The 118,117-nt window shown below is 45.3% G+C and overlaps 1 protein-coding gene across 2 annotated transcripts; it reads left to right on the top strand.

Moving 5' to 3' along the window:
- The first annotated feature begins 33,443 nt into the window (after positions 1-33,443).
- On the top strand, positions 33,444-116,761 carry ST6GALNAC6 (ST6 N-acetylgalactosaminide alpha-2,6-sialyltransferase 6). 2 transcript variants are annotated; one of them, XM_082263938.1, is made up of 6 exons: positions 33,444-34,033; positions 87,372-87,436; positions 90,015-90,191; positions 97,533-97,942; positions 106,027-106,134; positions 115,956-116,761. In XM_082263938.1, the coding sequence occupies exons 2-6, from the start codon at positions 87,422-87,424 to the stop codon at positions 116,158-116,160; spliced, it is 915 nt and encodes a 304-aa protein (XP_082120064.1). In that variant the 5' UTR covers positions 33,444-34,033; positions 87,372-87,421; the 3' UTR covers positions 116,161-116,761. The 2 variants fall into 2 exon arrangements, with proteins under 2 accessions (XP_082120064.1, XP_082120065.1); XM_082263939.1 differs by lacking the exon at positions 87,372-87,436.
- The last annotated feature ends 1,356 nt before the right edge of the window (positions 116,762-118,117 follow it).

The following is a 118,117-nucleotide window of genomic DNA, read 5'->3' as shown; positions in this document are numbered from 1 at the left end:
CATAGAGTTTAAGGTCAATTCCAATCAAAGAGATAGGCCTGTAATTGGCACACGAGGCGGGGTCTTTCCCCGGTTTTGGAATTAGAGATTTGTGGGCCGCTAACGTCTGAGGGGGAAATGCAGAGCCGTCTGGAATCGAGTTAAATACCGGGCTAGAAAAGGGGCCAGAAGGGGGCCAAACACCTTATAAAACTTAGCAGTAAAGCCATCGGGGCCAGGACTTTTACCGGTAGGGGAGGATACAATCGCCGCTATAACCTCGTCAGCTGAGATCGGTACTTCTAGGTCCGATACTGCTTCAGCAGGCATGGAAGGGAGGGCGGTCGTCGACACATATGCGGCCTTGTCGTCGAGGGAGGCCCGTGGGGCACCCTGGGGCTGGGACGCAGAAATATGGTAAAGCGACGGATAGTAAGTCGCAAAAGATTGACCAATTTGTGTCGGGGTCATCGCCAGGGACCCTGTAGGGTCACGAATCTGGGTGATAAACGTAGAGGCAGTGCGTGGGTGGAGAGCGCCAGCCAATGGGCGTCCACATTTATCCTGGGACTTGTATCTGTGCAGGGCCATTTTCTGGTCAAACGTGTGAGCAGAGGCCACATATAGGTCCCTAAGTTGGGAACGGGCCGTAGAGAGGTCTGCCAGAATGGCATCGGAAGGGGTCCGGCTGTGCTTCGTTTCTAGTTCGCGCAGTTTTAGAGTCGCGGCTGCAATGGAGGCCGATCTTTCTTTTTTAAGCCAGGTACCCATCTGAATAAAGGTACCCCGTAGCACTGCCTTGAGCGCTTCCCACTGATAAGGGAGGGGCGTAGGGTCGTCAGCGTGGTCCGAAAAGAAATGGTTAACGACAGTGGAGATCGTGTCCACACAGCCCGGAGTCGCCAGTATAGTGTCATTAAGCCTCCAGGTCCATTCTCTCAGCGGAGTATCCGGGGGGGAGAGTGTGAGAAAAATCGGGGAATGGTCGGACCAGACCAACGTCCCAATGCCATCCTCGGGGGACCAATCAAGACAAGCATGATCCACGAAAAAATAGTCTATCCTGCTATAAGACTGATGGGCTGACGAAAAGTGAGTGTAGGTCCGAGAGGTTGGGTGGAGGGTTCTCCACATATCAACAAGGCGCATGCCGTGAAGGGTACGCTTCAGAGCGCGTAACTTCGTATAGGAGAGGGATGAGCGAGAGGAGGAGGTATCTAGCAGCGGGTCCAAAGGGAGATTGAAGTCGCCACCCAGAATGACCCTCCCCTCCGCGAACCTCGCAAGCCGCTCAAGGTACCGCAAGGCCCAGGCGACCTGATTAGTATTAGGCAAGTAGAAGTTGGCGACCGTGTACGTCGTCCCCCAGAGTGCAAACTTAACTAGCACGTACCTCCCCTGTGGGTCTGCAACCTGGTCAATCACGCTGACAGGCAGGGATTTATGAAATGCCACAGACACCCCTTTGGACTTCTGAAGCGGATTAGAACTGTGTATCCATCGGTTGTAGTACCTGTTGGAGCAAGCAGGGACAGAGTCGGAGCAAAAATGAGTCTCCTGGAGTAGCAAGATATTGACATGGTGCTTATGCATATGATATAGGACTTGCCCCCGTTTAGAAGCTATATTGAGGCCCTGTACATTATAGGAGCCTAGGGTCAGTCGGGGGCGAGTACTCAACGTGTGGGCCATAGTGGGACGCGAGCGGGCAGGTAGAGGATAGTAGGTCACCAGGGGTATGCAAGCCGAGCCCGGAAAAAGGGGTCGGGGCACAGAAAAAAGGAAGTGGTAGATGGAAACCCGGAAAATAGGAAAAGAAAGAAAAAGAAAAATAGAGAAGAAAAGGAGGGGAAAACTAAGTGGTACACTGAGGAGTAGACAGGGGGGACTCCAGGAAAGGAGCCAAGGGAACTATGGTGCCTGAATACAGGACACCGTACGTTACATACGATAGGGGCACAGAACCGTGCTCTACCTATGGGGGGGTGGAAATGTGAAGAGGGAGTTAGAAACACATGAGTGGGTCCGGCAACACAGCAGACCTAAAAGAATCAGTTATGAGTACACCAAAGAAAAATGACAATAACAGAGCTCAATACATGGGAATGATGCCGAATCGCGGCTATCGGGGGGAGAGTTACAACCTTAAGACATATGGCAGATCAACAACGAAATAGCAATTGAAATACTAACTGATAAGACAAGACCCAACAGAATCATGTGGCGTCAGGCGTCCCCCCCCCCAAACCCCAGCTGTTCAGGACAACAGCAAAGGGCAGGAGTAAGGGCAGGTTAAAACAGTAAGTGCAGGATGCCATGGGTCGATGAGCAGTAAATATGGAGAAAAATACATATACAAATTGTCACCAACTAGAAGAAGCATCATCATTGTATAGCAAGCAACACCAGTAACATGGAACAGAGAAGCAACTAAGAACTTGTGAACCAGAAATCTTCAGCGGTAATGGTCACTCCGCGACCCCCTCAAACACCAGCCAGATATAGCAATAGCAAAGGGCAGAAGTAAGGTCAGTCTCCGATGGATAAGGCTGGTAGCTGTGGAGAGAAGCATGGCAGAGCGGGAGAGGGAAAACAGAGGGTCAACAGATAGGGTCCGGTCACGTCAGGACAGTCAGTGTAGAGTGCAGTATATGCGGTACTCAAGCTTCCAGTGACTGAGGGCGACTAGCCCCACTCCTGGGTATGGCAGAGCGTGAGCGGGAGCGCCATCGTCTCTGAGGAAGAGGGCCAGATGTCTGTGGTCGCACCCATTCAGCAGGAGGATCCAGTCAATTCGGAATGTCCACCGGAGTGTGACCCAGGAAGGAGAAGAAGTCGGTTAGTTGATCAGGATCCGCCAGCACAAACTTCTGGGAGTTGAAAGTTACTTTAATGCTGAAGGGGTGCCCCCATGTATAAGTGGCCCCAATTTGGCGTAGCAAGTCCAGTAAGGGACGGACCACTCTCCCCATGTGTAGGGTGTTGCGGGATAGGTCGGGGTAGAGGTGGATGGAGGATCCATCAAAGTCTAGAGGACCCTGTTGCCAAGCCTTCCTCATAATTTCTTCCTTCAGGGTATAGTAGTGAACCCTACATAACACATCACGGGGACGATCATCACCCCTACCTCCAAGGCCCCCCACTCTGTGCACCCTGTCTAGTTCGATGGTTGTGGTAGGGGCTCTACCTAGAACCAGATTGAGAATGGCAGTCACAGTGGGTTTAAGGTCCGTGCCAGAGGTGGCCTCAGGGAGACCCTGAATCCTAATGTTTTTCCTACGACTCCTGTTTTCGCCGTCATCAATGCGAAGTTGTTGCTGACGCAGGCGGCGGAGGTGGTCACGGGAAGCAGCCTCCAGTGCGGAAATGCGGGACCCATGGGCCTCTTGAGTAGCAGTGACGGAGGCAACAGTGGAGTCAGTAGTGGAAATCTGCTGACGGATCGCATTTAATTCAGCATGCAGGGAGAGTTCCATTTTAGAGGCCCAGGAGTCGAAGTCCGACCTGAAGGCCGAGAGAAGGGAGGCTGCCTCCGACCGGAGGGCTCCCCCACAATTCCGGACCCCCATTTAGTACAGAAGAGCTAGGCAGGGGAGATGAAGAAGAGGATGTTGCTGGAGAAGGAGGTCGATCCGTGCAACCCGCGTCCACACCAAGGGAAGCCGGCTGAGACGGTGGAGGGGGGGGTTTAGTTTTCCCAACTGCGCGACCGGTCGCCATCTTGTCAGGTCTAGGGGAGCGGGGTTCCGTTGGCGCAGTGCGCAGTAGGTAACGTTGCATAGAGCTCTGTTGAAGGTCCGAGGGGTCGGCGGGGTGGGAATTGCCCGCCGACATGTATATGGAGGTGTAGCTAGACTAATACGTAACTGCTGGAGCCGGATGATCTCGTGGCTCAGCACCGCATGACCAGTGTCTTCAAATCAGTTGCAATGAAATCCACACGGGAGTGAAGACATGGGCAGGTAGTGCAAGTCTGTCAATTCAGGCTAAATTTGAGCTTAGCAATCCACAGCAAAAGAGGAGCAGAGAGACAGATGATCTGGTACAGGTATTCGTGAGGCAAGGAGTGGAGGCCTGGTGCAATACTCTGCAGAGCTATGAGGATGCAGCTGTTAAGCCTCAGAAGCAGCAGACAGACCCCTGTCAGACTGAAGGAAACTCAGCAGGGGTTGTGAGCAATACTCTGCAGGGGCTGTGAGCAATACTCTGCAGGGGCTGTGAGCAATACTCTGCAGGGGCTGTGAGCAATACTCTGCAGGGGCTGTGAGCAATACTCTGCAGGGGCTGTGAGCAATACTCTGCAGGGGTTGTGAGCAATACTCTGCAGGGGTTGTGAGCAATACTCTGCAGGGGTTGTGAGCAATACTCTGCAGGGGTTGTGAGCAATACTCTGCAGGAGCTGTGAGCAATACTCTGCAGGGGCTGTGAGCAGTATTCTGCAGGGGCTGTGAGCAATACTCTGCAGGGTCTGTGAGCAATACTCTGCAGGGTCTGTGAGCAATACTATGCAGGGTCTGTGAGCAATGTTCTGCAGGGGTTGAGAGGTAGTAGGCAGGTAAAGATGGCAATTGAAAGGGGGCCAGTATACAGGCTTCAAGACCCCCTCCCCCCACAGGATAGCAGCAGCAAAGAGTCCTTGTCCAGGCCACAGCTTCCCTCAGCAGTGGGAATCTGGAGGAGCAGAGCATGCCCCTGAGCAGCAGCAACACAGCAGGGGGAAGAGGATGGGACCCCCAGTGAACTCTCTGTGGCTAGGTGGGTCTTCCAGGACTCCTCAGGGCCGAAGGTGGGTGTAGGGTGTGCGGCAAGATGGCGGGCTGCGGCGGCCTGAAACGTCCTCCCGCGGAGAGCGGGGTCTCCAGCTGTACAGCCGGCCCGGCGGCTAGTAGAATACCATAGGGGGAAGACTGCCACGGAGGTCCCTTACCGCCCCCGGGTCCAGCTAGGCCGCGATGGCGCGGGTAGGCCGCGATGGCGTGGGTAGGCCGCAGGCGCCGGTCCGGCGTGATCCCCGACAGGATGGGGAAAATAGGAGGATGGCTGGCTCCCTAGACCCTGTCAGCTCCGGGGGGATAAGCCCATGCATCGATCCGGAGGCCTGGTGAGTGGATGGCTGTGGATTCGATTTTTGCTGGAACGGAGCTCCCTCTTCATGCGGCCATCTTGGCCAACGTCCGGACACGCCCCCCAAGGTTTTCATTTAAAGTATGTCTGTTCTCACCTGAGTGTGATGTTGCTTGAAGCTTGTAACTTTTAAAAAAAATAGCTTATCATGCATTATTTTCCCCGGTGATTTATCTTTCCACTGGCTAAAAATAATTAAAATAAAAAGCTTAAGCCTCAGGCACTCCCACAAAAACACTGACAAATGCATGTTCAAAAAAAAAGCCTGTAAAATAATCAAAGATGCTTCGCTTAATTGTGATTGCAGCCTCAGAGTCTTAAAGTGACTGTAAATCTTTTTTTTTTTTTTTATTAAAAAAAAAAAAAAAGATGATGTTTTACTTACAGTACCTGCTTTGTGCAATGGCTTTGCACAGAGTGGCCCCTTACCCCCTCTTTAGGGGTCCCCCGCCGACGTTGTCCGCTCCTCTCTAAAGCTGGATACACACTATACAACTTTTGTTGGTAGATTTCCTTTAGATTTACCTTCAACTATGTAGTGCAAGGGCCTGCCTGATTGCATACAAATGAAGTGTTTAGGTTTGACCTCATATTATATGGTTTTGGTAAATCTAAAGGAAAAAATCTAAAGAAAATTGTATAGTGTGTATCCAGCTTAAGCAAGCTGCAGTGTATAGCCCTGCAATCACCACTTTGTTTGACTATTGTCAAAAAGCCTGTCGGAAAATTGGCAGAGAAAGCCACAGTGCCTGCACCCAATGCAGCTACTGCTCAGGTATTCTGACAGCTGGAGGCGGTAGCTTGTCAGAATACCACAGCCTGGCAGGGGGGATCAGTGCATCTGAGCGGTTAGCGTGATAGGAGAATCTAATAGATTTGAAATTCAGCTTTACATTTTTATATAGACCATGTAGCACCTTTAATGCAATCTGGTAATAGACGCAGAAAGATCTACCACACTAAGGGCTGGTTTACAACTTTGTGGTCCGTTAATGCGTGTTATGTTACTAATGCACCATAACGCACCTCAAAAGGGCATTTTTATTTCTGCTGTTATTTCAATTTATTGTTTATAGATTATTGTTTCGTCTTTAGGCATGGATCAAGTCAGGGCTTTTTTTCTCGGAGAATAGGTGCAGGAACCCCCCCCCCCTTCTGAGTCACCCCTTGTTTCCACCCATTATCCACCTCTGAGCACTGTCCCTTGGTTCCACCCCTACCCACCTCCCACGCACAACAAAATACCTCACCCAGCAACAACAGCTCTCCCAGCAACCAGTATCTCTAATTAGTAAACCAGTAAAGCTCTCCTTACCAACAACATAAGATTCCCCCCCCCAGCAACAATAGATCAACTAGCAGCAACAATAGACCCTCACCCAATAACAGATCCTTAACAGTAACAATAGATCCCGAAGCAGCCAGCATCAAGAGACCCTCCAACACACCCCACACCCTCAAACATTCAGCACTGGAGGTGCCGGAACTGCGTTCCCCGTCGTTCCTGCTGAAAAAAAAGCCCTGGATCAAGTAATATTCATGACATTTTTTTTTTATTAAAATTTGGAAGGGTTAGTGCCCACGTCCACAGGCTTTGATGGGCTTGATACGATGATAGCAGTTTAACCACTTCTGGGCCAGGAGATTTTCCCCCTTAATGACCAGGCAATTTTTTGCGATTCGGTACTGCGTTATTTTACTGGACAATTGCTTGTGCGACGCTGTACCAAAATAAAATTGATGTCCTTTTTTTTTTCCCACAAAATTAGCAATCTTTTGGTGGTATTTGATAACCTCTGCAATTTTTATTTTTTGCGCTATAAACAAAAAAAAAAAGAGCAAAAATTCTGAAAAAAAAAACAATTTCTCTATCGTTCATTGACAGACGCAGCTCCACATCTTCTTGATCATTGGGTTATGCTGCCCCCTACAGGAGTAGGGGGCAGCATAACCCAATAGTCAAGAAGATATGGAGCTGCGTCTGTCAATGAACTTCCGAGAAAAGGATTTTATGGCACTGCGTTACTTTACCAAAAAATTGTGTGCTTGTGCGACGCTGTACCTAAATAAAATTGATGTCCTTTTTTTCCCACAAAAGGAGCTTTCTTTTGGTGGTATTTGATCCCCTCTGCAAATTTTATTTTTTGCGCTATAAACTACAGGAGTAGGGGGCAGCATAACCCAATAGTCAAGAAGATATGGAGCTGCGTCTGTCAATGAACTTCAGAGAAAAGGATTTTACGGTAAGTCAAAAATCCAGTTATTTTTCACTTTCTGCTATATACCATTCCCAAAAAAAAAAATTAAAATCAAATTTTTTTCATCATTTTAGGCCAATTTGTATTCTGCTGCATCATTTTGGTAAAAGAAAAGTCCCATTAAGCGTATTCTGATTGGTTTCCGCAAAAGTTATTGCGTCTTCAAACTAGGGGAAAGATTTGTCATTTTTATTTTTTACTAGTAATGGCGGCGATCAGCGATTTGTAGCAGGACTGCGACATTGCGGCGGACAGATCAGACCCCCTAACTGACCCTTTTGACACTTTTGGGGGGGGGCAGTGACATTACTACAGTAATCAGTGCTAAAAATATGCACCATTACTGTAATAATGACACTGGCAGGGAAGGGGTTAACCCAGGGGCGATCAAAGGGTAAAATGTGAGCCTAGGGGGTGTTTTCTATCTGTGGGGGGATGGGCTCCTAAATAGGAGGAACGCAGGAGCTCTGTGTTGATAGCTTTACAACAGCACACCGCCGTTCTCTCTTCACAGGGAAAGATCGCGGGTGCCCGGCAGCAATCGCGGCCGCCGGCCCTGGATTGACTTCCCCACTGGGAAGTGGGTGCGCGCACACCCCCAGGATTGCTCCTGCGAACCGCCGTACAGGTACAGAGATTTGCAGGAACCTGCCACCGTATATAGGTAGCGGCTGGTCGGCAAGTGGTTAAGACATTTACAAGAGCCTTTATTACTCACTGACAGATGCATTTGATCTTTAGAATTCACTGACCGGTGCATTTGATCTTCAGTTGACCTCCTGAACTGCATGTATCTCCTTCAAGCCATTTGCATTCCCATGGACTTGTATGAAAATGCAAAACCCTTCTGATATGAACAAAAGTCTATCAACACAAGGCTTTATATCCTCTGTGAGGTTTTTTTTTTTTGCTCTGTGTGCTTTCTTTTACTGGCGACCCCTGATCCCCCTATTTCTTGTTCCTGTTCCAAAGAGGAATCAGTAAAAAATATACACAATGGGGGAAGAGGTTCTAAATGGAGACAAAGACAGTAGTACAAACCTTAGATGGGTTCTAACCCTCCCCACTCGATTTGAAACAAAAAAAAATTTGACTGGAGTTGTATGCCATTATATAAGATTTAATCCAAGGCGGAAGCCCTCGAGAGTTCTCCCACCAGCCCAGAAGAATCCTGCCTTATAATATTCCAACAATGCCAGTTCCTACCATTTTTATAGGGTAAGATATATGAATTACCATTACTTGTAGTAATAGACTTGACAAAGGGTGAAGTTTCAAACATGCAGCTATAGAGACAAGGACACTGACCATAACAAACTGGTCCCTGTTAAAAGTGTAAGTCAAGGCAAAATAAAAAAAATGCAGTGCATATCCGCAATACATGTAAATTTCCCCGTGGATTATCCCTTAACAGTTGTCATTGGTGTCAGGCCTGCCCAGTGTCATTTGCTAAACTACTTAACTCCCACTGTCAGATCTCCACAACACAGATGCTAATCGTTCTGTATGTCAATAACTAGGAGACTCCTTGAAATATCATAGATAATTGAAGACACAGGACAGCTCTGAATTTTGGACACGATCAGCAGTTTTTAAAGATATAACAAAATGTTTCCAATTGTATATTTACGGACCAAAAATTGAGAAAATAAGAGACGTTTATTGTTAAATTTATATTTTAATGCTGATCCCAGTACTACTAGATTTTCCCACTATAAGCCCCATTGTAATGATCAGTCTTTAGTCCTGGATCTTCAGCCGGCTAACGTTGGGGCCCAATCATACCAATGGTGCGCATAAGAACAGTCACAGTAGGGCCTGCAGGCAGTAACAGGATATAGGACAGTTGTGTGGTCAATTCCAAAAGGCTCAGTCTCTCTAATAGCAGTAGGTCATGACTGCAAGGCCCTCTCACCAGACTCAGCGACCCATCACAGAAATCCCCCTGCTTGTCATATCTAAGTACCTTATGTTATGCTCCCTTTTTGGGATTTATTTTGATTTCCTATTTTTTGTTTTGTTTTTCGGTATTTTGTACACTTAGGATACGATGTATTGATTAATGCTATTTCTGCCAAACCCTCTTGACTGTATCCAATGTACTCTGGTGTTTGTACCTGTTTTTGGTACTATTTGCAATAGAAGTTTGTAAACAAAAAACAAATCCCACTGCTCGAAAAGGAATCCTCTTCCCCTTGTTCACTGTGGCTCTGTAAGTTTGCTCACCTGGTGGTACCGCTATAGTGTGGGTGCAGCACGATGCATCAGCAGTGGTAACAGAGTCTCGTGGCCTGCGTTTTCCAAAGCTCTTGCTCTCTCTCTCTCTGGTCTCACAGTGATGCGCCTGATGCTTGGTTCTAACCGCTAGCAGGTCCAACTCTGGGGATGTGCTCACTCCCACTTCCCACAGTAAAAGACCATGCAATTTAAAAAACAGCTCAAGAAGATACTGCTTCTCTCTCCTCCCCGGTCCTAAGCCCTTCTGGGAGCTGTAGTCCATCCGGAATCAGAGGCTCATAATAGCTCTCCCTGCCTGGACTTCAAATCCCATTGTCCACTGTGGCCAGTTTTACAGTCATTGGCTGCCGGCACTCCCGCTCCCCCTGCTGGTGGGAGGAGGCAGGGCATTGAAGTCCAGTGTGTCGGATTGCTTCCAATGCACAAGTAACTAATAGTAATGTCAGGGCTTAACCCTTGCAGCCTAGTGCTTGGTTACACATTTAAGTATACAGTATTAATTGTAATAGTCTGGGCAGTCAAATATGATTATAAACATAGCCTAAATATAGTTGCAAAGCTAAACATAGCTACAAAAGCAATACCTTCAAAGTTGATAATAGGAAGCCAATAACCTCTAATATTCTTTCCAAACTATGTCCCTTTACTACTTCTGTCTGATTTTCCTATTTTGCAGCTGTTCTTAAGGGTAGTTTTTACTTTAGTATTTTTAGCAGCACTTTGGATTTCAGAGCAGATTTCCTGACAATAAGTCAGGTCTCAGGTCTAAAAAGGTTATTTTTGAAGAGTTTTTGTCAGACAACCCAAAAATGATCAAATAAGTAAGGGTTTCCTGCTCAGTTGAAGTGCTTATGGTGGCTCTAATATCGACCCTGTTTTCTGTTAAAAGAATTTCTCCAAATTAGATCTAATGTTAGAAACTGTCTTTGTGTCCAAGAAAATGGTCTTACTTTATCAAACTTCCAATTTAACAGTATGCTATATAAGTGTATAAAAATCTAAAAAATTGACCAATTATTTCTATTTTTCTCCTTCCTTCCACATAGTGGAAGCCAAAAAGCATCATGTTTAATGGATCTTGATGCTCTCCAAAATATGAGGGAATATTCAATAATCCAAATAATGCAAGACCGACCCAAAATAATGAATAAAACACATGTTGTTGGGGCTAATATGTATATAATTCCATCTACCTCATTATTTGATGGTACCAGTGTCTACGCTGAGTCACTGATGCTTTTGTCCATGAGGGAGTGGTGGAGGGGCGCTTGACTTGGATTTTCACAGGTTTTCAAAATGTGAACAAAGCCATTACATGAGCCCAACTGACCTGTATACGGCAGCTCACCACAAAGGTGGGTATCCCCAGGAGAGAACATTCACCCAAGTTGAGAAAATCCAAGTGTAATAGGTCAAAGAAAGAAAGCACCAAATTAAATATCCTTAGGGCACCACATTCTTTATTGTTCAACTGTTACAACAAGCAGGGCAATAGACAGCATATGCAATTTAGGGGAACTTTGTGGTCTTCAAAATGTGTTGATGTCCTTTGCAACCAGTTGAACAAAGACTTTGGACACCTAAGGATTTCTCATTTGGGTCTCTCTTTGACCTATTACACTTGAATTTCTCAGCTTGGGTGAATAGCCTCTCCTGAGGTATTCTTGTCTTTGTGGTGAGCTGTCGATTACAGGCCAATTGGGCTCAAGTAATGACTTTGTCCACATTTTGAATACCTGTAAAAATCCAAGTCCCGCACCCCTTTACCACTACCTCTTGGACAGAAGAAGCATCATGACTGAGCTGGTACAATAGAAAAATTAGGGAGATAAATTCAAACAGTTATAAATTATACATTGACCCCAACATGTGTTTTATTCATTATTTTAGGTCAGTCTCGCATTATTTGGATTATTGGACACTCCTTTATATTTTGGGTTCAAAAGAAAGCATTAAGAAAGGTATACAAAGAGTTTCTAGCCCTGCATCCAGGTTTATTTAGAATACTTTAGAGTGGTAAAAGGTATAAATAATAGGGGGGTCATATTTTTGAACTAGGTAGGTTGTGCTAACATTGGATGCAGTTACTGTTCAACTACTAATTTTTTCGCCTTGGTCCTTCCATTTATCAATTAAGGCATGTCGGGTGGGAGGAGACTTACAGGCCCACCTATGGAGCAACTTTTTAGCACATTCATTAGGAACCAGATGAAATTTGCTCCATGTATTGTGACGCTATCGATCTATCAGACGTAGGCTTTCTTATCCTAAATCAGCCTCTCAAACTTGAAAGCGGAACTACACTGCATCTGAGCACCACAAATCAAAAACACAGTTTAATTCATTTTTAATATTCAAAGCAAACTCACCCATCCATCCATGTCTTCATGCTTTACCATGCTGAGAAATCATTTTGAAAAACAAATGTAGACCTGCAAATAAAAATTTCAATTGTATACTTTTTTTCATATAAATTCAATATTTGTCCCATGCCATATTTTAAATCAAGGTTTGTCAACCAATGTTCCCTGGAACCCTAGGGTTCCTCTAGAGGTTGCTAAGGGTTCCTTGGGCAAGGAACAATTTCTGCCTCTCAGTTAAGTTTCCACCACCGCAGTTTATCTTTTTAGCTATCTATAAGGAGGTAAAAAAATTATAAATATTGCTGCGCTTAAAGGTAAGATAGGTTAGGTATACACTAGCAGCCAAGCACATGAAGTTGTAGAACCACAACTCAAATGAAATAGGAACAAGGGGTGCAGCGCTCAGAAAACCCAACATAAAAACCAATAAAATCCTAGGATCTTAGGCAGAATGAACATTGACATAAAAACAAAAGTTTAAAAGTCCATATAAAAAGTCCTCATAAAAAGACCCTTCAAAAGGAAATTCCATCCACCATGTGCTGTTTGAAGAGACCTCCACCAATCACCATACAGTGTGGCCCCTTACCGGAATGTGTTGATCCCCATAACAGAGACTAACACCAGCTCCAAAATAGGTATCCTCAAAGCACAATACTCCTAATAGAATTGGCTCCAGAAGCTTCAATATTTCCAGGGATTTTTCAGAGGTACACACTCTCAGTAGTGGTCTCGCCACACCAGACAAATCATGGGATGTATCATAAAGAAAACAAAAGGAAGCTCCACATCGTGAAATATGTACGGACACTTTAATAATAATAAAAAAGAAGGTATTCCACTCACATGTCACAATTCATTATGAGCATAGATAATGTCCTGCGGAGGTCTTCCTTTCAAAGGGTAGGGCTGTGGGTAGCTAACACTTCCATCCAAATTCGGTATAACAATAGGGATGCACACTTACTTTGCGCATCCCTATTGTTATACCGACTTTGGATGGAAGTGTTAGCTACCCACAGCCCTACCCTTTGAAAGGAGTATTGTGCTTTGAGGACACCTATTTTGCAGCTGGTGTTGGTCTCTGTTATGGGGATCAACACATTGCGGTAAGGGGCCACACTGTATCGTGATTGGTGGAGGTCTCTTTAAACAGCACATGGTGGATGGAATTTCCTTTTGAAGGGTCTTTTTATGAGGACTTTTTATATGGACTTTTAAACTTTTGTTTTTATGTCAATGTTCATTCTGCCTAAGATCCTAGGATTTTATTGGCTTTTATGTTGGGTTTTCTGAGCGCTGCACCCATTGTTTCTATCTATAAGGAGGTAATTCTTCCCAAGGACCACAAGTGTAAGAAGCATTCTTCCCACTGACCATCACACTAATGTATTATGAGTAGGGACGAGCTTCAAGTTCGACTCGAACATCGATCGTTCATTGAATGACCAACAAATGTGCAGGAAATTTGAGATCCCATAATGCACTGCACGCGGGCGGTGTGTGCAGCACGTTATGCGATTGGCCAAAGCATGCACCCTGACCTCATGCTTTTGCCAATCAAATGATCTCTGCCATGATTGGAAAAAAGGCAGGCTGCCTTTAGCCAATCATGGCTCAGGGGCTAAGTACACGCCCCACACTACATAAAGGCTGCTCGCGCAGCCGCAGTGTGTAGTGTGTAGTGTGACTGTGCGAGCGAGGAGACAGGGAGAGGAACGTGTTTAAGGCAGGGAGAGAATCGTTTTCTTGCAGTTTGTCAGACAGTGCAGTGAGACATTGATAGCAGTGTAGGGAGGGAGAGAAATGTGTGCTTTTTACAAGTTCAGAGATCAGATAGCGACGTATATTCAGTAGTGCATAGTACCATACACCATATACCATACATAGATCTCTATCTATATATAGGGCTATCGATTACATCATATCAGGTCATTGCGTATACTGTATACCCATCACATCCCTATCAATATATAGGGCTATCGATTACATCATATCAGGTCATTGCGTATTTTATTGGTCATTGCGTATACTGTATACCCATCACATCCCTATCTATATATAGGCCTATCGATTACATCATATCAGGTCATGGCGTATTTTATCGGTCACTTGCGTATACTGTATATCCATCACATCTCTATCTATATATAGGGCTATTGATTACATCATATCAGGTGATTGAGTATTTTATCGGTAACTTGCGTATACCCTATAACTATCTGATCTATATCTATATATAGGGCTATCGAATACATTGTATCAGGTCATTGAGTATCTGTCGGTCAGTTGCATATACCCTATATTGATCTCTATCAACATCATGTCCAAAAGGCCGACAAGGAGAGGCAGACGCTCACAGGCCACCAAAAGAGGGCAAGCAGCCTGTGTCCACTTTGAAAAGTGGTGGTCACAGTCGACATGGTGCATCCTCTGCAGGCGGGGCACGCCCAACCTTTATTTCCGGTGCTGCCCGTCGTATTCAGCCACATGTGGAAGAGTTGGTGGAGTGGATAAATAAGCCATCCTCATCCTCCTCATCCTCTGAAACCCACGCTCACAGTAGTTTGCCTTCCGCTGCAGCTGACAAAGCGGCCCGTTCCACAAGCTCCTTCTCCACAGCTACTCCCTCTGTCGCCCCATCATCATGTATGGAGGAGTCACCTGAACTATTTGATCATAGTGTCAGTGACACGCTGTTGGAGGATGCAATTTGAAAGTTGTGATGTTGGTTCACAGGTTGATGAAGGGAATAACATAAGCCTAGAGAAAGGGGGTGAAAATGAGGGACAAGAAACCAGCAGTCATGTTGCCACAGCTGAAGCATACTGCCAAGTTTGCTCCAGTGGAGAGGAGGGAGGGAATGATGAGGTCACTGACTGTACTTGGGTGCCTGACAGGATAGAGCAGGAGGAGGCACAACTCCAACGAGGCAGAATGTGCTCCAGGGGCTGCCATAGGAGTAGCCAACCTATTGCGTCACAGCACAGAGCTCCACAGGTGCAGGGTGCTGCAAACTCCCCGCGGACTCCCAAAAGTTTATTAGTGTGGGCTTTTTTCAGCACATGTGCAGTAGACCGCAGCGTTGCTGTTTGCAACATCTGTCTGAAGCGGATCAAGCGTGGCCAGAACACCAGCCGTTTGCGCACCACATGCTTGACAAGGCATATGACGACCTGCCATGCAGTCCGTTGGCAACAGCACCTGAAAGAGCCACAGATCGAAACAAACATACATCACCTTGCTCCTCATCTGTGATCTCTAACCCTACTATACCTCATGTTTTCTCAAATATTCTCAAATACCAGCTTTGAGAGGGATGATGGTATAGCAATGAGTGGTACAGAGACTTGCACCCAATCTGCTAGAAGCACACCACCGCTTGATTTGAGCAGCAGGCAAATTTCACTACCCCAGTTGCTGAACCGTAGAAAGAAATACTGTCCCAGCTATCCACATGCTCAGCGTCTTAATGCTAGCTTGGCCAAATTGCTAGCTTTACAATTGCTGCTTTTTCATGTGGTAGACTCTGCTCCCTTTCGCAAATTTTTGGAATGTGCTGCACCACAGTGGCAGGTCCCAAAAAGGCATTTCTTTTCACGTAAGGCCATTCCGGCTCTCTACCGTAATGTGGAAGGTAGTGTTTTGGCCTCCTTGGACAGAGCGGTCCAGCAGGCATGGACAGGGACATTACATTTTATTCAGCGTGCACTTGGTAAGTCTGCTGACAGCTGGGAAGGATGCAGGACAGGGTTCGGTGTTGCAGCTTGTTTTGCCACCACACCTCCAAAAAGCTGGTGCTGGTTCTGCCACATCTGGCTACTTGACCACCACCTCCTCCTCCTCCTCCATGTCCTCTTCTGCTCAATTGTCCTCTGAAGCAGCAGTGCTCCCTAAGCGTTCAAGGGGCTACCCAAGTAGTCAGGCTAAAAAGATGCCATGCTGTGCTTCAGTTGGTCTGTCTAGGGGATAGGAGTCACACCAGTGCAGAGATTCTGTCAGCTCTGCAGGGGCAGGCTCATAGATGGTTGAGGCCATGGCAGCTTGAGCCAGGAATGGTTGTATGTGACAATGGCACCAACCTTCTCTCCGCCCCCCAACAGGGACACTTGACACATGTTCCATGCTTGGCACATGTTCTGAATCTGGTGGTGCAGCGTTTCTTAAGCAGATACCTGGGCTTTCAAGATCTCCTGAGGCAGGCCAGAAAAGTCTGTGGCCATTTCCACCATTCGTACAATGCCAGTGCTTGCTTATCTGACATTGAACGGAAATTCAACCTGCCCACCAACAGCCTCATTTGTGACATGCCCACCAGGTGGAACTCAACATTGCCAATGCTGTAGCGACTGCACACCATCAATGAGTACCTGTGTGAGTATGACACAAGGACAGGGTCAGGGAAGCTTGGTTTTTTTTCACCACTCCAGTGGCTTTTGATAAAGGATGCATGCACCGTCCTGTCACCATTTGAGGCCACAAGGATGGTGAGCCGGGACAATGCATGCATCAGTGACACTATCCCTCTAGTCTACCTGCTGGAGCACACGCTGCGTGGAATCATGGACAGGGCACTTGAGGCAGAACAGCGGGAGGAAGAGGAGGACTTCCTTTCCTCACAAGCTCCCCTTTATGCAGATATCATTCCAGCAGGGCCAAAAAACACACAGGAAGAAGAGGAGGAGGATTTCGGCAGCATGGATGTAGAGGATAGCATACTTCAGTCTTCAAGGGATGGTTTTGATTCCCCAGAAACCCCAGGAGTTGTACATGGTTGGGGAGAGGTTGCTCCTGACAATTTCATCCTTAGTGACCCAGAGGACTCAGAAGCTCATGCCTCCATCAACTATCGTTGCATGGACTCCCTGATTCTGCAAAGCCTGCGAAAGGACCCGAGGATACATGCTATCAAGGAGAGGGATAATTACTGGTTGGCAACCCTTCTTGATCCACATTACAAGGGTAAAGTTGCAGAGCTCATCCTGCCTTCGCAGAGGGAGCAGAGGATGAAACATCTTAAGGAGGCCTTGAAAAAAACAATTGTGTACCACCTTTTCAGACACTGGGAGGTCAACATTCTCTGGACGTGTTTCTGAGGCATCGTACAGCCAAAGGAGGAGCGGTGGAGAAGGCGGCCGGCTGACCGATGCCTTTAAACAGTTCTTTAGTCCTCAGCAGCACCCAGGGCTGTTAGGTTCAAGCAACCATTGGCAATGTCTCCATCATATGGTGCATGATTATCTAGGCGCAAGAGCAGACTTGAAGACCTTTCCAGCTGAGCATTCACTGGGTCTTGAGGATGGACCACTGGCCAGAACTTGCTCAATAAGCAATGGAGCTACTGGCCTGTCCTGCTTCCAGCGTGCTTTCCGAACAGACGTTCAGTGCTGCTGGAGGTTTTTTGACGGACAAAAGAGTGCGTCTGTCCACAGACTCTGTTGACCAGCTGACTTTTAGCAAAATGAACCAGTCCTGGATCAACAAGAGCTATCAAGCCCCTGATGCTGATGTAACTGATTGAATTTGCTAAGGGTCTGCCATCCCTTGAAGACTGCATATGCTGCCTATCCTATTCTTCTACCTTAATTGTGCTAGCTTCCAACAATGTTTTTGGTTTAGGTCACTACCAATCCCCAAGGCCTAATTTTTCTGCACTTGTATGACAGGTGCATACAATTTAAATGTCGTATTTAATTTTTAACAGCAGGCTTTGTCCCTGTGCCCTGCTAACTGTGAGAGGTTACGGTGTACAGGCACCACCAACACCAAAGGCCCAATATTTTTGCACCTGTATGACAGGTACATGCAATTTCAAATTTGTATGGAATTCTTTCCAGCAGGTCCCATTCCTGCACCCAGCAAGAGTAACTGCGAGGGCTTGGTTGCGGTGTTCAGGCACCACCAACACCAAAGGCCCAATTTTTGGCACCTGTATAGTACATTCAATTTCAAATTTGTATAGAATTCTTACCAGCAGGTACCGTTCCTGCGCCCAGCACGAGTAACTGTGAGGGGTTACGGTGTTCAAGCACCACCAACAGCAAAAGCCCAATTTTTGGCACCTGTATGACAAGTACATGCGATTTCAAATTTGTATGGAATTCTTACCAGCAGGTCCCATTCCTGCACCCAGCAAGAGTAACTGCGAGGGGTTGCGGTGTTCAGGCACCACCAACAACTAAGGCCCAATTTCAGTTTCAGTTCCTGCTGATACTAACCTTCCAGGTCCCCATCACTTCAGCCAGTTTGCATAGTCGCCACCCAACCTTGGCCAGGTCAGATGACATAGAAACATAGAAACATAGAATGTGTCGGCAGATAAGAACCATTTGGCCCATCTAGTCTGCCCAATATATCTGAATCCTATGAATAGCCCCTGGCCCTATCTTGTATGAAGGATAGCCTTATGCCTATCCCATGCATGCTTAAACTCCTTCACTGTATTTGCAGCTACCACTTCTGCAGGAAGGTTATTCCATGCATCCACTACTCTCTCAGTAAAGTAATTCTTCCTCATATTACTTTTAAACCTTTGCCCCTCTAATTTAAAACTGTGTCCTCTTGTGGTAGTTTTTCTTCTTTTAAATATGCTCTCCTCCTTTACCGAGTTGATTCCCTTTATGTATTTAAAAGTTTCTATCATATCCCCTCTGTCTCTTCTTTCTTCCAAGCTATACATGTTAAGGTCCTTTAACCTTTCCTGGTAAGTTTTTTCCTGCAATCCATGTACTAGTTTAGTAGCTCTTCTCTGGACTCTCTCTAGAGTATCTATATCCTTCTGGAGATATGGCCTCCAGTACTGCGCACAATACTCCAAGTGAGGTCTCACCAGTGTTCTGTACAGCGGCATAAGCACTTCTCTCTTTCTACTGCTTATACCTCTCCCTATACATCCAAGCATTCTGCTGGCATTTCGTGCTGCTCTATTACATTGTCTTCCCACCTTTAAGTCTTCTGAAATAATTATTCCTAAATCCCTTTCCTCAGATACTGAGGTCAGGACTGTGTCAAATATTCTATATTCTGCCCTTGGGTTTTTACGCCCCAGGTGCATTATCTTGCACTTATCCACATTAAATTTCAGTTGCCAGAGTTCTGACCATTCTTCTAGTTTTCCTAAATCCTTTTCCATTTGGCGTTTCCCTCCAGCACTGCGCCCCCACTATATCACTGATAAAAACGCATACAACGCTTGATCTTTGCAAATTTCAAATTTGAATGGAATTTTTACCATCAGGGCACATCCTGCGCCCAGCAAGAGTAACTGTGAGGGGTTGCAGTGTTCAGGCTCCACCAACACCCAAGGCCCAATTTTTCTGTACCTCTATGACAACTGCCAAGTACATGCAATTTCAAATTTGTATGGATTTTTTAGCAGCAGGGCCCGTTCCTGCACCCAGCAAAAGTAACTGCGAGTGGTTACGGTGTTCAGGCACCACCAACAACCTAGGCCCAATTTTTCTGCACCTGTATGACAAGTACATGCCATTTGAAATTTGTATGTATATTTGTATATTACATTTTTTGCTTTAGAAATGTCAGTATTGCTGCAGCAGGCTACATACATCGCAGAGATGCACTACTTTACAGGCACATTTAGGGGACCCCCCAGGCACAATATTTGAAAGAATTTTTAATTTTTATAGTTTCACTTTATGCCTCATTAAAATCAGTAAATCAATGCTCCTTTAAAAACTATATTTGTTAAAACCGTTTTTTTCATTGCTACATGTTCCCCAGGTCAGTACCCAGACCCCCATACACTTTTTTGGGGCAATAACTTGCATTTAAGCCTTCAAAATGAGGCAGTTTGATTTTCGAGGTTCGAGTCCCATAGACTTCAATGGGGTTTGTTTGTTCGAACAAACTTTTCCTCTGTTCGCGGTGTTCTGGTGCGAACCGAACTGGGGGGGGGGGGGGTTTCGGCTCATCACTAATTATAAGTTGCAGATATAATAATTTCTAGCAGGGGTTCCCTGAGACCTGAAAGTTATTTCAGGGGTTCTTCTGTGTTGAAAAGCTTAATAAGGCTGTTTTATAAAATATAGCAGACTCTTGGTGCTATATATAAATACTAAATAAGAATAAAATAAGTAGAATATTGTAAAATATATCCTTTTAACATTTTTATCTATTTATTTTGAAATCTTTAACCATTAAAATCTCATATAAGCTTTGAAAAACACTCCCTAGCATTTCTGGCTGTGGCCATCTTGAGTAAGGACAGATTAATTTACTTCCTTAAATCCATCTGCCCTTAGCTCGGGCATGCAGACAACGCTCCTGATGACGCGTTGGACGCGAAACGGCCGTAGAGCTATTATCTCAATACCTAAGGTCCAGCCATCTCTCCATTCTTTGAAGTGGTGGCTTTTGATGCGAGTCCTTTCTACTATCATTGTGCTTTATTATATGTACACTGTACTGGCTTGTCAGTGTTACAGCATTTTATTAAAATTTCAACTTTTAATTTCGTACTACAACATGAGCCTCTTTTTATTTGAACTCTCTCATGTGATCTGCTGAGCTGTCAAATCTGCTGGAGGGTGTCCTTGTGGCCGGATGTCATTGATAACCCAGGCTTCCAGAGATCATGAGATTTATTGTCACATACCCTATTGCTGTCCTATAACATAGACAGCATTCGGCTCTGGTGAGTTAGAAATTCACTTATACGGTGGGGGACACAGCAACACGTGTGATCTTTTACGATATACCATTGCACTGGGACACTTCCAATGAACATTTGAATGAACATTTTTTGAATTTCAGTCATTTTATTGTGTTATATAACCCATAACTGGTGGGACATTGTATACATTTTATGCACTTTAATATGTTTGCACTTTATTGTATTTGAGAGCTGCAATTTTTTGTACATTTGATGTTTCAGTGTATGTATATTTTGCACTTTTTTCCTAGCAGCTTTTCACTCAGAATATTAGCGCTGATTCACATTCTTTAGTTTTTTAGACATGAGTGTGTGCTTATCTGAGAAAACCCCATCTCCCCTCCTGAAGAAATGTAAGATAAAGTTTAAAACGAGTATGATATACTTTCCTATCTATTTACTAATTGTAGCACCCTCCTAGGTAGGTGCTAGAGAGTGAGTATAGTTTTTGGCTCTGTCTGCCTATCAGAGGAGCAGCAGGTAAATTCTATATTGCACTCTGCTTAACAGGGAGCAGGATCTGTGAGTTAGGTCTGCTCAGTGTGCGATTCATATAGTCTGGGGGAGGGTCCCCACTGTGCCCAATGGGGAGGCACATTGGACAGTGGAGGAAATCTGGCCAATGAGGACACAGGCTTTGATACAGCCCCAGTGATTGGCACAGACTGCTGTCTTGGTGCATTGTGGGGTGTAGTATAAAAAGCCAGGGGCACAGGCCTGAGGTCTTTGGCGGGAAGTAGAGTCCCAGAAGGAGGGTGGCGGCTGCCTCTTCTCAGACGGTTGGTGTGTGGCCACAGGCGGTCGGCCTGTTGAGCCAGAGGAGTGGAGCTGAGCCCAGAGGTCCAGGAGAGCTGACTGGAGGAGTTGAGGCACTGCGAGAATCTGAGAAGCAGTATTGTGAGTACAGAGGATCTTGCCTAAGGGTCTGCCCGGGAAGGGGACCACTCCAGAGCAGTGTAGTCAGTGGACGGGTGTCAGCTGGAGGAAAGGGGGTGCTAGGTGTGTGCCCTGAAGAGAAATACAATAAGGAACATTTACCTCAGATTCATCCAGTGGCAGGATGAAGCAGCGGACTTGCCGCATCCTCAAGTTAGAAGTCCTTAGAATTGTGAATAGTTCAAATGTTGGAGTATCCCACTCATCCCTTCTCCCATCCCAACATAAAATAGGAACAACAAAAACATCAACCCCTAGACCAGGGGTGTCAAACTCAATTTCATCGTGGGCCGCATCAGCATTATGGTTGCCCTCAAAGGGCCGGTTACATCTGTAAGATTAGATGTCCAGAGCACCTCATGCTCCCTTCCCCCCTATATGAGATGTCAAGAGCCCCCCCACCATCAGAAGTCAAGAGTCACCCACCCTTCCTTACATCACAATGCACCCCCTTACCTTGTGCTGCTGCCAGGAAGAAGATGCGGGTGGATCTGGGAACAAGAAAGTGCAGGGTCTGGAGGAGGGCTGGAGTCAGCTTCCAGAGTCTGCTGAAGGCTGAGATCAGGGGAGGCAGAGACAAAGTGGTGTTGCAGCTGCAAAGAGAAGTGCAGGATCTGTTGGAGGAGTTCTGCTCTCCTCTCTGCTGCAGACTGCTGAGAAGGGGGGGTGGGCAAAGATGATCCTTTCTGCAGCTGCACAGAGAAACACAGGATCTGGCAGAGGAGTTCTGTCCTCTCTGCTGCTGACTACTGAGACAAGGTGGGGGCAGAGACAAGGGGGTGCCGCAGCTGCAGAAGAGGTGCTAGGGCCACATAAAATGGCCTGGGGGCCGCATTCGGCCCTGGGGCCTTGTGTTTGACACCTGTGCCCTAGACTGATCATTGACTGAGCCAAGAACATAAAGTGCTAAGATTTCTGCTTGCATTTGCTATGGGTAACCCAGGGGAACTCAAAATTGTTAAAAAACCAGCAGCTCTTAAGGGGGGAGTGCTACATAATGTTAGCAGCATGGGGATGAAAAATAGTCAATGTTGATTGAGAGATTGAAGTTCCACATTAACCATGAAAGAACCCTTGAAATGTGTGGGTCTTCAGGAACACCTTCTAATTATTATATCTACAGCTTTTCTACAGCAGAGTGGGATGGTGTATGGGTGCTTATGTCACTGCATGGGTGACGTGGAACCTTCCTACTGCAGTCCAGCAGTAGACTACAGAGCTGAAGCGATGTGATGGGACGCGGCCGCAGAGGGAGGAAGTGGAAGGAAGGTGAGTATATTTTCTTCTATAATAAGGTAAGTGACCAAAAAAAAAAAATTGGGAGTATCCATTTCTTTTTCAGGTTAATGTCCGCAAGCGGATGGCCCAAAGTCATTTTTGAGACCGAAACTCTGCTTTAAGGGGGTAAATCCTTCCGGTCCAGAAGTGGTTAAGAAAAATTTGCTGAATACGTTTAAGAGATTGGGGGGGGGGGGAGGTTAACATTTTCGAAATTAGCTTTAGTGCCGGTTCACACTTCCGCGTGTGTGGCGATCGCATGTAATATCGGAGCGCACTGCTCCTTCATTACATGTGATCGGATGTGCAGTGCGAATTCAGCCATACACTTTGTATGGCTAAATTCTCACTGCACCCGCACAAAAGTCGCACATGAGGCATTTTTTCAGCCGCATCAGGATCGGATCGCACAGTGGTTCACACTTGTGCGATCCGATCCTGTGCGAACTGTCAGATCGCACTGCGATATGCAATCAAACTGGGGGTGTCGTTAACATTTCATTGACACCCCCAGCGTATCGCATATGGCAGTGTGAACTGCCAGATGTGCGTTTGCGATGCGGGAACAGGCTGCGAATTTGCAGCCTTCCCGTATCGCACAAGTGTGACCCGGCACTTAAAGTGGAGTTCCAGCCATTTACTCACCTGTCCAACGGTCCAGCGATGCGGCTGCCGGAAGCCTCGATCCTCTCCCTCGGCGCCGGCATCACTGCTGTGGGCACCCGGCTGTTACAGTTTGCGGCTTCACAGCCGGGTACCCACTGCGCATGCGCGAGTCGCGCTGCGCGCCGTGATTGGCCGGCAATCTTCTGGGACCTCTGACGTGTCCCAGAAGATTGCAGGGAGGGAGGGGGAGAGGAGAACTTCCGCTCAGGGCGCCGCGGCGCTCCGAGCGGAAGTGGGAGCGGGTACCTGTCAAAACTAGGTACCCGCTCCCCCCCCCCAAAAAATGACATGCCAAATGTGGCATGTCGGGGGGTCACTTTTGGGTGGAACTCCGCTTTAAGGTAAAATTTAGCAGAGATGCAGAATTTGTTGGTAGCTCAGTCAAAGGTTTCACTTGCTGTTGGGAATATAACAGACAACCACCTCACAAGCAAATGCTGTTCTAACAATAATTTACAGAAGGCGATCTCATACTGCTGGGGAAGGTTTTCTCTCCCCCACACTGACAATATACTGCCAGCTCTGTGTGCAGCCAGTGGAGGATATCTGGGACTGAATGGACTATTATCAAGTAATTAACTGAAGAGATAGTTCATTGTAAAAAATTTGCAAAGCATGGCTTTTAATAGGAACTCTTTAAACAGGAGTATGCTAAAACCAATTGTAGACCTGAAAATCGAATTTTCAATTGTGTACTTATTTGTTTTAAATAAATCCAATATTTGTCCCTAAAATTGAATAAGCTCAGATTTCAGCCATGTAGGGAACAATGTGTTAAAAGGTACATACATCCCAATAATAGGTATGTAGAAAAGGGGAACGCAATATGGGGCCAAGAGCGGGATTTTAGTGGTACTGTCTTAGCCCAATAGTACTACATAAACCAGTGTAACTTCTTTGTAGTGATCGACCAATATTGTTTTTTTATTGCCGATACTGATATTTTGGTCATCGCATATCGGGCGATATTTTTGGACATTTATAAAAAAATTATTTTTTACATTTTTTTCTTTTACACAGGTAGTGTTGTGGAGGGATCTGGGGGTCTAAAAGACCCCAAACCCCTCCTCTGCACTTAAAAGCATTCAAAACGCCAAGTTTGGCTGTTTTGAATGCTGTAATTTTTTTGAATTTGGTGCGGAGTACCCGGAAGTGATGTAATGACACCATTTCCGGGTTTTTACATGGAAACCCCATCAGAGCCAAATGCAGCTTTGATCGGGTCTTCTCTTCGGCGGCCGTGGAGATAGGATGCCCGGGTCTCCCGGTGGGATGGGAGACCCGGGCGAGCCGCGGAAGGGGGGGGGTCCCCTTCCGTTCCTTGTAATGGCAGCCGAGCAGCTTCTCAGCCGCATCGGTTGTCAATACAAGACAGCCGGCCATCAGCTATGGACGCCGGTATCGGGGTGATGCCTCTAGCTGCAGGCATCACTCCGGTAAAAGCACTTTCCTGAAATATCGGCAATATCGGTAACCTCAGGGGCCGATTCCGATATATCGGGGAAAGTGCATATCGGCCCCCGATATACCGACATTGCCGATAATTGGCCGATCCCTAGTACATCTTACCCTCAATAGCAGAAGGAAGATTCCTGCACACACTGTATACTTCAGTAAGTCACATCCCAACTGAGTGAACTGGGTGATCTGCTTACTTGCAGTGTTGTGTCTGCATATGTCACCCCAGATTGTCTCTTTCATAGCATAAATGCCGGTTTGGGCTTGGTGTGCACATGTGCTACAAAAAGAGCTCAAAATTAACATAAGTAGGGCTTAACCCAGATTTTGTTTTACTGCAAGAAGCTGATAAGTTTGTGTGATATGATCGTTTATTCATTTTAACAATTTATTCGTGTTTGATTACAATAGTTCCACTTTAAAACTGAACTTTGTTTTAACATTTTACATGGATTTTAATACTGGATATTGTTTAATTATTGAGACTATGAAACTTAATTTATTATCAAATACGTGTTTTATAAGTTGTCGATTGCATTTTGTATTTTAAAAATGATAAACTGATGTCTTAAAAATGTTAGATTACTCGTATAAACTTTTGTTTAATCAAATAAACATTTAATACAGCGCATTCATGCCACTTACAGGTGCATCTCATAAAATTAGAAGATCATCAAAAAGTTAATATATTTCACTTATTCAATTCAAAAAGTCAAACTCATATATTTTACACCGGGAGACCCGGGCATCCTACCTACACGGCCGCCAAAGAGAAGACCCAATCAAAGCTGAATGTCTCCATGTAAAAAATGTCATGACATCACTTCCGGGTGCTCAGGGACAAATTAAAAAAAATGCGAGCATTGAAAACAGCCAAACTTGGCATTTTGAATGCTTTTAAGTGCAGAGGAGGGGTCTTTTAGACCCCCAGATCCCTCCACAATAGTACCTGTGAAAAATAAAAAAATGTTTTTTTGAAATGTCCGAAAATATCGGTCAATATCGGATATCCGATGACCAAAATATCAGTACCACTATAAAAACGATATCGGTCGAACGATAAGATGTACCCATCCTAATTAATAATGGCACCAGAGTCATGGAGGATGGGCAGAAAAGTGGGACTTTGGGGAGGAAGTGTTACTTTTTATCAGCTAACATATGGCAACTGTTTTGAGGGTTTCAATCATTGTACAGTTTTAATTTAAAGCTGCACCAACTTTGGAATGCGATTTTGGATGGGTGCAACTTCGATACGACTTTGGTTTTGACCAGTGATAATAGACAACTGTTGCATTGTATAACATTCAGGTAGGCATGGCGTCTGCATGGGGGGGGGGGGGGGGGGCAAGGGAGTGCCCCCTCTGGAATCTCAACTTCCCCTATAAAGTCCTGTCTGCCCTATTTAATAATCCTGTGCGCCCCTGTGTCTGTATTTTAACAAAAATAAGCCGTTCTTTACCAGTTTTCAGAGCGCCAATCGCCGCTTACGCGACCCGCCAGCTCTTTCCTCTCCCTGTCTGACAACTGCCTGCAATGGGCGGGGCTGAGGATTCCCCACTGAAGTCATTCGGGAGGGGAAGAGAGAGGTGGGGGGGTCATGTGAGCGGCGATCAGCGCTCTGAAAACTGGTAAAGAGCGGCTAATTTTTCCCCTCGTATATTCGTGTTTGGCAACTTGAGACTGCCATCAGCAGCCACGTGGACCACTGTCCTCAGCCCTTGAAATCAAATCTTTAATATTTTATTATTTTGTTTAAATAACATGGTGTGGGCTGATTTTTGTCAGTTACAGGCTGTGTCATGCCCTTCCAGCCTGTGTCTTGGAATAAGAAGGAGGTGAAGCCACCAATAATCTACATGTAATGTCCTGCCCCTATTGGGTTTTGCTGGTTAGTGGGCATAGATGAAGAGGGAGGGAGTGGGCTGTCATTTACCACTGTATTTACGCCCACATGTGTGACTCTATAGTCACATAGGCTGCTCAGATGTGATAGGGAGGAAATGTTCAGCATAGAAACTGACTGAAAACTGAGCATGTGCAGAGTTGCCATCACAGCTGCAATATCCCTAGCTGAATTGGGTACATGAACAGAAGGGGGAGGTAGAGAGTTTCAGGATCAACCAGTTTTTTTTGCAGGGGCGCTGTGATGGGAAGGGGAACTGAAGATACTGTGGCACAGCTGTGGACAGACTCCATGAATACCCCCAAACCCTGGAAAAATTGCCTGCCACTAAACCTGTCCCTGGTGCCGAAAAGGTTGAAGACCACTGCTTGATAGGGTTTCTTGCCTTTCTCTGCTGGATCAACTGTGGGTTTAGGGCAGGCTTTCTCAACCAGGGTGCCTAGGCAAAATGGGCAAAATGCCTTCTGGGCACATCAGGGGCGCCTTGGCAAAATGCCTAAAAATGTATATATATATATATATATAAATAAAGTCAATATATAAAAATATCAAATAAACATTATTTATATATATATATATATATATATATATATATATATATAAATCCAATATATAAAAAAATATCAAAAAAACATTTTATATATATATATATATATATATATATATATATAGATCCAATATATAAAAATATCAAATAAACATATATATATATATATATTGTAAGGGATTAGCTCGGTGGCGGGTGTGGATGACCCCTTTGGGGGTGCGTTTTCACAGAGAGATAGCCGAGCAGAGGTTGAAAACAAGACTGATTTATTCATGCAATTTACTTCACACAATTGCAAGCGTCAAAACAGCCAAAATAAAATAAAAGACAAAATAAATCCTTGCCTCTGTGGGCGGCTACCTTCTCACGCTGGAACCTACCTAAGAAGTCTTTCCAACCTACTGTTGGGCCGACACTGCTGATCCTACAGCAGACACTCAAATGTCCATTTGTTTGCTTTTCACACAGCACAAACATTGTCCATTGAACATGTCCCTTTGTTTTCTTTCACACAGCACATGTTCATTTATAACAGGATCCTTTACTCTTCAGATTCTTCATATTGAACACAGTTCATTTAACAGGTCCCTTTACTCTTCACACTCTTCACATGGAACACTTTGTCTTCTCACCTTTGAGACGTCTTCACTCGTGGTTACCCTCCTTAGCTTCACATCGCTTTAGGGGGTCTTCTCCCATGCTCACCAGCTTGTCGGGAGGCACACATCCGACTGTCCCCCTCTCCCAGCCCACACGGCGACAGGCGGCAGCAGTCCTTCTCCCATGCCCACACGGCGTCGGGAGGTACACGTATGTCTGTCCTCCTCTTCCCAGCTCACACAGCGACAGGAGGCAGCACTCAATAGATTTTCTCTGGACAAATTATAGAGTCCTTGATCTCCTCATTCTGAACAGCTGAATGGTTTTCAACTTCCTGCTGGCTCTCTCTGCAGCCAACACCCTATAGTATCAGTGAACTTTCAAAGCAGGTGGGAATGTGTCTCCTCTCAGTGACTACATTCCCAGATTTACCTGACTTCCTGTCACATACCCCCCCCTCTTGTTTCAACCCTAGGGTTGGGACACATATTTCCAGGCACGCATGTGTCAGGCACTGCTGACTCACTGATAAGCCTCCTATTATCCTCAAGCTTCCGGATGAAACTGTTTTGTCATCTTCATTGACAGATTTCTCATAAATGCCACACAGTTTTTCTCTCATCTCATATACACATTCTTCAACTGCATTTTTGGCATCATTTTGCTCCTTCTCGTTTCTGTCATCTTCATTGACAGCTTTCTCATAAATGTCAGACAGCTTGTCTCTCATAACCGTCTGTCCAATCCACCATGGAGGACCGTGATCCATAGGCAACTCAATTGGGCTAGTCTTAATGTCTTCAACATTCTTAAGACGCCTCTCTCTGCAATCCATAAATGTTTTCCACAAAACTTTGAGAACCTTTGCTTCACTAAGCTTTGTTCCAAGTAGGGACTCTTGACATCCCTCTGTGACTTGAGTTGCCTCTCCATACATCTGTACACAATCATTGACTTTTTGTTGTAAAAGGGAATGATCTTCCTTCTTGAGCTTTGCTTGCTCTAAGATGCTGTGCAGAGGATTTTCCAATTGAGACAACAGGCTGTCACACATTTCTTCAAAGTGACCCCTGTTCCTTTTCCCAGAGATATCAATATCATTCACCAAACATTTCATATTCATAGGCAGATCGGAAGCATTTGCACTCATCAACTTCTTAAACTTTTCGCCCTCCTGAGCGAGTCGCAGTAAAGGCCTACTATTTGATTTGATATTCAGTTTATATTTCTTGCCAAACTCTTCACAGAAGTAGTCAACCAGAACATCATCAACTTTCCTTACACCAACATAGGGGTTAAAGGCAACAACACAGTTGAACCCAGCGATCTGGGTGGTATCCATTATAGACCTCCTCTCTGCATCAGTGAAGAAGCATGGAACTGCAACACATTCTTTTACAGGTTTCTTCAATGCACTTTCTGCTGAACTATTTGACCGCTCAAGGTCACCTAGTTCTTTTTCTCTATCTGAATTCCACATGGAATGCATCTCAAGATCACGATCAAACTTCTGCCACCCGTCTTTCACCAGTTCCATTTTGGAAACACTCCCTGAAAGGCACTTATTCATTTGCTTCACGTTTTCACCAACAGCCTTAGTTTTCCCCACTAGGTTTTCAGCCTGAACTGAGAAATCATCACATTTCTTACTCAGCTCCTTTGTTTGCTGAAGCTCTAATGATACATTTTCCAATGCTTGAAGTTTTTGAAGGAACGGTTTATTCCAAAGGGGTGATTCAAGCCACGTGTCATCACATTTCTGAGGCTCACTCAGGACAGACCCCAAAACACTGATCCTTTTAAAAACTGCATCAGGCACACTATCCCCTCTTTGGGACAGATCCTCTGTTGCCTGGAATTCCTCTTCCAGTTCCTGCAACGGAATATTCATCTCTTCTACTTGCTGTTCTAAGGCTCGCTTAGACTTTTCTAGCTCCTGAACGCTTTTCACAACATCATCCTTGGAGCTGACCAATTCTTCCATTTCTGTACGCAGCTGTTTGTTAACACTTTCTAGTTCAGCCTTACACTCTAGAGCTTCCTCCAAAGAGCGAGCCAAGAACAGGGCTTTGCTCTCGTTATCACGCACCTCCGTTTCTGCACGGGCGCGTTCTTCTGCATATTTTGCAGACACAGTCTTCTCTTCACCAAGCATCTGATCAAACTTCTTTTTCACATCTTCAACACACTGTAATGAACCAACGCTTTCTTCCATGCGTTTTTTCATATCCGCTATCTGAGCTTGCAATGTTGCGACTTGCTCTGATAGGTTTTTCTTTGCTTCCGCCTCCTCTTTTAATTGTTCCAGGAAGCCATTTTTCTCATCTTCCATTTGTTTGAGCTTTGTGCTAAAACTCAGCCTTTGACACCTCTCTTCCTGTAAGAGTTCCTGCGTGTCTTGCAGCTGCGATTCCAAGATAGAAAAATCTTCCGCAATTTCTCTAGATTTTCTGTCTGCTTGAGAAAGCTGATTTGTAACATTGTCCAACTCAACCTGCAGTCGGTTTGCCTTCTCTGACAGCTTAGCACACAATCGGTCACCTTCTGACACCTTGACTTGCGATTCCAGAAGCTGTGCCTCTACTTTTTCCCTCTTATGTTCACAATCTCCTTTTCCCTGCATAAGAGCCTTCACCTCATTGGCTAGTTTCTGGGAATGAGACTGTAATTCTGCCACACAGGCTTCTTTCTCCTTTAACTGCTGCTGGAAACGTTGGGCTTCACCTTTCCAACTTTCACAGTCTGCACGTAATTCATCTACCACATTGCTCAAAGTGGTGAGCTCATACACAGTACTCAGTAATTTAGCCTCTCTTTCACTTTTCTCGTTGTCGCTGAGAGACAATGTCGCTTTCAGAGCAACATTCTGTTCCTGCGACTCCTGCAGGTCTATTTTTGTAACTTCCAAACACTGAAGACTTTTTTCCAGCTGATTACGCAACTCCAACATTTCACACATACTTTGCTTCTGCAAAGTCTGAATTTCAATTTCCTTTTCCATGAGGATGGTATCTTTCTCCTTTATAGTGTCTTGACATTTTTGCAACTCGACCAAAAGAAGAGCAGTGGATTCTTCCCACTGTAACACATGAGACTTGAGTAGTTCATTCATTTCCTGCAAGTTTCTATGCTCCATTTTAAGCAATTCCAAGGCTTGTTCCTTTTCTTCCATTTTCCGTTGCAAGGCATCCAACTCAGCCCTGCACACATACTCTGTTTCCTCCAAACCGATGGCCTCCATTGGCTGCTGGCGTCTCTGTTTCCAGCCTGCCATGCTCTCTTGATGAGCCTTTTGTTGAGCTGCAAAGCTCCGTTGTTTCAGCATCTCCCCCATTTTGGGTTTACTTTTCATCTGAGCACACTGCGTCTCCATAGCAGTTTCATCAGTGTTGCTAGGGACAACAACCTTCCTCTTTAGTAGACTCTCTTTAGGCATGGATGGGGCTGGTTCAGACGGTAACATCCCCTCCATCCATAGAATCCGGTCTCTCATTTCATCTATCTTTGCATTTTTCAGGCGTTTGGATCGCCCCATCTTCAATAACTCCACAAATTTTTCACAGTCCAGCAAAAAATTTTCAGACCACTGTCTCTTTAACACATGTAGTTTTTCTCTCTCTTGCAAGATCTCTTTTCCTGCACACACAGTTTGTGCAGTCACTTGCACCAGACACAACAAAGTTCATCAAATAATTTTGAGACCGCTGTCTCTTTAAAACACTTTTTTTTTTTTTTTTTTCTGTCAGGATCTTCTCTCCTGCACACATAGATTGTGCAATCTCATGCACCAGATAAAGTTCATCAAACATTTGCACTTCCTTGCAGGGATCTCTGCTTATGCCCGCATCCTCCACCATATGTAAGGGATTAGCTCGGTGGCGGGTGTGGATGACCCCTTTGGGGGTGCGTTTTCACAGAGAGATAGCCGAGCAGAGGTTGAAAACAAGACTGATTTATTCATGCAATTTACTTCACACAATTGCAAGCGTCAAAACAGCCAAAATAAAATAAAAGACAAAATAAATCCTTGCCTCTGTGGGCGGCTACCTTCTCACGCTGGAACCTACCTAAGAAGTCTTTCCAACCTACTGTTGGGCCGACACTGCTGATCCTACAGCAGACACTCAAATGTCCATTTGTTTGCTTTTCACACAGCACAAACATTGTCCATTGAACATGTCCCTTTGTTTTCTTTCACACAGCACATGTTCATTTATAACAGGATCCTTTACTCTTCAGATTCTTCATATTGAACACAGTTCATTTAACAGGTCCCTTTACTCTTCACACTCTTCACATGGAACACTTTGTCTTCTCACCTTTGAGACGTCTTCACTCGTGGTTACCCTCCTTAGCTTCACATCGCTTTAGGGGGTCTTCTCCCATGCTCACCAGCTTGTCGGGAGGCACACATCCGACTGTCCCCCTCTCCCAGCCCACACGGCGACAGGCGGCAGCAGTCCTTCTCCCATGCCCACACGGCGTCGGGAGGTACACGTATGTCTGTCCTCCTCTTCCCAGCTCACACAGCGACAGGAGGCAGCACTCAATAGATTTTCTCTGGACAAATTATAGAGTCCTTGATCTCCTCATTCTGAACAGCTGAATGGTTTTCAACTTCCTGCTGGCTCTCTCTGCAGCCAACACCCTATAGTATCAGTGAACTTTCAAAGCAGGTGGGAATGTGTCTCCTCTCAGTGACTACATTCCCAGATTTACCTGACTTCCTGTCACAATATATATATATATATATATATATATATATATATATATATATATATATGTATAAATAAATCCAATATATAAAAAAATATCAAAAAAACATTTTATTTATATATATATATATATATATATATATATATATATATATATATATATATATATATATATATATATGTGTAAATCCAATATATAAAAATATCAAAGAAACACACACACACACATATATATATATATACCTAAATAAATCCAATATATAAAAATATCAAATAAACATTATATATATATATATATATATATATATATATATATATATATATATATATATATATATATAAAAATCCAGTATATAAAATATCATACATTATATATATACACATACACACACACACGCACACACACACAAATAATTGCAATTTTACCAGCCAGGGTCTGTCCGTATCAAAATAATTGACACCCTGTAAGTCTGTAGTGAAATATAAAAAAAAAGGAAGATTTGATGCACAAGTAACCAAAAACCACGTGTTTTAAAAAGTAACATTTTCCTGCTAGAAATAAAAATGAAATGTGCGTTTCCTTGCATGACTTAAAGTAAGTTTTTCTAGCAGGAAATAGGTACTTTTTAAATAAAACCATAATGAGACTATAGGCATTGAGTGGATTCATGACAGGCACTAGGACCCAGCTGTCATGCAGCCAGGCTGCCAGTGCTTGCATGTAGCAGCTGCAGACTTTTACACTCAGTGCTCTGCAGAGGGGAGAGACCCTTACAGAGAAGGGGGGGAGACCCTCGCACCAAGCATAGGAAATCAGGCACCTAAACACAAGGGATCTGCATTGTGAAAGCCCACCGGTAAAGGACAAAGAAAGAGCCAGAGCCCTGGAATAGAAGGAGACCACCAATTTTGGATTACACTGGGAGGCCTGTAGAGAAGTGAGGACCCCCAAGCTGGACCTTGCAGAAAAGGGGGCTTTTTGTTTTGGTTGGGTTCAAAGGCAACGTGACCGTAGACGTACGAAGCGGTAGACAATCTGAATGCATTTGGAAGGCATGAGAACTGAGAGACCTTCAGAATAATAAGGTGGAGGGTCTCCAGGGCTGCGAACACATAGATGCCCCCCCAGATCTCAGCACAGAGGGTTTCATCTGGGAAAGGATCATCTGAACAAGAGAGCAATACCGTGACAGTATTCAAGAAAGACAGTTGTGACATCACAGATCAGGCCCGGCGGTGACCCCGATCCATAGGGACCATCAGAGGTGACAGCCTTGATCTGTCTATGGCACTGGTAAGTGTAGGGGGAGGGTAAGGCAACAGCTGATGTCATTAATGAGAAATAAGAGCTTATGTTCATTACATTAGTGCCAGATGCTCAATAGATTGGATCACCAACGACTGAACCATTGTTTGCTGGATTTTAATTGTCTTTTTTTAGGTTTTAACGTAGTATTGGATTTATTGGCTTCTGACTTTCTGCCAGTGGCAACAGCCTAGATTATGACTGAAGGCCCAGCCTGATACCTGCAAGCGGCATTTCTCAGTCAGGTATTGCTTGTGGCAGGAGTGAACGTCTCATGAGCAAACCCAAGTCAGGCGATCTATTAGGGATTGTTCCATTTTCTTTAAGGAGAAGGGAACGATGACAATGATAAGTTCGCTGTTTGCCAAGTCTGGTTCTCCGTGTCCCGACAACACTTAATAAGGATGACCATGCATGGATCCTAACCTGGCCATGCATGGATCCCAACCTGGCTATGCATGGAGACCCAACCTTGCCATGCATGGAGACCCAACCTGGCCATGCATGGAGACCCAACCTGGCTATGCATGGAGACCCAACCTGGCCATGCATGGAGACCCAACCTGGCCATGCATGGAGACCCAACCTGGCCATGCATGGATCCCAACCTGGCCATGCATGGAGACCCAACCTGGCTATGCATGGAGACCCAACCTGGCCATGCATGGGGACCCAACCTGGCCATGCATGGACACCCAACCTGGCCATGCATGGAGACCCAACCTGGCCATGCATGGAGACCCAACCTGGCCATGCATGGAGACCCAACCTGGCTATGCATGGAAACCTAACCTGGCCATGCATGGAGACCCAACCTGGCCATGCATGGAGACCCAACCTGGCCATGCATGGAGACCCAACCTGGCCATGCATGGACACCCAACCTGGCCATGCATGGAGACCCAACCTGGCCATGCATGGAGACCCAACCTGGCCATGCATGGAGACCCAACCTGGCTATGCATGGAGACCTAACCTGGCCATGCATGGAGACCCAACCTGGCCATGCATGGAGACCCAACCTGGCCATGCATGGAGACCCAACCTGGCCATGCATGGATTCCAACCTACCTGTCCATGTATTGCAGTTTTAGGTTGCGCATGATCAGGCACATCTCACCACCACGACCTGCCACAACTTTTCAGCACAATTTTCCGATGCCCAGTGACATGGCAGTTAACCACCTCAATGCCCAACTTGCGCAGCCGATACATTATTTGGCATCATCGTGTGCAAAATTTAGCAGCCGTTTATCACCAACCTTTACCGATCAATATGTGCTACGTGAAGTAACGATCAATCAGATTTCAGGTTACTGTAAGCAGGGGTCTTCAAACTATGGCCCTCCAGTTGTTCAGGAACTACAATTCCCATCATGCCTAGTCATGTCTGTGAATGTCAGAGTTGTACAATGCCTCATGGGATGTGTAGTTCCGCAACAGCTGGAGGGCCATAGTTTGAGGTCCCTGCTGTAAGGAGAACATTAAATGATGGATCAGAAATACTGGTAGCTGTGGGTTATCGCACAACCATCTTCTATCGTGTCAAAAGAAGCCAAATGACGAGGGACTGTTGTCAGTGTTTTCATTTGTCCTTGCCAACTGCTTATGATGGGAGATTTTAAAGGAAACTTGTACTAAGAGAAATAGAGAGGTTGCTATTCAGGCTTCATTTTTAATTTTCTTGCTTTGTACTTTCTCCATCACACTTGATATAATTTCTAGTTCACCAGGTGAGTTGTTTGGTTCTTTTTCATTCATTATGCATATACATAATTTCGCTTCACTGTTCTATAGGGGCCATATACAATATATTGCCAAAGTATTAGGATGCCTGCTTGTACACGCACATGAACTTTAATGGCATCCCAGTCTTAGTCTGTAGGGTTCAATATTGAGTTGGCCCACCCTTGGCAGCTATAACAGCTTCAACTCTCTTCTGGGAAGGCTGCCCACAAGGTTTAGTAGTGTGTGGGAATGTTTGACCATTCTTCCAGAAGTGTATTTGTGAGGTCAGGCACTGATGTTGAACGAGAAGGCCTGGCTCACAGTCTCTGCTCTATTTCATCTCAAAGGCGTTCTATCGGGTTGAGGTCAGGTCAAGTTCCTCCACTCAAAACTCACTCATCCATGTCTTCATGGACCTTGCTTTGTGCACCGATGCGCAGTCATCTTGGAACAGGAAGGGACCATCCCCAAACTGTTCCCACAAAGTTGGAAGCATGAAATTGTACAAAATGTCTTGGTATGCTGACGCCTTAAGAGTTCCCTTCACTGGAACTAAGGGCCCAAGCCCAACCTCTGAAAAACAACTCCACACCATAATCCCCTCTCCACTAAATGATTTGGACCAGCGCACAAAGCAAGGTATAAAAAGACATGGATGAGTGAGTTTGGGGTGGAGGAACCAGACTGGCCTGCACCTCAGCCTGATAGAACATATTTGGGATTATTATTATTATTATACAGGATTTATATAGCGCCAACAGTTTGCGCAGCGCTTTACAATGTGACGGAAGACAATACAGCTCGTTAGATGAATATGAATATCAATATGAGCGGAGACTGCGAACCCAGCCTTCTCATCCACATGTGCCTGACCTCACAGATGCGCTTCTGGAAGAATGGTCAAACATTCCCATAGACACACTCCTAAACCTTGTGGGCAGCCTTCCCAGAAGAGTTGAAGCTGTTATAGCTGCAAAGGGTGGGTCAACTCAATATTGAACCCTACAGACTAAGACTGGGATGCCATTAAAGTTGATGTGCGTGTAAAGGCAGGCGTCCCAATACTTTTGGTAATGTAGTTTATTATCTTAGGCTCATTTCAGAAAGCTTTACACCAGCACAAGAGAATCTATTTTCCCCTTTGTGACTGTCCATTTTAAATCTCATTGGACTTAATTGAAAGTAACAATCACTTTTTTGACAAATCCTGGTGTGTTAGCTTTGTGAATTGAGCCTCTTATATGCCTTTATTCACTGACTCGTGTATGTCTCTTATACTTATGACTATATATGCTGGGATTAATAATTAATATTTCGTTTTTTATTATTTTATAATATTTAGCTGCTTCAATAATCTGGATGGTTAACAATTATGTCACTGATTTGATATTATTGTATCTGATAATTTATCCTAATTTACGTGCTCAGGTCTGTCCTTCAGTGCCTAGCTGCTGGCTTTACATGGTAGACTTTCAGTAGTGGCTTTCTGGAAGTTTTATTATATGGTTTTCATATATTGTCCGCCCCCCCCCCCTCCTCACTCCCCCCTCTGGCCTGCGCTCACATTGTACTCGGCCCAAATACACTTCCGTCATCATCTCTGCCAGCCAAGACCACAGTGATCCCTGCTTCTGTGCTCCGTGTGTGATCTACAACTGTTCTGTGAATGGGCATGGTTACACAAGCGTAGACCGCTTTCAAGTGAGCCAGGAAATGGTATGCTTAACCACTTTACCACCGGAGGATTTTTCTGCTTTACATCCAGGCCACTTTTTGCAACTTGGCACTGCGCGACTTTAACTGACAATTGCGCGGTCGTGCAACGCCGTACCCAAACGAAATTTACGTCCTTTTTTCCCCATAAACAGAGCTTTCTTTTGGTGGTATTTGATCACCTCTGCGCTTTTTAGTTTTTGCGATATTAATAAAAAAAGAGCGAAATTTTGCGAAAAAATTTACATTTTCTACTTTGACAGTTAAAAAATATCCAATATATTAAATTTTTGTCATATATTTAGGCCAAAATGTATTTAGCTACATGTCTTTGACAAAAAAATCCTCAATAGGCGTATTTTTAACCGCTTTAAGACCAGAAGATTTTACCCCATTCCTGACCAGGCTATATTTTGCGATTCGGCACTGCGTTACTTAAATGGACAATTGCACGGTCATGCGACGCTGTACCAAAATTTAATTTATTTCCTTTTTTTTCCCACAAATAGAGCTTTCTTTTGGTGGTATTTGATCACTTGTGCGATTTTTAATTTCTGAAAAAGAGATCAACACTTTTGAAAAAAAAAATATATATTTTTTACATTCTGATATACAGTGCCTTGCGAAAGTATTTGGCCCCCTTGAACTTTGCGGCCTTTTGCCACATTTCAGGCTTCAAACATAAAGATATAAAACTGTAATTTTTTGTGAAGAATCAACAACAAGTGGGACACAATCATGAAGTGGAACGAAATTTATTGGATATTTCAAACTTTGTTAACAAATAAAAAACTGAAAAGTTTGGGCGTGCAAAATTATTCAGCCCCCTTAAGTTAATACTTTGTAGCGCCACCTTTTGCTGCAATTACAGCTGTAAGTCGCTTGGGGTATGTCTCTATAAGTTTTGCACATCGAAAGACTGAAATTTTTGCCCATTCCTCCTTGCAAAACAGCTCGAGCTCAGTGAGGTTGGATGGAGAGCGTTTGTGAACAGCAGTTTTCAGTTCTTTCCACAGATTCTCGATTGGATTCAGGTCTGGACTTAGTCTTGGCCATTCTAACACCTGGATATGTTTATTTGTGAACCATTCCATTGTAGATTTTGCTTTATGTTTTGGATCATTGTCTTGTTGGAAGACAAATCTCCGTCCCAGTCTCAGGTCTTTTGCAGATTCCATCAGGTTTTCTTCCACAATGGTCCTGTATTTGGCTCCATCCATCTTCCCATCAATTTTAACCATCTTCCCTGTCCCTGCTGAAGAAAAGCAGGCCCAAACCATGATGCTGCCACCACCAGATTTCACACTTGATCACCGCCGCTCCTCCCCTGGCCCGACTCCCGCTGTGTCAGAATACAGCGGGAGCGAGCCTCCGGCGCCGCGCGCACGCCGCCAACAGGGGGCGTTGTCCAGCGACGTAGGTCTACGTCACTGGACGATAACAAGCGACTTTGACGCAGTATGCTCAACGTGAGCGGTCGGCAAGTGGTTAAAGAGGAAATTCGTAAAAAAAAATAAAAAAATACGAAGTCCACAGCAACAAATACTGTAGCTGTTGATTTTGATAAAAAATAAATTTCTAGTCCAGGGATTCAGCACTGTCTTCAGCTAGGCCAGTTCGTCAGGGTCCCCGGAGCTGCCAGGTTGACATTGGGAATCAGGTGTTAATCCCTGTGGCTTCAAAGCCAGCTCCCCACTGTGCATGTGTGAGCCACACTCTGAATGGTCCCGCAGCCTTCTGGGACCAGTGACGTGTCCCAAGAGGTTGCGGGTGGTGGTACATCTGCTCCAATCGCCTAGGCCAGCCTTTCTCAGCCTTTACAACACAGAGGAACCCTTGAAATACATTTCTGGTCTCGGGGAAATACGTGACTGTTTACTGTTATGACATCTGCCGTAGCTGTTTGCTTGTGTAATTGTCTTATGTTTTCATTTGTTATGAATAATTTTGTGTTTAATAAATAAAGATTATATAAAAAAAAAAGGAAAAATGGTGTAATTGGGAAAATATCGGAGAGGCAGAAATTGTCCATTGCTCAAGGAACCGCTAGCAACCTCAGGAGGAAACCGTAGTTGAGAAACCCTGACCTAGGCAATCTGAGCGCAAGCGGCTCTGGTCCCTGTCAAAACTAGGTACCTTGCACCCTAAAAGAAAAAAAAAACCCCCACAAACTAGGGATCAACCGATTATCGGCAAAGCCGATATATCGGGGGCCAACGATATGCACTTTCCCCGATATATTGGAATCGCCCCCCTGAGGTTACCGATATTGCCGATATTTCAGGAAAGTGCTGTACCGGAGTGATGCCTGCAGCTAGAGGCATCACCCCAGTACCGGCATCCATAGCCGACGGTCGGCTGTCTTGTAATGACAACCGATGCATCTGAGAAGCCGCTCGGCTGTCATTACAAGGAGCAGGAGGGGACGTCCCCCCCTCCCTCCCGCCACCTTTCGCGGCTCGCCCGGGTCTCCCGTCCCACCAGGCGACCTGGGAAACCAGCCTGCACGGCCGCTGAAGAGAAGACCCGATCAAAGCTGCATTCGGCTCTGATCGGGTCTCCATGTAAAAACCCCCTAGCAACCTCAGGAGGAAACCCTAGTTGAGAAACCCTGACCTAGGCAATCTGAGCGCAAGCGGGAGCGGTCTCTGTCAAAACTAGGTACCTTGCACCCTAAAAGAAAAAAAAAAAAACCCCACAAACTAGGGATCGACTGATTATCAACAAAGCCGATATATCGGGGGCTGATATGCACTTTCCCCGATATATCGGATTGGCTCATGAGGTTACCGATATTGCCAATATTTCGGGAAAGTGCTTGTACCGGAGTGATGCCTGCAGCTAGAGGCATCACCCTGGTACCGGCGTCCATAGCTGACGGCGGCTGTCTTGTAATGACAACCAATGCAGCTGAGAAGCCGCTCACCTTTCATTACAAGGAGCAGGAGTGGATGTCCCCCCCTCCCGCGGCTCACCCGGGTCTCCCGTCCTACCGGGAGACCTGGGCAACCAGCCTGCACGGCCGCCGAAGAGAAGACCCGATCAAAGCCGCATTTGGCTCTGATCGGGTCTCCATGTAAAAACCCAGAAGTGATGTCATGACATTACTTCCAGGTACTGGCGCCAGATTTAAAAAAATGACGGCATTCAAAACAGCCAAACTTGGCGTTTTGAATGCTTTTAAGTGCAGAGGAGGGGTTTGGGGTCTTTTAGATCCCCAGATTCCTCCACAAGAGTACCTGCCTAGTAAAAAAAAAAAATGTACGAAAATATGCGATGACCAAAATATCGGTATCGGCAATAAAAAAAACTATATCGGTCGATCACTACCACAAACCTCCAATATTGGTAGAGGAAGGGGGAGCCGGAGATAAAGTGGAACTTACTTTAGTTAGTGAAGTTTCGCTCTAACCATGTCAGAACATGGTAGAGAACAATCACGCTAGTCAAACAAACTAGACTCTGCGGGGTCTAATGTGCTTGGCAACGGTCCATAAACCATTGTGGGTACACCCTTAGAAAGTACTGAAACCACTGGATCAGCATGACAGCCAAAGCCAAATAACTTGCATTTTAAAACAGAATATTAAGCAGTGCTCAATAGTACAGGTTTCCTTTCCTCAGAACTTCACAGGATAGAAGTATGTGAGCAGATATGGCTGTTTTGTTTTGAAAGGTACAATTTTTCAGGGATGTCACCTTTAATAATTAGGGAGTCACTGACACCAAACAAGTGTGCAGCCAGTGAAACATGTGCATACTTATTCCTGGTTAGTAACCCAAGAAGCAGCAGAGCAAGGATGAATGTGACCTCACCAGAGCTTTCCCCCTTCAACCACTTCCCGCGAATCGACGTACCTGTATGTCGGCATGGACAAGTGGTTGTACCAGTATAGTGACTGCAGCTAGGAGGCATCACCTTGGTACCATTCTTTGGAGCCGGCGGTCGGCTTTCAGAAGATAACAGCCGATGTGGCTTGGGAGCCGCACGGCTGTTATCTTAGCGAGCAGGAGGGGACGCCCCCCTCCTCCCGCTGCCTTCAGCGGCTCTTCCCGGGTCTCCTGTTGCACCGGTAGACCCAAGCAACCAGTTGGCATGTCTGCCGGCTGGTTGGAGTCCCGAACAAAGCCGGATTTGGCTTTGATCGGGTCTCCGATGTATTAAGCCAGAAGCGATGTCATAACGCCCCTTCCGGTTTACTCGACGGCTAATGGGGCCGAATTAAAAAAACTGTCAGTATTTCAATTCAATTAAATATTCAATTTTGGCATTTTGAATACATTGAAATGCAGTGGAGGAGTCTGGGGTCTTTTAGACCCCCGATCCCTCCATAAAGAGTACCTGTCACTGCCTATTACTGTCGATGTTTACATTCCTTGTGACAGCAATAAAAGTGATCAGATTTTTTTTTTTTTAAAACAGTGCTAAAAATATAAAATTAAATTGGAAAAAAATACAAAATTTTTAAAGCGCACCCATCGCCGTGAAAGAAAACGCATACGTAAGTCGTGCCCGCAAATTAAAATGGTGTTAAAACAAAACATGCGAGGTATCGTTGCGATCGCCAGAGCGAGACCAATAACTCTAAAAAAAACACCTCCTCTGTAACTCTTAAACAGGTAACCATTAAAATTTTTTAAAGCATCGCCTATGGAGATTTTTAGGTATCATAGTTTGTCACCATTCTACGAGTGTGCACAATTTTAAACCGTAACATGTTAGGTATCTAGTTACTCGGCGTGACATCATCTTTCACAATATACGTAGAAAAAAAATTGTGCTAACTTTACTGTTTAGTTTTGCAGTGAAATGTATTTTTTTCCAAAAACAATTGCTTTTGAAAGACCGCTGCTCAAATGCTGCGTGACAAAAAATATTGCAACGACCGCCATTTTATTCTCCAGAGTTTTTGCTAAAAAAATATATATGTTTGGGGGCTCTAAGTAATTTTCTAGCAAAAAATACTGATTTTAACTTGTAAACAACATGTGTCAGAAATACGCTTAAGTGGTTAAAAAAACTAGCAAGGGCTGCTCTGTTGTAGGATTGTCGATCCTACTTTGCCCAGCGACATCGGTCCGACTTCCATCCGACTTGGATAAACAGGATACAATTTTGTTCCGACTTCCATCCGACTTGGATAAACAGGATACAATTTTGTTCCGACTTCCATCCGACTTGGTAAACGGGATACGATTTTGTTCCGACTTCCATCCGACTTGGATAAACAGTATACAATTTTGTTCCGACTTCCATCCGACTTGGTAAACGGGATAGGATTTTGTTCCGACTTTGAGATAGTCTGACTTGTCCTTTGACCAGTCAAAACCATCCCGGTGTGACATAAATTCATTTTCCTGCTGTTGTAATCACCATGTCGGATGTCACAAGTCAGGTGTCACAAGTCGGATGGTTAGGACGAGGACCTGACTTTGATCCGATTTCAGGGATATTGAATAGGCTAAAAATGGACCAAAGCTGATGAGATGGCTTCCACGGATGTCAAGGCCTTTTGTTGGTTGAAGTACATTGCCCTATGGTATATGGTGTCACTAGATCACTAAGTCAGATGGTGTATGGCCATAGTTACCAACATTTGAATTTCCAGGGACGCTTTGCCCCAGAGCGATTAATTACTTACCACACCCACTTCCCCGAAGCCCTGCCCACTCTGCATAATTAATATCCGCCTACTTATCATTAGATTTTAGGGTCTACTCGATAAAGAGAGAATTACAGGAAATTGAAAATGGAATTTTAAACTTGAGGCCAAAGTAGCAGAGTTGGAAATATTCTCCCATTCAGCTGCACTACTTCTGCCTAAAGTTTAAAATTCTCATCACAATTCCCTGCAATTCTAAAGTGTCAAATGTGCTCAGGTGTGACCATACAAAAAATATATAGTATGTAAATATAAATAAAGTTCAAAGTGTAAATAAGTACATTAAGTGCAAAGTGTAAATAAGTACATTCCTGGGACAATGTAAATTACCTGGGACAGGCTCTTCTTTGCCGGGACTGTCCGGGCAAAAATGGGACAGTTGGCGAGTATGATAGTGCAGATTGTCGGATAATGCCTCCGATATTCTGCGCATGCACAGTATGTAACGTTACTCCATCTGATCTCCAGATCAGCTGGCGTGACTTCAACACTGCGCATGCCTGCACCATACAAGCCCTCCCAGCAGTGTAATTGTCAGAGATGTATAGTAACTAATGGCACTTTTCCACTGCAAGTACCGGCTCGGCTCTACTCGGCCCTGCTTGGCCCGGTTTGCTTTTCCACTACTGGTACCGCATGGTACGGTGTTGGAACGGTTCGGTACGGTACTGTATGGTTTGCTTTTCCACTAAAGTAGTACTAAAGTTAAGTGGGTGGGATAACAACGGGGTAGGTGGGATTCTCTGACCAATCAGTGGCTAGTAGTGACTGCATGCAAAGGATTTTGGGATATGGTACCGGGTATGGTACCTCTTGGAACCACAATCGAGGTGGTACTGTTTTTGAGAGCTGTACCGTTCGGTTCCATGCAGTGGAAAAGCGCCGCCGTACCGTACCGTTCCTACACCATACCATGCGGTACCAGCAGTAGAAAAGCACAAAAGCGAGCCGAACCGTTCGGTTCCATGCAGTGGAAAAGCGCCATAAGTAGAACTACTTCACTACTGTACTTAAGTACCGAAAGGCGGTATCTGTACTTTCCTAGAGTAGAATTTTTTTCTCCTACTTCCACTTTTACTTCACTACATTTTTTCGATGATTTCAATACTTCTACTCTGATATTTTTTTTTGTGCTGCATAGTTACTCGTTACTATTATAGAAATTACCACTGCCAGAACAGTAAATGGCAGGTTTCATGAAGCTCAAAAAAAATGTGTATAATGTCATGTGTACTTTTGACTTCTTTCTTTAATAACTTTAACTTCAATAACTTTAACTTTAATAAACTTTTGACTTCTTTCTTTAATAACTACATAACACAGTACTTGTACATTTACTTTCAGTACTTGAGTAGCACATTTTTTTAAAAACTACTGGTACTTTTACTTTCAGTACTTGAGTAGCAAAATTTAAAAATAAAACTACTTGCAATACTTAAGTATAAAAAATGTTGAATACTTTAATACTTCTACTCAAGTCACTTTTTGATCGAGCACTTCCACTTCTACTCAAGTCACTTTTTGATCGAGCACTTGTACTTTTACTCAAGTATGGGTTTCCATGCAGTGGAAAAGCAAACCTATACCATACCGTACCGAACCGTTCCGACCCTATACCATGCGGTACCAGCAGTGGAAAAGCACAAAAGCGTGCCGAGCCGGTACGGTTCTATGCAGTGGAAAAGCGCCATAAGTGTGAAAGGGGCCTTAGCCCACCTTCCTCAGCCTCGCCTGGAGTCGGGGAGTCTCGGGACAGTGAGTACAGTGCACACAGTGTGCCCGGTACCAGCCACCCACACACCCACAGGCCTGTACCAGCCAGCCAGCCACAGACCCTGCCTGTACCAGCTAGCCAGCCACAGGCCCTGGGCATGTACCAAGCCAGCCACCCACCCACCTGCGTGAGATGGAGTGCATTGATGTCTGACGTCATTGCGCACACGACGATCAGGTGAGTGAAGTTCCCCGCAAAAGACACTTTACCTCCTCATACTCATCAGTTTGCACTACGGGCGGCAGTATGAGATGGGGAAAAGCCACCCGTTACATGGCGCAAACTGATGACCCACAAAAATCGTGGGAGTCAATTTGCTGCCCCTCTCCAAATGCTGCCTGGGTCCAATGGACCCAGTGGGACCAATGGTAGGGCCGGCGCAGGGTTACTCTTTAACAATAGTGAAGATTAGATACAGGACTGCAATCTAAAATGCATAATCCTGATGACCTTGTGTGTTGAGGACATCCTGCGATGCTGCTCAATACATTGTGCAAATGAGATCTTGACTAATACTCTTTAAATTGGGTTTGTAACACTGAATGTTTCGCCATGGAATGGTCATGAAATTCTGAGTATTTATTTTCAATGTTATATAAGCATGCAGGTCAGAGACATTAAGCTGTGGAACTGATTAAAGCTTTGCAGTGGTCATATGGCCTAGAGGTCTGGCATAATGTTTTTCCATGAGACGCTGAGCTGTCTATTGATTTACGGGCCTAGGGAAAAGATTTGTTATTTTCCATTGTTTGTATGCAAAAAAAAAACATAGCCGTACCAACAATACATTCACGTATACCTTTATATACCTCTTTTAGTATTAAAGCATTTTATATACCTCTTTTAGTATTAAAGCAGAGTTCCTATCCCCCAAGTCTAATTTTTTTTTTAACCACTTTAGCCCTGGAAGGTTTTACCCCCTTACTTACTAGTCCTTTTTTTTTTACGATTCGGCACTGCGTTACTTTAACTGACAATAGCGCGGACGAGCGACGCTGTACCCATATAAAATTGATGTCCTTTTTTTCCCACAAATAGACCTTTCTTTTGGTGGTATTTAATCACCGCTGGATTTTTTATTTCTTACAAAAAAAAAAAGAAGACAGAAAATTTAGAAAAAAAAAAAAAAAAGTTTTTCTTATTTCCTGTGAGTAAAATTTGAAAATAAATAATTTTTCTCCTTCACTGATGTGCGCTAATGAGGCGGCACTGATGGGCACTGATAGGCTGCACTGATGGGCACTGATGAGTTGTCACTTATGGTCACTGATGAGGTGGCACTAGTGGGCACTGAGATGGCACTGACGAGGAGGTACTAATATGCCGCACTGATGGGCACTCTTAGGTGGCACCGATGAGCACTGATGGGTACTGAGAGGCGGCACTGATGGGCGGCACTGAGGGACACTGACGGCCGGCACCGATGGGCACTGGTTGGCACTGTTTTCACTTTTCTGTAATCATGGCACTGATGATCAATGCCCTGATTACCTGTCCTTGTCTCCTCTGTGAGGAGGAGCCGCTGATCAGCTATCGTCGCCTCACACTCTGACAGTATGAGGAGAGGCGAATAACGGCACTTCCTCATTTACGCGTGACCGGCTGTGATTGGACACAGCCGATCAAATGGGTAAAGAGCCATGTCACTGGCTCTTTACCAAGATCGGGGTCGGGCGGTGTCCTAGCAACACGGCGTGGCCCTGATGGCCGTACAGCGCGCCCCCGCGGACGCGCGAGATAGGCTGTTCCGGTGCACCGTCGTTTGACAGTGGGCGGGCAGTAAGCAGTTAATTTAGCTTTAAATTGAATAAAACTACCTGGATCTGGGAAGCAGGCAGGGTCCATCTCCACTGTGGGCCTCTGAAGCCCTCTTGTATCCATTTCCGGGATTCGGTGCAGCTGGCTACTCAGCGCTACTTCCCCCTGAAACGTTGCCATAACAATGGCGGCATCAACGGAAGTTCCCAACCATGTTGCTATAGCAACCTGTCAATCAGCGGAGATCACGTTATCGTGATCCTCTTGTTTGCATCATTTCTGTGCGGGGGGGAAATAGCACAAGATTTCGTTATTGGGCGACTACCATGAAGCGCCTAATTACGTCATCGCCTAGGCGGCCGGAGCCGGAAGTGCTCCAGAAAATAAGGAATTAGAGGTATTTAGAAAACTAAAAAAAAAAAAAGAAAAAGTTACCAAAAATAAATGAAAAATAAACAAGTTACCATTTAAAAGCCAATGGAGAATGGGCATTGGATTTATAACAAGTGAAAAAAATGAGTGGAACTCCACTTTAAAACAGACAGCAACCTAACCCATAAAATCAGTTAAAACCCCACAAACAACAAATCCTCCCCAATATGGCAAAGATGGTCGCATATACCATTACTGTATATCCTGTACAAGGTAAAGGAATTCCTAAGAGGATGCAATGCACTTGAAGACCCAGATCTGATTAAATAGCAAGGGCTGCAATTTTACAAATTAATAATAAAATAAATAATAAAATAAAACAGTAAAAGCAACTTCATAAAACAGAGAAAGCATCGATTAATCCATTCAATGAACAGGGAAAGCTCCTTCGCTGGTTACTGAATGGATCAATAAACACTTTCACCGTTTATTGAGGATGCAATGCATGGCAACACACTATAAGGCTCCATGCACACAGGGCATTTTTGCAGCTGCTGTTAGGAGCGTCAGGCATTTTTTTTTTTGCAGCTTAACCACTTGCCGACTGCCGCACGACTATATACTGCGGCAGTCAGCCCCCTACAGGCAAAGTGACGTAGGGGTACGTCGCTTGCCCACAAGCCTGTAGAGGGCAAGCATGCGCCGCCGCGCTCCCGCCCCCGCTCATTCCCTGCCATCCCTGCGCGTGTGACCGGCGGCTTCGATGTCCGGCGTCCACTCGCGAACTCCTGCAGGAGAGGGAGAAAGACAGACTGCTGATGTAAACAAAGCCGCCTGTCATTCTCCCTTAGATCATCACAGAGGCTATGCGATCCTGCTATGTAGGATCGTATGTCTCTGTGATGATCTAACAAGCCCCGCCCCTAGGGACACACTTAACCCCTTGATCACCAGTAAAGTTAACCCCTTCCCTGCCAGTGTCATTTTGACAGTAACAGTGCATATTTATAGCACTGAATACTGTAGTAATGTCACTGGTACCCCCAAAAGTGTCAAAAATGTGAGTTAGGGGTCCGATCTGTCCGCCGCAATGTCGCAGTCCCGCAAAGAAAAAAAATCGCAGATCGCCGCCATTACTAGTTAAAAAAAAAACAATAAAAATGACAAAAATCTTTCCCTTAGTTAGTAAACGCAATAACTTTTGTGCAAACCAATCAAAATACGCTTATTGCGTTTTTTTTTTGTTTTACCAAAAATATGTAGCAGAAAACAAATTGGCCTAAAATGTTAAGAAATTTAGATTTTTACTTTTTTTTTTCGAGAATTTCATATAAAAAAATGTGAGAAATAATGTTATTTTTTCAAAATTGTCGCTCTTTTTTTGTTTATAGTGCAAAAAATAAAAATCGCACAGGTGATCAAATACCACCAAAAGAAAGCTCTGTTTGTGGAAAAAAAAGGACATCAATTTAATTTAGGTACAGCGTCGCACGACTGTGCAATTGTCCGTTAAATTCACGCAGTGCCGAATCGCAAAATAGGGCCTGGTCTTTGAGCAGCCAAATCCTCTGGGGCTTAAATGGTTAAAAACGCCCATCCATGTTATTCTATGGCCTCGTGCACACACAGGGCTTTTAGGAGCTCCAAGTGGCATAGGCGTTTTTAAGCTGCAAAAAAAAAAAAAAAAACACAGAACCAGTGCGTACTGGAGCTGCAGCGTCAAGCTGTAAAAACGGCCGACGCTGCTAAACGCGGCTTAACGCTGTATATCGGGATTTTAGCAGCGACAGGCATTTTTTTAAAATGTGAAAAATGAAAAATGTGATTGGTCACAAATAGAAGAGGGTTGTGTTTATTTAAAAACGCTGGTTAGCGCCGACACGGAACGTACCTAAACGCGCTATGACCCCAATGCAAAACGCTGCTTGAGGTTGCGTTTTTGACGCTGCTTTTTCCTGGTGTCAAAAATAGCTTTGCAGCTCGTTTTTTATGATGCCCTGTGTGCATGGGGCCTTATTGTGAATGGCACCCCAACACACAACGCACAACAGCTACATTTTATAAATGGGTCATATGCATTTTATGACTTGTGGTGTGTTAGCAACCTATTTATAATGAATGGGCTGCCTTACCCCAATGCACATTAACGATTTCTATTGCGCGTTAATGCACTGCAACAAATCGCTAGGGTCTGACTCAGCCCTAATACATGACTGAATAGATTTTTTTTAAAAGGCAAGCAGTATATGTTTGAGCCAGATGGGTTTTTGTCTGCACTGACAAGTAGAGATTAACCCCTTCTGGACCGGAAGGATTTGCCCCCTTATGACCAGGCCGTTTTTTGCGATTCGGCACTGCGTTACTTTAACGGAAAATTGCATGGTCGTGCGACACTGTACCCAAATAAAATTGATGTCCCTTTTTTTCCCCACAAATAGAGTTATCTGTTGGTGGTATTTGATCACCTCTGCGATTTTTAATTTTTTGGGCTGTAAACCAAAAAAGAGCGACAATTCTGGAAAAAAAACAATACAAATGCACGCCACACTTTACAGATATTTATTTGTAAAAAACTTTGAAAATCATTTATCATTTTCCTTCCACTTCACCATTACTGTACGTGCCACTTTGTGTTGATCTATCAAATAAAATCCCAATAAAATACAATTTACGTTTTTGGCTGTAACATGACAAAATTGGAACATTTTAAGGGGTATAAACACTTTTCAAGGCACTGTAATATGCTTGTGCCCCAAAAAACACAATCTCATTCAAAACACTGTACAAAACAATAAAAGCTTAATTGTTTAATTCAATATTTTAAATACAATATACGCCCATGTTTGCTTTAAATACAATACGCTGTTTTAATTAACTATGAAAAGCATTGAAGACGACCATGTGACAATACAGGATAAAAGATAAAAACAATAAAATCGAAACAAAACAAGAAAAATGCATCATCTAGATTTTAATTTAAGGCTGTGGAAGGAGAATGGAGCACATCGTCACAAAGCTTGAGGGAACAAAGAGGATCTTTGGTGGAAAATGATCATCATTGCAAAGCGAACCATCTGGCCGTCCTGCCACCTCTGCCAGTTTTTGCAAGCTATCTTGGATATATGAACTGACACGTTGTAGCAATCTGTAACCTTTTCTTTTCAAGGCTGTGGCCCATTCTGAAGGTACACAACACCATCCACGCTGGAGGTACACAACACCATCCACGCTGGAGGTACACAACACCATCCACACTGGAGGTACACAACACGATTCACACTGGAGGTACACAATTCCATCCACACTGGAGGTACACAACACCATCCACACTGAGGTACACAACAATATCCACACTGGAGGTACACAACACGATTCACACTGGAGGTACACAACACCATCCACGCTGGAGGTACACAACACCATCCACACTGGAGGTACACAACACCATCCACACTGAGGTACACAACAATATCCACACTGGAGGTACACAACACGATTCACACTGGAGGTACACAACACCATCCACGCTGGAGGTACACAACACCATCCACACTGAGGTACACAACACCATCCACACTGGAGGTACACAACACCATCCACACTGGAGGTACACAACACGATTCACACTGGAGGTACACAACACCATCCACACTGGAGGTACACAACACCATCCACACTGGAGGTACACAACACGATTCACACTGGAGGTACACAACACCATCCACGCTGGAGGTACACAACACCATCCACGCTGGAGGTACACAACACCATCCACACTGGAGGTACACAACACGATTCACACTGGAGGTACACAACACGATTCACACTGGAGGTACACAACACCATCCACACTGGAGGTACACAACACGATTCACACTGGAGGTACACAACACCATCCACACTGGAGGTACACAACACCATCCACACTGGAGGTACACAACACCATCCACACTGGAGGTACACAACACCATCCACACTGGAGGTACACAACACCATCCACGCTGGAGGTACACAACACAGCATCACCATGATTGGAGAACCATAGCGGGATTAAAATCCCAAACTGGTATATAGACAATTTAAGCTAGCTAGCTAACCCTAAGTGCACCAGGGCGAGTTGGCACATAATCTCCCCCCCCCCCCCCCACAAACCTCTTTCTTGTCACGGTGGTTATTGAAGAGCTACATAAGCTTAATTTTATGGGTGAACTTTTCTCAATGCCACTCCTACCCCAATGCTCAAGGAAATATAGGCTGATATCAATTGGCACTTTTCCACTGCAAGTACCGGCTCGGCTCTACTCGGCCCTGCTTGGCCCGGTTTGCTTTCCCACTGCTGGTACCGCATGGTACGGTGTTGGAACGGTTCGGTACGGTACGGTATGGTTTGCTTTTCCACTAATGTAGTACTAAAGTTAAGTGGGTGGGATAACAATGGGGTGGGTGGGATTCTCTGACCAATCAGTGGCTAGTAGTGACTGCATACAAAGGATTGTGGGATATGGTACCGGGTATGGTACCTCTTGGAACCACAATCGAGGTGGTACTGTTTTTTAGACCGTTCAGTTTCATGCAGTGGAAAAGCGCAGCTGTACCGTACCGTACCGAACCGTTCCTACACCATACCATGCGGTACCAGCAGTGGAAAAGCACAAAAGCGAGCCGAACCGTTCGGTTCCATGCAGTGGAAAAGCGCCAAATATGGGAAGGGGGCTGAAAGTTTGCTACCCAAGGGGAGGACTGGGCCAGGGGGCAGGGGGGCAATTGCCCCCTGGGCTGCTCTGATGCCCCATAAAAAGGCTGCACCGCTTCTGCCACAGACATGCCTAAAGGATTCCTGGTGAAGGGAAGTAAAAAAGTCCCCACCGCTGACCTACTGAGAGTGCGATGAAGACAAGGGCAGAGCACCCTAGGCTGCTCTGATGCCCCATAAAAAGGCTGCACCGCTTCTGCCACAGACATCCCTAAATTATTCCTGGTGAAGGGAAGTAAAAAGTCCCCGCCGCTGACCTACTGAGTGTGGGATAAAGACAAGGACAGAGGGCAGGCCCCCCCTCCCCAGCATGGATGGTGTAAACTGTGTCTGAGCAGAGGCCGGTTCCATGCCCCAATGGAGACTCCCCTCCCCCGGCCTGCCCGGCCGAGCTTTCCCAGCTCCCCCCCCCCCCATCAGCCTCCGCTGGCCAGGTCGGGAACCCAGATTTGGCTGGTGAGTAGAGAGTACCTGGAGCCGAGCTTCAGCATGGAATGGGGGTCAGAAGAAGACCGGGAAGAGGGAGAGTGGGAGGGGCCGAGTCACTGCACTATGGGCCTCTAGCTTGTACTTGCCTCCTGGGCCGAAAGTTGCCAGTCAGTCCATGTTGCTGCCCCCTTGCTTCGGGGGTACAAGTCCACTTGCCTGGTGCAAAAAAAAGATAGGTAACCTTGCTGGAGATGCAAGTGTAAATTAATACAGTTTAAGCATGATGGAGCGCTCCATCCGGCTCATTCGCCCACTGGCTTAAAAGTTGTTTTATGACATCTGTTCACTAACTGCCACATTCGCCTAGTGCACATTCACCCCATTATAAATAGGGTAAAGGTGGCTGTCACATGCCAGGAGAATGCTGTCAAAGTCCCAAGAGTGACTAACTCTAAGGCTCTGTCCACATACTGGCGTAAATGATCACGGCGATTCTGCCCACGATCCCGAATCATTGCAAATCACACGACGCCCGTGAGATTCCCATGGCTTGCAATGGCACCCCAAAAGTGGTGCGATTTTTTGCGGTAAAATTGCGCAAACAGAATTGGAGGACGCCTGTCATCCAAAAGAATTTCTAGTTTCGGCAAATCTGTTTTAGCACGATTTTACCGCGATTTGTCGGGCAACAATCGCAGCAAAATCGTGCTGTGTTTGGGGTGCCAGTGCAAGTCACGGGAATCGCACGGGCGTCCTGTGATTTGCAATGATTCGGGACACGGGCAGAATCGCCAGTATGTGAATGGAGCCCCAAAGAATTGACTGGTCTAGTCCTAACGTGAATCCTTTATTAGCAAGCCCTTAGGGGTTGATTTACTAAAATTGGAGAGTGCAAAATTTGGTTTCTATGGCACCAATCAGCTTCCAGGTTTTACTTTTATTATTTTTATTAATTTTGTATAAACTCATTGCCAACAATAGTACAAAAGGACATAAATCATCAGTAAGAAATATACAAAAAGGGGAAAAAGGGAAAGACCACTCCCAGTCTACAAAGCCAAAAATAACAGAATACAGTAGACAGGTCTTCCTGGATGATGAGCCATGATTTAGCTTCCAGGTTTTTTTTTTTTTTTGTCAAAGCTTAATTGAACAAGCTGAAGCTAGAAGCTGATTGGCTACCATGTACAGCTGCACCAGATTTTGCACGCTCCAGTTTCAGTAAATCAACCCCTTGGTGTCCATAGTTCTTTCATATAGTTATCACACAATAATATTTTTGTGGTGGTTGTCCTTGAAATTGTTTGAGTAAAATAAGTGCCAAGCCAGTAAAATAGGTGCTTAAGCCAGGAAATAGGCTTGATAATAAAAGTGATGTTTTAGGTCAGCTTTCTTGGGCAAGAGACTGAATTCACCATAGTGTTGCCTCATGGGGTTATCCAAGAGGTGTAAATGGGACATGGTGACAGAAAAGGACAGGTGGCACAAAGCTGAAGGTTAATGCTACAGAACGTGTGGACCAGAGATAGAGGTGTGAACTCAGAGGAATGGTTCACATCCCCCTCTTCTATCTACAATATACAGTGCCTTGCGAAAGTATTCGGCCCCCTTGAACTTTTCAACCTTTTGCCACATTTCAGGCTTCAAACATAAAGATATAAAACTGTAATTTTTTTTTTTTTTTTTTTTGAAGAATCAACAAGTGGGACACAATCATGAAGTGGAACTAAATTTATTGGATATTTCAAACTCTGTTAACAAATAAAAAACTGAAAAATTGGGCGTGCAAAATTATTCAGCCCCCTTAAGTTAATACTTTGTAGCGCCAACTTTTGCTGTGATTACAGTTGTAAGTCGCTTGGGGTATGTCTCTATCGGTTTTGCACATCGAGAGACTGAAATTTTTGCCCATTCCTCCTTGCAAAACAGCTCGAGCTCAGTGAGGTTGGATGGAGAGCGTTTGTGAACAGCAGTTTTCAGTTCTTTCCACAAATTCTCGATTGGATTCAGGTCTGGACTTTGACTCGGCCATTATAACACCTGGATATGTTTATTTGTGAACCATTCCATTGTAGATTTTGCTTTATGTTTTGGATCATTGTCTTGTTGGAAGACAAAATCTCCGTCCCAGTCTCAGGTCTTTTGCAGACTCCATCCGTTTTCTTCCAGAATGGTCCTGTATTTGGCTCCATCCATCTTGTTCAGGGTGATGAGCTGTGTTGCTTTTACGCCAAACAAAGTTTTGCATTGTTGCCAAAAAGTTTGATTTTGGTTTCATCTGACCAGAGCACCTTCTTCCACATGTTTGGTGTGTCTCCCAGGTGGCTTGTGGCAAACTTTAAACAACACTTTTTATGGATATCTTTAAGAAATGGCTTTCTTCTTGCCACTCTTCCATAAAGGCCAGATTTGTGCAGTATACGACTGATTGTTGTCCTATGGACAGAGTCTCCCACCTCAGCTGTAGATCTCTGCAGTTCATCCAGAGTGATCATGGGCCTCTTGGCTGCATCTCTGATCAGTCTTCTCCTTGTATGAGCTGAAAGTTTAGAGGGACGGCCAGGTCTTTGTAGATTTGCAGTGGTCTGATACTCCTTCCATTTCAATATTATCGCTTGCACAGTGCTCCTTGGGATGTTTAAAGCTTGGGAAATCTTTTTGTATCCAAATCCGGCTTTAAACTTCTCCACAACAGTATCTCGGACCTGCCTAGTGTGTTCCTTGTTCTTTATGATGCTCTCTGCGCTTTAAAACGGACCTCTGAGACTATCACAGTGCATTTATACGGAGACTTGATTACACACAGGTGGATTCTATTTATCATCATTAGTCATTTAGGTCAACATTGGATCATTCAGAGATCCTCACTGAACTTCTGGAGAGAGTTTGCTGCACTGAAAGTAATGCCCCGTACACACGTGCAGATTATCTGAAGACTTTTGTCTTCAGATTTACCTTTTCTATGTAGTGCAAGGGCCTGCCGGATTGCATACAAATTGAAAGTGTTTAGGTTTGACCTCATATTATATGGTTTTGGTAACTCTGCAGACAAAAGTCTTCAGATAATCTGCACGTGTGTACGGGGCATAAAGGAGCTGAATAATTTTGCACGCCCAATTTTTCAGTTTTTTATTTATTAACAAAGTTTTAAATATCCCAAAAATTTTGTTCCACTTCATAATTGTGTCCCACTTGTTGTTGATTCTTCAAAAAAAATTACAGTTTTATATCTTTATGTTTGAAGCCTGAAATGTGGCAAAAGGTCGAAAAGTTCAAGGGGGCCGAATACTTTCGCAAGGCACTGTATTTCAATTTTTTACACCAAGCCAGGTTCTTCCCATTGGCCTTACAGGGCCTTTGGATGTACAAAACAGCATGGATACTGAAATACAGGGCCTTATGTACAGAACAGTATGGATAGTGAAATACAGGGCCTTATGTACAGAACAGTATGGATAGTGAAATACAGCTACAGGGCCTTATGTACAGAACCGTATGGATACTGATATACAGGGCCTTATGTACAGAACAGTATGGATAGTGAAGCACAGGGCCTTATGTACAGAACAGTATGGATACTGAAATACAGGGCCTTATGTACAGAACAGCATGGATAGTGAAATACAGGGCCTTTGTATGTATAGAACAGTATGGCTACTGAAATTCATCCTATTTATCTTTTAATCAGGGCCTGCAAATTAACTAGAATTGCTAATAAAAATAGTTTTGCCCAACAAAAACAGTGTCACAACTGATACAAAATGCTACACACTGCATACATATGCAGTGGCACAGCTTGTCACAGATCGGGGTAAAGGGCCAATTACAGCGGCCCTTTCCCATGTGATGAGCTGTGTCCAATTACAGCTCATCACATGTAAACAAATGCCGGTTATTCAGGGGCGGATCTAGAGTCTAGTTAAGGATAGAGAAAGAGAGCAGCACCATCTGAGTGTGGTAAAAGGATTTATTGGTACACACAGTAATAGTGACTCACAGGATGATTGTAGAGATACACCAAGATGTAATGTTGTTCATCCGCTCTGTGGACGTGGAGTGGCGTGTTGGTGTGCAGCCTCAGGTCCCCGGCTGTGTCGATCATTTCCGGCACTTCCTGGATCTCCGGAGCTTCCGCCTCACTCGATGTCGTCACTTTCCGGTTAGAGCAGGGGATTGCACGCGTTCGGAGCATGCGTGCTCCTTGATCAGGCAGAAATTAGGGTGTTGCTTACAGAACTGTTTTTAAGGTATCATACAGTCCTAACCTGGTGGCGGCGGTCTTAACACTTATCAACTTCCAGGAGATCTTTATGATTTCCCCGCGGGTCTGCTGATGCACCACAGTACTGCGCACCTCTCCATCCGGGACTCCTTCCCTCCTCCACACACCGTGGCAAAACTAAGGGGGAAGGTTGCTACAGCGCACCTCTCCATCCGGGACTCATGCCCCTATGCCAGGGGTGCCCAGCCTTTTGAGGAGAGTGGGCCACTTTAGCGCCTTGATAACCGGTCGCGGTCCACAATGAGCGGAGCGGGCGGATGACATGTGCGTGTGTCCACTCAGCATATGCAGAGCAGACACGGACACAGCCCGCTCTACTCTATGGGCTCCTGATCTGAGCCACCCAGACAGAAGGGGACAGATCCCCTTCTGTTTTTTTAAGTGGATCGGCTTGGAGATAGGGGGGTGTAAACGGACACAAGTCTGTTTACATCTGCCACTCTATAGAGGTAAATGGAGGGTCCAATTGGGTCTACCCGATTAGACCAATTGTGTGAAAGGGGCCTAAAGCTGCTTTCACATGGATGCACTGCGGTTTACCTGCACCTCAACTGACTGCATTCTTCACTTCTTCCTCAGGATTCCTGCAGGTATTGCTGGCTGCTGCTGTCCCCCAGGTGGGTATGGTTGGTGGCTGCTGCTGGCTGTCCTACAGGGCTGGTACTGCTGGTGGGTACTGCTGGCAGGTACTGCTGATGCGTATTGCTGGCGGACACTGTTTGCGGGTATTCCTGGCTGGTTCTGCTGGTGAGTATTGCTGGCTGGTTCCCGACCCACCATTCCCTAGCATCAGTGTGACAGGAGTAGGTGCTAGAGGAATCATGCGGGTGCAGTAGAGAGCAGAGCCGATGCTTCCTGTATCGCTCCTGTCACAGGCGGAGTACATTTGGTATCACTCCATCTGTGACAGGAGCCGGCGCTATACAGGAAGCATCGGCTCTGCTTCCTCTAGTGTCGGTTCCATTCTTCACACTGATGCTCTGGGATGGCGGTTCGGGAACCAGCAATCTGGGCAATCAGCAGGTATTCAGCCAAAATGCTTGGCTGTAACCTGCTGACAAACTCCTGCTGTGTCCAATCACAGCTTCAATCAGCAGGGGGCGCGCGCATGCACGCTTCTACGGGTACATTGCAGTGCCTGGGGCTGCTGCCCCTGCAGCATTGAATGTATTACTGGCGGTTGACAAGAGGTTAATGGCCTTGAATAAAATTAGTGGGCTCAGAGATGACAAGAATAAATGTTCTGGTGAACAAATGGTCCACAAAAATCCCAATTAAAACTGGACTGTGTATGGCCAGCTTTACTCTCTCCTCTCTTATTTTATCTCTCTCTCACAATATCTTTTTCTTCATCCTGTTTTTCATCTACCTCTCTCCATCTCCCTCTTCCTTCGCTTTCTCTCCTCTTCTATCTCTACCCTCTATCTTACTTTTCTCTCTCCTCCGCTTTCCTATTTTCTCATTTTATTTCTTTCCCCTCTCACAATATCTTTATCTTTCTCACTCTCTCTCTGCCCTCTCTCTTCTATTTCTGAACCCCTCTCTGTCTTTTTGTTCTCTTTCCCCTTTCTCTTCTTTTTCTCACTCCCTCTAACCCTTTTTGTTCTCTCTCTCATTCCCTCCCCTCCTCTCTCTTTTTCTTACTCTCTCCCTTTTTGTTTTCTCTCCCCTCTCCTCTTCCCTTTCTCACTCCCGCTCTCTTTTCTTATTTACTCTCTCCCCTCTCTCTTCTCTTTCTCAGTCCCTCTCTCCCTTGTTGTGCTCTCTCCCCTCTCTCTCAATCCCTCTCTGATTTTTTGTTCTCTCTCCCTTCTCTTTCTGCTCTCTCTCTCTCCCTTGTTCTCTCTCCCCTCTCTCTACTCTTTCTCACACTCTGTCTCCTTTCTTGTTCTCTCTCCCCTCTTTCTCACTCTCCTCTTCTTTCCAACTCCCTCTCTTGCTTTTTGTTTTCTCTACTCTCCCTCTTCCCTTTCTTGCTCTATCTCTCCCTTTTTGTTCTCTCTCCCTTCTCTTTCTCGTTCTCTTTCTCTTCCTTTTTGTTCTCTCCCCTTTCTCTCTTCTCTTTTTGTTCTCTCTCTCCTCTTTCTCACTCTCTGTCCCTTTTTTGTTTTCTCTCCCTCTCCCTTCTCTTTCTTCACTCTCTCTCTCTCCCTCCCTTTTTGTTCTCTCTCCCCTCTCTCCTTTTTCTCAGTCCCTCTCTCCATTTTTGTTCTCTCTCCCCTCTCTCTCTCCCCTCCCTTCTCTTCCTCACTCTCTCCATTTTTGTTCCCTCTCCCTTCTCTTTCTCCACTGTCTCTCTCTCCCCTCTCCCTTCTCTTTCTTTTCTCTCTCCCCTCTCAGTTTTTGTTCCTTCTCCCCTCTCTCTTCTCTTTCTCACTCTCTCTCCCCTCTCTCTCTCTTTTAGTTCCCCTCCCCTCTCTCCCTTTTTGTTCTCTCTCTCCTCTCTTTTTTCCCACTCCCTCTTTTTTTTTGTTCTCTCTCCCTCTCTTTCTCACTCCCTCCCTTTTTGTTTTCTCTCCCCTCTCTCTTCCCCTCTCTGTCTCCTCTTTCTCACTCCCTCTCTCTCTTTTTTTCCCCCTCTCCCCTCTCTCCATTTTTGTTCCCTCTCCCTTCTCTTTCTCCACTGTCTCTCTCTCCCCTCTCCCTTCTCTTTCTGTTCTCTCTCCCCTCTCTCAGTTTTTGTTCCTTCTCCCCTCTCTCTTCTCTTTCTCACTCTCTCGTCCCTCTCTCTCTTTTAGTTCCCCTCCCCTCTCTCCCTTTTTGTTCCCTCTCCCCTCTCTCTTTTTTTCTCCCTTTCCCCTCTCTCCGTTTTTGTTCCCTCTCCCCTCTCTCTTCTCTTTCTCACTCTCTCGTCCCTCTCTCTCTTTTAGTTCCCCTCCCCTCTCTCCCTTTTTGTTCCCTCTCCCGTCCCTCTCTCTCTTTTAGTTCCCTCTCCCCTCTCTCCCTTTTTGTTCCCTCTCCCCTCTCTCTCTTTTTTCCCTCTCCCCTCTCTCCATTTTTGTTCCCTCTCCCCTCTCTCTTCTCTTTCTCACTCTCTCGTCCCTCTCTCTCTTTTAGTTCCCCTCCCCTCTCTCCCTTTTGTTCCCTCTCCCGTCCCTCTCTCTCTTTTAGTTCCCTCTCCCCTCTCTCCCTTTTTGTTCCCTCTCCCCTCTCTCTCTTTTTCCCCTTCTCCCCTCTCTCCATTTTTGTTCCCTCTCCCCTCTCTCTTCTCTTTCTCACTCTCTCGTCCCTCTCTCTCTCTCTTTTAGTTCCCCTCCCCTCTCTCCCTTTTTGCTCCCTCTCCCGTCCCTCTCTCTCTTTTAGTTCCCTCTCCCCTCTCTCTCTTTTTCCCCCCTCTCCCCTCTCTCCATTTTTGTTCCCTCTCCCCTCTCTCTTCTCTTTCTCACTCTCTCGTCCCTCTCTCTCTTTTAGTTCCCCTCCCCTCTCTCCCTTTTGTTCTCTCTCCCCTCTCTTCTCTTTCCCACTCCCTCTTTCTCTCTTTTTGTTCTCCCTCTCTTTCTCACTCTCCCTTTTTCTTTTCTCTCCCCTCTCTCTTCCCGTCTCCTCTTTCTCACTCCCTCTCTCCCTTTTTGTTCCCTCTCCCCTCTCGCTTCTCTTTCTTACTCTCTCTCTCTCTCCATTTCCATTAGCCCTCCCTCTTCTCTGCTTTCAGGTAGCCATTGACTGGCAGACTTCCCCCCGAGCGCGATGGGAGGGGAGGTTTTCTGATCAAACACGCTAAACTTCCCAACAGAACACTTCGGCACAATGTTATATATAGATTTGTTATATTATTTAACTGTGTAATCACTGGAGCTAGCCCAATACCAGAATTGGCTATTTTGATACAAGTCACCTGAGTGCCAGGACCACCTGCAGTCCTTCTAGTCCTGCGGAATATAATCGCCGAATCGATGCATCGCGATGCGACCCTTCACGATTCTGCATCGATTCAGGGTGGCTGCAAAATCGATTTCTAATGACGTCAGTTCTGGGGGTGGGGCTTGATGAGAGTGGGGGCGGCGGCGGCCGGCTTGTGGAACACGGAGCTCTTTGCGGGAGAGAAGGAGAGCAGAGCTATCAGCGCTCTGGCCCCGGGAGGGTTCGGGGCGGCCGCGGCCTTCCCACCCAGAGATGGGACAGTGGAGGATGAGGAGGCCTCGTCTGAGTCGGAGAAGCGGCAGAGCCAGGTGAGGGGGCGGACAGGGAGAACCGGACTATCCGGCATGGTCACAGCACAATGTCACTGTATTCCGATTTTGTGTTCTGTGTATTTATTGCTGCTACACCCATATTGATAAAACAAATAGAAATGTCAGTGAAACTCACTCCTACCCTTACAGCAAACTTGTACTACTGTACACTGAAAGCTGCTCACCTGCTACTGCTAGTCTAAACTGTCACCAGAGCCCTGCAAAATGCCTTTTCTACCTTCTACTGGGGGCACATGGAACACTGCTCCTGCTTCCCTGGCTGGTTCCTGGTCTGCCAGCCGATAGGCCCAATTGCTGTCACACGGCAGCCCAATGTAAGTTTGCACTTTCAGGAAGTCAAAAAGCAGGGGAGCATGGGCAAAGTAAATATAGACTGCCTTTTAGAAAGCAAACCTACAATATGCCAAGTATAGACAAGGTACAGGCTTGATTTAACATTGAACTATTGTGCAAATATTAAAGTGGTATTTATTATATATTATAAATCCAAAAGCAAACTTTTATTAAATTGCATCTTACCAATGTCTTAGATGAAGTGGCTGCATTATTATTCTTTGATTTTTACGGCTTTCAGTTTTCACCTGGTGATCCTGCCGGTAAGTGTTTTTTTTTTTTCCCCCCCAACTGAACAAGCTGCCCTTAATTATTTATTAAAATTGATTGATTTAATAAATTTATTGATGTAAAACTTTTATTGCAAAAGTAACAAAACTATTGCTGTAACTGCTTAGAAAGTGTTAGGTAGAGTTTTGGCTTCAGTTTGTTAGTGTATTTAAATCTGCATCTTAACTACCTGCCATCCGTGCTACAGCCTATATACGGCTGCAGCGCGGACTTGAATTTTCGGGAGGCCGTTTTTAAACGGCCTTCCAGAAAGACTCTCCCCGCGCGCTCCCGCGAGCGCGCATCGGGGAGAATCTGTGTCGGCCGTGTCCCTTGGACACAGCCGATCACAGATCGTGGTGAATGGCCAATCACAGCGGCCATTCACCACGTGATCAAGCCGTCCAATGAGAGATGATCTCATATGTAAACATATGAGATCATCTCTCATCGCCGGCGCTCCTTCCTCACACGGAGCCTGCAGTATGAGGAAGGAGGGGGAGCCTCACAGCGCCGGGGACACACAGCAATGTAATCAGGGCACTGATCACCAGTGCCCTGATTACTTATGGTAAAAAGAATACACAAATTGCCCCCCCATCAGTGCCCACAGTGCCCGCCATCAGTGCCCCCCATCAATGCCCACAATCAGTGCCCATAGTGCTGCCAGTCAGTGCCCATCAGTGCCTGCTCATCTAGGCACTGATGAGCACTGACTGGCAGCACTATGGGCACTGAGTGTGGGTACTGATGGTGCTGCCCATCAGTGCTCATCAGTGCCGCCCATCAGTGCTCAGCAGTGCCACCCGTCAGTGTCCATCAGTGCCATCCGCCAGTGCCCATCAGTGCCGCCTATCAGTGCCCATCAGTGCCGCCCGTCAGTGCCGCCTCTCAGTGCCCAGCAGTGCCACCTCTCAGTGCCCAGCAGTGCCGCCTATCAGTGCTCATCAGTGCCACCTATCAGTGCCGCCTATCAATGCCGCCTATCAGTGCTCATCAGTGCGGCATATTAGTACCTCCTCATCAGTGCCCATAAGTGCCACCTCATCAGTGCCCATAAGTGCCACCTCATCAGTGCCCATAAGTGCCACCTCATCAGTGCCCATCAGTGCCGCCTATCAGTGCCCATCAGTGCCACCTCATCAGCGCACATCAGTGAAGGAGAAAAATTTATTTTCAAAATTTACTCGCAGAAAATAAGAAAAACTTTTTTTTTTTTCAAAATTTTCTGTCTTTATTCTTTTTTTTTGTACAAAAAATAAAAAACCCAGAGATGATTAAATACCACCAAAAGAAAGCTCTATTTGTGTGAAAAAAATGATAAAAATTTCATATGGGTACAGTGTAGCATGACCGCGCAATTGTCATTCAAAGTGTGACAGCACTGAAAGCTGAAAATTGGCCTGGATGGGAAGGGGGTTTAAGTGCACAGTAGGCAAGTGGTTAACATCCCCCCTCTTCAGACCCGATCCAATCCGTCAAAACCGAACAGATGGAAACCCTATTCATCCCATCCCATTCCCTCGATAGATAAGAATTGGGACCTGTTAGCTGTGTCTCCACACACATGGTGGTATATGGAGGAGACCTCCATACACCGCCATGTATTTATCACATCCCTGAGGAGACCTCCATACACCGCCATGTGTATATCACATCCCTGAGGAGACCTCCATACACCGCCATGTATTTATCACATCCCTGAGGAGACCCCCATACACCGCCATGTATATATCACATCCCTGAGGAGACCTCCATACACCGCCATGTATTTATAACATCCCTGAGGAGACCCCCATACACCGCCATGTATATATCACATCCCTGAGGAGACCTTCATACACCGCCATGTATATATCACATCCCTGAGGAGACCTCCATACACCGCCATGTATATATCACATCCCTGAGGAGACCCCTATACACCGCCATGTATTTATCACATCCCTGAGGAGACCTTCATACACCGCCATGTATATATCACATCCCTGAGGAGACCTCCATACACCGCCATGTATTTATCACATCCCTGAGGAGACCTCCATACACCGCCATGTATTTATCACATCCCTGAGGAGACCTCCATACACCGCCATGTATATATCACATCCCTGAGGAGACCTCCATACACCGCCATGTATTTATCACATCCCTGAGGAGACCCCCATGCACCGCCATGTATATATCACATCCCTGAGGAGACCCCCATACACCGCCATGTATATATCACATCCCTGAGGAGACCTCCATACACCGCCATGTATTTATCACATCCCTGAGGAGACCCCCATACACCGCCATGTATTTATCACATCCCTGAGGAGACCTCCATACACCGCCATGTATTTATCACATCCCTGAGGAGACCCCCATGCACCGCCATGTATTTATCACATCCCTGAGGAGACCTCCATACACCGCCATGTATTTATCACATCCCTGAGGAGACCTCCATACACCGCCATGTATATATCACATCCCTGAGGAGACCTCCATACACCGCCATGTATTTATCACATCCCTGAGGAGACCCCCATGCACCGCCATGTATATATCACATCCCTGAGGAGACCCCCATACACCGCCATGTATATATCACATCCCTGAGGAGACCCCCATACACCGCCATGTATATATCACATCCCTGAGGAGACCCCCATACACCGCCATGTATATATCACATCCCTGAGGAGACCTCCATACACCGCCATGTATTTATCACATCCCTGAGGAGACCTCCATACACCGCCATGTATATATCACATCCCTGAGGAGACCTCCATACACCGCCATGTGTATATCACATCCCTGAGGAGACCCCCATGCACCGCCATGTATATATCACATCCCTGAGGAGACCCCCATACACCGCCATGTATATATCACATCCCTGAGGAGACCACCATACACCGCCATGTATTTATCACATCCCTGAGGAGACCCCCATGCACCGCCATGTATATATCACATCCCTGAGGAGACCCCCATACACCGCCATGTATTTATCACATCCCTGAGGAGACCCCCATACACCGCCATGTATATATCACATCCCTGAGGAGACCCCCATACACCGCCATGTATATATCATATCCCTGAGGAGAACTCCATACACCGCCATGTATTTATCACATCCCTGAGGAGACCCCCATACACCGCCATGTATATATCATATCCCTGAGGAGACCCCCCATACACTGCCATGTATATATCATATCCCTGAGGAGACCCCCATACACCGCCATGTATTTATCACATCCCTGAGGAGACCTCCATACACCGCCATGCAGGGCCGGATTAAGAGCATCATGGGCTTGGTGCTGAGGATTTTGAAGGACCTTAAGGGCCGTGCCTTGGCATGCACCCAGAGGAGGAAGGGTGCAGCCATGCATGCCTAATTCAACATGGGATGCTGTCTCTGAAGCCCATAAACACATCCATGCATCGGCAACTGTCCCTCCTTGTCCGGCCTTCGTGCTGTGTGGGGAGGTTCTGAGGGAGCTGCCTGGGGAAGCGAGCATAGAAGCCAGACTTCTGTGTTTACAAGTGACAGAAGAGCGGTAACAGTGAATATGACCAACCCGGGGCCTATATAAAAGGTAGGGGCCTGGAGTTGCAGCTCCAATAGCCCCTACGTTAATCTGGCCCTGCCGCCATATATTTATCACATCCCTGAGGAGACCTCCATACACCGCCATGTATTTATCACATCCCTGAGGAGACCTCCATACACCGCCATGTATATATCACATCCCTGAGGAGACCTCCATACACCGCCATGTATTTATCACATCCCTGAGGAGACCCCCATGCACCGCCATGTATTTATCACATCCCTGAGGAGACCTCCATACACTGCCATGTATATATCACATCCCTGAGGAGACCTCCATACACCGCCATGTATTTATCACATCCCTGAGGAGACCTCCTATATGTTTGCAGTGCACTATGCAGGACTTGCAGGCCATGCCAGGGTCCAGGAGAGTGTCCTTTAAAAGCAAATGAAAATAAAAATGATTCTTTCATTTGTGACTGCTTGATTGTTTGTTTTTTTTTATAAAGTTTTGAAAACCATTGGGCAGTGGGCTGGGCATGGGCATTGGGCAGTAATCGTGATGCATCGCGGAATCAAATCGTATCGAATCGTGACCCTAATAATCGTAATCGAATTGAATCGTGAGGTAGGTGAAGATGCGCAGGACAGTATCTAGGACAGTCACAGGGGTATGCAAAGTACTTTGTACCTTCCGCCTTCTCCATGGCAGGGAAAAGGATGAGGGCCCCTTTGCAGGGAAAGCTTTCATCAAGCTAAAAATCTTCCTGTGCAAAAAGGATCAAGCACATCCACAAGAGACACTCACCTAGGTGTGTGGTTATGAATAAGCGATTTTTATCGTGAAACGCGTCAACCCGACACGTCTGTCCGTGTATTGCACTGTCTGTCTGCTGTCTATTGGATTTATGGAGAATAAAGGAGTCCTAAGGATTTTTATCTAACATCTTTGAGTGCGGTCTCTCTCTTTTGGATGTCTATATGCCTGGATGGCGGATCTGACCTGCACCGAGTGCTGAACTTGCACCTGAGCGGCTTTCTTCTTTGTTTTGGCCCATTACCCCCAGCCAGCTGGATCACAGGGGAGCTAAAATGCTCTCCAGCTTGGAGAGGGATGCGGATTTTGGCAGAGGTGAATGCACTGATCTGATGTCTGTGTATGGGAATATGTACACTTTTGGAGGGCATGTTACCTAAAACTATTGTGATCCTTTAGGGGCTCATGCAAATCTCTGCATGAAAATATGGCAACTATTACGCAGGATCCTGTTTAAATAGAGCTCTGTACCCATGTCACATTTTAGCAGCACTTACATGCAATTCGTTTTTTTAGTTCACATTTGCAGCCAGTGGTAGTTCAGCCGCAGTGTTATTGCGCCCCATCTATCTGCCTTATTGAGGACATGCAACCGCTCAGGATTGTACACATATCACAGCCCACCTGGTGCTATTCTTCATGGCCACAGCAAAAGCATTAAAACAGCAAGTCACATTTGACGGGTGTTACCGTCACCAAATGTGATCCATGCAAGTCTATGTGGGCAATGCTGTAACTTAAACTAGGTGGTAAGAAGGCGACATGTCTCCTCTGCACCAGGAGAGGCGGTTTAACCTTAAGCTGTGTAAGGGGTTCTTCACTGTAAGGGCAGTGAGAATGTGGAACTCTCTTCCACAATTGGTGGTAGTTGCGGAGAGTATGGCTATTCTTATAAGACTCTTGGACATGCATCTCACAGATCACAAAATTCAGGGTTATGGGAAACGAGCAGGCCACTGACACACACACACCTGTACAGGTTGAACTGGATGGACTGATGTCTTTATTCAACCTCAATGACTATATAACTATGTAACCTGTCAAACACTTTTGAAAAGCAATCCACCATGGGTCACCTTTTAGAGGAGCGGCATGTGAACGAGCCCTTACAGCATAAATGGTCCTGTTGGTAGGATGCAGGCGGCTTGTCAAGAAAGCTGCTTAGCATCTTCTGTTGCTAGGATGCAGGTGGCTATTGCCACCCAGCTTTAGTTCCTGGCTAGGACACAGATGGCTTCCCAAAGAAGTTACCTAGCGTCATTTGTTGCTAGGACACAGGTGACTATTTCTGCTTGGCATCCTTCTGTTGCTAGGATGCAGGTAGCTATTGCCACCCAGCATCCTTTCATTGCTAGGACACAGGTGGCTTCTCAAGGAAGTTGCCTAGTGTCCTTTGTTGCTGGGACACAGGTGACTATTGCTGCTTAGCATCCTTCATTACTAGGATGCAGGTGGCTTCTCAAGGAAGTCGCTTAGCGTCCTCCATTGCTAGGACACGTGCACACCCCCCAAAAAAAAGAATAAAAAGTAATAAGAATAAAACAACAAAACATAAAACTGCTAAATTTCTCGGACACAGGTGGCTTTTCAAGGAAGATACCTAGTGTCCTTCGTTGCTAGGACACAGGTGACTATTTCTGCTGAGCATCCTTCTGTTGCTAGGATGCAGGTGGCTATTGCTACCCAGCATCCTTTAATTGCTAGGACACAGGTGGCTTGTTAAGGAAGTTGCCTAGTGTCTTTCATTGCTAGGACACAGGTGACTATTGCTGCTTAGCATCCTTCTGTTGCTAGGATGCAGGTGGCTATTGCCACCCAGCATCTGTTTGTTGCTAGGACACAGGTGGCTTCTCAAGGAAGTTGCCTAGTGTTCCTCGTTGCTAGGACACAGGTGGCTATTTCTGCTTCACTTCCTTCTGTTGCTAGGATGCAGGTGGCTATTGCAACCCAGCATCCTTTAATTGCTAGGACACAGGTGGCTTTTCAAGGTAGTTTCCTAGTGTCCTTTGTGTCTAGGACACAGGTGACTATTGCTGCTTAGCATCCTTATGTTGCTAGGATGCAGGTGGCTATTGCTAACATATTGCAAGTGGCTTTGGTGACATATCAGGGGTCTAAACAGACCTCTGATGTTTCACCTTTGAGACAGAGAAAGAAGATAGAGGACACAATCTCTGTAGCCTCAGCAGCACAAAATGAATGAACAGGAATAACTCTGTACGAAGGCTTCCCGTTCATTCATAAACTGAGGCATAGTAAATACAGTTTACAATAACTCAGTTAAAGCGGTGCTCCAGCCCCTCCCCCACAAAAAAATTAAAACTCAGCAGCTAGACATACTGTAGCTGCTGACTTTATTATTAGGACACTTACCTGTCCTGGAATCCAGCGATGTCGGCACCCCAGCTAATGTTTACATCGGCTCTCGGTTGCTGCCGCCGCCATAGCCTATAAGTGAAACCGTCAGTGAAGTCTTGCGGCTGCATAGACTGGGGAAGGAGGAGGGGGGGCGAACTTTTGACGGACCTCGTCTGACGGAAGTGGGGATGGGTACCTGTCAAAAACAAGTACCCTCCCCCCCCCTGAAAGGTGCCAAATGTGGCACAGGAGGGGGGAGGAGACAGATAAGGGGAGCTTCCACTTTTGGGCGGAACTCCTTTTGTAATTGCCCAGTGCTGGGGAAGGAGGAGGGGGGGTGAACTTTTGACGGACCTCGTCTGATGGAAGTGGGGGTGGGTACCTGTCAAAAACAAGTACCCTCCCCCCCCCCAAAGGTGCCAAATGTGGCACAGGAGGGGGGAGGAGACAGATAAGGGGAGCTTCCACTTTTGGGCGGAACTCCTTTTGTAATTGCCCAGTGCTGGGGAAGGAGGAGGGGGGGTGAACTTTTGACGGACCTCGTCTGACGGAAGTGGGGGTGGCTACCTGTCAAAAACAAGTACTCTCTCCCCTTCTGAAAGGTGCCAAATGTGGCACGGGGGGGGGGGGGGGGGACCGATAAGGGGAGCTTCCACTTTTGGGCAGAGAGGAAACAGCGGGGCTGGGAGAGAGGTGACAGCGGGGCAGGAGGACATGGATAGAAGGGACGGCATATAGAGAAACTGATCCCCTCCATTTCCATCCTGCAGCAGCTGAAATCGTGAAGGAGGGGGAGGAGGAGGAGGAGAAGCCGGAATTACGCAGCTGCAGGGGAAGTGGTTTCTGTACATGACGCTGTCTTGCTAGGACATGCCATGACTGCGCCCTAGGAGGCTGCCTAGTTTGCCTGGTGGTACCGCCAGCCCTGACTGTAGTTTAGTATTACAGGCCAGCCTGGTTACCAAACTTTGGCTCTATGTCTGACTAATGATGGTCATAAACGTAACGATTTGATCAAATAATACTTCACAGAATCAAGACAGTATGATCGAATTTATGAATTTTCCAAACTACACATGCTGGGGTTGAATTACTGAAGGCAAATAGACTGTGCACTTTATAAAGTGCAGTTGCACTCAGCAAGAGCAGTTGCTCCAGAGCTTAGTAAATGAGCGAAATTCCATCATCTAATCATGTGCAAGCAAAAGTGCAACTGTACTTTGCAAAGTGCACAGTCTATTTGTCTTTAGTAAATCAACCCCAATGTGTCATCAAAACATTTTTGAGCAAAACTGACATTATTCTGATCTGTCTGGGCGGAAAATCCGATCGAGGAAAGTAGATCAATTATGAACATCACGTGGCTTACATCGAATGATGTTTTTTGATCTTCCGATTGTATTTTTACTTCCGGACAGTAAGGGCAATCCGATCCGATCCGCCTGTCAGTTTTTCAGGCGGAGCTGATCGGATGCTCCATGCATCCCTATGGGGCAGCGGGTGTCAGCGGAGACATCTCCACTGACACCCGCTGCTATCCGATCCGAGGATCGGATTGGATGAGAACGGACAGGTGGTTCATTCTCATCCGATCTCCCCATAGAGGACAGCGGGGATCTGACAGCTGTCATCCGCCTGCTCAGCGGGGATCGGCGGATCGATACCCTGCTGAGCAGAACGGACTCCGTCGGGCAGTGGGCCCGCGTGAAAGGGGCCTAAATCGATCGACAATACAATTGCATATAACATCATTCTGTGTACGGTCACCAAAAGCGGGGGCTGCTGTACTAACATCATATGTATATCTCGGGGTGGATAGTAAGCTCCGCTCTGATGATGTCTGCTTTTATCGCCAGCAGCCGTACCTCATTCTCACTCACACTTTGTCCCTCTCCAGTTCTCAATCTATTCCCACCTCCCCTTTCCCTGTCTTCTTCCTAGCAGAGGGTGAGGGGGGGGGGGGGGGATGCAATCTCACCGCCTTGCAATTCGGTTGCCATAGAAACACATCCAGCTTGTGTTAATGCAGCGCGGGGCTCTCGCAGTACAATAAGTAGGTGCAGGCTTGGAAAGCATTATAATGAGGGGTAGGATCAAATCACTGCAATGCACAACAATGCACACAAGTGGGGCACTTACAGGTTTATTAATAAAAGGCGGTGAAAAAAGCGATGGCGAGGGGCAAAGTGCCATAACCTACAGCAGACCAGGCACCCTGGGGCACCTCGAGGTGTCGTCAGGGGCGCCTTGGCAAAATGCCTATAAATTTATCAAAAATTGTATACAAGCCAGCAGGTGGATGAGCCTGCCTTTTTATTTTATTTTTTTAAGGTATTCCTAATGGTTACCAAGGGTATACTTTACCAAAATACCATATATATATATATATATATATACACACACACATACATATATATATATATATATATATATATATATATATATATATATATATATATATATATATATATATATATATATATATACACACATATATATATATATTTTTTTTATATTTATTTATATAAAAAAATACCATATATATATATTATATATATATATATATATATATATATATTTATTTATATTTAATAATACATTTTTTAATAATATTATATATATATATATATGTAGCACCACCCCCGCAGGAGCTGCTGATTATATTATTGGGTCTACACCCTGCCTAACAACCCAATCAAATTGGCTCGATCCCTCCTCAGGCACAACTGACCCAGAATAGGACTGGACTATCAAATAGATACACAGGTTGGAATACAATACTTCACTATGCAACAATACCTTGTTACCTTCTTGAATAGTAGTCCTTCTGGGTGACACAATGGAACAACGCACAAGATTGTAATTAACCAAACTTAGTTTACTATATATCAAATTGAATAGGGGAGATACAATACAATACAATACAAGTCCATAAAAGGTTATTTAAAACAGCTTTAAAAAGGTAAAAGAATACCCCCACACTCCTCCTGCATTAAGGCTAGACACAGTACCAGGTAGGTGGGCCTATCTGAGTCCCTCCCCCAGAGTTCTCCTCTTTCTTGTTGATCTTCGCTAGCAAGGTTATTGAATAGAGCTCATTTGTAATCCAGATTAGGAATAAAGATCAAGAGAGAGAAAACAACGAGCTGTTAGTTGTCACCGCAGGGTGTCTGCGTAACTGAGCAATAACTTCTGCGAGAGAGATAAGCCTCTGGCGACTCCTTTACAGACCTTATTGTTTGTCTATGAGTCTCCTGAGAGAGTATGGTGATAAACCCCGGGGTTTTATCACCTCCTGCTGCGCTACCGCTATCTGTAGATAAAACTGTCTCTTCAGCAGATAAAGTCAGTTATTGGGCATGTGCCCTCTCACCAACAGAAGTTTCTCCTTCGCGCGCTTCCACTGCGGTCTCAGTCCTTTGGCTATATGCCAGCCGCACGGGGTCCTTCTGGCAGATGACTTCCGGTCTCGGCAAACAGCAGTATGACCTCCAGGAATGTGCCTCGTGCTTGAGATGGGACGGTTCCACGTCGTCCCTCCAGGCTAAAAGGCTCTGGCCCAATATCCAGTGTCAGTCCTTCACTCTCGCTCGCTGGTTCCTCAGAGTCCAGCGCAGAAAGGCCCCCCTTCGCGCGCTTCTCTCTTCCTTTAAATAACCTCCCCCATAGTGCCGTGCGGTGCAGCCGTGCACCCTGGATCTTGCCAAGCAGCCTGGGAGATGTAGTTTCTTCATCTTGTGAAAAGGAAGTCACAGCCCGGGAAATTCCATGCAGCTACCACTAGAGGGAGCCTAGTTCCTGGATCTTGCAAAGCAGCCTGGGAGATGTAGTTTCTTCATCTTGTGAAAAGGAAGTCACAGCCCAGGAAATTCCATGCAGCTACCACTAGAGGGAGCCTAGTTCCTTCCCACATATCAAACAGTGTCTTTAGGCATGTTTAACCCCGCTACACACTCCCCCCACTTGAGAAACTTTGGTCCCCAAAGAGGTCAACAGTATGTACCCTAGTGCATAGGTTGGCATTATACAACAAAAACATTAACATTTTGCTGAAATAAGTCAATCTGAATATATCCAATTTTGTATTCTAATAGCAGTGCAACAGTAAAACGATAAAGTGCAATTAATAAGCAAATAAGTGATTTCTACAGTGTTAATATAGTGCTGATTTCTAGTGCTTTTATATAGTGCTCCTTTAAAAAGCACATGTGCCTTTGCAATTTCTTAAACACTTACATCTTAAAGTTTGTGTTGAAAAAAAAACATCAAAAGGTGAGAAAGAGAAAAAAAAACATATAGTGAGGTCAGAGCAACAAAATGTGCGCAAACATTAACTCACAAAGTAAACCAAATTGTGAACATCAAAAACTGTGCTTATTATAATGGCCAAACCCAATATCCTTATGTACAAACTTAAATGCAAACGTTTTCTACTTCAATACTTTGTTCTCATGATCTCTCACAGACCCCCCAAAACTTGGGTGGCTTGTACAGTTGTGCCTGGGGGTGAGCTAGGGTTGTCCCCCACCAAATCTACAGTGGAGGAACTAGGCTGGTCAGGAGACCTTTTGGAGATAAAAACAGCTTCTTCCGAACATTCACCCAATTGATCATAGGTCAGTCTCTTAGGTGGGTGAATGACTCTCCTTTCCCTCTGTTCCCGTGGAGGCATGCTCTCAGAGGTACTAGGATCAGGCACTTCTGAGGATTCTTCCATGTCCCCCTCCTCATGTTCCAACACAGAGGCACCTGATGGTTCAAGAGAGGTCAGTTCTTCTTCAGAGAAGGGTGCAACCTCCTCCTCAGGATCTTCATCCTCAGCTGCTTCTTCTGGAAGCATATGAAAGGGTATGAATTCAGGGGCTTCTGCCCGAAGGGCTCCTCTATCAGCCAAGTCAGACGAAGACAGGGAGGCAGGTGTGGGTTCTGGCAACTGAGATGACCACAACCAGTCGGGTACCTCCTCTTCATCTTCCAAATCTTCAGATGGAGAACTTCCCTCTCCCTCATCTGGGAGCATCGTCTGAGATCTGGTAACTGGTCTGGACCGGCGAGAAGTCGAAGGGGCCGCTGACAAGTCTTCCACAGGGGGCATACGAACCGCTTCAGAGAGAGGCAGCAAATGGTTCCGATGCCAAGCCTTCAATGGACCCACACTTCCCTCAGGCCGAATTTGGTACACAGGAAGGTTTGGCAGTTGCTTACAGATAACATAAGGTTGGGACTTCCAGCGGTCTGCCAACTTGTGTTTTCCCGGGACACCCAAGTTTCTCAACAAAACCCTGTCCCCTGGTTGCAGGTCATGGATCCGAACTTTTAGGTCGAAATTTTTTTTATTCCGCAGTCCACGTTGATCAGATGTGGCCTGAGCCTTGTCATAGGCCGCTTTCAGACTCTTCCGCAGTCGGTCCACATATCCTCTATGCGATGCTGAAGAGGTATGATCAGGCGAAATGCCAAAGGCCAAATCCACTGGCAACCGAGCCTCCCTTCCAAACATCAGCCGATAAGGGGAATATCCAGTAGCATCACTGACAGTGCTGTTGTAGGCATGCACAATGGCAGCTACGTGCCTGCCCCAATGCTGTTTCTTCTCTGAGCTCAAAGTCCCCAACATATCCAAAAGAGTCCTGTTAAATCGTTCAGGCTGGGCATCCCCCTGTGGATGGTAGGGAGTGGTTCTAGTCTTTTGAATGCCTAACATATCTAACAGTCTCTTGATCAGTCTGCTTTCAAAGTCCCTTCCCTGATCAGAATGGAGGCGCTGTGGTAACCCATAATGTACAAAGAACTTCTCTACAAGAACTTTGGCTACCGTTGAGGCCTTCTGATCCCTTGTTGGGAATGCTTGAGCATATCTGGTAAAATGGTCTGTTACCACAAGGACATTCCCCTGGCCACTCAGATCAGGCTCTAAGCAAAGGAAATCAATGCACACCAGCTCCATGGGTCCCTGACTTTGTAGATGGCCCATTGGGGCTGCTTGACGTGGCAGAGTCTTCCTCTGTATACACCGGACACAAGAATGACAGTATCCTTCAACTTCGGCCCTCATACAAGGCCAGTAGAACCTGTCCCTGACAAGCTGAAAGGTTCTTTCGGGCCCCAGATGGCCATGATTATCATGAAGAGCGGCCAGAACTCCCTCTCTGTATTTAGCTGGTAAGAACAGTTGCCACTTCTCCTCCAGATCTTCAGATGGACCTCTCCGGTAGGCCACTCCTTCTCTGATCTGTAACCGGGTCCACTCTCTATGCAACAGACGGGCCCCCTGAGGGGAGTCAGTTAGAAGCAACTCAGGGCTCTGGATCTCCAGGGCTTCCAAGAGAAGTTTTCCCAAAGGGTCTTCCAACTGCTCCTTCCGCAAGTCCCTTTTGGACAGCCGGGGCAAACCCTCCCCTTCAACTTGGGTCACCTGGCAGTAGCATTTGGGTACTCCGATAGCCGAAACCCCAATCTCTTCTGCTCTTGACCCTCCTCGGGATCGAAATTCAGTTCCCTGATATAGGGCACGCACCCCTTCTGGAGCCAAATGAGTCCATTCTTCCGCAGGTTCCTGTGGAACATGCAACCTTCTGGATAGGGCATCTGCATCCCTATTTCCGATTCCTGGCCGATACTTCAGGCTAAAATTGAAGCTAGAGAGGGCAGCCAACCATCGATGTCCTGTTGCATCCAGCTTGGCCGTAGTCAACAGATAGGTGAGGGGATTATTATCTGTCTTGACAATGAATTCAGCTCCGTACAGGTAGTCTTTCAATTTGTCAACCACTGCCCACTTCAAGGCCAAGAATTCAAGTTTGTGAGTAGGATAATTCCTTTCAGCAGGCAGTAGGCTTCTGCTCACATAGGCAACAGGTCGCAGATGACCCTCATGCTCCTGATAAAGTACCCCCCCCAGCCCATCTCGGCTGGCATCAACATGCAGTTCATATGGTTTTGTGGGGTCCGCATAGGCCAACACAGGGGCAGTGGTTAGGGTTTCCTTCAGCTGGACAAAGGCCCCTTCGCATTCCGGGGTCCACTGATCCTGGATGGATTCCTTAGCCTTCCGGGGGCCTATGGTGGACTTCGCCGGCTTTACCAACTCAGGGACATCATCTTCTTCATTCTTCAGGAGCTCATTTAGGGGTCGGGCAATCTGGGCGAACCCCTCCACAAACCTCCTGTAATAGGAGCAAAAGCCCAAGAATGACCGGAGTTCGGTCACATTTGTGGGTCTCGGCCAGGAAGCAACAGCATCCAGCTTGTCCGGGTCAGTGGCCACCCCTTCTTCAGACACGATATGGCCCAGGTAATGGACCGAGGACTGATAGAATTGGCACTTCTCAGGAGAAAGTTTCAGACCTTCTTCATGTAGCCTCTTCAAGACCTTTTCCAACCTCTCCTCATGTTCTTCTAAAGTTCTGCCAAACACGATAACATCATCCAAGTATACCAGTACCTCTATCAAATTCATATCTCCAACGGTCCTCTCCATCAGCCTTTGGAAGGTAGCAGGGGCCCCGGACAACCCCTGAGGCATGCGATTGAACTCAAAGAACCCCACAGGGGTGATGAAGGCTGTTTTCTCCCGATCTTCGGGGTGCATGGGGATCTGATAATACCCACTCTTTAAGTCCATCACACTGAACCACTTCGCCCCTGACAGACTCTGTAGGGCATCTTCGATTCGAGGAGTGGTATACTGGTCTGGGATGGTTCTTCTGTTCAGCGTTCGGTAGTCGATACAAAGCCTCAAAGATCCATTTTTCTTGCGGACTACCACTATCGGGGAAGCATACGGGCTCCTGGATTCTCGGATAATCCCGATCTTTTTGAGCTCTGCCAGCTGTTGACGTAGATCTTCTAAGTCACCTAAGGGGACTCGCCGGACTCTCTCCCTGAAAGGCTTGTCCTCACTCAGGCGGATCTTATGAGTGGCGCTCCTGGCACATCCCACGTCAAACTCGTCCTTAGAGAATATTTCCCTCCATCGAGCAAGTTGTGCCTTGGCCCTCTTCACCCATTCCGGCGGGAGGGCAGCGTTTCCAGAGCAAAGCTCCTCTATAACAGCTTCACCCTGTTCCTTTTCTTTGAAATCAATGGGGGCAACTGGGGTAGCCGGGTTGACTTGGCCCAGGAGCACTCTGGCCGGTACCTTCACTGGTGTAATAGAGGTGTTTCTGACACTCACTAAAACCCTTCCACGGTTTTCCTGTAACACCTTCAAAGGGATCACCTCAGGGATCACTTCTATCCCTCTCTGTCTCTCCTTTTGACCTGATTCAAAGATAATGAAGGGACCCGGCTGTTGCCATGTGAGTTTAACAGAAGCCTTAAAACAGGCCACCTCTCCTGGCTGTAAGACCTTTTCTGCTCTATCCAGCTTCCAGAGTCGTCCAACTCCTTCTGCGGGGGTCTCTTGCTCCAACACTAATCGTTGGTAGGCCTGCCGTAGCATGGGATGGATCCTTGGCGCCTGAGCATCTTGTCCCTGGACCAGTTGTATCAGAAGGCGCCTTACCAGGTCAGTGTTTGTTCCTACGATGAGAGAGCTTTTGTTGGCCCCTGGTGGACGAGGACAGACCACCGCTAAGGTGTCGAAGGTTTCCGCTTCACCAGCCACTGATGGATCAAAGGTCAACTTGATTGGCAGATACCCGTCATAGGGAAAACTTTGGGTCCCAATACCCCATATCTCCAGATCTTCCAACTTCTGCAAAGGTAGATGGGTAAGATATTTATCATAGAAGTCTCTATACAAAAGAGTCACCTGGGCCCCTGTGTCAAGGAGGGCTCTTGTGTAAATTCCTTCCACCTGAACCGAGACCACTGGGGAGGGCCCGACCAAGTTAGTTGGGAATTCTCTTGATGTAGCCTTGTTATCTGATTCAGTTCTCTGTACCCTGACCCTCTTCTCCTTTTTCTTCCTTGATCTAGGCCCCCGCCGAATCCGGCGTGCATTGACTTTCCTTCCCTCAGTAACCCGGAGTCTAGAACTGGGGGTGTTATATTTGGGTCTGACCCCCTGACTCAGTTTCCCTGATCCTGCACCACTTCTGGAGTCCCTTAAGACTGGCGGACACCCGGTTGACTCCTTCACCGGTGTCCTCTGAAGTTTCCCGCTGGCTCGCGAGGTTTCGCGGCAGCATTTCCTGAGCTGGGACATACCCTTCTAACATGCCCAACTCCCCCGCAGTTGAAACAAGTTAACAATTTTGCAGGCCGTGGCTCTGGATCTGTGCTGAGACTAACAGGTTCATCTGGCCTCTCCGATATACTCCCCTTGGGTAGAGTGGATACCTGACCAGTCAGGATGGACACCATTTCTATCAACTGAGACACTTGGGTCTTTAGGAGTTCAACTTGAGAGTCACCCTCTTCCACACTTATCACTCCAACCCGGGCAGTTGAGTCAAACTGCCGACTTTTCTTCTTGTTGTCCAACATGACCTCTTCCTCTCTGACCATTCGAATCAGATCGGGATATTCTAGAATGCCGCCATCTCGACGAGTTCGTAACAGTATGGCAATGGGATCTAAAGGTTGAGCCCCTTTCAGAACCTGTCGTGCACGAGTCTCATCTATTTTCCGGGGGTCTATTCCTTTCTTTAACAAAATCTGGTGGATAATCCTATCCAGACGTTTAATGAATTCGGACAACTTCTCCCCCTCTTCTTGATAACAGTGGTCCAACTGGTAGAGAAGTTCAGCCGCGTTCTCCGTCCGACCAAACACATCTTGCAGAATGTCCAAATAATCCTGTGCAGTGCAGTTCTTCTTGCTAAGCTTTAGATTACGTACAGCCTCTAATGCAGGTCCCCTTAAACTCTCTGTGATCCTCTGCTTCTTGTGCTGTTCTGGTACCTCCCATTCCTCCAAAGCCTGAGTGGCGGTATCTAGCCACTCTTCGAACCCATCTTCTGCTGAAGGCACAGGCTGTTTCCCAGAGAATGTCCGGAGCTTCCTATATCCAGTCATCAGATAGCTCGAGGAGTCCCTGCTACATTTTGCCACAATCTCCCCAAGAACAGCACACAGTTCTGAGCTAAAAGTCGACAAAGGTGATGACTCAGGATGCCCTTCTTGGACACCTTTTTCTTGGCTGGATACCCCAGGGGTGGTGGATGAGGGACCCGCAGTAGGAACTCCTGGATGTATCAGGAAAAGTTCTGTTTGGTCAATAGTTTTTACACTGTTTCCATTGAAATAATCAGGGACCCCTTTCCTCCACTCACACAGTGCATACGTGTGTGGGGCAGTGGTGTCAGTTTTTATGTCAATCACCCAGAATTTCCTGTCTGTGGATAGTGCCCTTAAAACAGGGAGGAGCTTTTCTTCAGTCCAGGCTTCTCCCTTGATTTCAACCACCAGGCCATTTTCCACTATGACATTCTCTTCCTTGCACCACTCAGCAGCAGCGACAGGATCCATTTCTGCGTGGGAGGGGATTCTGGGGCTGAGAGGGTTGTGTTGCAGGACTGTAGAAATCCCGGACGAGCCCCCACGTGTAGCACCACCCCCGCAGGAGCTGCTGATTATATTATTGGGTCTACACCCTGCCTAACAACCCAATCAAATTGGCTCGATCCCTCCTCAGGCACAACTGACCCAGAATAGGACTGGACTATCAAATAGATACACAGGTTGGAATACAATACTTCACTATGCAACAATACCTTGTTACCTTCTTGAATAGTAGTCCTTCTGGGTGACACAATGGAACAACGCACAAGATTGTAATTAACCAAACTTAGTTTACTATATATCAAATTGAATAGGGGAGATACAATACAATACAATACAAGTCCATAAAAGGTTATTTAAAACAGCTTTAAAAAGGTAAAAGAATACCCCCACACTCCTCCTGCATTAAGGCTAGACACAGTACCAGGTAGGTGGGCCTATCTGAGTCCCTCCCCCAGAGTTCTCCTCTTTCTTGTTGATCTTCGCTAGCAAGGTTATTGAATAGAGCTCATTTGTAATCCAGATTAGGAATAAAGATCAAGAGAGAGAAAACAACGAGCTGTTAGTTGTCACCGCAGGGTGTCTGCGTAACTGAGCAATAACTTCTGCGAGAGAGATAAGCCTCTGGCGACTCCTTTACAGACCTTATTGTTTGTCTATGAGTCTCCTGAGAGAGTATGGTGATAAACCCCGGGGTTTTATCACCTCCTGCTGTGCTACCGCTATCTGTAGATAAAACTGTCTCTTCAGCAGATAAAGTCAGTTATTGGGCATGTGCCCTCTCACCAACAGAAGTTTCTCCTTCGCGCGCTTCCACTGCGGTCTCAGTCCTTTGGCTATATGCCAGCCGCACGGGGTCCTTCTGGCAGATGACTTCCGGTCTCGGCAAACAGCAGTATGACCTCCAGGAATGTGCCTCGTGCTTGAGATGGGACGGTTCCACGTCGTCCCTCCAGGCTAAAAGGCTCTGGCCCAATATCCAGTGTCAGTCCTTCACTCTCGCTCGCTGGTTCCTCAGAGTCCAGCGCAGAAAGGCCCCCCTTCGCGCGCTTCTCTCTTCCTTTAAATAACCTCCCCCATAGTGCCGTGCGGTGCAGCCGTGCACCCTGGATCTTGCCAAGCAGCCTGGGAGATGTAGTTTCTTCATCTTGTGAAAAGGAAGTCACAGCCCGGGAAATTCCATGCAGCTACCACTAGAGGGAGCCTAGTTCCTGGATCTTGCAAAGCAGCCTGGGAGATGTAGTTTCTTCATCTTGTGAAAAGGAAGTCACAGCCCAGGAAATTCCATGCAGCTACCACTAGAGGGAGCCTAGTTCCTTCCCACATATCAAACAGTGTCTTTAGGCATGTTTAACCCCGCTACATATATATATATATATATATATATATATATACGCACATATATAATTAAAAAAAAAAACGCCGGAAGAAAAAAAATGTGTGTATGTACTGTATATGTATATATATATATACGTACACAGCATCTCTCAAAGTGAGTACACCCCTCACATTTTTGTAAATATTTTATACTATCTTTTCATGTGACAACACTGAAGAAATGACACTTTGCTACAATGTAAAGTAGTGAGTGTACAGCTTATATAACAGTGTAAATTTGCTGTCCCCTCAGAATAACTCCACACACAGCCTTTAAGGTCTAAACCGCTGGCAACAAAAGTGAGTACACCCCTAAGTGGAAATTTCCAAATTGGGCCCAAAGTGTTAATATTTTGTGTGGCCGCAATTATTTTCCAGCACTGCCTTAACCGACTTGGGCATGGAGTTCACCAGAGCTTCACAGGTTGCCTCTGGAGTCCTCTTCCACTCCTCCATGATGACATCACAGAGCTGGTGGATGTTAGAGACCTTGCGCTCCTCCACCTTCCATTTGAGGATGCCCCACAGATGCTCAATAGGGTTTAGGTCTGGAGACATGCTTGGCCAGTCCATTACCTTTACCCGCAGCTTCTTGAGCAAGGCAGTGGTCATCTTGGAGGTGTGTTTGGGGTCGTTATGATGGAATACTGCCCTGTGGCTCAGTCTCTGAAGGGAGGGGATCATGCTCTGCTTCAGTATGTCACAGTACATGTTGGCATTCATGGTTCCCTCAATGAACTGTAGCTCCCCAGTGCCGGCAGCACTCATGCAGCCCCAGACCATGACACTCCCACCACCATGCTTGACAGTAGGCAAGACACATTTGTCTTTGTACTTCTCACCTGGTTGCCGCCACATAAGCTTGACACCATCTGAACCAAATAAGTGTATCTTGGTCTCATCAGACCACAGGACATGGTTCCAGTAATCCATATCCTTAGTCTGATTGTTTTCAGCAAACTATTTGTGGACCTTCTTGTGCATCATCTTTAGATTCCTTCTAGGATTACAGCCATGCAGACCAATTTGATGCAGTGTACGGCGTATGGTCTGAGCACTGACAGGCTGACCCCCCACCCCTTAAACCTCTGCAGCAATGCTGGCAGCACTCATATGTCTATTTCCCAAAGACAAGCTCTGGATATGAAGCTGAACACGTGCACTCAACTTCTTTGGTCGACCATGGCGAGGCCTGTTCTGAGTGGAACCTGTCCTGTTAAACCGCTGTATGGTCTTGACCACCGTGCTGCAGCTCAGTTTCAGGGTCTTGGCAATCTTCTTATAGCCTAGCCCATCTTTATGTAGAGCATCAATTCTTTTTTCAGATCCTCAGAGAGCTTTGCCATGAGGTGCCATGTTGAACCTCCAGTGACCACTATGAGTGAGAGCGATAACACCAAATTTAACACACCTGTTCCCCATTCACACCTGAGACCTTGTAACACTAACGAGTCACATGACACCAGGGAGGGAAAATGGCTAATTGGGCCCAATTTGCACATTTTCACATAGGGTTGTACTCACTTTTGTTCCTGCAGTTTAGACATTAATGGCTGTGTGTTGAGTTATTTTGAGGGGACAGCAAATTTACACTGTTATACAAGCTGTACACTCACTACTTTACATTGTAGCAAAGTCTCATTTCTTCAGTGTTGTCACATGAAAAAATATAATAAAATATTTACAAAAATGTGAGGGGTGTACTCACTTTTGTGAGATACGGTGTGTGTATATATATATATATATATATATATATATATATATATATATATATATACATACATTTTTTTTTCTTCCGGTGTTTTTTTTAAAATTATATATATATATATATATATATATATATATAAAATATTAAAAAATGTATTATTAAATATAAATAAATATATAAATATAAATAAATATATAAATATAAATATATATATATATATATATATATATATATATATATATATATATATATATATATATATGGTATTTTTTATATAAATAATATAAAAAATAAATATAAAAAAAATATATATATGGACAAGCTGTACACTCACTACTTTACTTTGTAGCAAAGTGTCATTTCTTCAGTGTTGTCACATAGAAAGATATAATAAAACATTTACAAAAATGTGAGGGGTGTACTCACTTTTGTGAGATACTGTGCATGTATATATATATATATACTGTATATATACACACACACACACTTTTTTCTTGCCTGCCTTCTAGTTACACAAAGCCACAGGTTTTCATTAGGCATCATTGCGCCTTTCTAGACACTGGTATCCTAACAACCAATGACATCATCAGTTGATGAGAAGAATGTCTATCGCCTCCACAGCATCCTTATTTGACCCTTCTGTGCCCCTCTCCTATAGCACTGGGGTGACATTGGTTGACTGATGGAGAGAAATTGAGGAAGAAGAGAAACATCGGAATACTAGTCAGTACCAGTGTGCAAAAGTGCTTTGCTTTGGAAGAATAAAAGAATAAATAAAGAATATTTGCTTTGGAAGAATAAATCACCTCTAACGTTGGGTGTCCTACGTGTGGATGTTTTTGCTTTATGTAAAGCTATTAGAAAAGTCTTTTTCATTTTAGAATGGGGTGTCACGAGACCGTCCATAGTTTTAAAAGGGTGCCTTGACTGAAAAAAGGTTGAATAACACTGACCTACAGAAACCAATCAGATATTATCCTTTATTATAAGGGAAGAAAGAAATATTAAATAATTAATGGTGACCGATGGCTATGGGCTAAAGTGCTCTGCACGGTATTGTTGGGCTTGTTAAGTACTGTTAACCACTTAACGACCGCCCGCCGCAGTTTTACTGCTGCAGGTCGGCTCTGTCCCACGAAATGATGTAACTGTACCTCGCTGCGGGGTACCGCGTGCGCCCATTCGCCACAGGGGAAGCTGATCAGCGGGTCCGGCGGCCGCGGTTGCCGCCGGGCACCCGCGATCGCTCCTCGTGGAGAATGTTCTGTCAGTTATGTCAGGAACACAGGTCTCTGTGTTCATGCAGAAAGCCCAATCCCCCCCCCCCCAGTTAGAAAGCACCCCCTAGGGCAGTGATGGCGAACCTTGGCACCCCAGATGTTTTGGAACTACAACTCCCATGATGCTCATGCACTCTGCAGTTTAGTTGAACATCATGGGAAATGTAGTTCCAAAACATCTGGGGTGCCCAGGTTCACCATCACTGGCCTAGGGACACATTTAACCCTTGATTGCCCCTGGTGTTAACCCCTTCCCTGCCAGTGTCATTATTACAGTAACAGTGCATATTTTTAGCACTGATTACTGTTGTTATGTCACTGGTCCCCCCAAAAGTGTCAGTTAGGTGTTCGATCTGTCTGCCGCAATGTCGCAGTCCCGCTAAAAAATCGCTAATCGCCGCCATTACTAGCAAAAAAACATTTAAATAAATTAAAAGGACATAAATCCTTCCCCTAGTTTGTGATAACTTTTGCGTAAAACCAATCAACATACACTTATTGGGATTTTTTTTTTTTTTTACCAAAAATATGTGGCAGTATACATATTGGCCTAAATTGATTAAAAATTTTGATTTTTTTTATTTTATTAAAAAAAAAAAAAAAACAATAAAAATGACACAAATCTTTCCCGTAGTTAGTAGATGCGATAACTTTTGCGCAAACCAATCAAAATACGCTTATTGCGATTTTATTTATTTTTTTACCAAAAATATGTAGCAGAAAACAAATTGGCCTAAAATATTAAAAAAATTGATTTTTAAATTTTTTTTTTTGGGAATGTCATATAGCAGAAAGTAAAAAATATTGTTTTTTTTTTTTTTTTCCAGAATTATCGCTCTTTTTATATTTATAGAGCAAAAAATAAAAATCACAGAGGTAATCAAATACCTCCAAAAGAAATCTCTATTTGTGGGGGAAAAAGGACGTCAATTTTATTTGGGTACAGTGTCACACGACTGCACAATTGTCAGTTAAAGTAACGCAGTGCCGTATCGCAAAAAAATGGTCTGGGCATTAAGGGGGAAAATCCTTCCCGGTCCAGAAGTGGTTAAGACGTTTTCAGGCCAGCACGTCAATGAGAGCGTATCATGACTGTCTGTATCAGTGAATTTATTTATGAAGGCTGAACAAAATTGCTGTGACAAGCAAAAATCCTCTTGCTGGATCTGCTGTCATAAATCAGGCCCTCATTAATCACAAATGAGGTTGGAACAAATAAAGCTTCTAAATTACTTTCAGCAACATCAAGTTTGCATTGTGCGCCTCCCAATTCTAGAACTCGAAAAAAAAAAAAGGTACAAGACGGTGGAGATGAGTCGAGAAGTGGGGTGCATTTACTGCGGCAGACTGGCCCTCCTGCGCCTGCAGCTAGGGGGCAAGCGCGCCGCCAACAGCTCAGCAGCGGGGACTCGGATGCACGGGGCAGGCCGCTCCGATTGCCGCCTGCCACCCGCGATCGTTCCCCACTGAGAGAGAAGGACGGGCAGCTGTTGTAAACACAGCTGACCGTTCTTCTCTCTGGAATGATCACAGAGCGCCTGTGATCCTTCTATATTGGATCACAGGTCTCTATGGTCATTTAACAAGCCCATCCCCCATACAGTTAGAAACACTCCCCTAGGCTTACATTTAACCCCTTGATCACCCACTGTGTTAACCCATTCCCTGCCAGTGTCATTATTACAGTAACAGTGCATATTTTTAGCACTGATTACTGTAGTAATGTCACTGGTCCCCCCAAAAGTGTCAAAAACGTCAGTTAGGTGTCCGATCTGTCCGCGGCAATGTCGCAGTCCCGCTAAAAATCACAGATCACAGTCATTAGTAGTAAAAAAAAAAAAAATGACATAAATCTTTCCTGTAGTTAGTAGACGTGATAACTTTTGCGCAAACCAATCAAAATACGCTTATTGCGATTTTTTTCTACCAAAAATATGTAGCAGAAAACAAATTGGCCTAAAAAAAATGTAAAAAAATATAGATTTTTACATTTTTTTTTTTAGAATGTTATATAGCAGAATGTGTAATATATATATATATATATATATATATATATATATATATATTTTTTTTTTTTAATTAATTTTTTTTTCAGAATTGTTGATATTTTTTACCGCGCAAAAAAATATAAAAATCGCAGAGGTGATCAAATACCACCAAAATCTCTATTTGTGGGAAAAAAGGACCTCGATTTTATTTGGGTACAGCATCGCATGACCACGCAATTATCCATTAAAGTAACGCAGTGCCGAATCCCAAAAAAAGGCCTGGTCATTAAGGGGGCAAATCCTTCCGGTCCAGAAGTGGTTAAACATTGCAATAAATTATTTAAAAAAAATTGTAAAATAAAATAATTGTAAACATTTTTAACATTGTTAAAAAAAATTAATTATTATTTTTTTTTAAATGTAAAAAACTATTGAAAAGTGCTAATTCACACAGGTTCTCTGTTATGTTTGTGCCCGCTAATAATGATTTTAGTGTATTTTTTAGTGAAAATAATGTTTTGATATATTCTGGGGGCCCTACCAGGTAGGCTGTATGGGGCCTTGTGATTTCTAACAGCAGCCCTGCACATTAACCTTAACACAAAAGGATCTTTTTAAAAAAAAAATTTACTTTTCCAATACATATGCCTTTCTGCAACCAGAGTTTAGACAATGAGCTAACACTTTGTCTGAGCTTACCTTAAAAAGGAGAACTTCGTTAAACAGTTGGGAACTACTTGGCAACCAGCAAATGTTGAAACAAAAAAAACACTTTGTGGTCAGTATGTGAGATCCAGCAAAGCCTATGGAGTGCAGGGGCTACAGTACATAACAGAGTGCATAGGGTACAGCAGTCAAATAGACTGTGCACTTTGCAAAGTGCAGTTGCACTCTGCAAGTGCAGTTGCTCCAGAGCTTAGTAAATTAGGTAAATCTTCACTTTGCAAACGATACCCAATCACATGCAAGGAAACCCCACTTTTGTTTGCATGTGATTGGATGATGGAAGTCAGCAGAGCATCTGCTCATTTACTAAGCTCTGGCCATTAGTAAATCCAGCCTTATGCAACATTCAACTCAGCATAAAGTGAAGGGGTCAGGAGTATGCAACATAGATGGAGATTTAATAAAACTGGTGCACACAGAATCTGGTGCAAATGTACATAGTAACCAATCAGCTTCTAACTTCAGCTTGTTCAGTTAAGCTTCGACAATTAAACCTGGAAGCCAACTGGTTACTATGCAGAACCACACCAGATTCTGTGTGCACCAGTTGTAGTATATCTCCCCCATAGTGTCTTTACACTACTTGTCAGTGGCAGTAAATAGTACTTTACCATCATTGATGCCCAGCAGCAAGAAGCCCCCCCCCCCCTCCCAATGATAATCATGGTCAGTGGCAAGATCCCCCAATTCCTCTCCCCAAAGCATTGAAGGTCTTTGGATTCTCCATGCTCTCCTAGAGCATTGGTGGTCATTAGTGCAGATCATTAGTCCGCCCGCTAGTAGCCAAAAACATGGCCGCCTCCAGGGCGGCGACAACTAGCGGACTAACAATCTGCACTAATTATAGCATCTACCGGAGTGTATAGGCTGCCGGTGTAGTGTGAGAACACCAAGTGGTCGAAATCTCCAATTATTCTGGGTGTACACTCACCGGAAATAACGCCGTTGGAGAATTCGGTAAGTTGGAGTTTTCGGCAGAACACCAATGCGGGAACCCTGCGAATCCACTTGACTCGCATGCAGTTCATACTAGGGGTCGACCGATTATCGGCAAGGCTGATATATCGAAGGCCGATATGCACTTTCCCCGATATATCGCTATGAGAGGAAAAAACAGCAGAGTGGGAGATTAGCGAGGAGAGCCCAGAACAGCGATGTAATGAAGGTATTTCCCACTATTCTATTACAAAAACACACACTGGACATTATATAAAATACTAATAAAGATTTCTAGGATTTTAGGATTTTAATGACACTAAACTAGGTTCACACGGGATTCCTGGCAGGCAGGGAGGGAAGGGAAGACTGCACATTACAGCTAAAAGACCTACCCCACATGTGTCATTTTTCAAAACTTTAAATGTACAAAATATTGACCGATACCGATATGCAATAGCCAAAATATCGGTAACGAAAAACCAATATCGGTTGATCCCTAGTTCACACTGCCATATGCGAATCGCTGGGGGTATCAATACAAAGTTAATGACACCCCCAGATCAGCTCGCATATCGCAGTGCGAACTGTCAATTCGGGCATGCATCGGATCGCATTGGTATGAAATGGGTACTATGCGACTTTGGTCTGAATGCGATGAGAATTCAGCCATAAAATCTGTATGGCTGAATTTGCAACACACAGACATCGCGTGTGATTTGCAGGGCAGTGCCCTCCGAATTACATGCAATGTTTGTGTGAACGGGCACTTAAACATCGGAGCACTACTATGTCATTAAAGAATGGAGAGAACATGAACTATGCTTGTAATTATTTATACTGAACGTTTTTCTTCCCTGTAGGTGCCAGGATGTAAGAAAATGACAGCGCCGTAATCGGACTCACCTGGGAGATGACTAACAAAAATGTAAGAATCTCTATGCACTGACTTCTTTACTCTTACACAGCAAGATGCTAATATCCCAACCACAATACACTCTACTATTAGATCCCTATAAAGCTGAGTTCTACTTCCATACATAAAGGAGTCTATTCTATCCCATGAATGCATAATGTCACCTTTCATGTACACGCTGTATAACATGATCTGCAATGATTGTTACCGCAAATACAGCAATAAAGGAATCAACTTAGCTTGTCTGTATAAAACAATATAAAGCACATAAAAAACATGATCATTGTTAGCAAACTGCATGGCAGCAAAACTGATTCCGGGAAACCATAAAATGCTGCTGGTTTAGTTTAAGAGAAAGGAGAAGCTCCTTTACTTACCTGATCCTTCACCCCTCCAGCAGATGGCGCTCCTCGGCCTCCTTATCTCCAGTGCAGGGCTAAGGCGAGAAGATGCTGCAGGGACTGGTCTTGCCGTGGAGCATTGGCTAAGTAAATCTACTTTTCTGTGCCCCCCCGGACCTAAATGAGCAAATATTGTTCGCAGTGCGGGTGCAACCCAACTGCAAGGAATATTCTTATGGTTTTCCGGAGTTGAGATTTAATAGCTCGCCTTGGGCCACTTAAATCTGAATTCCAGGTATGGCATTTTATTACATTGTAGCATTGGTCCAGCTTGGGATCCCTCTTGCTGAAAAATCACTGTAGTAGAGGAGGAGAAAGCCCACATCCCCAGGATGAATGAAGCAGGGGGATCCTTGCACTGGAGGTTCTCATGTACAGCTTTCCCTCCAGCAAGGAAAGCAAAGTAGTGGCATCATCAAATCTTGTGAGGCTAGGAGTCACCCACAGAAATTTAGAAGGAGCAGTAAAGCACCATTTGAAGCACTACAAAGCAGAGGATGCATATTTATTAGAAAATATGGATATACTTCATGTATATTTTTAAAAATTAAGATGAATACACAAAATAGTTTTTTAAAACATTAACACACATTGATAACATTATGGCCATCAAGCTGATTTGCTTTACATACACTATGTTACCAAAAGTATTGAGACGCCTGCCTTTACACGCACATGAACTTTAATGGCATCCCAGTCTAAAGCCCCGTACACACGAGAAGAAATTTGGCCGGGAATTTTCGTCCGACTACTGATCTGCCGATTTTCGGCTTGTTAGTATGATGCTTCCGACAACCGACTCCGACTTTTCGGCCGAAAAAATCCTGGTGTGCAGGCTATATAATTTTTGTCGACCATCAAAACACGTCCGATTTTCGTCTTATTAGTACAGATTTCGATGGGGAAAAATCTTATGAGCAAAAATAGGCATGCTCAGAGATGAAAGAACACAAAGAAAGCAATCCAACACATGAAATCACTTCTGAAGTAGAATTCTGTCGTACGGGAAAATTTGTGTGCAGTCTAGAGCACGTTCCAACCAACAGACACCACTCTGGACAGTCTAGAGCACGTTCCAACCAACAGACACCACTCTGGACAGTCTAGAGCACGTTCCAACCAACAGACACCACTCTGGACAGTCTAGAGCACATTCCAACCAACAGACACCACTCTGGACAGTCTAGAGCACATTCCAACCAACAGACACCACTCTGGACAAAAGACGGACGGCCGGTCGGCAGAAATTCGTTGCATGTGTACGAGGCTTTAGTCTGTAGGGTTTAATACTGAGTTGGCCCAACCTTTGCAGCTATAACAGCTTCAACTCTTCTTGGAAGGCTGTCCACAAGGTTTAGGAGTGTGTCTATGGGAATGTTTGAGCATCCTTCCAGAAGTACATTTGTGAGGTCAGGCACTGATTTGGACGAGAAGGCCTGGCTCGCAGTCTCTGCTCTAATTCATTCCAAAGGTGTTCTAATCGGGTTGAGGTCAGGCAAGTCAGGTTCCTCCACCCCAAACTCGCTCATCTATGTCTTTGTGGTCCTTGCTTTGTGCACTGGTCCAAATTATTTGTCGGAGGGGGGATTATGGTGTGGGGTCTTTTTTCAGGGGTTGTACTTAGCCCCTTAGTTCCAGTGAAGGGAACTCTTAAGGCATCAGCATACCAAGACATTTTGGACAATTTCATGCTCCCAACTTTGTGGAAACAGTTTTGGGTTGGCCCTTACTGTACCAACATAAGTGCGCACCAGTGCACAAAGCAAGGTCCATAAAGACATGGATGAGTGAGTTTGGGGTGGAGGAACTTGACTGGCCTGACTTTAACCCGACAGAACACCTTTGGGATGAATTAGAGTGAAGACTAACCGCCAGGCCTTCTTTTCAACATCGGTGCCTGACCTCACAAATGCTCTTCTGGAAGAATGGTCAAATGTTCCCATAGACACACTCCTAAACCTTGTGGACAGCCTTCCCAGAAGAGTTGGAGCTGTTAAAGCTGCAAAGGGTGGGCCTTCAAGTGATATACAATTGATTCCATAACTGTCCCCTTTCAATGAATGACTATAAGAAGTGGTAGATATGCACCTCATTATTTTATAACACAGCAGCCATCTTTTTCACAAAGCCAAACTTAACTGTTTCTCTTCTCATTTTTTTTCTTCCATACATCTAATGAAATGGCTCAGGGTCGCAACGCTGCCCTCATATTCATATTTGCTTTAGTCACCTTCCTCATTATTTTGAGCTCCAACAACAGCGAGGAACCTTTCAACTACAAGGATCTTAAAATCACGCACACAAACCCACCAAATATTAGAATATGGGGGATTCAAGATGGCTACATCCCAGTGTCTGGAAACAAGGTGAGATGTCTTCTTATACAGTGGATACAGTATACAATCTTATTGCTGTTTCTTGTTTTAAGTAGCTAAATAATTAAATACTTAAGCAAATTTTTCAGTTAGAGATAAAACAGAAAATAAACCTGCAATGGTAATTTAAAGCCACCATGGATGTAAAACCAAACACCCCCTTCCTTATACATCCCACTCCCGCTGTGTTAACTTGAGCTTTTCCGTTTGCTTCACTAATCTACCGGTAAAACCTGGGGAGGAATGGGAACCCTTGCCCTGGCAGGTAAACACAACCAATTAGCCCTTTTAATGGTAGATACAGATTTCTGTGGGCCAAAGAAAATGTATTATGCAAAGAGTGCTGTGGTTGGTGGCCATGGTGAAAGGTTGGTGCTCCTGAAGAATAGTTTATTGTGACAAGAGCCGGTGACAAGCTTCGACTGGTCCATTCTTCACCCCACTGTTGTCAGTGACTGCAGCATCACTCCGGTCAGGAGGAGCAAGGACTTCGAAAGCTGCTAGGAGGAGGATTCTGCTCTTTTCTCCCTCCAATGGCAGCTTAACCTGAGCAGAAGAGTTTGGGAAGCTGCTGAGAACACACCTCCATCTCAGCGTGGCACCACTGGGAGTGAGGACAAACTGCTCTTCTTTCTGTTGCCCCTTTTTATCTGACATATTGCATGAACTGTGCTGGGAAGGAGAAGTTGCCTTTATTCCTGGTGGGTGTCATGCTGAGAAGGAGGTTTGAACTAAGAGTACAAACTCAACGCTAGACCTCCTCTTTCCTCCACAGAACCCCAAGAGCCCCTTAAGCCCCGGAAGATTTTACCCCCTTCCTGAGCAGGGCCTATTTTGCGATTCGGCACTGCGTGACTTTAACGGACAATTGCGCGGTCATGCGGCGCTGTACCCAAATGAAATTGACGTCCTTTTTTTCCCACAAATAGAGCTTTCTTTTGGTGGTATTTGATCACCTCTGCGATTTTTTGATCATGCGCTATACACAAAAAAAGAGCGATAATTTTGCAAAAATAGCAATATTTTTCACATTTTTTTAAATGAAATTCCCCCCAAAAAAAATTTAATTAAAAGTTTTTAACATTTTAGGCCAACTTGTTTTGTGCTACATATGTTTTGTAAAAAAAAAAAAAAAATCGCAAAAAGCGTATTTTGATTGGTTTGCGCAAAAGTTATTGCGTTTACTAACTAAGGGAAAGATTTTTGTCATTTTTATTGTTTTTTTTTTTAACGAGTAATGGCGGCGATCTGCGATTTTTTTTTTTGCGGGACTGCGACATTGCGGCGGACAGATCGGACCCTTGACTGACATTTTTGACACTTTTGGGGGTACCAGTGACATTACTACAGTAATCAGTGCTATACATATGCACTGTTACTGTAAAAATGACACTGGGAGGGAAGGGGTTAACTTTATTGGAGAGGGAGGGGTTAACTTTATTGGAGAGGGAGGGGTTGAGTGTGTCCCTAGGGGTGTGCTTCTTACTGTGATTGGATGTGGCTGTGTGTGTAACAGCAGAGATCAACGGTCCTACAAAGCAGGACCGTATGATCAGTGCTTTTACACAGGGGAGAATGACAGGCAGCTTTGTTTACATTAGCCTCCTGCCTTTCTCCCTCTCCACCCGACGATCGCGAGTGACCGGCGGACATCGGGTCCGCCGGTCACACTCGTGGGCTGCTTAGGGAACGAGCGGGGGCGGGAGCGTGCCTCCGGCGGCGCGCGCTTGCCCTCTATTGGTTTACAGGCCAGTGACGTACCAGTACGTCACTTTGCCTGTGAGGGGCTGACCGCCGCCGTATGTATTCGGGCGGCGGTCGGCAAGTGGTTAACCTCCTCCATTCCTTATAGCCCTATAGCCCCCTTCCTCCTTCAGAGCCCCTCCAGGTCCCTTTCCGTCTTCATCCTATTGACATATATGCCAAAGCAGTCCTTCTTACACTGACACCCCCAGGGCCATTTCTCCTCTCATCAACACCACCTACACAGGGACATTTTTTTTCCTTCCAGTGACATCACTCACACAAAATCATTTTTTTCCTTTCAGAGACACCACTGACACAAGATCATTTTTTTCTGTGACTGTTAATGCAGGGACATTTTTCCCTTCGCCCCATATTTGTGCACCAATCCTAAACTCTTCAGTTCTCTACACATGCTGCAAGCAATAAATACATTTGGACAGTTTTCAAACTTTGCCCTGGGCACTGGATGACCTTGTCTAAGCACTTATTTTATTTATTACAGGTATTATAGCGCCATCAATTTATGCAGTGCTTTACCTACATATTGTGCATTCACATCAGTCCCTGCTCTCAAGGAGCTTACAGTCTAAGGCAGGGCCGGACTGGCGTAGCGGGATACCGGGAAATTTCCCGGTGGGCCGCTTTAAGATGGGGCCGCTACCGCCGCTTTAAGATGGGGCCGTCCGGCCGCTTTAAGATGGGGCCGTCCGGCCGCTTGATACGGCCCCCGCTGCGCTCCGACTCCAGCAAAGGATTGCTTCTCCTACGCCAGCCGCTGTGAGCGGCATGACGTTACATCCGACGGGGGAGGCGGCTGCGGATCGTCTCCTTCATCTCTCTGCATGACGGTCCGCGCCGATCCCTCCCACACAGATGCCAGCACAGCAGCATCATCGCAGCAGCAGCAGGACAGGTCACAGTGTGAGCAGAGCAGAACATGAGCTGCCTGCCATGCCGCATGTAAAAGCCAGGTAAGACTCAATGCCCGGGGAAGGGGGGGAATCAGCATATTAGAGCCCCTAATACAATGCTGATCCGCCACCCCCCTTGGCCCCCTCATGGACTAAACTGATACATGCCATGCGTAAAAATAAATGGTATTTTATTTAAATATTAAAAAGTATACAAAGAGTACATAATACAGATTATGGCACTAAAAGAGAGACAATAAACATGTGTATAGTTTGTTAAAACATATTGTACATATTAGATAGTGATAATGGAATATACATATCGCCTGACATGTCGGACATAAAGAGGGTGGCGTCCTTCTTCATAGGCTGTATCCCAGTTCACATATATATATATATATATATCCGTGAGAGATTGGTGTGCTTAGCTTTTCTCCAATGCCAACACAAAATAAAGCTTATGATAGGGTACTGCTTATCATAAAAACGACAGGTGCCACTGGTGGAAGAATGCTGTAGGAAAGTGCATAGTGCAATTCTCAAGCCAACTGTTTAGTGCAAGTCACAGGGACCCAGGGCTGGTGTATCACCTGTGCCCAAATATCACTCAGTTCACACATAGGGAGCAAAAGCAGTCAAGGTGTTCAATGCAGGAACGAGCTGATGTCCGAAACATGTCAGGCGATATGTATATTCCATTACCACTATCTAATATGTACAATATGTTTTAACAAACTATATACATGTTTATTGTATCTCTTTTAGTGACATGATCTGTATTAAGTACTCTTTGAATACTTTTTAATGTTTTTGAATAAAATTCCATTTATTTTTATGCATGGCATTTGTCAGTTTAGTCCATGATGGGCATTCAGGCCATTGGCCTTTTTCTTTTTTACGTATTTAATTATGGACATGACAAATTCCAGTTGATCCCCCCCCCCTTTATCTGTACTCTAGCCTTTTTGTCTGTATTAGGGAGAGGGGGACGGGGGGGGGGGGGGATCAGCATTGTATTAGGGGGAGAGGGGGATCAGCATTGTATTAGGGGGAACTGCATTGTATTAGGGGGAGGGGGCCGGGGGAGTCAGCATTTTATCAGGGGGAGGGGGTCAGCATTGTATTAGGGGGAGGAGGCTGGGGAAGGGGGTCAGCATTGTATTAGGGGGAGGGATCTGGGGGGGTCAGCATTTTATTAGGGGGAGGTGGTCCGCATTGTATTAGGAGGGGGGATCAGCATTGTATTAGGGGGAGGAGGCCAGGGGGGGTCAGCAGTGTATTAGGGGGATGGGGGGTATCAGAATTGTATTAGGGGGAGGGAGGGATCAGCATTGTATTAGGGGAGGGGGGAACCTCATCCTCTTGTATTGCATTGGGGGGGGGGGAGAATCAGCATATTAAGGCCCCTAATACAATGCTGCCCCCCCTCCCCCTAATATAATGCTGATCCACCCCCCCCCCCTCCCCCTAATACAGGGTCTAATCTTGATGATTGCTCCATGTTTACAACTTTTTTTTTTTGCTCTTTATATATAAGACCCAGTTCACATAGGCGCGACCCGACTTGCCAGGGCGACCTGTGAAGTCGCGGTGCACAGCTCGCACCGCGACCTCGGAGAGACCTGCACGGACTTCATATCATTGAAGTCAATGCAGGTCGCTCCAGGTCACCCCAAAGAAGCTCAGGACCCTTTTTCTAATGTGTCGCTCCTATTAGAACGGGTCCTGTGCTACTCTATGGCAGACGACCCACGGCGACTTGTCAGGCGACCAGGTCGCCTGACAAGTCGCCCCAGTGTGAACGGGGTCTAAGTCCTTTGTGTGATTTTATATCTGTCTTATCTATAAATAATGCACTCATTAAATGTGCATTAAAATGCATGATTTTACCTTTTATGAACAAGAAATCAACGTTGTGCTGGTATGACGACGCAATGCTATGGGGCTGGTATGTAATTTTTTCCAGGGCTGGTTTTCATACCCAGTCCGGCCCTGGTCTAAGGTCCCTAACTCAACATTCATGCATACACACAAGGGCCAATTTAGGCAGTATCCAATTAACCCACCATCATGTCTTTGGAGAGTGGGAGGGAACCGGAGTACCCAGAGGAAAACCATGTAGGCACAGGGAGAACATGCAAACTCCAGGCAGGTGACATCTTATAGCACCATCTTCCCTTGGGGTTATCTCCATTCAGTCATATGAATAGGGTAAACTGAACGAACCTAGGTCTTTTTTTCAACCTTATAAATTATGCAACTATATAACATCTTAGAGCTGCAAAGTAAAGCTGTCCATACACTCTTACAATTTCGTCCAATTTAGAGGAATCAGTGGCCCTGTGTAACGCTCCTGCGTTTCTTATATGGTGTGGATTTTCAGCTGCAGAAATAGTTCCACGTCAGTAGTCATGTAAGAGATATGCTGAGATACCATTCCCAACCTCAATGACTCATCATGTGTGGAAGGTCTTATTTCAGCCAGTAAATACACACAATTAGCAAGCTGGTTCCTAGAATGACTTTATGTATGTGGTAACACAATGATGAAGGTTGAGGGATAGGTTGAGTGGAGGTGGTAGGTGATAGACACTTGAAGGTGAGACAGTAGCAGATGGATGCAGGAAGGTTTAGCAATGTTGTATGGTAGCAGATGATAGAATAGCAGGTGGACATACAAAAGAGATCAACCCAGTGCAGAAAAGTAGCAGTAGTCTCAAGAGCTAGCAATCTAGTTATGCAGATGTGATAAACAGTCTTTACTATGCAGAGCTAGATAGTGTAAGCTTAGTATAAGTTTATAGAGAATTCCCCTGCGGGGTACTTAGCACTATTAGCGATACAGCCGAAGGGTGGTTCAGGAGAGGCGGATGATCCAGTAGCGGGATACAGAGATCAGCGCGGCGAGGTTCCGTCAGCGAGGTAAGCTTGCAAGCATGGAAGCTTCAAGCAAGGTTAGCATCCAGGTAAGGGTGTTTGAACGAACACATGTGAGTGAGAACCGGCGCTTTAAATAGCCATCTAGTCCGGCGCTGGGTGATGACAGCTCCAGTCTTAAAGGTGTATGCGCACCTTTCCAAAAGTAAATGGTGGGGAGCATACACTTGTGGAAAGTGTAATTTAGGGTACCAAAGGTACCGGAACATTACACCCTGCTCCCTCGATAGAAGCTGTTTACTACATCGACTTTTGTCAAAGGAGCTAAACTGAAAATTGGCAGCCGTTCAACTGCACGTACCTTGAGGTATCTTTAAAGCCAGCACTTGTAGCTGTTAAAATACAATAGGCTGGCAGGGGGGATTTGTCCATCTATGCTGTTTGCGTGCGTGGAGGAACGAAAAAAAAAATCTATTAGTGTATGGCCAGTGTCAGCCAGTGCAGGAAGACTTCCTTCTGCCCTCTAGTGTATGGCCAGTGTCAGTCAGTGCAGGAAGACTTCCCTCTGCCCTCTAGTGTATGGCCAGTGTCAGTCAGTGCAGGAAGACTTCCCTCTGCCCTCTAGTGTATGGTCAGTGCAGGAAGACTTCCCTCTGCCCTCTAGTGTATGGCCAGTGTCAGCCAGTGCAGGAAGACTTCCCTCTGCCCTCTAGTGTATGGTCAGTGCAGGAAGACTTCCCTCTGCCCTCTAGTGTATGGCCAGTGTCAGCCAGTGCAGGAAGACTTCCCTCTGCCCTCTAGTGTATGGCCAGTGTCAGCCAGTGCAGGAAGACTTCCCTCTGCCCTCTAGTGTATGGCCAGTGTCAGCCAGTGCAGGAAGACTTCCCTCTGCCCTCTAGTGTATGGCCAGTGTCAGCCAGTGCAGGAAGACTTCCCTCTGCCCTCTAGTGTATGGCCAGTGTCAGCCAGTGCAGGAAGACTTCCCTCTGCCCTCTAGTGTATGGCCAGTGTCAGCCAGTGCAGGAAGACTTCCCTCTGCCCTCTAGTGTATGGCCAGTGTCAGCCAGTGCAGGAAGACTTCCCTCTGCCCTCTAGTGTATGGCCAGTGTCAGCCAGTGCAGGAAGACTTCCCTCTGCCCTCTAGTGTATGGCCAGTGTCAGTCAGTGCAGGAAGACTTCCCTCTGCCCTCTAGTGTATGGCCAGTGTCAGCCAGTGCAGGAAGACTTCCCTCTGCCCTCTAGTGCATGGCCAGTGTCAGTCAGTGCAGGAAGACTTCCCTCTACCCTCTAGTGTATGGCCAGTGTCAGTCAGTGCAGGAAGACTTCCCTCTGCTTGCAGGTAAAAGAAGCAGGTCACTGACTATGGGTGCCCCTCTGTTCGATATCCAAATGACAAAGTATCTCCACTCAGGGCCACCAGCCCAGCATATCCTATTACTGACCTGGGAGTGAGGGGAGAAAAAAAAAAGAGGCAAATGTCCTCCTGTTCCGCATCCCAGTCCACCCCTGGCTGTAGCCTTGATAAAAAACCCAGTACATCTCAGCATGGGGACTTCTTCCTTCCTCCCACAATGGAGTGCTGGTTGCATGAGTGTCTGTCTCCAGGTCAAAGTACCATCACATGGTGGGGCTGTCTAGTCGAATTCAAATACTAAACTTTTTAGAAAGCCGATTTTTGTACATGTCCTTTGGGGAGGTGCATACTGTATAGATCTACATATTTGCCTAGGGTAATTATTGATTAATATCTTAATGATTTATAGTCTAATCTAAATGTGGACCTCTAAACCCTCTTTAGACTCTACACTCCAAATGCAACAGTTGTATCCTCGTCACCAGCTCTAGCCATCTGCTGAACACCGGCTTGGGCCCCAAGATCGATCAGGCAGAATGCATCATCCGCATGAACGATGCTCCCACCACTGGCTATGAAAAGGACGTGGGTAACAAAACAACTTTCCGGGTAGTTGCCCACTCTAGCGTGTACCGGGTTCTGCGAAGGCCACAGGAATTCTTGAGCCGAGCTCCAAGACAAACGCTTATCTTCTGGGGGCCCCCGATCAAGATGGTGCAAAACAGCAAAGCTAACCTGTATCACATCATCGAGCGAGCCAGCTCTGCTTTCCCCAACGTGTCAGCCTTCGTTTTGTCTCCTCAAAATATGATGAGGTTTGATGAGCTGTTTCGGGCAGAGACTGGACGAGACCGGTTAGAATAAAGTTATTCATAATTAATACTTACTCCGTTTTATATGGGTCTTTCTGGAAACAGATAGATAATGTCCAGCCGTATTCAGGCTGCTCGACACTTTTGTGAACGACCGTCCTTGCTAAATAACAAGTCTATATGGGGGCACTTTTTTTTTTGTTTTTAAGCATGGATATTTTTACATAGTTACAGTATCGCACAAAAGTGAGTACACTCCTCACATTTTTTGTAAATAGTTTATTACATCTTTTCATGTGACAACACTGTAAAGTAGTGAGTGTACAGCTTGTATAACAGTGTAAATTTGCTGTCCCCTCAAAATAACTCAACACACAGCCATTAATGACTAAACCGCTGGCAACAAAAGTGAGTACACCCCTAAGTGAAAATGTCCAATTTGGGCCCAATTAGCCATTTTCCCTCCCCGGTGTCATGTGACTCGTTAGTGTTACAAGGTCTCAGGTATGAATGGGGAGCAGGTGTGTTAGATTTGGTGTTATCGCTCTCACTCTCTCATACTGGTCACTGGAAGTTCAATATGGCACCGCATGGCAAAGAACTCTCTGAGGATCTGAAAAAAAAAATTGTTGCATAAAGATGGCCTAGGCTTTAAGAAGATTGCCAAGACCCTGAAACTCAGCAGCAGCACAACGGCCAAGATTATACAGCAGTTTACCAAACAGGTTCCATTCAGAACAGGCCATGGTTGACTAAAGATGTTGAGTGCACGTGCTCAGCATCATACCCAGAGGTTGTCTTTGGGAAATAGATGTATGAATTCTGCCAGCATTGCTGCAGAGAATAAAGGGGTGGGGGGGTAAGCCTGTCAGTGCTCAGACCATACGTCGCACACTGTATCAAATTGGTCTGCATGGCTGTCATCCTCTTCTAAAGATGATGCACAAGAAAGCCTGCAAACAGTTTGCTGAAGACAAGCAGGACATGGATTACTGGAACTATACCCTGTGGTCTGAAGAGACCAAAAAACCCTAATTTGGTTCAGAAGATGTCAAGCGTGTGTGGTGGCAACCAGTTGAGGAGTACAAATATAAGTGTGTCTTGCCTACAGTCAAGCATGGTGATGGCAGTGTCATGGTCTGGGCCTGCATGAGTGCTACCGGCACTGGGGAGCTACAGTTCATTGAGGGAACCATGAAGGCCATGAAAGTACTGTGACACATTGAAGCAGAGCATGATCTCCTCCCTTCAGAGACTGGGCCGCAGGGCAGTATTCCAACATGATAACGACCCAAAACACACCTCCAAGACAACCACTTTCTTGCTAAATAACGTGAGGGTAAAGGTGATGGACCAAGCATGTCTCCAAACCTAAACCCTATTGAGCATCTGTGGGGCATCCTCAAACGGAAGGGGGGGGGGGGAGCGCAAGGTCTCTAACATCCAACAGCTCCATGATGTTATCATGGAGGAGTGGAAGGGCACTCCAGTGGCAACCTGTGAAGCTCTGTTGAACTCCATGCCCAAGAGGGTTAAGGCAATGCTGGAAAATAATGGTGGCCACACAAAATATTGACACTTTGGGCCCAATTCGAACATTTTCATTTAGGGGTGTACTCACTTTTGTTGCCAGCAGTTTAGACATTAATGGCTGTGTGTTGAGTTATTTTGAGGGGACAGCAAATTTACACTGTTTTACAAGCTGTACACTCACTACTTTACATTGTAGCAAAGGGTCATTTCTTCACATGAAAAGATATAATAAAATAATTACAAAACTGTGAGGGGTGTACTCACTTTTGTGAGATACTGTATACTCCAGTGATCTCCACTAGCACCCGAGTCCCATGCTGAATGGCTGCCCTGCTGCATTCTGAACACAGGAGGTCGCCTGCTTGGCACGGGCACCATTCAGAGATTTCATAGATTTATTTGCTAATTCTAAATTAATGCAAAGCGTCCTCTGACTGGATGAGGTGGGGCAGTGATATCTCCACCTCATCCAATCAAATAATGTTTTGCTGTTCCTCAATAGAGTACAGCAAGTAAGAGTTGACACCCTAAGGAAGGATCACCAGGTTAAAGATAAAAAAGGCTGAAAAAAAAAAAACCTAACATAACACATTATATTTTGGTTTCTGGATTTAGATGTAAAATCTTTAATTAATTTTTAATATTCAAAGCAAACTCCCCCATCCATCCATCCATGTCTCCATGCTTTAGTTTGTTAAGAAATCACTTTGAAAAACACCTTCCTAGCATTTCTAGCCGTGGCCATCTTAAGTAAGGGCAGATGATTCATGTAGCCAGAAACCAGGAAGAAACAGAAGAAAAGTTTAAAACAAGTAAATATAATATACCTTTACCTATTTACTAAGGCCAACAGCATAAGGATTAAAATTGAGAGAGTTTAGTTCCTCTTTATCCTAACTCCTAACGTAACCGCTATGGGACTATACTTATCTGGTGGTTGAAGCATTGATGCTGAACGCTTCTGTTCTGACCCAGGCGATTCTGTGTATTCCAATTCAAAAAACAAAAATGTAATAAATTGAAGCTTAAAGCTGATATCTATGACAACGCTCACTCATTGTATACATGCACCGTACCTATAGAGGAGCTAGGGTTGTCATCCAAGGCTGTTATTCTGATTTGGACTGCAAAAACTTTCCCCTCTCCACATCTTCATTACATAGGAGGGAGTTGTTTTGTAGGTCATGGAAGGTGGTTAGAAAAGTTGATAACATTGTTTGAGATTTAAATTTAGTGCACTGTAAGTTATGAGGAAATAATGTTTCTGGTAGAATCAACAAATATTTTTCTTTGTAGAGAAAACGAAAAAAGGGCGCACCAACCTTGCGCATTACCAAAGTATAGGTCTTTGGTATAAAAAGAAAGGAAATCTACTCACAAACAAGTCAATTATAAAAGCATCTCAAAGTTCACAATGGACGCAAAGCGACCAGGTCACCGGGACCGTGTCCAGCAGGCCGGAGGACTTTCCAGATGGCTGACGCGTTTCAAAGGGAGATCCCCTCTATCTTAGGGCATCTCTTAGGAAGAGGGGATCTCTCCTCAAAACATGTCAGCCATCCGGAAGGTCCTCCGGCCTGCTGGACACGGTCCCGGTGACCTGGTCGCTTTGCATCCATTGTAAGCTTTGAAATGCTTTTATGATTGACTTGTTTGTGAGTAGATTTCCTTTCTTTTTATACCAATAACCTATACTTTGGTAACGCGCAAGGTTGGTGCGCCCTCTTTTCGCTTTCTCTACAGTGTTTCAGTTGTGTTTTCCCCCAACCCCTGGAAGGCAGCGAGGCCTGTGTGTTTACCTGGAGCCATAGAGATCCTAGGCCATATCTACCGCCATCACATTTTTGTATGTTATGAGTAACCATTTTTATTTACTTGTTTTAAAATGTACATAGCCTGAGAAAAGACAACGAATGCAGTCACCATACAGTGCATCCAGAGAGTATTCACAGCGCATTGAAGGTCCCAATGAGCACAGTGGCCTCCATCATCCGTAAACAGAAGTTTAGATTTTCCGGGACTCTTTCTAGAGCGGGCGGCACTGAGAAATCGGGGGAGAAGAGCCTTACTCAGGGAGGTGACCAAGAACCCGATGGTCACTCTGACAGAGCTCCAGGGTTTCTCTGTGGAGAGAGGAGAACCTTCCAGAACAACATCTCTGTAGCACTCCACCAATCAGGCCTGTATGGTAGAGTGGCCAGTAGGGCTGCACGATATTGGGGAAAAAAGTATATTGCGATATTTCGTTTTTAACGATATATATTGCGATGTTTCTCCCAGATAGTCTCCGGAGGAGGGATCAGTTAGCAGAGCTCAGCTTTCTGCCAGGGGATCCACCACACTCGTAGAAATTCTCCCGCCCGAGCCTTGTGTCTGAGCCAGAGTGTAGAGGAAGCGGGCTGTCGGTAGCAGCCTTTGTCCCGCGGTGCTCCTCCGCCATGCTCCGGACGTCTCTCCCCCCTCTCCTGCTGCAAACACTGTAGCCTCTCCGCTGCCATGCAATCCGCCCCGCACTCCAGCCCTGCCAGCTCTCCCTCTTAGTCAACAGCCGACCATTACTCCGCCCTGCTCTGCCCATTGTCTCTCCATTGAAAAACATTACAGCCTGATCCCGCCCCCGATGCAGCCAGGAGAGACAATGGGTGGAGCAGGGCGGAGTAATGGTCGGCTGGATACTAGAGGCAGAGCTGGGAGGGAAGTGTGGGAAGGATGCAATCACTGTGAGTCCTCCTCCTCCCCCCAAGTCCCGACTTCTCCCCGCCCTGCCTAATGCCTGAATATCGTGGCTTCGGCAATATGAATATCGCCCGTGCCTGCAGAACAATAGTCAATATCACATCGACTATCGTTCAGCCCTAGTGGCCAGACAGAAGACACTCCCCAGTAAAAGGCACATGACAGCCCACCTGCAGTTTGCCAAAAGGCACCTGAAGGACTCTCAGACCATGAGAAACAAAATTCTCTGGTCTGATGAAACAAAGATTGAACTCTTTGGCCTGAATAGCAAGCGTCATGTCTGGGGGAAACCAGGCACCGCTCATCACCTGGCCAATACTATCCCTACAGTGACGCATGGTGGTGGCAGCAAAATGCTGCGGGGATGTTTTTCAGCAACAGGAACTGGAAGACTAGTTAGGATCGAGGGAAAAATTAATGCAGCAATGTACAGATACATCCTTGATGAAAACCTGCTCCAGAGCACTCTGGACCTCAGACTGGGGTGAAGGTTCGTCTTCCAACAGGACAATGATCCTATGCACATAGTCAAGATAACAAAGGAGTGGCTATGGGACAACTCTATGAATGTCCTTGAGTATCCCAGCCAGATCCCAGACATGAACCCAATTGAACATCTCTGGAAAGATCTGAAAATGGCTGTGCTCTGACGCTCCCCATCCAACCTGATGGAGCTTGAGAGGTCCTGCAAAGAAGAATGGGAGAAACTTCCCAAAAATAGGTGTGCCAAGCTTGTAGCATCATACCCAAAGTATTGAGCAAAGGCTGTGAATACAGTTGTATTCAAAATTATTCAACCCCCTAATGCTGTAAAGGGTTTTAGGGAATTGAGTGTACATTTGTAATTGTATTCAGAATGAAAACCTACAAGGACTTCTTAAAGAACCATCTGCAACTAAAATGACATCAATTGGTTTTGTAATACAGTAGTAAATGTTTATTTTGTGAATTCTTCATTGACACAATTATTCAACCCCTTAAAGACTACCACTCTGAAGAACAGAGGTTCATTGAAGTGTTTTCAATCAGGTATTGAAAACACCTGTGGATGTCAGGGAGCAGCAATAAAGCCTAATAAGCACCAATTAGGCAGCTTTAAAATGACTGTGATACTCAGCTCCTTCTAGACATTTACTGGTGTGGTTACAAACATGGTGAAGTCAAGAGAATGGTCCAGGAAGAGGTGATTACTCTTCACAGGAAGGGCAATGGCTATAAGAAGATTGCAAAGATGTTAAACATACCAAGAGACACCATAGGAAGCATCATTCACAAATTCAAGGCAAAGGGCACTGTTGAAATGCTACCTGGTCGTGGCAGAAAGAAGATGCTGACTTCGACTGCTGTGCGCTACCTGAAGTGTAGAGTGGAGAAAAGTCCCCGTGTGACTGCTGAGGAACTGAGAAAAGATTTGTCAGATGTGGGTACTGAAGTTTCTGCTCAGATAATACGGCGCACACTGCGTAATGAAGGCCTCCATGCCAGAACTCCTAGGCGCACCCCCTTGCTGTCTCCAAAGAATAAGAAGAGTCGACTGCAGTATGCCAAAAGTCATGTGGACAAACCACAGAAGTTTTGGGATAGTGTTCTGTGGACCGATGAAACAAAATTAGAACTGTTTGGGCCCATGGATCAACGCTATGTTTGGAGGAGGAAGAACAAGGCCTATGAAGAAAAGAACACCTTGCCTACTGTGAAGCATGGCGGGGGGTCAATCATGCTTTGGGGCTGTTTTGCTTCTGCAGGTACAGGGAAGCTTCAGCGTGTGCAAGGTACCATGAATTCTCTTCAGTACCAGGAGATATTGGATGACAATGTGATGTAGTCCGTCACAAACCTGAGGCTTGGGAGACGTTGGACCTTTCAACAGGACAATGATCCCAAGCATACCTCCAAGTCCACTAGAGCATGGTTGCAGATTAAAGGCTGGAACATTTTGGAGTGGCCATCACAGTCATCAGACTTAAATCCGATTGAGAACCTCTGGTGGGACTTAAAGAAAGCAGTTGCAGTGCACAAGCCTAAGAATGTGACTGAACTGAACTGGAGGCTTTTGCCCATGACGAATGGGCGAAGATACCCGTAGATCGCTGCAAGACACTTGTGTCAAGCTATGCTTCATGTTTAAAAGCTGTTATAACTGTAAAAGGATGTTATACTAAGTACTAAGATTGAATGTCACTTGGGGGTTGAATAAAACTGATAATGATGTGAGGACAGAAAAGACATTTGTGGTTATTTCATTATAAATGTTATGTTATATTTGTCTGACCTACACGTGCCTCTTTGATTTAATTGTAAGCAGGATGACTGAATGATCAAAATCAATGTCAAACTGGCCAAAACAATCAATTTCAGTGGGGGTTGAATAATTTTGAATACAACTGTACTTATGTACATGGGATTTTTTTCTTTTTAATACATCTGCAAAGACAAACAAACTAATTTCACGTTGTCAGTATGGGGAATTGTTTGTAGAATTTTGAAGAAAATCATGAATTGAATAAATTTTAGAATAAGGCTGTAACATAACAAAATGTGGAAAAAGTGAAGCGCTGTGAACACTTTCCGGATGCACTGTATGTAAGCTGCAATACTTGTAACAGCTGAATCTCCTTAGAGCAGTTGGATGTGCCCCAGCGTAGCCTTTTCCTAGAGTTCAGACTCCACCCAGTCACCTCAGGTCTTTGTAGCCAATCCCAAGGGAGCTACTTAACTTCTCTTTTAGGTTCACACCCACAGTGACGCCATGCTTCCAGCAGTCAAGGCTCCCTTTCCCTAAAGGAGGTTCAAGGGGCCTTCAGTATGTTGCATTTTTGTTCTTGGGTTTAGGCTACGTTCACATGTTACCGCGATTCGGCAGGCGGAAATCGCGGCAACATCGCACAGCGTTTGGGGTGCACAGGCGCACAGGCGTCCGGCGATTTGCAATCTTTTCCGGATCTCGGGCAGAATCGCGGTGATTCTGCCCGCGATCCGCTACGCCCATATGTGAACGTAGCCTTAGAGAAGTGCACTCGTAGTACAACTTTTATAACCAGCTCTATGCTTCCTTCCTCAGCAATTTCAGCATTTATAATACTTATCTAAAACTTGGGTGTCTTGAGATCTTCACTGTGCAGAGCTGTACAACCTCTGGCTAAAATCTTCTAGACTGTACTGTGGTCTCCAGTCACGTAGAGGTATATGGAGGCCATGGTGCACAAGCAGAAGTACAACTCGAAAGATTTCTGATGTCAAATATTTCACATATTGCTCCAGGCGAGATCAAGCTTCACACTCCACAACCACATCTCAGGTGCTTGCTCGGCTCGCCTCATCTCCACCGAAGAAATCAATTGTATCAGCAACAGGAATGCCGCACAACGAGATACAAACTAATCTTCCTTTTACAAAATAGCCAGCAGGAACAAATTCTATTCTGCCACGTTTTTCGCTAGGCAAAGAGTTTTCGCAATTAATTTTCTTTGTAAAAGCGCCGTGTCTAGCGTAAAACATGTCAGAATAGAATTTGTTCCTGCTGGTCATTTTAATAAAGGAAGATTATTTTGCATCTCGGTGTGTGCGCCATTCCTGTGGCTGATACAATCAAAATATTTCTGAAGCATTGAGCCAAAGGCTGTGCAGCTCCAGGTAGTAAAGATCTAGTTCTAGATAATGATTTCATATGTTAAACGTTCGAGGTGATAGGAGAAATATGCTTGTATAAAATAAACCAAATTGGAGCATTGTGATATACTGGAATAATATAATAAAATAGGGGGAAAAATATGTTATTGATGAAAAAAAAAAAGAACTATTGTATATTATAATAAAACATTATAAGTGTTTAGTAAATGTATTTTTGTCTCCGGTAGGCAGAAGTCTCACTCCTGGCTGAGCACAGGCTGGTTTACAATGGTGATTGCCGTGGAGCTGTGTAATAATGTTCATGTATATGGAATGGTGCCACCTAACTACTGCAGGTAATGGATCTCCTACACTCTCTCTAACATTGCTATGGATTTCCCATTAGATAGCAATCTGGGGGCCTTTATCAACATAGTTACATAGTAGTTGAGGTTGAATAAAGACAATAGTCCATCCAGTTCAACCTGTGTAGGTGTGTGTGGCCGTAATCATCTCACATATCCCTGAATGTTCTGATCCTTGAGATGTACGTCTAAGAGTATTTTGAAAGCCACCATACTTCCCGCAGAAACCACCTCTTGTGGTAGAGAATTCCACAATCTTGTAGCCCTAACAGTAAAGAACCCCTTGCGTTGCCTGAGGTTAAAACGCTTCTCCTCTAATCGCATTGTAAAATCAGTTTGGTTTAGGTTGCGGAGAAGCTATTTCTGCAAATTAACAGGATCTGGGCAGTTGCTGAGAAACAGTAATGGTCAATTATCAGTCGCTGGGATAAGGAATTTCTTGTTGGTCAGTCGTTTTTTCGTGTCCGACTGTTCATGACCTCATCAACCGTAAGGCTTTTCTGTCCTCCTCTGCCTCCTGGAGCTTGCTTAACCACTTGCCGACCGCCGCATGACTATTTACGGCGGCAGTCAGCCCCGCACAGGCAAAGTGACGTAGGACTACGTCGCTCGCCTGAGAGCCTCCGCTCGTTCCCTGACATGTCCGTGCGTGTGACCGGCGGACCCGATCTCCGCCGGTCACTCGGGATCTCCCGGTGCAGAGGGAGAAAGGCCGAGCCGAGCTGGTACTTGCAGTGGAAAAGTGCCACTAGATGCTGGAGAATGACAGGCGGCTTTGTTTACATCAGCCGCCTGTCATTCTCCAGCATCTAGTGGCACTTTTCCACTGCAAGTACCGGCTCGGCTCTACTCTGCCCTGCTTGGCCCGGTTTGCTTTTCCACTGCTGGTACAGCATGGTACGGTGTTGGAACGGTTCGGTATGGTTTGGTATGGTTTGCTTTTCCACTAAAGTAGTACTAAAGTTAAGTGGGTGGGATAACAATGATTCTCTGACCAATCAGTGGCTAGTAGTGACTGCATGCAAAGGATTGTGGGATATGGTACCGGTATGGTACCTCTTGGAACCACAATTGAGGTGGTATTGTTTTAGAGAGCCGTACCGTTCGGTTCCATGCAGTGGAAAAGCGCTGCCTTACCGTACCGAACCGTTCCTACACCGTACCATGCGGTACCAGCAGTGGAAAAGCACAAAAGCGAGCCGAACCGTTCAGTTCCATGCAGTGGAAAAGCGCCATAACTGCAGAGATCATACCATCCTGCTATGTAGGATCGTATGTCTCACTAGCCACACCCCTTTACAGTTAGAAGCACGCCCCTAGGGACACACTTAACCCCTGCATCACCAATAAAGTTAACCTCTTCCCTGCCAGTGTCATTTTTACAGTAAAAGTGCATATGTATAGCACTGATTACTGTAGTAATGTCACTGGTACCCCCAAAAGTGTCAAAAATGTCAGTCAAGGGTCCGATCTGTCTGCCGCACTGTCACAGTCCCGCAAAAAAAAAAAAAAAAAAAAAATCGCAGATCGCCGCCATTAATCATTAAATAAAAAAACGATGAAAATGACAAAAATTACAATAACTTTTGCGCAAACAAATCAAAATATGCTTATTGCGATTTTTTTTTTACCAAACATATGTAGCAGAAAACAAAATGGCCTAAAATGTTAAAAAATTTTGATTTTTTAATTTTTTTTTGGGAATATTCTATAGCAGAATGTGAAAGAAATATATATATACTTTTTCAAAAATGTCGCTCTTTTTTGGTTTATAGTGCAAAAAATAAAAATCGCACAGGTGATCAAATGCCACCAAAAGAAATCTCTATTTGTGGGAAAAAGAGGACGTCAGCCTTATTTGGGTACAGCCGCGCAACGACCGCGCAATTATCCGTTAAAATAATGCAGTGCCGAATCGCAATAGGGGCTGGTCATTAAGGGGGGCAAATCCTTCCGGTCTTAAAGTGGTTAAGGGGCAACAATGTCATGGGAATTGACCACCCTTGGCTCAGTTCTGCTTCAATGGCAGGGGGGGGGGGCAAGGAACGTTGTAAGCCAATCTCACAAAGGCTCATACTACACACAAAAAAAGAAGTAGTAAAGGGAATGCAATGTAGAGACACAAACGATCGTCATGCCCCTTCTTGAATCTAGTTTGTATGATAAGCTTTTCACTTTCTTTTGGTCTGAATTTGCCTTTAATGAAGCGGATTGCTCACCCTTTGGGCGGCAGGTTGAGATTTCCAGCTTCTCATCTACTTGGCTTTCTGCGCACAGTGTACAGAATGGCTTCAGTTGCCATGGTTACAGTGAAGTAACATTTACATTTCTTTTGTCAGCTTTAGAAAAACTGTAGCTGTCTACAGAATGAAATAGAATGGCTTTTGTAATAACGTGAAATTACAAAATGGCTCGTGCAGCGGTGATCTATGTTATAGCAATCGTTTTTAATAAACTTGGCGTCACCTTTAAAAGGGAAAAGGAAAAACTTTTTTTTTTTAAAGGGCCGCTGTACTAATGAAACATTGAGGCTGCAATTGCAGATATTCCATTCTAAAAATGCTAGTTTTCTGGCTGTCATACTGATCCACTGGCTTCAGTACTGTCTGAGTCACTGTCCTGGAACAAGCAAAAAGAGTCGGAGTTTTGACTTTACTTGCTGCATATTTGCTCTTGGTCAGTGACTGTTCCAAAATCAAAGATGGCCAGGCAATCAGAATATTTAATAGATTGGTGAGGACAGCTTACCTATTTCTCTTAGTATAGGTTTTCTTTATGCTGCTCAATATGATATACGAAAGTGTAGTCTGCTAGTGTAAGCCATGAATAACGATTTCAGAAAGTTTAGCCCCCCTGCATGACCAGGCCATTTTTTGCAATACGGCACTGCATTACTTTAACTGACAAATGCGCGGTTGTGTGACACTGTACCCAAATTAAATTAACCACTTCTGGACCGGAAGGATTTGCCCCCTTAAAGCGGTTAAACAATTGTAGTAACAGAAAAAAGCAGCTCAGGGGAGGCAAAGCACTCCGGTGCAGGTCGGATGCGCCATCCAGTAGTCAAGTTAAGTAATCAAAGAGAAAGTTTGACCGCACTCAGGAGAAGATGAAAATAGAAGTGTTTAATTCCCCAAAAAACTTGAATACATACAGTGCATCATGCAGACATGGGACAGGTTGACGCGTTTCACGATTCTTTCGATCGCTTACTCATAACCAATTGGTTATGAGTAAGCGATCTAAAGAATCTAAAGAATCGTGAAACGCGTCAACCTGTCCCATGTCTGCATGATGCACTGTATGTATTCAAGTTCTATGGGGAATTAAACACTTCTATTTTCATCTTCTCCTGAGTGCGGTCAAACTTTCTCTTTGATCCCTTAAAGCGGTTGATGAATAAGAAGGAAATTATATAGTGATATATAATGGCTGCGCTCATCTATCACTATATAATTTCCTTCACTTTCCATGTTTTTCACGTTTAGGTTGCGGCTCCCAATTAGGATTTATTTCCTTACACTTCACACCTTTGGATTGATTCATTTATTTCTACACATTGTTTTCCACTGCGCGGGTACTGTTAGTGCTTAATACCAATATTTTCCCCTTAAAGCGGTTGTATACTGCCGAAAAAAAACAAAAAAACAAACCCTGCAAGACAAAGGCATAATGAGCTAGTATGCATCGCATACTAGCTCATTATGAAATACTTACCTTAAATGAAGCCCCTACACGGCCGCCCGGACACCACTGTGGGAGCTGTCATGCTCCCTCGCCGTCTCTTCCGGGTTTGGCGGCTCCGGCGCTGTGAGTGGCCGGAGCCGCGATGACGTCACTTTCCTGCAAGTAGCCAGCAAGGAACTCTGAAGGTCCGCCGGACCTTCAGAGTGTATGCGCAGCTAGCGTCAGCATGCAGGGCAAATATCTCCTAAACCATGCAGGTTTAGGAGATATTAATTGTACCTACAAGTAAGCCTTATTATAGGCCTTATTATAGGCTTACCTGTAGGTAAAAGTAAAAAAATTGAGTATACTACCGCTTTAATAACCAGGCCATATTTTGCGATTCGGCACTGCATTACTTTAACGGACAATTGCATGGTCGTGCGACGCTGTACCCAAATAAAATTGATGTCCTTTTTTCCCCACAAATAGAGCTTTCTTTTGGTGGTATTTGGCCACCTGTGCGATTTTTATTTTCTGCACTATAAACAAAAAAAAGAGCGACAATTCTGAAGAAAAAAAAACAATTTTTTTCAGATTCTGCTATATGACATTCCCAAAAAAAAAAATTAAAAATAATTGTTTTTTTAACATTTTAGGCCAATTTGTTTTCTGCTACATATTTTTGATAAAAAAAAAATCGCAATAAGCGTATTTTGATTGGTTTGCGCAAAAGTTATCGCGACTACTAACTACAGGAAAGATTTGTGTCATTTTTATTGTCTTTTTTTTTTACTAGTAATGGCGGCAATCTGTGATTTTTAGCGGGACTGCGACATTGCAGTGGACAGATCGGACCCCTAACTGACATTTTTGATACTTTTAGGGGTACCAGTGACATTACTACAGTAATCAGTGCTAAAAATATGCCCTGTTACTGTAATAATGACACTGGCAGGGAAAGGGTTAATCTAGGGGTGATCAAGGGGTTAAATGTGAGCCTAGGGGTGTGTTTACCAACTGTGGGGGTAGGGGCTTGTGAAATGACCATAGAGATCTGTGATCCTATATAGAAGGATCACAGGCGCTCTGTGATCATTTCAGAGAGAAGAACAGTCAGCTGTGTTTACAATAACTGACCGTTCTTCTCTCTCAGTGGGGAGCGATCGCCGGTGGCCAGCAGCAATCACGGCCGCCTGCCCAGTGCATCGGCCTCCGCTGCCTAGTGGGGGCATGGTGCTCGCCCCCCAGCACCATGCATGCGACCGACATAGTACTATATCGGTTCGCTCAGCCGAGCCAGCCTGCCGCAGTAAATCTGCAGTGGGCAGTCGGCAAGTGGTTAAACAAAATTCCAATAAGCGTATATTGATTGATTTGCACAAAAGTTATCGTGTCTTCAAATTAGGGGAAAGATTTATGTCATTTTTTATTTTTTTTTTACTAGTTATGGCGACGATCAGCGATTTTTAGTGGGACTGCAACATTGCAGTGGACAGATCGGATCCCTGACTGACATTTTGGACACTTTTGGGGGGGACCCATGACATTACTACAGTAATCAGTGCTAAAATAATGCACTGCTACTGGACTAATGACACTTGCAGGGAAGGGGTTAACACCAGGGGCAATCAAAGGGTTAAATGTGTCCCTAGGGTTGCTTTCTATCTGTGGGGGGGATGGGCTTGCTGCATAAACATAGAGACCTGTGTTCCTAAATAGGAGGACCACAGGATCCCTGTGTTCATAACTGACAGAACAGCGGTCTGCCTTGTTTACCGCCGTTTTGTCTCCAGGGAGAGTGAACACGGGTACCTGGCGGCAATCGCGGCCACCGGACCAACTGATTGGCTCCCCTTGTGGCCAATTAACGCATGTGTACCCCCCACTAGCCGTCCCGCTAAGCGACGTACATGTATGTGGTTTCGAGGGACAGAGCCGATCTGCTGCAGTAAAACTATGTTGGCTGGTTGGCAAGTGATTAATTAAACCAGTAATAATTGAATACAGAGGCAATTATTTAATATGATATAGAGTAAATGCATTTATATAGTCTTACAGATACAAACGGCCCTTTGAGGGCAACCATAATGCTGATGCGACCCACGATTAAATTGAGTTTGACACCCCTGATCTAAGATGATGTTTAGTATCTGACAGTTCATTTCCTTTTAAACTAGTCAGAGAAAAAAATGCCAACAAACGGAAAGGACCTCAAATTCATTTTCAATATAAAAATTTGGCTTTTAATTAATGACTTTCTGAACTACCACTGCAAGGCTAATGGAGGCCTTGGATGGCTCCCTCTTCCCAGTGAACCCACCATTTATCCATTCTTCATTTCCTATCTCCTCCCACCTCTCTGTTCCCATTTACTCCACTCCTATTCCTTATGGATAATGACATGACTTCACTAAATAAATTGCCAAGATACACACTTACAGTGAATAGGGCACATAGGGAATAGATGGCTGTGCACATTCTACCTGCTTAGCACTAGATACCACATGCAACTTGGTGGATCTCAATCTTGAAACTCATATATAATGTTTGTTGTAGATATAGAGCAGTGGGCTTCAAATTGTGGCCCACAGCCTGGATTTTGTCCCTTTGTTGGCCTTCATCCAGCCATGGGGGCACTTTTTCTCCCACTGACATCAACAATGAGGCATCATTCCTTCCACTGACTCCAACGATGAGGCATCATTCCTTCCACTAACATTAACAGCGGGGCATTATTCCTCCCACTGACTCCAACGATGAGGCATCATTCCTTCCACTAACATTAACAGCGGGGCACTATTCCTCCCACTGACTCCAACGATGAGGCATCATTCCTTCCACTAACATTAACAGCGGGGCACTATTCCTCCCTCTGACACCAACGATGAGGCATCATTCCTTCCACTAACATTAACAGCGGGGTACTATTCCTCCCACTGACTCCAACGATGAGGCATCATTCCTTCCACTAACATCAACAGCGGGGCACTATTCCTCCCACTGACACCAACGATGAGGCATCATTCCTTCCACTAACATTAACAGCGGGGCACTATTCCTCCCACTGACTCCAACGATGAGGCATCATTCCTTCCACTAACATTAACAGCGGGGCACTATTCCTCCCACTGACTCCAACAATGAGGCATCATTCCTTCCACTAACATCAACAGCGGGGCACTATTCCTCCCACTGACTCCAACGATGAGGCATCATTCCTTCCACTAACATTAACAGCGGGGCACTATTCCTCCCACTGACTCCAACGATGAGGCATCATTCCTTCCACTAAAGCCTAGTACACACGCAACGAATTTCCGCCGACCGGTCGTCCGTCTTTTGTCCAGAGTGGTGTTTTGTTGGTTGGAATGTGCCTAGACTGCACACAAATTTTCCCGTCCGACAAAATTCTACTTCAGAAGTGATGTCATGTGTTGGTTTGCTTTCTTTGTGTTCTTTCTTCTCTGAGTATGCCCAGTCTTGCTCATTAGATTTTTCCCTGTCGAAATCTGTACTGACTGCACGAACATCGGACGTGTTTTGACGGAGGACAAAAATTTTATAGCCTGCACACCAGATTTTTTTCGGCCGAAAAGTCGGAGTCGGTTGTCGGAAGCACCATACTAACAAGCTGAAAATCGGCAGATTGGTCGTCGGACGAAAATTCCCGGCCGAATATCGACTCGTGTGTACGGGCCTTAACATTAACAGCGGGGCACTATTCCTCCCACTGACACCAACGATGAGGCATCATTCCTTCCACTAACATTAACAGCGGGGCATTATTCTGCCCACTGACTCCAACGATGAGGCATCATTCCTTCCACTAACATTAACAGCGGGGCACTATTCCTCCCACTGACTCCAACGATGAGGCATCATTCCTTCCACTAACATTAACAGTGGGGCACTATTCCTCCCACTGACTCCAACGATGAGGCATCATTCCTTCCACTAACATTAACAGCGGGGCACTATTCCTCCCACTGACATCAACGATGAGGCACCATTCCTTCCACTAACATTAACAGCGAGGCACTATTCCTCCCACTGACACCAACGATGAGACATCATTCCTTCCACTAACATTAACAGCGAGGCACTATTCCTCCAAACATGTAAGAAAACAAAGAGAAAACAGGCGCCTCTGAGTAAGGACTGTAGCATTTATTAGGCAAGGTACATTAAAAACTTACATTGTGGTAAGTAAATGCAGGTATGTGGATCGTCCGGTGTCCGGGATCGGCATGGGGACACTGCTACAGGTCGACTGTCCTCGCTGTTTATCCGGTTCCTGTCCAGCAGGAAATGAGATGACGTTAGTGGAATGAGACCAAGGTCTGGACCACAGGGTGAGCCACACTGTTGCAGTCTGGAATCTTGAAAAAGAAGCGCGCGCTGGTATTCCATCGCAGTGTGCATGCTCCGAAACGCGTCGTCAGCACAACGGAAGATTCCAGACGGCAATGGTGCGGCTCACTCTGCGGTCCAAGCCTCGGTCTCATTCCACAACGTCATCTCATTTCTTTCTGGACAGGAACTGGAAACACAGTGAGTGCAGTCGACCTGTAGAAGTGGCCTCATGCCGATCCCGGACACCGGACGATCCACATACCTGCATTTACTTACCATGATGTAAGTTTTTAATGTACCTTGCCCACTAAATGCTACAGTCCTTACTCAGAAGCGCCCGTTTTCTCTTTGTTTTCTTACATGTTTGGAGATTGCTTTCGCTCCCCACTAGGCTGTCCCTGAGTACAAAGAAGTGTTTCTTCTTACACTACAAGGACTATCAGGGCAGCCTATATGTCTACCCTATGGACTATTTATTAGTTTTCTATGCTTTTTGCTTGCGCCACCGTGTGTATACACTATTCCTCCCACTGACACCAAGGATAGGACACTGGTCACACCAAGGATAGGACACTAGTCACACCAAGGATAGGACACTAGTCACACCAAGGATAGGACACTAGTCACACCAAGGATAGGACACTAGTCACACCAAGGATAGGGCACTAGTCAAACCAAGGATAGGACACTAGTCAAACCAAGGATAGGACACTAGTCACACCAAGGATAGGACACTAGTCACACCAAGGATAGGACACTAGTCAAACCAAGGATCGGACACTAGTCAAACCAAAGGATCGGACACTAGTCACACCAAGGATAGGACACTAGTCAAACCAAGGATCGGACACTAGTCAAACCAAGGATCGGACACTAGTCAAACCAAGGATAGGACACTAGTCACACCAAGGATAGGACACTAGTCACACCAAGGATAGGACACTAGTCAAACCAAGGATCGGACACTAGTCAAACCAAGGATCGGACACTAGTCACACCAAGGATAGGACACTAGTCACACCAAGGATAGGACACTAGTCAAACCAAGGATCGGACACTAGTCAAACCAAGGATAGGACACTAGTCACACCAAGGATAGGACACTAGTCACACCAAGGATAGGACACTAGTCAAACCAAGGATCGGACACTAGTCAAACCAAGGATCGGACACTAGTCACACCAAGGATAGGACACTAGTCAAACCAAGGATCGGACACTAGTCAAACCAAGGATCGGACACTAGTCAAACCAAGGATCGGACACTAGTCACACCAAGGATAGGACACTAGTCACACCAAGGATAGGACACTAGTCACACCAAGGATAGGACACTAGTCACACCAAGGATAGGACACTAGTCAAACCAAGGATAGGACACTAGTCAAACCAAGGAACACTATTCAACCCACTAATACCAATGATGGGGCACTATTTCTCCTCCCACTGACCACCAAACTTAAAACATTGTTTACTCCCACCCACTCCCACTGACACCAATATATTTTCCAATCCAGTTGTCTACAATCCAGACCCCCTAAAATTTGAAGGACAGTAAACTGGCCCTTTGTTTAGAACGTTTGAAGACCCCTGTTATAGAGCTTTGCCTGTGGTACCATTGTGCTCATGTCATTTCATTCTTCTAAAAATAGTTTAAAGACAATTTGTCATTCATCATGTTAACGATGGACAATAAGGACAATGTACTAAGCTTTATGAGTTATTTTATCAACTATGGTTTATCTGTTTTGGTCACTTTCTAACAAAGCCCTTTCTCTTTTCCATCCTCAGCAAGAGACAGCACAAGATGCCGTACCATTACTATGAGCCAAGAGGCCCTGATGAGTGCACCACTTACATTCAGAATGAGCGTGGACGAAGAGGCAATCACCACCGCTTCATCACAGAGAAACTGGTGTTTGCCCGCTGGGCATCTGTATATAACATCTCTTTCTCACACCCCGAGTGGTTCAAAGATCCAGACAACTCAAACTAAATAGTGATTTTAATGTCTTGTCTGTCCTTGTTCCACCTTCACTGGTCTCCTGTGTACGGAATAGAGTGCTCTCCAGCCTAAGGTGAAGCTCAGACACAGGGTGTCACGAGTGCCAGAACTGGTCTTTACTCTAGGCCGGTTCACACTGTATAGATATGGTTGTGAAGCAAGGAATTGTGGGAGGTTGTATGTGCTTCTATTCACTTAGGCACTGCAGTCGGTGGACAAACCAGTCACAGTGGGCTTCATGATCGAGAATGTCGTAAAGGAGTGATGTCTAGGTTGGTCCCAGCAACCAGTGCGCTTCTCCTTAACTCCTTTCCAGGTCAGATCAGAAGATATAAGAAGCTGATTGGTTGCTGGGGAACCAAATTCTTGTTTTAAAAACCTTTGGTCATGATGGGTCACTTTGACATGGAACAGTGAGGAAATGTTGGAGATACTCCTATTTTTGTCTATTTTTCAACTGAAATTCAAACAATGGTGAAGAAGAAAAAAGCCAGTTTAGGTTGGCAGTTGATCCACTATTTATTACTCTTTGTTATTTAACTTTCAGTGATATTTTGTAATTTAAAGAGGTTCTCCAAGAAACCTACCTACACCATTTCCATTTTATAAGTGAAGTTGTTAAGAAAGTTTCAAGCTTTTTTTCACATGACTTTTGAAAAAGTTGTCATAGATTGGTATTGACTTACCGTGACAATGGTAGTAGGGTTGGAATAAAATGGGTAACCAGTCTCTACCAACAACTCACTAAACAGGTATGGGCTGCACTATGTGATGTTTCCTAGTCATTTTGATCAGGTCAACCCTTATGGTAACATGCAGGCAAATGACCCTAACAAATGACACAATCAACAGCCCATAGCGCATTCTGAAAACAAGATAAAGTTAGGGAAGGTGGTGTTTGGGCTAAGCAGTAAGAACGGCACAAATCAAGGCAAATACCATCAAGCATTAAGTAACAATTCTTGTTGAGTTTAAGGCAGACCACATTCAGGAAGAGGCGTTACACAGGGATGCTGTACAGGCAGTAGGAAGATGTACTAGATCAGGGCTTCCCAAACTTTTTTGGGCAGAGACCCACTTCTGAATATAGTTATTTTTCGGGACCCACTTGCTTGTAAATGAATATTGTAAAGCGCTACAGAATTTGTTGGCGCTATATAAATGCAAATAATAATAATAATAATGCATATTTTAAAGGGAGGGGGATGTTAAATCCAAAATATAATTTTTCTACTTTTCAATTTATTATTGAATACAATGCCAGATGTTCTAAGTCAGGGGTCAGAAACCTGTGGCATGCGTGGCATATAAGCGGAGTTGTAAGTAATCAGCACCCTCATAGACAGTATAAGGCAGGCAGAGGGCAGAAATCAACCACCCCAGGACAGTGATCAGCGGGCTATATGGCACTCACCCTCCTTCCTCTCCCAGCGGTCCACAGTGAAGGTGAAGCCCCTGTTTGCCCTCTCCAGGGCCCAGCACACCTCACCCAGAGTCTCCATGATGAGGAGCTCTATGCTGGTCTTGGTGTCCTGGCTCTTCTCATTCAGATTCTCTACTGGGGTCACAGAAGCTGTTATGAACTCCTGACACTGCCGGGCCACCTGGTCCTCCTATGACACAGAGGCTGCCATCTCTGCCCACTATAGCTGAGAGAATCCTGTCGCCAGGCTAGCCACCACCGCTGCCGCCAGCAGGACCGAGGAGCTGGCTCTGCACCCCATGAACATATCCTACATAACAGCCCACATATGTACTCACTGATGCAAGTACCCTCCTCGTGGGAAATGCAGACCAGCCTCCGTAAACTGCATGGGCGGGTCCTGAATCCATAGCGATTTGACTGCCCTGGCTCTCTGTAATTTGCGTGGGCTCGCACAGCACAATTTAAGCGAGCCTGCTCTCAGTGATTTCCTGCTCAGCGCAGCCCACTCGAACGCAGATCGCG

This window comes from Pelophylax lessonae (genome assembly GCF_965119305.1).
Source record: "Pelophylax lessonae genome assembly, chromosome: 7".
Lineage (NCBI taxonomy): Eukaryota > Metazoa > Chordata > Amphibia > Anura > Ranidae > Pelophylax > Pelophylax lessonae.
This window is presented reverse-complemented; position numbering and strand designations above follow the sequence as displayed.

Excerpts from the sequence above, each read along its gene's own strand:
- ST6GALNAC6 (XM_082263938.1), top strand. Across the intron at positions 97,943-106,026 it reads GCAGAGACTGGACGAGACCG|GCAGAAGTCTCACTCCTGGC; the intron begins GTTAGAATAAAG and ends TGTCTCCGGTAG. Across the intron at positions 106,135-115,955 it reads GTGCCACCTAACTACTGCAG|CAAGAGACAGCACAAGATGC; the intron begins GTAATGGATCTC and ends TTCCATCCTCAG.